The following is a 120,134-nucleotide window of genomic DNA, read 5'->3' on the forward strand; positions in this document are numbered from 1 at the left end:
GATATTCTATTACCATTTTTTCCCCCCAGAAATAAAATAGCATGCACACAACGGTGAAATATCAAGCTCTTTTAAAAACAAAAATTATACAAAAAATAATTATACACTATACATATTTGTTTTACTAAATTAAACAATTAATAAATGGGTGTACTATATTAATATTTCAATTTATATGAATATATTCAATTTATCCTTTTATAGTCATTAAATTAATTCATTAAAAATAATTAATAATTTAAATTAAAATCATTTAAAATATTTTGAATGAAACAATAAAAATGTCAATAATACAATATTCTAATGTTAATACAATATATTGTTCATATTTAGACCAACTTGCATAGTTGGTACCAGTTTCATTCACACATGACCAAACACTCTTTTTATTAACTTTAAAAAAAAAAGTTAAAAAAGTAATTTTCTCTTCCTATTAAGCACATTTTCCATTTCTCTCCACTGAGTCTCTGTTAAACACATAGGCTACTCTAACCTTTTGAAACAGTGGGCTTGTTGGTTTCCTTCATATAAAACGCTCTTCCTTTATCTGCAGATGTTCTTCCCTTCCCAAACATATGGAGTTCCTCACTCTGTGGTCTGGAGGGAGGGAATGCTGCGGAAGAGACCCATCTGGAGTGGGAACAAGGTGGGTAATGGTAGAGACGAGGCCCCCCTCTCCGCCTGGCTCTCTGGAGAAGCCTTGGGCTTGTCTGGAAATGCATCAATCGGGACAGACACAGTGGGCCCGATCCAGAGCCTGTCACCGGATAGCCCAGGGAGAGGAGTTAAAACTACAATTGGTTCTGCCGTTTAATGAAAGAAGCTACAGGACACTGGAGACTGGACGAGTGCTCCAACAGACAGGCTTAGTGAATGCAGCTGGAGGATTATGGCAGATTTTGGGTGATGATGGAGACAAGTGGTTTTGAGACTGTGAATAATCACACGCAGAGTCAAACTTGACCACTTTTACATGCTTATTCAGGCTTATTATAGCCAAAGACCAGCATGAAACCCCTTCAACGCAGCCCTCAACACCAGTGTTGACATCCATATTACAGCGTCTGCAAATAGCATTACATAAAACAATGTTATGAAATCGCTAGGTAAACAGAAAGTGGGTTGACAAGGTAAATAGTAAAAACAAACAAAAAGTATTTTTAGTCTACTGCATGTAATTTGTTCCACGGCACTCGAGTCGTGCTCTGCGCTGGATGTCGATGATTATGAAAAGAGAGACCGAACTCCTGTTGCTTTTATCTGTGCATAAATAAACAATATATGTTCGTAACATTATTTTGTAACTTTCTCCTATATATACTCAAGCACATTTCAGCTTATTTGCCAGACAAACTTACTGTATTTATAATCGCTCCATCCGTTAACTCACAAAAAGGAGGAAAAATGAAAAAAAGCTTATAAGTAAAAAAACTAAAATGAAAACGAGAATTGAAAATATAAACAGAGCCAATTCAAAAATATGTATAAATACTATAATGCTATTTAAAATACTAAAATAACAGTACTAACAAAACAGCAAATAATAATCGATCAGTGGCTGATGGGGCGATTCAGAAAGCTTCTTTTTTTTACAGTTCTGTGGCACTAGTAACACAGAAATCACTACAGTGTGCCTGTATACAAGTTCCTGTTCCATCCTGTTTTGTTTTATGCAAAACCATAAACCAGTCATCAAAACACATCATGCAATTGTCTGTAATCACTGGCTCTTTTACACGTCAGAAAATAGGGCAAATGTTGAAATGACTGAAGTGTTAACCAGCACTCAATGCAGCGCCAATGGAAGCGCCATAGCGTTGTGAAGCCTCCATATAGTTCAGCGCATCAGGGAACACTGACATGAGTCATTTAGCTAGAGGAAGAGAACAGAATTGATTCTCTCAGTAGGGCTAAAACACTTGGTCTCCTCAGAGTCTAGTGTCAGTGCTTTACATGAGAGGTGAGAGCTGTACTCTGACATCTCCATCCCAGATGAGACAGCTCCCAGCAGGCCTCAGGGCACCAGGACTCACTATCAGAGCAGCACACCTCACTCAACATGCTGAGGAAAAGCTTTTTATTCTGCATGCCAAATTATTTCCATCAAGAAGTCATCAGAAGAGGACAATGCAGTAGTATGGAGATCAACAGTCGCCCCAAAAGTATCCGCACACTTAAGCTGCACTTAACATGAATAAATCTCAATGCATTAGACAAAATATCAAACCAAATGGCATTTCTTTTAAGATAAGTATGCAGCCAAAACATTTCACAGAACTTAAGTTTGTTAATAAAGACTAGCATGTTAAATAGGTAGATATACTGTTTAAGATAAAGACAATGGTCAGTTTCTGGTCTAAAGACCTTGAGATCAGTCGTTTAAATGTTATTTGAAGTGTCTAAATGCATTTTAGGGTAACCGTATTCATCAGTTATTTTAGCTCTGGGTGTGCTTAAGTCGATTTGTATGAAAAAGACCAAAAATCTGCACAATGATAAATTGAACATTTTATTTGTGGAAAAAAACAAGCAAAATGCACCAATAGACATTTCTACTGGAAGCAAGGGAAATGATGAAGAAGCATCTAAAAGCAAAGTCGTGCACATGCCAGAAGTCTGTTGAATGTTAGCATCGTATTAGCTATAGACAAGGAGCAGTGATCAATTAAAAAATTAAGAAAGGCAAGTAAAATGTACATTTACAAGTGAAATGAATGAGCTCCACACAAAATTGACCAATAACAGCAATTAGCAAGAAAACAAAAAGGGGCCGTTCCTTCTAACAAAATTAAAACTTATGCAAAATGAAAGTGTAAAAGCATTTTTTACAAGACATTGACAAAATTAAGGGAGCCAGGGCTATACAGGTACACTGTAATTTCACAAAGTTAACGCTATAGCATATGTAAACAAGCATTCTATATTTGGGTTTCTGACAAACAAAGCTAAAAAAAAAAAGTAACCATCTTTACACAGTAAATTAAGGTTACTGGTCGTACACAAGAACAGAACTGCTTGCGCATAAGAAGGAAAGACTCCATAGCCATTCATAGCCTTTTATGTTAGATTCTGCACCATTTTGAGTTATACATAAGCACAGTTTAAATTCAGCAATTGTTTTTCTCCTCAAATTTAAATAAATTAAAGATACAATTCATTGTTCTTTTTTTCTTTACAATTTTACAAAATTCAGGTAACTTTCTGACGGCGGATAAGGCAAGTGAAAAAATGGCTATATTCATACACTTTACGAAATGTTAAGCTATACATTGCAAATTTGGTGACTTTTGGGGTTAAAATGTAGGAAAATCTCAATCTGAATAATGCAGAATAACCCCTCTGATTTGCAAACAATCCCTATTTCGGTTATTACTTTACATACTTATGAAAAAAAGAAGATTTGAAGAATAGTGTCCATCTTGAATTGCACTGGGTCAGAAAACAAAATCAATATCAATACAACTTAAATGCTTTGTATCCAACAATCAATACCGGTTTGGTTGGTTAACATCACAAATATATAAACAAGACACACGGTTCGGTTACCCTCGCAAAACAACCCAGTGAAGTCTTCATTTTATACATGATGCTTTAATCTGTCTTCTACTGCTAATGAAGTCAAATTCAAAGGTCGTTAACAAAAGCAGTAACCTATTGAAAGCATCAAAGTTGCCAGTGGATCAAAATGTCCATTTATCTCTTCATTTCAAAACATACAAAGTATCTGCAGAGGGAAAAACAGCTTGATGGGAGTTCACTGTAATAATTCTATGCCATTCCAGAATGAAGTGACAGAAATCAGTGTTTGAATGTCTATGAATTTACAAGTATACAAATATTCTGCATATATCAAGAGGACAAGAATTACACATTTGAAATGGATTATATTAGACTTTATTAAAATGTTATATCACACATATGGTAATTACATTTTGAATTATTAATTTGCCTAGCATGTCATCAATATCAAATTCCTTTGGTCCTTCAATAAATAAAACTCATATCATATACACATACTTTGTACAGGTTTAATATAGCTCAAAGGGAAGATATGCTGACTTTGAGAATTGTGGGACCGCCAGCTAGACATCTCGAGTTAATGGGAAGCAGGAATATTGAGTGAAATCATGCTCGTGTCAATTTTTCGTGACACTGAAGTAAACAAATTGAAAAATGTTAGAGCTGAATGCTTGCGAGAGCTCCCATGCATTCAGCGACACTTCATGTTCAGCACAATGTCTCTTATTTCTAGCGCTGGGACTGTTTTAGTAAATACTGCACTGCTCACCATCATCTAGGTTTCTGAAAATAATGGGAAAATGTCACAAGTCTGTCTTCAGATTAAAACAAGGCTGAATAAAGCCGTGAGATTCAAATCAGTTTCTTTCAATGAAAAATAACTAGAAAACGCAAATGTAGTTCTTCAAATTTAAAGGCCTATGGACCTTTGAGACATCAAACCCTTTTAGTGTTTTTACAATACATCATATGTAGACCACGAAGGACAACAAAAGCTGTCAAACAAAATGTTCTGAATCCAACTGCAAAACCAGACGTTAAGCCAAGTGAGCGTTAAGAAAGCTCAGTTCATCTCCGAATGATTAAATCCAAAGTTCCAATGTCTTCTTGCAGTTTGTGAATCCCAGCTGTCTTCTCCATAACGCAACGGGTGTAAAACATCATCCGTTTAGTATGCTGATGAAACCAGATCTTACAACAGAAGAATGCAGCCCGACACCAGGACACAAATATTTCCATTGTTTTCAAGAGCAGATGGATCTGTTTCTATGGTGTGAACGTCAGTCTGAGGACTGAAACCATTTCACAGTGTGTCTAGCACCATTGTGAGAAGTTTCTCAGGAATCACCAGAAAAATTGTTTCAACGCTAAAGGGGATCCGTCGGCTTGAGCTACTTTAGCTGAAAAAACTTTGACCAAAAAAAACAAAAAACAATCTCTAGTAGAAAGATGCAACATAATAAATAAGAGCAGTAATGGTCCGGAATAGTTAAAATGTCAGTGGTTACTGTGCACAGCGGACATTTACATATATATTTTTTTAACAAAACAAAAACGTTGATTCAGCTGCACATCCACGTAGAAATATAAAACAATACATACAAGAGTGGGATGTCTCCAGGAAGGGAAAAGAGGGTCAGTTTGCCCAACGGCCCAAATCCACGGTCCACCATGGTTGCACCATTCACATGTGTATGTGTAGGTATGTTGAGATTGTGTGGGTAAGAGGACCGTATGTTCCTCTCTCAGTGGTAGAAATGAATATGAGTTGGCTCAGGGCAAGGTGAGGGGAAATGGAGGCAAAGCACACCCCTGCCGTCTCGACAGCGTCCGTGGTGCTCAGAATGACTCATCATGCCCTACCGAGAGGTCTCCCTTTGGTGTCGAAGCACGGGATGAGCCCTTGTCCATGCTCTCGGAGCCGGAGCTCTGGTGCTGCTGTTCAGAGCCGGCGCTGGAGGTCACTGTGGAGGACGAGGTGGAGGAGGTGCGGGTCTTCTCCTTAAAGTCTGTTATGATCACTGTGACGTTCCCCACCGTGATGGCCAGCTGCTGGGCTGTGCTCCGGTCAACGTTCTTCAGCTTGGGCCTGCAGATTGGAGACGGAGAGAAATATTCAGGTGAGTAATGCAACAAAGAACGCAATTCAGAACACTTTTTGGATGCAAAGATAGTGAAGTAACATATCTGTATATTCATGACTTTAATTTTTCAAATGAAGATACAATTCATGTTTCATGTTTATTCTTTGCAATTTTATTATCAAATTTATTAAAAGCAGGTAAGGCAGGTGAATGATGAACATTTTTTTTATTTATATATTAAAAAATTATGTGGACTATACACCGCCATACAAAGTTTGAGTTCAGTGAGATTTGTTTTTTTGTTAAAGAAATTACCACCTTTATTCAGCAAGGATGCATTAAAGTACTCAAAAGTGACAGTAAAGGCATTTTTAATGATACTGAAGATTATGACGATTTATAATGAAGATTTTTTATTTCAAATAAATGCTATTCAAAGTATCCATGCATGCAAAATTCCATTTATCACGGTTTCCATAAAAATATTATTAAGCAGCACAACTGTTTACAAAGATAATCACAATAAGAAAAATTATATTTCTTGAGCACCAAATCAGCATATTAGAATGATTTCTAATGAATACAAGACTTAAGTAACATGCTGAAATTTCAGCATTGCAATCACAGGAATGAATTACATTTTAAAATACATTTTTAATGGCATAAATATTTCAATATTTTTAATAGCAAACATTACACATGTATTTTTGACCAAATAAATGCAGCCTTTGTGAAAAAAATATGAAATATCATAATTATTTTCTAAGATTACATAAACCAGGAAGAAAATGGTGCGTTTCACCTTTCACAGTATTTGCATGATTTTCATTTAAATGCAGAAAAGGACAGGGATATGGTCGTTGCATGCAAACCATGTTTAGGGGACAAACACTTGTCCACAGTAAAAAACAGTCCACCCACACAGCCTTTAATACAAAAGATAAAAGTAACTAACCTAAGTAACAACATAAAATCAAGTTACTTTATTAGTGCTAACACTTAGGAGAGTAACATTCCCACTTAGTATTCAGAAATTTCAGATGAAAAGATGATTTTGAGAAAATAAGGCCAGGTTCACATTTCCCAAACATCAGAAATCAAGCAAGCATGCAAAGACTAAGAGATCAGCCAGATTAACACTCAACAGCATCAATTTCAAAAGTTAAAAATCACCAAAACTGACATTTACACAAAAAGCCCACTACTAAATCTATCAAATAACGGAGACATGTTTCCAGGGTTAAAACGATAATAAAACGATATTAATAGGGAGTATTTTAGAAGGCAATAGTATTTCGGGTTTTCTACTTCAAAAGCACAAAGCTAAATCTCATTGATTGGCATTAGCCTCAGTTGTTAGTATGCCTCCAAGCCCACAATGAGCTCTGCTGGAAGAAGCAGACAGAAACAGAATGGTGGGACGGCAGCCAGTGTGTGGGAGTAAAACTGTGCTGCTCATTTGAGATCAGCCCACGACTCACTCATTGAGAGAGAAAGAGACAGACACACAGAAAGAGAGACAGAGACAGAGACAGAGATAGAGACAGAGATAGAGATAGAGATAGAGATAGAGAGAGAGAGAGAGAGAGAGAGAGAGGCATTTGTGAATCAGAGCACTCTCTACAGTGACGTTCGTCACTGCTGTCTGCCAGCTTTGTTCACTGTCAGAGTGACTTACAACACATTTTCAAGCCAGACCTTCAACTGCAGTTATTATTATTACACTACCATTATTTTGGCTTTTAAATGACAGCATTAAGCATCTTTATGAGACTGTATGAAAGTGACTAGTGATAAAAAAAAAAAAAAAGTCTTCACCTTTCGAGAGAATGAGAGCAGTGCTGAGGAGCAGCGCTTTGGGTACCAGTATCTGATCAGCACCCTCAAAATGACAAATTAAGCCAATACTCTCCCTGATTTTCTCTAACAAAATTCATGCTGGCAAACTTGTGCAAAATGCAATCATTCAGTTGCAGTCTGGAGCCATGTGGAAAGTCCAAAACTCTACAAGGATTACTCGTTAACAGGTCAATATTAACACACCACCATTCAAAAGTTTGGCATTGGTAAATTTCATCACATGATCCTTCAGAAATCATTCTAATATGTTGATTTGGTGCTCAAGCAGCATTTATTATTATTATCAATAATAATACTAAACAATAATATTTTGTCAGCATTCTTTGATAAACAGAAAATTCAAAAGATTAAAAAATGTATTCTTTGTAAAATTATACATGCCTTTACTGTCACTTATGATCAAATTAAGGTGTTCTTGTTGAATAAGTTAATTTAAGAAGAAAAAAAACCTTTGAACAGTTGTGTATGTCTTAAACTAAGTTGATATATTATTAGTAGACAGCAGGAATGTGTAAAAATGTAATGGAATTTTGGTTGACTGGTGGGCAAGTCAGTATGTAGGTATTAAGCAGAAAAGAAGGAAGGAACGAAGAGTGAAAGAATAAGTGAGCAAAAGAAAAGGTGAACGAAGGAGTAAAAAAGCTAAAAGAAAACAAAAGAAAATATTAATTTACCATACCAGGCTTTTTAACAGCATTAGCCAATTAACTCGATGGGAATTTCACAAACATGATTTCATTTTATACACACTGTGTTCAGCAGCACATATTAAAAGAAATTTACAGTGGAGAGGTAAACGATCACAAATTTGGCTATGGAGCGAACTTTGATCAGGGTTTCTCTTAACAGCAGATTTGTCATTAAAGAATGCAGTGAGCTGCTGTTGCTCCGCTCCACTCCTGCTTTGTTGCTATATGATCCTGTCATCACTTTAAACAAAAAGATGAAATGCAAAGATAAAGGTGAGATACCTGGAGATGTGGGAGTTCTTGGTCTTGGTTGTGGATTTGCCAGACTGAATGCTGTTTCGTTCACTGGGTGGGCTTTGATGGCTGTCTGACTTAGGTCTGCGAAGAGAAACTTTTTTGGTTACTCGTTCCATAAAGCAGAAAGTCAGAAGTTTCTCACATTCTTATTGGTGACTAACGTACTTGTTCTTTTTGCTGTTGGGTTTCTTGGTGATGGCTGGGGTGATTTCCTTCTCTCTGTCCTTCTTCTCCTTGTCAGGCTGCTCCTTCTCGCTCTTGTCCGTGTGTTCGGTGTCATGTGGATTTCTGTCGGGACGCTCCCCCTCGGCTCGATCTTTCTCAGGCCTCTCAGGCTTTTCCTTCTTGTCTTTCTTTGGGGGAGGGGGAATGGCGTACTGCTGGGCCACCTGCTGTGCCACCAGCTGGGAGTTTATCCGGGGTTTCCTGTGGGGCCGAACAGAGTTGATAGTGAGTATCAGAGCGGCACTAACTCCGCTGAAAACTCTTCACTTAACTGCTGAGCCTGGAGGTTATACACAAGTACAAGTTCAAAATATCTAAAGCCTGAAGTAATGTAATATATCCTTTTCAATTAATGTTTTAGGTTTAACAAACCATTGCATTTACAGTAAAATACAGCTTCGGCAGAAATCTATGGTGAAACGCACTCAACCAGCATATACAAGTTAAAATAAACACTTTTCTGGAAAGTATAGATAAGTCACTTCAAATTATGCATGTCAACAGAAGACTAGAGTGAACAAAAGTATTTTTATTTTTAAAACCATTAAACAGACTGAAAGAGACAGCGACAGTTTTATTTGGAGCAAACTTAAATTAGGTTAGCAACATTTAACCAGAAACTCATTCATCTAGAAGAGATGAACAATCACTAAACAACTGGAAAAAGTTAGATGCAGTTATCTACAGCTCAAACAACATGTTTTTGAAAAACTACCGTCCAGTTCACTCAAGGTACCATTCATGTAGCAAAAACTGTCAGACCACCTTACTTGGTTAAGGAATCAATCAATAATCTAATTTCAAGTATGCATCATGTAATAATAATAATAATAATGTACAGTACCAAAACACCAATCACACGTCCGCATGTAATCCACCTCAGCCAGTGTTTACACAAAACCATTTTAAAAGCACAGATTTTGTGGAATGTGGTGAAGACATCAAGACATACCCTGCGCAGGCATTTCAGTGACTAAAACCCTTTGACTGGTCTCCTGAATGTGACGACGGCCCATCGCCAGCTGTGTGGGTCTGCTGAATGTGTAATCTCATTACTCTACTCCTTTAATAAATGACTGTGAGGATCATAGGGTGGGATCATTTGCAGCATGTCATTGTCATAGGGACTAATCAGATTAGCTAGAAGGTTTGGCCTCATTTGCTACAAACCGGATAGAAAGCGGTTTTCAATCTGGTAGTCCTCTGAAACAAACAGGCCCCATCAAAACTCGCACAGAGAGGGAAAGTTTACTCAAAAAGGTCAAAAACATTATTACTCTTTAGCTTTTTACAGTCAAGGGCTGTCCAAAAAAAAGCAATAAAAAGTCAATACGACTTGATTACAAGTGTTATGAAGTACTATGATCATTTTGCGTGAGGAAAAGATTCATATATTTATGTATTTTTTACTCTCTGATTTCATTTATGCATTTAAAAGTTTGAAATGAGCCGTTTTCACAATACACACTGTATTTTTTAAGTTGCAAATAAAACGATATTAATAGGGAGTATTTTAGAAGGCAATAGTATTTCGGGTTTTCTACTTCAAAATATCATGTTTAATTGAACGTGTTACTGCCCTTTCTTTGTAATTATTTTACCAGCAATTTCAAGTTTAATGAGTTTAAACTGTGATCACAAAAAATGCAAACCTGAAACTGCACAATATTCACCTACTCTCACATGCATTATAAAAACACCAGGATTGAATGTTACCAGGTATGAAGTGATTTATAAAAATGAAAATTCATTTCTTTACTAGGGGTTGAATGGATCATAGCTGATCTGTACGGACCAGGACCCACGCATGTGATTTGCAGATTAATTGCAAAATATAACATCATAGATTTATAGCTTATTATTTGTAGGTGTTTCGTCTTGCCAATTTATATATTTTTTTTCTGTGCGCACAGCCGTACACAGAGGCACATTTCAGACAGGCATGTTCGGGCATTTACACACATAAAATTATGCCAAAATGCCCATCTCAGCAATCATTCTCAAACACAGACAGTTATGTATTAAGTGAACGATAACAGCTCAGAAAGAAATTGGATGTGTATCATCATATTGGATTTATACATCAGGGCTAAAGGTAGCTCCTAACTTGCCGATTTAGGTGAAAATCTTAAAAATAATGGCCGTTGCAGTCCTAAATTTAGGACTCCTAAATTTTTGCTCTAAGAGTATTTCACAAATGGTTTTAGCACTAAAACTAGCTCCTAAATCTGTGAAACGTTAGGAGTAGTGAAGAGGACTCCTAAGTCACTAAGACCAACTCACAACTGTCCTAAAATGGCTGTTTCTGGCAATCTGCCTCAGAATATAACATTTTAGAAACATTTTACAATAATGAGCTTTTAAAAAGGTATCACCTTTAGGGTTTGGAGGTTATCCCAACTCCAAATTTTCCTTTTGATTATATCCTTTTCATTAACCAGATGGGCAAGAAGTAACAACTGTTCAGTTTGGTTTTCTTTTACGTTTGCATGTCTTGCTATCAGCCATGATAATTCTACTTTGTTAATTAAAAAGCTGTTTATATGTATATCCGCTACGAGACGCATACATGCAAGAGGCATTTAGCTGAACATATACTGGTTTAATTAGTGCGCTTAGCCTGCATTTTAAAATCTTTATTTGAATGTGGCAATTAACATTTTATTTTTAAAACTTTGTTTGAATATGGCAACATAATGTTGGCTCTACAATATTTCTAGGAATCAATCTCTGACAGAGACCCCTCCCCTATCAGCCAATCACTGTGTGCATAGTTAGTAAGCATGCTGACATGATCCATAGCAACGAGGTCAACCCCGCACTTATTCTTAGCTTAAGACCTCTCTCTATTCCTTAGTAAAAGTATGCCTTAGCAGATTTGTGAATAGGTTAAGAGAAAACTCTTAGCTAAAAACTTTTACTGCTATTTAGGAGAACTCAGTGATGAGATAAAATGTTTTGTGAAGACGGGCCCAGGTCTTAAAGGGACAGCAACCTATAAATACCTGCTGCTGTCTGTGTCTGAGACCTTATTTTATTTGTAACTTTGTGTTTATCTATGCTTGTAATTTGTGTGTTTTTTTACACTGACTGTTCACTTGCCTTTAATCTTGTTTGAACTTTCTTAGTTAGGCTACTAGTTTCCATGCATTGTGCATTGAAGTACTTAAAGTGTGCTTTAAGTAATACATGGAAAGCAGTTACGCTAGAAAGTTACACTGACATCATTTTTTTACTTGCTGATCTGAAAAATGATCAAGACCCACAATATGATCCGAAAAGAGACTTTTGTGATCCATTGTAATCACTATTCTTTACTAATGCATTGTATCTATGTAGTGGAGGAAACCATTCTTGCGCTTCTATGCTCACACACACACATTCTGTAACGGTGGAAAGACAGGCAGTGGCTGCGCGCTGGAGGCTCTCTCTCCTCTGCGCGGTGTTGAGTTAATTAAAAGCCGAGGGGCTGTGTCTGAGATCTGAGGCAAAGCGCCATGCAGCCTGAGCAAGCTCACGTTCCTCAAGCATAATGGCCAACATCTGGCAGCAGCTGGGGGTAACAGAGGATTTCGACTGATCATGGGGGAATAGCCGAAGCCCACGAGTGTTTTTTGCTTTGTCTAAACATTTAGACTTGGGTGTCCTCTTCACCTCAATATTTTAGATCAGTCACAGTTGAGAATGTTTAGCTGTTTACATTGTGGTTAGATTTCCAAACCTTATGAATGAACAATTAAGGCCAGATACACACTCTACGTAAGTGCACAAACATGCTCAGCCAATGCATTGCTCTGTGCCGTTGTATGGACTTAACCACTGAAAATAAGTCTCGAGTCAAATTTCGGAAAGCAATGACATGGAAAAATTAGTCTGCACAGCCTTTGTCGCAACAGGTTGTCACTAGAACCATGTCATGCTGTGCCTGGTTAGGAGTGTAAGTGGTCATATAATAAGAAATAAGAATACAATATTGAAGTACTGACAGAAGCAGCTCTAGTGATCTTAAGGCCCTTTGGTTTTGTTGATGCCCTCAAACTCAAACCCAGTAGATAAAAACAAACAACTGTCTATCGAAGATTTTAAGAAAACCTGTGGCCCTTAGATAGCGATGGTTCTTTCACTATGACTGATACAGCCGCCTCTCTCACAGAGACCAGCCAACGAGAAGCCAATCAATCCCTCATAATGGGGAATCGTGTTCAAGAGGCCAGCACATCTCCAATCAATACAACCTCTGCGAGGAATCTAGATGAGCTTCAAGGCCCGCTGGCAAAGGATACTGGAGAGCAGCTTTTAGAGCATGTGGGAATAGTGTGCTTTGGTTCTGTGCTGGTCAAGGCAAAAAAAAACCAAAGATCAGGAACTAACACAAAGCAAAATAACGGAAGAAAAGTAAACAATTGAAAATGTGAAAATATACAAAGTTAAATAAATGTTGTACAGGCAAAATTTCCAGTCCAGAGGATGAAAAAACATCATGCCATGAGAGGTAATGGAGGATTAAGCCACGAGAGGTCATGCATTAAAGTGATTTTTCCATGGCTTTAGTGTCTAAAATACTCTTTACCATGATAAAAATTACTGTAATATATGGCTCTTATAGCTTATTACCTTCATTAATGGTAAAAAGAGTGATATATATATAATAGTGTTGTCAAAAGTGACAGCCGTGATACCATTCAGTACTGAAATTTTTTAAACGTTCATTTCCCGCTAACATTTGAGCGCTGTTGAGCAGATTTTTTTAAATGGACATTTTTTAAATTTCAGTACCGAATGGTACTGAAATTCATGCTGTGCCTGGTTAGGAGTGTAAGTGGTCATATAATAATAAATAAATAAGAATATAATATAGAAGTACTGACAGAAGCAGCTCTAGTGATCTTAAGGCCCTTTCGTTCTGTTGATGCCCTCAAACTCAAACCCAGTAGATAAAAACAAACAACTGTCTATCGGAGATTTTTAAGAAAACCTGTGGCCCTTAGATAGCGATGGTTCTTTCACTATGACTTTTGTCTCTTGAAAGTTTTTTAGAAATATGTTTCGTCAGCTGAACTGATGGCATGTTGTTAAACAAAAGTACAATCCACTGAACACACTGTACTTCTATCCTTCACGGTCTCATTTTCATTCCTGTCAAAAATAAATATGGCGTTACCCTGACTAAGGTTTATGAGAACAATCAGTTCATCACACACCAGTACTGAAAGCCAAGGACAGTTGCATCGTTCAGTCCATCACCTGCAGTACTTTGAGCACTGGGGAATTCACTCTATTCCTGACCAGGGATTTCTCAAAAGTGCACGATCCTCCACTTAACAGGTACTTGGCTTAGTTCACCCCCTGAGGGGGATCCAGAAATCCCTTCCAACTTGAGGTTAGCCCAGGAGTCTAGCGCCGGACAGGCCCGTGATTGATTTGATTAACCTCCCCTCAGTGGATCTCCTGCCACGTGGGGAGATTTGTATCAGGGGCAGTTCAGCAAGACAGAAACAGGCCTATCGTTTGAGCAATGAATCAGTGCCAGCTGTAACTCAGCCACGCAAGCTCACTGGCATGTCAGGTCTACTGTCAACACTCCCCGAGCACGAAAAAAACCACACAATGCATTATTTACTGATCGACACATGACCGCCTCATCACAACCTCGCCCTGTTGACTGGAACTCGTGTATGAACACAGGTGGCATCTCTCCAGTGGGAAAAGTGGAACGGCACACAGTTTGAGATGGACACTGACCAAACTCACATTAGCAAAGAGACGTTGCCAAGTCGAGGGAAACCTGAATGAAGCTGGATAAGAGAGGTCATTGTGGTTGTTCTGGAAAACCATACTACTTTTACTATGGATTAGTCAGGGCATATGCCACAATTAATTTGGCTTGAATGAAAATGAGGCCGTAAGGGACAATGCACTCTTGTGTGCTTCGTTGTCCATCATTTAGAAAACACAGAAAACATGTGCTGGAAAAATTACACATTAAGACAAATATTCCAAACTACTGAATGGACTGGATCTCTCTTTCTCACAGGCTTATTTTCATTAGCATTAAATTAAATGATGCTTCTGCAGTATGTTTACTATGTAGGGCTGGGCGATATGACGATATTATCGTATATCGACGATGTCTTGCAAGTATTGCAATGTCGATGTCAACAGTCAGGTAAAAGACGATTAACAATTTTATCGAGAAAAAAAAAAAGACAAAGTAATAAACCTAGTAAAATAAAAATAAAAATAATAATTTACATGGCCCCGTAGTCACCACACAGGTCTTTTTGCATGCAAGAATGAAATAATTTAGTAGGAGGGTTGGGAATCGAAAAGCTGTTCCAATTTTTTAAATCAGATCAAATGGAAGGTCAGGAACCGAATGACTTGTTATAAAATTAAATTGATTCTGCTTCTCGATTCCTGTATGCGCATCTATTGTGATTTCAAAAGATTCAACTGCAAGAAGAAATAGAACTCGCTTCTGCACTCGTGTGCTGTTTTTCGTGCTGCGCGCACACACAAAGCACGCACACAAAATCCGCCTTTTATATACGCGAACACTGGACTCAGCTCTCTCTCGCATTCTTACACATTCAAATGGACAAATACACACAGAATTATATCAAAATATCCCATAAATACAATCGGTTATGTCTTAAGTGAACGTAAAGAGTTGAGAAAGAATACAAGGGTGTATTGTCATGCATTGACAGCAGCCGCTGCCGCCAGTCATTTATGGTAAATCAAAGAACAAAAGAAAAGAAAATCCCTCACTGCTCTTGACTGAATCACTTTTGTAACCTCGGTTTATATTTTATTTGCCTGTTTTTCGGCGCTGACTACCATAATGGCAACGTGCATCTGTGTATGCGATTTTGGAGATGCGTTCCAATCCTATTTATCCTTATTTAGGGTATAGACCTATTCTATTATCTGCAGTTTAATAAAAGTTAAACAGAAAAAAGAAAAATAGCACTGCATGTGTTTCTGAATATTTATTTAAACAATGTATAATGATGAATAACCACAAACATGACAGTTATAATTCAAATACGCAAATTCCTTCACAGCATATACAGCGCACATAGTGCCCTATTTTTACAGATTTTTTTAAACACTGTATACAGTATAATTATGTTTAATTAAGCTGAGATATAGCACTATAAATTCTTCATTCCTTTGCAACAAAACTATATCTCAGCTTAACATGCACTTAACATTGACTACAAGTTTAAAAACAACGCAACAATTGTTATATTCAAGAAAATTTAACTTACCATCATGAAATGTCTACACAGGCGATAATGCCAAAAAGAAAGAGAAACATCGGAAAATAAGAATATTTTATTCAATATATTAAATTAATGAATGAGGCATATTTTTTAATGACACCAACATGCATTTATCATTCTTACAATCACCGCCAGAATGTCCAACTTCACCATGATGAATTTAAAATTGGGTTCTATTATTTTTCCTCAACAGTTCTCCTCACAAAACGAAATTTCAAACACAAATTTGATAAGAACAGAATGGAAATTATTAGCAATACCAATATAATATAACTGTAAAGCTAATGTTTTCGGTTAGTTTAAACACAAACTAAGAAAAAGTAAAACTGAAACTTTAATGTGGCAATAATTAAGACCAAACTGAACGCGTGTTTACGGTGCATGTTGGCAATGTTGTCACGGCCGGTGCGGGGCGTGGTGGAGGTGGAGGTGGGGCTTGGGTAGACAATATTATCGGATATCGCGATTTTTTTTACGGCGATTATCGATAAGATATTTTTGACATATCGCCCAGCCCTATTACTGTGTATAGTACATTTCCTTTATGCATAGAACATCCGGTTGACCTACATTTGACAAAATCTGCAGTACAATATAGAACACTGTATCCCACAATGCAATGAAATGCACTTGACTTGTACTTCCATTTACAGTTTGACCAATGAGCTGGAAGAAACAAATCATGATTTACTCTACAACATCTCATTCAATCTGGCTCTAAACCTAAGAATTTATGCAAAAATGGATTAAAATGTGAAATATTCAGATTTATTCCAGAGGCTAAATAAATGCCACTTGATGAATTAAATATGCAATGTGTTCCAGCATTCTAACTTTTACTGTGCTGTAAACAGCAAGTATGACGCTAGTATTCCATTCCAAACATAGTCCTAGTGCTCAACAAGCCCTTGTTGGACAGAAACCAACATGAGCAAAAGGAAAACCTCAGATTAAAGCAATTGAAAATGCATGGATCGTTAAAAATCAGAAACCCTTCACAAACTTCAAGATCCAACAGTCACATTGCAAAGATCTGGGCCCAGCTGCAAAAACCCCTTAAGCTAAGAGAATGTGTTTTATTTAAAACTAAAGGTTATCACGAAGGGTTTTCTTAGCTTAAAGGGCTTTGTTGCAACTGGCAATTGAACTTTTTAAGCTGTATATTAAAGAAAAAGTTTCTTGGATATAATGTTATTTTTCATTACGTTAAAAAAAATTAAATATACAACTGGTCATTTTCTAAATGTAAAGTTGTGTGAAAACAAGGCTTGGTCTGAAAAGACACCCACAGTGGCATGCCTCACTTTAAACTGATGCGCTGTAATTAATAACACTGCACATGGAGGCTCTTTAATTCCTGGAGTGGTTGGCATTTCCGCGAGACTCCAGTCTAGGCTTCAGTTACACAAATGTTAGCGGTGCAGTAAATTACGGCAGCGTTAAATGAAACAGATTGCTTGTAGAGGCAAGACAGAATGAGAGAACGCTCCAGTGAAGAGAGGCTACAAAAAAAGCGCTCAATTAACACAGCTCTCCATTTCAAGTGCAGCATAACCAGGCAATCATGGTCATTGACTCTTGCATGCTATGCAGGTCAATGGGATACATATCTGCTACTTATGCATGGTACTGGACTAAGGCTGTACCTTTATAGGCAGATTACATCTAAAAAAGCAATCTGTTGTCATTTAAAGGACAAGGCTAGTTAAACTGAATCCAGACTCTCTACTGAGCCTATATGAATTGAATTAAGCTCAGATGGAGGACTCGGAATGTAAAAAAAATAAAAAATAAAAAAAGCAATGCATAGCACTTATATTTGTCCTAAAAATACGCTACATTTTTTAGACATTTCCTGACAGCGTTCGTGAGATTCTCCACTAGATTTAACATCACTCGCCTCTTACATCATGGCAAACGTGACAGTTATGTGCAGTGACAGTTCGCGGAGTGCCTTGATCCTCTGGCGTAGCAGCATTAAGCGTTTGGCTGGTGGGGGATGATGAAGCTGCCATGTGTGCGCATGTTGAACAAGCTCTGGGACCGGGCTCTCATAAGCCATTCTAGCGATTAGTGGCTTTGTGCCTGCTGTACAGAACGGAGATAGTAAAGACAGCACCTAGAGAACAGGCCCTGGGTTCCTGTGCTGTCGCTCTCGACTGGGTGGAGGACATTAAACATTCATCTCCACCTTCTGGAGGGACTCTGCCCTCTCGCTTCCCTGAGGAAATTGCTCTCGGGGGAGAAGATCTCAGCTGTGGTGAAAAATCTAACTGCTCTCTCTAGACATGGATGTGAAATGCAATGTGAAAGCGCAGCAGATAGCTGATAGCGTCGAAAAATTAAATAAAAACACCAACTAGTGGCCTAAATGCAATCTGCTGAATTTTTTCCTTTCTTTTTTTTTCTGCATTTTGCACTTTTTTAAGTAGCAGAAAATGATTGAGTATCACCCTCAGGAGGTCAAACTAAAGAATACATGAATTTAGTTTTCTATTCATTTTATACATTAACATCATTTCTTACTGTTTAAAAACACAAATGTCACAGACCGTTTAATAGACATTAAATGAACATCAAAATAAATGAAATAGGCCAAAAAGATTCAAATTAATTAAAAAAAAAAAAAAAATACAAGAAAATATGTTTGCAAGTAACATAACACACAGCGGATTTGTTCCTCGAGTGTCATTAAAAAAAAAAAATATGCCTGGCATTTTGGATTTGGAAATCAGGCACAGACTCTGTGTGGGCCTGTCTATACAGCAAAAAGGAAGCGATAAAAAGAATGTTTATTTTTCACTCTTTCACTCTCTTTCTCTTTTTGATCCATCCAAGAGAAGGCTTCCTGTGTTGTCTGACCTTTCACCAAAGGAAACCGCACTATTCCTCTCATCACTCAGACAGCAAACCAGGTGTAGTGTTTGTGTTCAGCACACACAAGGATCCATCTATAAGCAGAGGCTTGCCATGTTTCTTTTCATATGACGACCTAAAAGAGTGATCCCTTTTCTATCCGATTCACTCAACCTTGAGTGCTTGTCTTTGCCTCTGACCTGTATAATTACAGGTCACTGTTCGAATCGGTATGAACAAGCTAAAGGCTGTGCAATATGTACTCTATTCAACAACAATTTATTGAATATTTATGTCTAGACTGGGCTGCTCTGCTAAACTAATAAGGAGAAATGCAACAATGAAGCACTTTTTGTTAAGCGCTCAAATAGAAAACCCCATCTTGTCACTGAACTGCTCCTTTGTGATTCACTTTTGCACTGAGAGAAAAGTTTCAATACCGTTGTACTCCCACACTCAACTATCTGAAGACTGTGGGCCTACGAAGTATTTAAACACTGAAGTCACACTTAAAAAAAATGACTGCATTAAAGGGGGGGCACAATGCTGTTTCATGCATTCAGAGTTGTTCACACCGTTAAAGAGTTTGATTCTCATGCTAAGCATGGACTAAGTTTCAAAAAACAATTTGGACGTATAACAGTATTTCTATGCCAAAAATCTCACTTCCGGGTTCGTACAAGTTTCGGATAATTTTTTTTGGATTGTGGTTCTTGCTGATGTTAAAGACGGTGGAACTCCTTATATGGGCATTTCTCCCGGAAGTGCGCACCCCTGCACGCATCGACCAGAGAGAGAGCGCACCCATCAACGAGTTTCATTTAGCAGCAATGCACAGGACTCCCTCGGGAAGAATGTCTCTAAAGAAGTGTGTTTTTGGTTGTAAGGGAAAGATAACCTTGTTCAGCTTCCCAAAAGAACCCACCGTTACATGAACAGTGGATATAGTTTGTTTTTCCGGGGCAGCAATGGAGTTTCTCAAGTGTTTTGTTGACGAACGTTTTATAAACAAGGCCCAGTTTGACGCTGGATTTGCACATCGTTTAATACTGAAATATGGAGCAGTCCCAGCTATAAAAGATCCCGGTCATGATTAAGAACTGCAGATGGTAAGTGAAACGGCATCAAATGTCTGTGTTTTGTTGGCGATCGGTGCAAGTGCTCGTCACTCTTTAGCTCCGCCCACACGGCAAGCCTCCAGGAGCTCGGCTTTTTCCAGAGAAAATCAAAAAGCTGTATCTTTCTTTTATTAATATGATAAAACTAAAGACTTTTTGGATATATGAAGGATGCAGTACTACTCTATAGGTACTCTAGATTAATATGAGAAAGGGTGAAACAGTGTGTGTTAGGTCCCCTTTAAAGAGAATAGAAAACGTGTATTTTAAAAGACATTTCTGATTGAATTTTAATAAAGTATTAAAACAAACTGTATTTGGAAGCTGGTTGTCAAAAAAAAAATCTAAGTGTTTACAATTCATTTAAAATAATGGTACTAGCAGCATTTGTTGATGTTGCTTGATTAGGTATATTGCATGCGTTTTCCAATACTTGCTGTTGTGAAAAAACTTTCACATGAAGAGTTCACTGAAAAGATGTTTCCCTCACATTCATACGTTATCTGCGAATCCATGCCCTTACTGCTCTGAAGAATTTCTATGTCATAGAAAAACACATCAGCAAGCAATAAAGTAAGCTGACTAATCCTCTTAGCGCCAACATCTATATACAAGCAGAGCTGAAGATTGTAATGGCTTTATATTTCCTCCGGCAAAAACAGATTCCAGCTCATATCGAGACTAGCTGTCAGTCACGTCGGCTTCCATCGTCTACCTTACCATCTTCATCAGCGCTCGGTGCCGCAGACTACAGCGAGACAGAGTCCCTCAATTGAAACGGCTTCAGTTCCTACTCAGTTAGCTGATTAAGTGTGGTCACTGAACGTCACTGACTGTGATTATGTGATACATGCATGAGTCAGGTGAACGGCAGCCTCCTCTGCTCCACTGACAATGACATGCGGCGGGGTGAGGAGGAGGAGGAGGACAGCGAGAGTTGAAGGAGGGTGAGCCCAGTGCTTCCCTGCACTGGGTAATGATGTGCTCCATTCTGCCTTCCCTCTGAGAGGCTCTTGGCTGAGCGAGCACATCCCAACAGAGCCGTCCATCAAACTCAGCATGCAGTGGCCCACAACCCCCTCCTCACAGCGCGCACACACCAACAACACGCACACTTACTCGCTCATGCTCTTGCATTCATTCACTCTCTCTATTCCCTTTTTTTATCTCCTCCCTGGTGCCTTGTCATCTACCTCCCTTCAGAATCACACAGCCAGCAATTTCTCTGTTGCTAAATCACTTTCAGGCCAATTTCACCCCACCCAAACACACCATTCAGACACACACACACACACACACACACACACACTTGGTTCAAACTCAATACTAAGCATCAACCTATCACCAGGGCAGGGAGGATGGTGTTCGGCAGGGTCGAAAAAGTCTAAAAATACATTGAAAATCTGGGATTCTTCAAACCCATTTAAAAGTATAATCAAATAATATGTAAAATAAATGACAATTTGACCATCAGGTTCTGTACAAGTTTGTGAAGTGCTGCTGTCACCAAAAACAAAACAAAAAATTGATTTCTAAAGATTAATGCATTTGTTTCAAATCAACTTTCCACTCAAATTATTATGCAGAAAACATACATGAACTTAAAAAATATATTAGATGCAACAAAACATTTTCACTAGCGTCTCAGACTTTTGGATCCCACTGTAAACAATACAATTACATTTTTACTTAACGATATTGTCAGTATATTACTAGAAGCAGAACATTATCCTGATAACAAATTTTAAAAAGTACAATAAATGTAAAATTTAGGGATGCACGATATTTATCGGACCGATAAATTGTCGACCGATATGAGAGAAAATGACGTCATTTTTATTGCTCCGATAAATAAATTAAATCCGATAACTAGATCCGATAAAGTATGCTTGCTGGTAAATCAATCAATCAGTCTGATTTATCTGAGATTCATCTTCTTTCCGAGTGCAAGTGATTGCAGCTTTAAACTGCAGTGACTCTCAGCATGTGTTGTGCTCATTACGTCATCATTTGCGAACATGTATTCGGCGGTCTGGAAGTTTTTCTCGGTGGCAGAGGAGGACAATGCCAAGGATTCAGCAAGGGAGGAAAAAAGGAATCAAGTAGGGTTGTGACAGTGAGGAAATTTTCCCACTGGTTAATCGACGTATGTCAACACCTTACCGGTATCACCTCGGTGGATGGGGGGGGGGGGTGGACGTTGTTTGAGTCTTTTCTGTATTCCTCGCTTTCCTTAGGTTTTAAATAGCTTGTCAGCTCTGTGCGAGTTTTATTTTCACTTTTAAATTAGTGGCAATTGTTTTTAGTTCGCTTGAGTTTTCTCACTTTCCTTTGCTTAAATAGCTTGTAAAAGCACCGTGCGTATTTTATTTTCACTTTTAAATTAACGGCAATTCGGCATCAATTACAACATAAACCAGAAAATATAGCTAACTTTTATTAACAAAACGAATAAAAATACACCATGCTATATGCCTAACAGATAACTTACAAATTTTAAATATGCATGGTAGGCCTATACAAAACTGAAAATCAGTAAAGACTGAGGAACAAATAATTATAAAACGTAGAACGTTTATTAGTGAGATGGAAAATTGAGGCACGGACTGCATACACCTTGATGTAAAATAATGGGAAAAATATCACAGTTTAAATAAAATAAAAATCAGCAAATACTGTGGAACCAAATAGGCTAAATGAGAAACGAATGTTTATAAAATAAATAAATAAATAGACCTTCCAATATCACCTTAGATAAATGGCAGGTCAACAGGCTTTTCAAAATCCAAAATTATTTTTAAAACGGGCGCTTTTGAAACTCTTCTGCCATCGTCTTGTCTTTTTCACCTCACTCTTGTCAGTCAGCTCGACTCTCTCCTCATGTGATAAAATTAAATCTGATCTGTGATGCGCGACTGTCGTTTGTTAACAAACATGAACCGAAATACATGCCTTACAGACATGATAAACATATCTAAAGAAAGCTTTAAATTGCTACTTAACGAAATAAATAAAAACGAAAACTATTTAATACAATCGTTATCCGTGAAGATTCCCTTCTCTCTAAAGGCGCGTCTAACCAGGAGATGGTGAATCCTTACTATTTCCCACGGACACATTCATGGTAATTACTTTTGCTGGGGCTTTTTCTTTATTGTGTGTATTTGAAGCAGAACTCTTCATCTGTGCTGACGGCTCGCTGCTGCTGCGGGACACTAAACACCGTCGAGTTGCTCTTGACAGTCGCGGCACGGACTCATGTTGTTTCCACCAGCGCAATTTTTTTCCATCAATAATTGATGGATGTCTAAAATATAAAGATAAGGAGAAGCCTAAAACAGGCCCGAGGCCCGGCCCGCGTCTGAACTATGACGTTAAAATTGGCCCAAAGACCGGCCCTAGGGACATAAAAAGTAGGAGCCCGACTTTAAATTAAATTTAAAATAATAATAATAAAAATAATAATTGGGGGCTAAAAGTGTGTTGTAATGCAAGCGTTACTGAACATGTACAGAGTAAAATATTACTGAAAATTGATTAGTAATGCCTTACAATACTGCGTTACAGCAAAAAGTAATACGTTACTGTAATGGATTACTTTTGTAACGCCTTACTCCCAACACTGCTTAAAGACTATATAACTTTCTCATCCTCGTGCACTAAAAACGTTGAATAGATGCATTTCCTTATGCATGAAATATTTGAATATAAATTTGTTGTTAATGAGTTGTTAATTACAGATAAACCATAGTTCTGTCATAATTCTGCTAAACCATTTCTGTTACAAAGTATTGTGGTGCCTTACACAAAAAATAAAAAACATTTGAAGAGTCAGGACTGATGTTTGCTATAGTTAGGCCAGAGCTTCTAAAATATCAGTTTAATCAGTGAATCTTAGATTTTGTATTCTCCTGGGTGCACAAACTGCAGATTATATGAAAATTAATATAATTAATATAAAAATATGAATTTATCGGTATCGGCCATGAGAAGGACTTAATTATCGGTACCGGTTAAAAATTTTCATATCGTGCATCCCTAGTAAAATTACATTCAAAATAGATCAATTTTATTTGGTGGTCTCAGACTTTTGGATCTCACTTCATACAACACAATTTAATGACACCAAAAGAGATGTACATAGAACTGCTGAAATTTAGTATCTAGTTAATTGCTGACTACAACATGTTCAGTACCTGTTGGTAGATTCTGCCAATCACAAATGACAAAATTGCCAGATATTGTGTGATAAATCAGCCTGGCTGATATATTAACCTATCACTACAACACCTCTATTTGAACTCTACAAGACTAAAATCCCATCTGTGTATTCCAATCTTTCTCATTTTCAGTGAAAGACGACTATTGTGCTCATTCCCTTAAATGTCTACAATCTCATTAAGAAGTTTTAAACCCTCAGTTAACACACTGGTACAGATTAAAAGCTTATACCAGTGGTTTAAAGCAGGTCTAAATGCTGATAACTGTGGATAAGTAAAAGTGTGTCACAGTGTTTGTAGAGGCATGGGAGAATTTGACACGGTGTTAGCACCGCCTGATTATGTAATTTTATTATCCTCAACAATCTGCACTCAAGCAATGGTGAAGAAAATGACTGGATTGAAATCTCTGCTTCATCAATTACACACACCGAATCTAAGCCATCCTTGTTGATTTCACGAATCAATTGTGTCAAGACAATATTATGTTATTCCAAGTGGAACAAGGCATTTAAAACCTCAATTTCTCATTGAATCAGGAAAGAACCAAATCACCTGAACAGATCTATGAATTTGTGCGCCACAACATACTTAATATTCTATCTGCTTGCTCTACCTTCACATGACACATGAGAGAGATTGTCAACACTGAAACTGGTTGAACATGGAATGTTGAAAGCAACTCCATTTTGATTCAGTTACTTTAAAATGTTTCAACGAGGTATCTCTCTGCAAATTCAACGAAAGGATTCTGTAAAAAGCCATGATAAAAGATCTGGTCTGGCCAATCGACAGAAATACATTAAGTGGCTTTACTTTTGGCATTACTCAGTGTAAATGAAATAAGAGAACGATCAGAACGACCTTAACCTATGCCAATCAGTAGGTCTTGTTTTCTGTAAATATGCACGAGACTGATCAACTACTGAGCATGTGATGCACATAAGAGTAAACACACATTCCCTTTAATTATAAAAGTATATAATGCTGCTGTAGAAACACTGGGAGAGCCAATTCTGCAAGCCTGCACACTGCATACCATCTGTATCTGTAACGTTTTTTCCTGTGTATGCTTTATTAAATTATTAAAAATTCTGTTTATTGATAATCTAATATGGATTGCTTCAGAACCGCAAAGGAATTGCAATGCATCTGTTAATCGATTTTCCCCACCTCTACCACTGAGTGTGTTAAAATATAGAAAGTTGAAGAAACTGGACAAACACTGAGAAGAAACTAAGAGGAAAATTTAAAAGGGTAAAACTTTACAATAATGTTCAGCTCATTAAGTAAATGTATTAGGTATCATGAACTAATAATGAACAAACTTTTACAGCATTTATTAATCTCGGTTAATGTTAATTTCTACATATGCTAATACACTAACATATCAAGTTGTATAAACATTACAGACTACAGACTAAACATTCTTGTCATGCATGAGCTTTAAAGGACTCAAATTGACATTCAAAATCAGATTTGCTTCATAGAATTTGGTAAAATGTTTCATGTGGTTTTGCATTTGACTAGCCTATCGATTTTTAAAAAAGGAGGGAAAAAAAATTACTTGGACACTTGAGCTTCAGGGGAAGTAAAAGTACACCCGTGGCCATGCTGAAGATCAAGGTAACGCAAAAGGCCAAATGGCACTTCCCCCTGATCCGGCACAATCAATCAACTTAAGAATCCCCTAATGGATTCTTCCCTCTAACCTGTGGGTGACTGATATGCATCTTAGAACACAGAAACCACGGAATCTGATACTGAAACAAGAACCCCTTTCACACAGTAATACCAGTAAATTGCCGTAAAATTACCGGAACAACTTTACCGGTAAATTCAAAAATGTGCTGTTCACACAGGCAACAACATTCCGTCTTTTTTGCGGAAAAGCACCATTCACACATCCATTCCAAAATACTGGTAAATTCTTTGGCATCATTAACCTCCAATAGCTGCGCTTGTATTTGTAAACATGGAGGGGTATATGCGGTCAGTCTTTTTGTTGATGATTTCATTTTTGTTTCAAACTTTTGCATTCATGCAGCTGCTTTTGTCCCAGAGACATCGTAATAGAAGATCAAGGTAAACCAGTGCTTAATTTGAAAATTTCGAGGTCCCGGAACAAAGCGGGGTGATGGGTCCGGCACGTGATTAGAGGAGGGAGAGGTAACGGAGCATTAAGCCGATCACATTGGTGGGCCAGCTTAAGTGATCAACAGCGTGCATCAGTTGCTTTTATTAAATTTTTAAAACAGCAATTTCCAGGCCTGGAAAAAAAAAAAAAAAAAAAAAAAATGAAATTTTATTTCACAAATCTCTGTAATAGAGTTATAATTAATCATGTCCAGAATTTTGTGGGGGATTGTGTGTATATTTCATAGTTTTACTCATCCCCGCAGCTTTCAAGTTTATAATGAGGGAAATTCCTGCAAACATTTATTCAAGATAGCAAGTAGGTTATATAAGAGTAAATAAATCCACACAAACTAGCAGATTAAATCAGTCATTTGAAAACAGTGTGAGTGATTCAGCTGGTCCGGGTCTTCTCTCTTTCACTCTATCAAAGCGACTTCACATCAGCGCATCTCGTCTGCCACAAGCTGCTGCACACCGATCCAAGACTTTCGCTCGCATTTCGGGACAGTTGACAAAATTGCTTAATCGGGTCATTGTTGCATCGCCACAAAACTTTATAATTTGCACGTCTTTTTAAGCCAATCGGTACTCACGCGCCAGAGGCTGTTTCAAGGCTGAGCGCTCACAGTCATATCCATATTGAGTTATTTTACGTAGTTTGTTGTTGAACTTAAGAAAACAAAATTACGCAAAAATGGCCATCCTGCCGAGTATCCAGGTTTTTCTTAAGTAAACGTCAACAGTTGAAAAAAACAGTTATGGTTTACACAAATGCAGAGGTTTGTGCGACGGACATGGGCGGATACATGGGAAAGTGTAGAGTGAATGTGTCATCTGTGTCAGTGTGTTATATTGGCCCGGAGTAGACGTCTTATGTCAGCGCGTTCTGAACTCGTACGTGCTCATACCGGTACTTTTCCTTCTGCGTTCACACACAGCAGAATTACGGCAATTTACTGGTAATGTTACAACTTCTCATACCGGTAAATTGCCAGAACGAATTTACCGGTATTTTTGAAAAGGTCCTGTTCACACATGATCTCTTTACGGCAATTTACCGGTAATTTTCCGGAAAAGTCTGTATGTGTGAAAGTGTCACATTCTTCACTCCTGTTCTCAGGATTCCAATGTAATATTAAAACACGATCTGCAAGGAATGCTGCGTGAGGACATTTGATTTTGATGGGCTCAGAGGAAAGGAGACTGTTTAAAGCTTTCCTTGAGGCTTGAGAGTGGTTTTCAGTTCAGATTAGCTTGAATCAAAAAAGTGCAACCTCACAAATAACACGCAGACCAAACAGCTTCTTACATATCATGCAACAAGCCCACAGTGATGCAGTACAAATTTCTGCCGGGTTAACAGTAGCATGACCCTAGATAACCTCTACTGCCATGGAAACACAAAGTGAATGAGTCTATGAAATGTGCAGCTGCTGTGTGGGAAATACAGTGAGACATATGCCCTCCAGCAAAGATGTCATCCAACTCATACAATCCTGCAAGTTGTGGATACACAAGCATGAAAGCCATACATATAATTCATTCAACACTTCATTAGCACACTGTCGAGCGTCAAATTGCCCAATCCACAAGTGAACATCCAAAACTTTATGCGGTCTGTTAGGGAGTCAGTTGGGCAAAAGAGACTCTGTTATGCTCAATTAACATTTTTCCTAAAAATTGCCTTTAATTACCATCTTAAGTCCACGGCAGCCAAGTTCATGCCACATGGAAATAATCGATCAGCTCGAATCCAAAGCGTTCAGGAATCATATTAAGCTCTGCAACCATCCTGCCGCTTTAAACAGACCTTCTTTACAAAACAAAAAACATGCACTGCTAATCTACAAGCACCCTTGCACAGGGGGTCTCTGCATTCTTTGAACTCCAAAGACCAACAAAGATAAAATAATTGGTGAGTGGAATGTTATCACACCACAAAGACCCATTCATTGAGGGGAAACAGAGATAAAAGGTGCTGAGATGGGAGTATAAACCGCTGCACACTTGTAAGAGAGCGCATCGTTTCTCTGCGAGCGCCCCACGCTCCCTCCCGTGCACCACTGGAATACATCAAACGTGGACAAGATGGCTAATTAGTCCTCATTACAAAGGGAGCCAGGCTTCTTACACCAGCAAACAATCGCATCCATCAAAGCTTGACAGCGCAGATCAAAGAGACAGAGCGGCTCTCATCAGCAATACAGCGCGATTTCTATTTAGCAGACTGATAGGAGCTGAGCTTCTGCCAGCGAGAGTGAGACGAGGGGTTTCCGACACGCATGGCATCATTTCCTGTCATTACCATGAATGTAACGCGCCTGCTTTCTGCAAACAGATCCATGAGCAGTGCTCGGTTTCGAAAGGGAATTAACGGACTAATCGTTATTGACAAATATGCCGTTTTGGAGTGTCTGACTTCTCCCAACACCTCTTCTTTCCCTCAAATGTCAGGAAAGCACTGGGTGTAAAAGAGCAAATGAAAAGGTTAGAGCACGGGGATTACTGTGTGTGGCCGCATATTACTCATAGCTGTAGACACCACTTCAGTCAGCTGATGAGAAGTGTTGGCGGGTTCACACAGCATAAACAGCGCAGCATAGACAGACGTACAACATACGTAACTGAAGATACACAGCCACATTCACTTACAGGAATATGACCACGATGGCATTTCAGAATACATTCATTTGTTGATTTAATCAACAGTTCTCAATCCTGGTTTTGGAGTACCCCAGCACTGCACATTTGGGATGATTCCCCTATGTACCGTACTTAAAATATTATCAACATACTTCCCCTGCGATACAGCATGCAAAACGCAGTACACTCATAAAAAAGGGGGTTTTCATAGCAATGTCATTAAATAATCAATTTTGGGTTCCCAAAAAACAGTGATGTGAAGAATGTGAAGAACATTGTAACAATCAAAAGAACTTGCAATGGAAAGCTTCTATGGATGTTATAGTTTCTTCTTGAAATACAGAAGTGTCCAGCCTGGAGACACTTTGATGAAGAGCAAAAAAAATTAATTAATAAATAAATGGCAGAGAACTGTAAGCCAGGTAGTGTTAAAGTGCTGTAGATAACAATAGATTTGTTCCACATGGTTAAATTGTTTAACAGTGGCAATTTTTTGTGGGATATTATAGGTAGCGAAGGATGCATATGCTGCTTTCAAAAACCAACCAGACATCCTGAACTAGGGGTCAAATAAGGGTGACCTCCAAAACGTACAGTCTTCCAGGACAAAGAATGAGAACCACTTGATTAAATGACCTTCGTGAGCACACCTAGACCTGTTAGTGACAGCTTCCAACCGAACAGCACAGACATTAGAGCAATGCAATCATCCAATTAGACAAACCAGAAAGACAGCATTAACATCTGATTCTTTGCTCTTAGCTAAACTGATATTACAAATGGGCAGCATGTTACTCTAATTCTTAAATCAAGCAGAAACTGTTTCCCTTAGAGACCTGTTACAACATAAGTGTCACATCCTGAAGACAGAACAAGAATTTTTGGCACCAGATTGACCTTTAAACCGTTTCAACCACATTAAAAAGACAAGAAAAACCCAAGAAAATTTGTTTCCTGCTCTGGATCTGAATAGCAAACGTCTCTATAATAGCTTGACAGCATATAAACACACCCAGTAATTAAACACCTTTGATCAAACCCAACAAATGCCAGCCGCAGCGTTCAATGGCAAATCTGACTGGAGCCACACATGCAAACACTGCAGCACTGCAATAGCAAGCATGCATGATCAGGGAGCTGCAGTCAAAACATTTGCACGCAAATCCAATGCAAAAAAATGTGTTCAAGCTAATGCAAGACAAAGAAAGTTTGCCTGCCACTGCAATGATTGCACAGGCTGGCTGCCACACTCAATCTAGCGCCAGTCATCAGACTGAATAAATGACATTCAACTTGCATGAGAGGACTGGTGTTTCGATGAATCTTAAAGAGCAAATCAACAAGTAAAGCATCGAAATCAGCTGCATTAGTAATGAGATCAGGATCGCAATGCTGCATAAGTCCACTGTAAATGCCCATACCTGGTAGACGTGCCCTTCCGTACATCACAGATGCTGCATTTGAAGGCTTCGGCGCTGTTCTTGAAAGTGCACACGCTACAGTCCCAAAATCCGTCGTCCGCTATCGGTTTGGCTTGTCGTTTTGGCCTTAAATAACAAAAAGAAGCCCAAATTATTAAGGTCAACTTCCACGTTTGCCCCTAACATTACACCTTGACTTATACTGTCTCGAATGCGCTTAACGTAACCCAAGTGGCACAGAAAAGTGACAGAAAATCCGAGCCATGACGTGCGAGGACGGTTTATTGGAACCGGAAAATACTGGAAATAACTTACACGCTAACCAGCCACGGTTATTCTCCGTAGCTTCTAGTCACCGGGCTTAACAGAGATATAATACACTTAAAGGGACTAGATTGGTGTCCGCTGGCACGGCAGCTAGCGTTAGCCAGCGAGCTAAAGATATCGCGTCGGTGAACGGCGTGAAATTGAATGTCAAAAACCGTCCATTTAACGGCGAACTTCGATTAAAAACCCCGTCCGAAGAGGCCAGGCGTATCCCGTAGGAAGAAAATCTCTTTGTCTGAGAGGCACCGAGTCGTGTTTAGAGTCCTCTGTGAAGAAGAGAAAGCCGCCATAGCTGCGCTTGTTTATGAGAGAAAGGAGAAACACTCGAGAAAAGCATCGGAATATCCACCGAGCGAGAAACACACAGCCGCGCGGACACCAACATCGCCTCGCAAACTACCGACTGTTGACGCTTTCTTACCTGGTCGGGCTCTTTTTGTCGCCCATGGTGGAAAGACAGACTCTCAAAAGAGCGAAAAGGGTTCAGTAATTAACAATAATTGTGTGTGAAGGTCCGTGTGAGCGTGTATGTGTGCGTCTGGTGGATCCACACAGAGAGAAGCGCTTGCAGGCAGACTCGCCTTCCCCCGAATGACTGACTGACGGACTGACTCTAGGCAGGGCGAAGAGACTGCGGACCCCGTGACTGCGCCGCCCAATCACCGCTGTCGTCGGTTTAAAAGTCTCGCCAGAAATAATCGGCAAGGATAGAGTAATAGTACCACATTACTCTCCGATTGCCAAACGTAATTAGTCCGTGTGCCTGTCGAGGTGAGAGAAAGCAGTAGTGAAAGACTGACTCGATGACTGAATGACTCTGCTGTATATCAACAGCAGCACTGGGGACTGTGAGCTAGATTGGGCTGTGTGGGGAGAAAAGTCAAGTTCAACTTGGGACACCTCAATACTGAAATGACTGAAGGGGTTTACTTTGTCTTATGGTTTACCATCTCAAACCATATTATCATTTAACCATATCTAAAGCCAAAAAATGGAAGTGCAGGGATCGAATGATAAACAGTTTTAAGTCTGTCTTCTTGAAGCATTTCAGTGCAACAAGTTTGGTAGCACAGATTTTAGTTTTATTTTTGGGTTTTTAAGTGTCTGACAACTGGTATGAAGAAATGTTTTAAACTATTTTATTTATAAAATAACTCAATTATTAGAATTAAATTTATGAAAAAAGTTTTTTTGATTGAAAATTATGACCTAAAAAAAAAATCAAATATATGTATGGATCAGTCATTCATAAGATGATTTTTCATTTAGTGTGACTTTGAGCTTAAATTGCTGCACTTGTGAATGAATGAGAGCCAATGGAGTTTTGTTGTCACTGACATTAGCATATCGACATTTTGTAAGTTGTTTTTTTATCTGCTTTGACAAGCTTGACCAGAAACTAAACTGTGCCAAAATAAACTGCGGTCTTATGGATACAAGAAGTCCTGAGTATAAACATCATTTACCTCACCTGTTTCTCTTGGTGTGAAACACACACCACCATCGCCACACAGCCAAAGAGATCACGAAGGGAACACACACACATAACGAGCAACAGACGATGATATGAGTGTTTTTAGTGTTTTTCTTATGGACTTCATGATTTCAATTTCTCAAGTGTCCAGTCCTCTTCTGCGGCTTCCATTTATTTTGGATTGCACAGTGAAAACAAACCCTCGAAGAGGCCCCTCATGGCAGACACAAGGACCCCTGTGTGGGGGGATATGAAATGTGAATCATTAGCTGCTCTCAGGGGTTCCAGCCCCTCTGTGCCCCCTTTTCTCTCCATGTGCTGCTGGGTCTCTGTTGCAACTTCATGACAGACTCGTAAGTTTATTACCGGCTGATGTTGATTGGATGTTTGATCTGGAACTCTTTGCAGATGGTTCCTTACAGAATCCAGGACAGCTAAGAATACAAACATCTAAGGTTCGGAAGAGCCAAGAACTTCAAAGGCCAATGAAGTATGAACATGAAAATGATACAAGAATCACACAATTGTAAATACAAAATACAACACAGATGCTGTCAGTGTTTTTAGTCACATCAGACGAATATGAAATATTACACAGCATTGATTACCTGAGCTTACAAACCAAGTTCACGCTCTGCCTTCAAACACTGATTCAATAACTGAATGCAAAGAACTTGGAGAAAAGTTGTAAGAACCTGTCAGATCCTTAATTTAGATGAGCAAGCCTGTGATGTCTTAAAATTAGAACAGTACATTTGGCTGTCACCTTTGTGGTACCAGATTGATGTCACAGATTTTTAGCTTTTACGTGCTGTCTCATGAATGATGAGATGTGATGTGGGAGTCGATGAATTAGAAAGATGACTCAGATGAACACAGCAATCAGAACTGAGAATCTAGCAAACAGATGAAATCGACAGAAACTGAGAACATGGTTTCTTTCTGTTCTCAGTGCGGCTGGTTGACCTTTATTTGATGATCCATTTTAAAAGCCTGCAGTGTTTGGATACATGGGTTTTAACAAAGAGGAAGTTTTAACAAAGAAAGAAAAGTGAGAACTAAAGATTATTAAACTTTAAATCTTATTTGTTTCACATAAATGGCTTTAGACCCAGCATTTGCATATAATAAATAAATAAATGCGTATTAGTGAATTTTCAAGTATTCATGAATCTTTCAAGAAAAAAAAATCATATTGAAGCCATAATCACAAAAAAAAAATTGCTATAAAATCAGGGCTTTGAAAACCAGACTGAATGAAGTGATGCAATGGTATAAAAGCCACTTTTATTTGACCTGCTTGCTTTTACTAGGACATTTTAATCCATTTAAAATGTTTGTTTCCAGGGTAAATAAAACACATTATGAATCAATTTAATCAGAGGGGGCCAATGTATCCTAAAATTAAAAGAGCACTATATGGCTCAAGGACAAAATCGGGGTGACCTCTAGATTTGTATCATTTTGTTTGTGATTGGTTCATGTTTCCTGATTAGTTTCAAACCAGAAAATTACCTCTGATGCACAACTCTGACCTTTGCTGCCATTTTCAAGCCTGTCTCACTTAACACTCTGCAGTACTTTTCCTTTCTATTTTGTATAAGCTAAAGAGACATGATAAAGAAGAAAAGAGGGGCTTGTTAATTCAGTATTTAATGTTGTTGAAGGCAGAAGAAAGAATCGGATGCATATCTGCAGCCCTGTGGATAGTTTTCTTGCTACTGGGAATGAGTTTATGCAATTTGTTCTACTTGACCTTTAACCTTACAGATAAAACACATCTGGCTGCTTCTTGTTGGCTAAACTCATTGTGTGTGCATACGCTTGTGTTAGACTTCAAATGCATTTTCACTGATCAGTAAATACAGTGTTTGGTGACACATTTGAGCTACTTACAAACCCTGTTCTCTCTTGAGACAGATGTGGTTGACCATTTATGCATATCTGGCACTGACACTGGGAATTTTATGTGTTTTTTTTTCCCAGAGAACTGACTGATTCCAAAAAAAAAATCTGGCCTGAGCTCTCAGCTGGCACGCTACCAAATTAAGGACTCCATCGCTAGGCATACTTGAAATGCACATTCTTTTAGGATCCCACACTATCAGCTATCAGCCATGACTTAGATGTGGCAAGAGATTAGAGAAGCGAAACTTTTTTTTTTTTTTTTATATATTGTAGGAATTTTTACTCACAAAGTAACAAGTAAAGTAACACTTTGAATTAAACATGGAATAGTATGTTCTTATATGACATACTACTATAATTTGTGTTTTGTTTACAACTTTGAACAAAAAAACTTTTTACAGCATACTTCCCAAATTCTTGTCATTACATGCCAAAAACTGTATTTAGTAATGTAATCCATTGCATTGCATATTTTAGATATTATAATCAGACTACTTTTAGATTACTTTTGACCTAACTTATCACATAGTGCTGTAATACATACTAAGGAAAAAAATCCATAGAAAAACAGAGTTATGGACATTTTCTTTAATCCTAAAAGACAATGCAATGCATAAGTCAAAATGCAGATAAAACATTTTTATGGACCGTTCTTGCAGTGCACGTTTTTTTTTTATAGAACTTTATTTATTAGATTTTTTCAACACCTTCACTCACAAATAATTGTACAACGAACAATCACATAACTAACAATAACACATAAAAAAAAAAAAAAAAAGATAATTGTATGCGTGTGTGTGTGTGTGTGTGGGGGGGGCATTAGACTAATAAATACCTCAAGTATTAGTCTAATCCTCTTCAATTTGACTATTTCCAGAAGTGCACATATGTTTTTATATACACACTCAAAGTAATTCTCAGAGATGTCAACTTAAATAGCGAGGCATTTTTCACAGGTGTATGCGTATGTGCTCTGGGAGAATGAGGGGGAAATGGAGGACATGATTTCCTTTTCCACACAAGGAATGTCTCCATAAGAGTTCCTGTTTGGAAAGTGGTTCTCTCACTCTGGTAGAGGGCCAAGAGCTGCTTATGCTCTGATGAGCCCATAGTGATAAGGAGAAGCGCAGCCAAATCTTGAGAAAGGTAGATTATCCCACCAAATGCTGGCAAACGCTCAGAGCGTGAGTGTTTTATTTGTTAGAGAAAGAAGGAAAGAGGCAGCCTGCTAAAGTCAGGTGAAGAGACTGAAAAAATGACGACAAAGAGAGCCAGACTGAGCGTTGGGGGGCAAAGGGGGAGAGAACGAGAGTGAGAGAGAAACTCCTTTAGTCTCACTCTACAGCGTAGAGCTTTGCTGAATCCAGGGCAAGCTTCACAAAAGGTTGCAGAACAAAGGCCTGTGAGGTAAGTGTGTGTGTGTTGGGGAGTATGCATATGCACGCAGGCAGCATGGGAAGGCTCAATCCCATGGTTTGTTAACTCAGAGGCGCACTGTAACTTTAAACAAGAAAACGAGACGCTTTGCGTCAGCTGCCAGCTCTGCCGCTCTCACTTTCAGATGTCGTTTCTCTCTTTGAAAAGGAGAGCGCTTGCTTATCTTTCAAATTGTCACTCTTCACAGTTAAAGGCCTTCCTAAAAGGTTTATCAAAACCAAAGTCGCTTGAAAACAATCAGGCATGACAGACCAAGAATTGTGGCACATTTTCGATCAGGAAAAAACTCAAATCAAGCTCTTTGAGCAAAGGTCACCTTTAGATGAAGGAATGAGAGGTTTAGAGACTTTGTAATGCTTTTATGTGGTACTTCTGACAAGAGCGGTTTATCTAGAAGACTATAAATCACCTGATGTGGTCAAGCAGACCTGAGTCTCGCAGAGCTAGACATTAAACTGTCTGACTGACATTTAGGCCAACCACAGTTTGTTTTACATACCATTTAAGGGTGGGTACATTTAAAATTGATGATACCACAATAATACACTACTGTGCAAAGAATTTCAGTCCATACACAAGTACTAAGAGAATTTTATTCCACAGGTAAACTTGGAAACCAAACACCGAATATTAAGTTATGAATGTAAATATGTAGTTAACCTCATACGAAAAAGTGCCAAAATACCTTAGATGCTGTAAACCCTGCAAATTATTCTTCTAGCAGACTCAGAAAAAATCCCATCCTAATTCCTGGAAGTTGTGTAAAAGCCATCAGACTGTAAACTAATTTAGAATTTGCTCTCTTTCATCTCAGGATGTGGAATTTGAATTGAATTCACCATAAGACACAGGACGCGGAAATTCAATTTAATTTGGACAGGAAATGGAATTTAAGGAAATTCAAAACGGGTATTACATTCTGGGAAACTGGGTGTTTTAAATATTCATTTATCCATCTATGTATCTTTTTTTCTAGTTTTATGAACTCCATTTTAATTCTATATTCTTACCCGTCTCAATTTGGTTTCAGGAACTGTACTGGAATAAAGTGTTGTAGCCATGATGTCAAAACCTGGAATACTACTTTGCCATAGGTTCCCTCAAAGATTTTCCTATGGGTTTTTATAATGGAGTTTTTCAATTTATGAGTAAAACAAGGTCTGTGGTTGGTTGTTGTGCTCTACAGCGTAAATTAAATACACCCATTCTGAAAATGCAAACTCTATATTTATTTTTTAAAATGTATGTAATAACCAACTGCATCAAGTGATAACGGAGTGAGCGTGTGCGGTTTATGTATACAACAACAAAATATCAAAAAGTATTGTCAAGTTATGTTTACCACAGACCTTATTTTAACACCCATTATAAAAACCCATATGAATGTCTCAAGGGAAACTATGGAGAATTAGTCTTCAGGGTTTTGACAGCTGCAGCACTCTAAAGACATTCTCAATTCAATTCTAAATGGTTCACAAAACCATGCTTTTGTGTGCAGTCTGCATTAGATGGTCAGTGAACGGACTGCAGGTGCTCCGTTTGCTTGCCGTCTATGGCTAAGAAGGCTTCAGCTTAGTATGGTTTATATTTAGACTGAACCAAATGGTAAAATCTCACCAGGTAACAGTGGGTTCCAGTTCAATTTGACTGATTAACGCATTGACGAGCGAGATGCAATCAACTGGCCAATCAATCCCCCGTGTGCTTGATTAATTTAACTGAGGACCTTTAGAGGACTCTTTGTCTATTTGCTCCCCTTTTCTTTCTGGTGACTCAGCTGGTTGTGAAGCACACATCCCTACGTGAACAGCACAAAAATGGACAATGCTGAAGTTTTGGATATTTTTTTCTACATGCATATTACCTGTTCTCTTCCCAGATGATTGAAGTTATCAGAAAATATCCATGTGGCACTCACGGGATAGAGGAACAAGATACTTTGTGTTTGTCACTTTCCTCCACAGCCCCTAACCTCCATTATAATGTGTATGCAACAGTTTGGGAGGGCAAGAAACCTTCACATTAGACTCATATTATTACATGTGATAAGTGTGAGACTCAGAAAAGCAGAGGAGGGAGAGAGAGGGAAGCAGAGAGGTGTGGGTGGGAAAATGCATTAAAGCCAGAGACCGAGGCTGAGAAAGGCAGAGAATGGGGGACAATAGGTTAAGTGGGATTGGATAATGGAGAGTGTTTCAACAGAACATGAGGCGAGAGAGAGAATCAGGAAAGATGGCAGGGGGTTGTTGCTGAGGTGAGAGAAGACCAAGGCTGTTTTTGGCTTCAATAACAAGCAGGGTGACATTTTATCACAAGCAGAAACCTTTCATGATGGTATTAAAGCTATTGTGTTTGAAAGACTGATCAAGCAGGCAACCTCAGGCAAGTCACTAATGCCACATGGACCATAGGCTTTCCAAGAAAAGCACTTTCAAATAAACCTAATGCCCTGAAGTGGTCCCGTTTTAATGAACCTAATACATGCATGAATATTAGGTTCTAAATATTTGAGCACATAAAATGTACACACAGAAAATACACTGTCTATACTGTTATCTGATTATAGCAAAAACAAGTTCTCCACACCTTATGACGAAATCATTGCTTAAGTGTCAGGAAGAATGTCGTGATGCAATCAAAGGAATCCTTCAAAGAAGAATTCTTAAAAGAGTCATATCATGAGGAATCAAAACCTTCTTTCTTTTTGAGATTAAAGAGCTTGAGGTAATAATAATAATAAAAATAAAAAAAACTTACTGCAATTTTCAGAACTGGAATTTTAAAATAAGAGTTTACTGAAACAGTGGAAGACAGTATAAAGACTAGAAGAACAACATAAGGGTTATGCAACAATATACCAATGTTAGAATACAATGAGGAAATATTGTCAAACTGTTACCAGCCTGTTTCTGGCTGTGTGTAGCACCTGTAACTCTGCACATACATCCTACCTGATCATTTTAGTCATGTCTGAGAATTCTGACTCTCTCACAATTTAGAGTTTTATTTTGAAATTATTTGTTTTGGTTTGTTTTCGCCATAAAATTGTGAAATTTATGTTTATCTCTCAAAATTTTGACTTTTCTTCTAAGAACTGAGTTTATATCTTGCAATTCTGAAAAAAAGTCAAAATTAAAAAGTTTTAAAAAGTTGCAATTGCCATTTATTTAATTTAGTCCTCTGCCAGAAACAAGCTTCCATAGTCAAGAGTTAAGTTTATAGCTTTAAAAGAGCAAACAAAACAAGAATAATTATTTGATTATTTTATTAATGATTATTATTTGTTCTCAAGCTGGCTTAAAAATGTACTTTTAATATGCATCAAATGAGAAATTTGTTCTCTGTAATGTTTATAGGAATTGTAACTAGAATTGCATTCTGAGAAGGATAGTGTGAACCTTTCCCAAGTTCTCTCAAGCCCTTTGCACTATAGTTACTTTCTAAATTCTGTGATTAATGATTATTATCACTCTCACAAATTACTCTAATTTGGATCCATCAGGGTGTGCTCTTACATGAACAAGGGCATAACATGAATTCCTTGCATAAACATACATCATAAGACACATGTGAGAGTTATTCCCACTGAAGAGATCAATTTGTCTATATAAATTGACAAAAACAACCAGAGCTCAATTACACAGCCCAGAGCAGTACATGATCCCAGTGTAGGGTGGTATTATTTGTATTGCAAATTAGTGCAGTACTTCTATTAGAGTACACATTTGCGAGTGACTACTTTGCCAAGCACTCACCCCCATGAGAGTTCATTTGGCTTTAATTGAAACAGCACCTGCCGCTTTGAGTGAAATCATTAACAAAGGTCACATGTGTCTGCAGTAAGATTACCCACACATGATGTTAGCATTGTCTTGCTAATCCACCTGGCCAAGCTTCGCCAGAGGTTGGAGTTTGCCCTTTCCCATCACTAAGGGGATTCTTGGCACAGCGTGTGTGCATACTTTATGCATTAAACAATTCTGCTCTGGGTCTGCTATTGGACTCCAGCTTTAAACCTGTTATAACTGTTCAGCATTTCCATCAAATGAATGATGCGCTCACTCATGCTGCAATGGAATGCAACAGCTTGCTAGAGAGTGCAACAACAACAACAACATCCACCTCTGAAATTACAGCCAACCCTGTCATTAAGACTGCTGTTTGACTACTCTGATTTATTGCATGATATATGCAATGAGAGAAATCACAATGAATTGGAAAAATAAGTAAATAGCAAGTTAATGCAACAGTTAGGGCTGCTGCATTTAAGTGAATTTAAAGATACAAGTAAAAACAATGTAATATAACTGCTTTCTATTTTACATCTGAAAATGTAATTTATTCCTGTGATGGCAAAGTTGATTTTCAGCAGCCATTACTCCAGTCTCACATATACATTTCTGATTATTATTCAAGTTGAGAACAGTTGAACAGTGCTGCTTAATATTTTTTTTGTGGAAGATGTGATACAGTACCATTCAAAGAAAGAAAGAAATACCTTTAATCATCTAGAATGCATTACATTTATCAAAAGTGACAGTAAAAACTGTTTCAAATAAATAGTGTTCAAATCAGACTTGAGAAATTCAAATTCAAATTTGCCATCACAGGAATAAATGTCACTTTAAAATTGCCATAAAATTCATTTTTATGCTCCAATTCATATCTGGGTGAACAGTGATTACACAGTTTGGAGGAAAATTGTTAAAATGACAGTGCCTGCAGCTTCCCCTGCTGGCTTTGAGATTGAGATGGAGACGAAAGAGAGCGAGCTACGTCGTGGCAGGATCGCTGGAGCGAGTCACTTCAACTATAAAACATGCGCCCAGGGCAGGTCATGCGTTATGCATTGATCCATGTAACTGTGGCAGGAAAACACCACATGGCAATTCCCTGCTGTTGCCAAATCCGTTCTTTTCAGAGTGGAAAAGTGGCCAGCACAGTGTGGTCCATCAACGGTTAAATCTGACTCTCTTATTTATTTTCTTTAAAATGGCAAAGAAATTTGTTGACAAAATGCATATTTTCAATGGATTTAGAGAAATTTAGCATTACATCACTTACTTGCCAGTAGGTCCTCTGCAGTGAATGGGTGCCGTCAGAATGAGAATCCAAACAGGTGATAAAAACATCACATGACTCAAGTCCATCAATTAACGTAAACCATTCAAACCAGTCCTCTATCCATAATTTAGCTTTTTGCAGTGTAACTGTAAAGTCATCTCACCTGAATCAGGAGACCTAAATGAGCAAATTGAGCAAAAAGTTGAAAACCATTCTAATCAAATGTATTGGTGGATTTTTATGTGAGAGGACAACAGAAAATGGAGTATTTTTCAGTATTATTAATATATAAATAAAGTTACAATACCTTAACAAATTTAGCTTTTCACTTCACAGAACGATATTTGATGTTTTTATCAGCTCTTTGGACTCTCATTCTGACGGCACCCATTCCATGGATCCATTGGTGGATGTAAAGCTAAATTAATTCCAAATCTGTTCTGATGAAGAAACAAACTCAACTACATCTTGGATGGCCTGAGGTTAATTAAATTTTCAGAAGAATGAACTATTCCTTGAACATGAGCAAACACTCTCTAACCTGTAAACAATATTTGCCATGCATTATCATTAATTCATGTCGATGCCATCACTCCGCAGCTTGAATAAAATAAAATAAAAAATGAACAGCATCTGGTCTGCAGAAACATAATTCACATCTGACTTGAATATAGTTTAAGACCAAAGATAATTATGTGGTCAACAGAAAATTAGACTGGGGTACTTCAACTTTATTCTATTTTAGTGAAAGATTAAGACATCTCTACGGTTTCATCGATTTAAATGCTTGCTGCTAGCTGAGGAACAATCCATCTAGAAGCAATGCCATGTGAAGCACACTAAATTGTTGATCCAATATGATAGAATCCCAAATGTGATTTTTTATAGGTATACTCAGCTTTGCAGCGTTTCTTGCCCAGCTGGGGTAAGTGGAGGACGCCTATGCATTCGCAGGATTCACAAAGCGCTTGTAAATCTCTCAGCGTTGCTAATGCCATACAGATGTGCGGTGGGTGAGGTTGTCCATGGCCGACCACAGCAGATGAATTGCACTTGGGTGGGCGGTTTATTGATCGGTGTCAGAAGCAGATTAGACTATGTTAAGGTTACACACACTCATGCATGGGATAGATTAGAAAGAAATAGACACCCTTTTGCCTCAGCTGTAGGTCCTGTCAAGCCAGAGTACAATAAAGCATTATGTTGCCATACAACATTGTAATATTAACAATGTATGAAGGGTAACAAAACAAACAAAAAAAAAATCTGTCATCATGTTGGTCTTTCTTCTTTTGAAAACAAAATAAGATATTTTGAAGAATGCAGGTAGCCATTGATTCCATAGTATTTTTTCCATATTATGGATGTCAATGGCTATAGACAGCTGTCTGGTTTCCCACATTCTTCAAAATATCGTATTTTTTTGTGCTCAGCAGAAGAAATAAACTCATGTAGTTTTGGAACAATTTGAGGGTGAGTAAATGATAACTGAATCTTTATATTTAGACCTCAGAGTTAAATAATTGTTCAGCACATTTTTTATCTGGGAATGGGAGGGTGCAGCTAGTTTATTTTTAACATTCATTTTACATAACACAGTTTCATTCCTCCTGTGCAAACCTGAGAAGAACAACCACTGAATAATGAACAAACAGGGTTCCAGCCCTATATGAAGGTCAGCAGGGTGAAGCAATCGCCAAAGGTTCAAAAGTCAGCAATCACCTTGAGAGTGTAATGGACTCTGTAATAGTCTATTCAGAGATTACATAAGAAGGACCAGGGCAGCCAATAGCAACAAATTCCACTGAAGTATATTAGCATCTTATCTCACTTGACACACTTTCCAGGGCTTGACTTCTAAGTACTGAGTTACTCATTCCACAAGAATGTTACACTACCAACATATTTCACACCTCAAGGGCTGACAGTAAAAACTTTAAATACATTGTTTTTTTAATACATATTAAAATGCAATTTACTCCTGTGACGGCAAAGCTGAATTTTCAGCAATCATTACTGCAGTCTTCCGAAAATCATTGTAATTAGCAGATTTATTGTTCAATAAACATTTGTTATTATTATCAGCGTTGAAAAACCATTGTGCTGCTTAATATTTTTGTGGAAACCGTGACACTTTACTTTTCAGGATTCTTTAATGAATAGAAATTTGAAAAGAACAGCGTTTATATAAAACAGAAACCTTTTGTGAAATTATAGATGTCTTTAGTGTCACTTTTGATAAGTTTAATGTATTCTCGCTGAATAAAAGTATTGATTTCTTTAAAAATAACATCTTACAGACCCATACTTTTGAACGGTAGTGTCCCTCAATACCATTGGGTCATAGTCTGGTTTTTATGGAGTCTGGTATGGACCAGGCCTGGGTCTTGACTCTAACTCTGGTTTCTATTAAGTCCACAGTGTCTAGTTTCAAACAACAGAATTCTGACAAGGCAAGGGAAGTCCTTGACAATCCCAAGAATCCTTGAGAGAGGAAGGAGAGAGAGAAGGAGAGACCCAGATAGCAGCAGGGTGACACATTCTAACGACAAGCCGGGTTGATGAGACCTCCCTTCACACATCCCCCTCATTGTGTGCGTGAGAGTGTGACATTGACAGAATATGCTTGAACCTAGAAATTTACAATCTGTTTGTTAGCTGCACAAGACAGTGTGATATGATTGATGGATTTGACTTGCACAATGTATATTGGACTGAATGAGTGTCATCATTCAAGGTCTAGTAAGCAAGCTTCCGGTGTGAAGTCTGTCTCAAAAGGTAGGTAGCAACATTTTGGCTTCCTTCTAAAATGCATAAATTTATGCAGCAATGCATATATCCTTCACTAAAAATGCAATCCCAGGCTGCATTTATTGATGAAAAATACAGTAAAAAAAACATAATATTGTGAAATATTATTACAATTGGAAAATAACAGTTTTCTACTCTAATATATTTTAAAATATACTTTAAAATGTATTTATTTTAGCAAAGCTGAATATTTAGCAGTCATTATTCCAGTGTTTAGTGTCACATGATCCTTCAGAAATCATTCAGAATATGCTGATTTGGTACTCAAGAAAATGTTCATTATTATTAATGTTGAAAACGGTTCTATTGCGCATAGAATGTTTATTTGAAAGTATATAACGTGAACTTATTTGAAATAGAAATCTGTTGTAACATTATGTCTTTACAGTCACAATTGATCAATTTATTGCATCCTTGCTAAATAAATGTATTTATTTAAATAATAATAATAATAATAATAATAATAATAAAAAAAAAATCTTACTGACCCCAAACCTTTGAATGGTAATGTAGATTAGCAATATATGCTAAAAACTAATTCTACACTCTGAGAGAATAAAAAAAGTGAAGCATACCATATTAGTCACTTATTAATTAAGTTGTTAGTAAAACATTATTAGTTGCATTAAAGTTATAGCCAACAAGGCAGTAAGTTTTGTAACAGTGCTGGCATGTTTTATGTGTGTTGGCTGGGCCATAACTTCCTGTTTCTGTCTATGCATATTACTACCATCATTCTGGTGTGTGTGTGTGTGTGTGTGCAGTTGTGACGCACACCGCTCAGGCAGTGAGAACTGTGCTACAGGAGTCACAGAGGGCAGTCTAGGGGGTGACAAGCTAACACATTCAGCCATGCACATGTAAGGAGATCTGTCTCTCTACACCATATCCCTAGGGGCACTGGGCCACTCTGTGTGTGTGAGTGTGTGTGGAATGAGAGAAAAGACACTAAACCAAGCATGTGACAGACCCACAACCTTGCAAACTATGAACATAAAGACAGTGGTTGGAGTGAAAGGACGCCAGGCTCTATCAATGTTAAGCGCTGTATAAGCTAACAAGAGCTTATAAAATGAACAGCTAGAGTAAACAAAACAAGGTGGAAAGCTAGTCAAACAACATTCACTGAAAAGCTAAGAGCTCAGCGAGCGAATGAAGTGCGAAGGTGGTTGAGGTAGCTTTTAGCTGTTTTTCCACAGTGTGTTTTGTTTAGGACAAAAGAGGAGAGCAAGTGTTGCTTTTACTTCTTTGTACTTTTTCCTTAGCTGATTGTTAGTACAAAACGCTGCTGTGTGGAAAAGTTCTGACAAATGTTCAGAAGCATGGAACTGTGAAGTGGTCAGACTAAAGTTCATGTTCAGACCACACTGAAGAGTTTTCAGTTTCACAAGTTCATTTAGTGAGATTAGTATTCTTTAGTCAGCAAAAATCCAATTAAATTGCTCAAAACTGACAGCTCTACATTGTTATAAAAATTCTATAATACGTTTCTATTGCGTTTTTTCACCTGAAAAAATGTATCTTGGTTTCCACAAGAATATTACATAATGCAACTGTGATCATTATAAGAAATGTTTCTTGAGCACTAAATCAGCGTATTAGAATGATGGAACTTTTGACTGAAGACTGGAGTAATAACTGGTAAAAATGTATATTTTTTAATTTTTCTAATATATTAAAAAGAAAACTGTTAATTTAAATTGTAATAAATGTCATAATTTTACTGTATATTTGACCAAATAAATGCAGCCTTAAACATTTAAAAAAAATGTTTTTACTGACCCTAAACTTTTGAACTGCAGTGTATATATATACACATGTACTTTGATATTTTTAAATGACTGACAGCCCTATTTTGGGTATATCACCATACAAATGTATCCTCGTGCACCTGGACTAAAGACAAATGTGCTTCAGAAGTAAACATCTATAAAACTAAATGAAAGGATGCAGTCCACCGCTGTTACCTCAACTTATGGAAAGAGGGATGGAGGAATGGAGAGAAGTGCTTTGGCTTGCTGCCTCTGTGGCTTCCAATTCCCCCAGTCTCTTCCAGCAGATATTCTCCCTTCCAACAGCAACTTGCGCTAAAATATTAATAATCTCTGACTTTTGTTTCAAATGGAAAACAAATACGGGACTGCGGCTTTTCTCAAAGCTGCAGTTCTTCAAAGCCAAGATTTATGGTGTGGTTTCGAAAGCTCTGTGGTGAGAACTTTCAGATTGAATTTAGAAAACTACGCTGACTTATGAAGCTTTTACACAAACATGGCGCTCTTGAAAAGTTGAATGAATCTAAGAAAGAAGCCTCTGGCACCAAAAGACAAAAAAAGCTGCAATCTTTTAGCCTGGAAATACGTTCAATGAACAAACAAAGGGAGTATATTCACATTACAGTCAAGCTACTTGAACTTGACACCTCGGCTAATTGTTACCGTAGACTTCGGAGTAAAGCTATACAGCGCGAGATTCAGTGCAGCGTAAAGTGCCTTTGCAATCCGAGCGCTAACGATGGGACAAAGGCTTATAGACACTCACTCTCTCTAACATTGCACTAGTGTACCAAACATCAACCTTGTCAGATAGGCAGGGGTAATAGTTTCCATTAGGTAGGCTGATAGCAAACGTCAGCTGCGAGCGAGGAGTGATTTAACACACACTCTCAGGCACATACTACTTTAATTTCTCCGTTTAACAGGAGCGATTTAACGGATGCTGCTTACACCAATTAGAGTGCATCCGGAAGCTCGGCATGTGGGAACTGTTGATGCAAGCACTCTCTGTGGGCCTCTGTAGCTCTCTATAGCTCAGCTGATTTACGCTTTTCACTCTAGTTGTCATGTGAATGAGAGCAAAAGCATCCATAACGTGAGACATCACAAGGACTTTTACTTGCAACTAAGTCCAGAGAAGAGGATTTTCTCTTTCTCTACTGACAATCAGAGAGAGACAGAAAGGGAAACATGGCACAAAAGAAACCTTACTTGCACGGTCACTGGAGAAGCCATGCCCCAGAGAGGAAGAGATTCATTTCTCCTTTAGGGTTATTCATGTGCTCAAGTACCGGAATCGCACCACTTGAAAGGAAAAGAGATTGAGTTTTCTATTAGTATGGCACACAGGGGCGTCCTGTGCGTGGGGGTGAACACATTGTCCTTGTTCTGTCAGTAGTAGACCTAGTGCAGGTCAGGACAGTTTGAGGTAATGTGTCTCACAGTTTTCACCAGCTTAATGTAATGACACCTGACAGCAGAGCACAGAATCTCACCTCTAATGGCGAACTATGAAGGATTACAATAAGTTCTCCTATCCAGGTTTAACGTACAACCAAATAAATAAGTTACGTTACCAAAAAGTAGGGTTGAGACCCAAGAAATGGTTCTCATTCACAAAAATGTATATTTCTTTCCAAATTGTGGAGGCACGTGGCATTGGGCTCTGTTAAAGGTTCCCATGTGCACATTCTGGAACATCGCACCAAAATACTTCACGATCACATTTGCCATTGTTTGGTGAAGTTTCACACAAATTTCAATAGGAATCCACAAAAGGTTTCCTCATGCAGATTTCGCATCAAGTTCAAGTTGGTCTCGTGATTTTGCCATGTTGACCAACAGAAAGTTGCTTGGCATGAAAGTGACTTCTTTGTTGGCTGTGCTTCATACATCACTAGTGCTGCAAAGAGGTGGAAAATTTCCAGTAAATTTCAGAAACATTTCAGGAATTTTGGAAACTTGTCAGGATTTTTTGGAAGTGTTTGGAAATGTTCAGAATTTTTACCGGAAATGTTCTACCCCTTTGTAAACTTATCTATTGCTACACTACTGACAATACACAATGGACATTGTTGCCTGCGAAATTTAGCAGAAATGAAACATTCCAGAAATTTTGGAAATTTAACAGGATTTTTTGGAAGTGTTTGGAAAATTTCACTTTTTTTTTTTATTTACCAGATATTTTCCACACCGTGCACGCCTACAGATCGCTACACCACTGACAATACACAATGGAACTTGTTTCCTGCAAAATTTTGTTGAAAAGTTTGATTCCCAGTTTGATTCCCGAACCAGTCATATAAGCGAGTTCTCTTTAGGTAATCCAAAACAGAGATTGAGCTGTTTAGTCTGATTTCCAAATGAATGACTTATTTAATTTTTTTTGTGAATGAAACATACAGCTTAAAACTAACTGTAGCTTTATTTATACTGTAAACAAGCCTTTAGTTGTGGACTCTTTTGACTTTGAAACACCTAGCAACCTCCCAAAAGGCTAGCTTTGTGGTAGCAACACTGCACAGAGAGAAACCACACACATTTGATTTTCCTCCAAAGCCAGTTCAGCGTAAACCCCGCCCAGCAGCCAATTTCATTGGTTAGCTCAATCATGCAGTCACCTGTCAAGAAAAGTTCAATTAATCTTAAGAATCAGCTGAATGGTGGGGGCTTGCACTGGTTTGGGAAATCACGCCACATATTTTCAGATCTAGTAATTTTTGCGATTGCAAGTTGGTGTCAAAATGACACAATTGAGAAAGTGACAACTGGAAATATTAGTACCTTGTTCATACATTTACGAGCTGTTAAAGTCTGATTTGAGCAGAAAGATCCCAGCAAAGCTAATTTGGTCACTCACTGTTATGAGCTTCCCACTGACAATACGCGCAAACAACAGTTAAAAGATGAGCAGCTCAGCTTAATGAGCAGCTCACAGCAGAGACTCAGAGCTGCTTGTAATTACTGCAGAGGATGGAGAGAGAAAAAAAAGCCTCTTGAAACACGACCGCATTCATCCAGTTTTGTCAGCTGAATACATTTAAAAGGCACAAATGTCCCTTTAGCTGCAGGTGAAACCTATTAAAAACTTGGCTGGAAAATGCTCAAGCCAGCATATGGTGTGAAGCACCAGTCCTGCTCCCAGGGGTGGGCATCATAATGGGAAATATAGGCACCTCTTTACCATGAAAAATGGCGATTCAACAGAGTGTCACTTAATCAATGTTGGACCCCACAGGGGAAAGGCGGCTACAGCCTGTGGGCTCCCACAAGCTACTGAGCAATGAAGTGAGAATAAAAGATGGAGGGATGAAGGAGGAGGGTTTGATAGAGGTCAGCAAATGATTAGGCTCCCAAGATGCTGCTGGAGAGCCCGGTCGGTCCCACTCAGAGGGAGCTACTTTAACGATATCATCCATCCTCAACACACTGTGACAGGAAAAGAGAGAAAATACAAAAAGGAAAACTGCGAAGAGCAAGAGAGACTGAGCGATGGGGAGACGGACAGAAATAAAGAGCTCTAGTTACAGACAGAGACAGTGTCTGTCTCCAAGGTATCAGACAGACTCAGGCAGAGAGTGAACAGGAGAGACAGCCAACAGGAACACATGGCCTAAAACAGCATTTCGTCCAAGCTGCTCCTCACTTTAACAGCTACCAGACTGTCAATGACAACGTTAACGTGAAATGGCATTCACATCCTATTCTACTCCCGTACTTAAGACGCTATGAGAATACTTTTTTTGCGCAAAGAAAACAAATAATTTACTCAACCATTCTTCTCCCCCAAGTTACGTCTTCCGCCATTTTGGAGAGTACCTCAGAACGTATTTCACGTAATCATCATTGTTTACGTTTGGGGGGGGGGGGGGGGGCGCACATGAACGTAATCTGCGTATTAAGCGTAGGGGAAAACGTGTGTATGCATTGTGATACTCTCTAAAATGGCGGACGACGTAACTTGGGGGAGAAGAATGGTTGAGTAAATTTGTTATTTTTGTTTTCTTTGTGCAAAAAAAGTATTCTCGTAGCGTTGCAAAACTGAAGCTGAGCCATTGATGTCACATGGACTGTTTTACAGATGTGTCTACTACGTTTCTGGACCTGGGAACATTTCAGTTGTGTTGCTGTCTATGGAGTGTCAGATAGCTCTCAGATTTCATCAAAAACATCTTAATTAGTGTTCCGAAGATGAACGAAGGTCTTACGGGATTGTAACGACATGAGGGCGAGTAATTAATGACAGAATTTTCATTTTGGGGTGAACTAACCCTTTAAGTATGACATTCCACCCCTAAACATAGATTGTGTTGGTTGTTGCTTTATTTTAAAGCTCTTTATTAGATAAATGTCTGTTAAAGTGAGGCGTGTTTGCTGACTGCAGTCAGTTAAACGTTGTCTGTTTTCTGAAAGGATGGAGGTGGAATCTTACCATCTTATCTCCTCAATTTCCACTTGCACATTAAACAGTTCCCCATCTATCTGCTTGACAAGTGCTTCCCTGTTTGTTATCTCGCCTCTCCGCAATATTGAACTGTTTTCACCAGACTCCTCTATTCAACACCGATCAATCAAATCAATCAATTGCACTCAAAACTGGTGCAAGTGAGGCTGTTCTGCCATGCAAATTTGGACATGACTAAAAATCTAAATCCAAATAAATAAAAGTTAAACATTATAAAATTACTTTTAAAGAACTTAATATTGCAAATATGCTAAAAATAATAAAAGTTTAGAAGCACAAAACAAAAGGGGCACCTAACAATACATGTCTTTAGTTATCATGCAAGCAGGATAACGGAACATTTTTCGGAAGAGAGGGCTGTTACTAACATTTCCTGTCGATAAACCCCCACCCCCATTTCTTTCTGCTATCGTCAAACGACCACGTCCTACTCCTCGACTTCCAAGGAAATGACAACGTGCAACCCAAACATGCTAATCTCACACTCATCAGAGTGGAGGACTGACACACGAGGGATTACGCGTCACCGCAAACAGGATGCGTGTAAATAACAGCAGCATCACACACTGCAGAAACTCACTGCAAAAGATCAGTTCATACAGATAAAGAAACCCCAAAATCTCTGTGAAGTGCCACAGGAATGGAGACATTTGCCTTGAATGGGTATTATTTTGAAGACAACACTGTATATTTAAACAAAACTTGCTGACGTGCCGTTTTGCAGAGAAAGCCGAACTAGAATGAAAAGAGATGCATTATTTGTTACACCTAAAAAATTTTTTTTTAAATTTAAATATATATATATATATATATATATATATATATATATATATATATATATATATATATATATATATATATTTTATAATATCAATTTTTAAGCTAAAAATAAACGTATATAATTATGTATATAATAAAAATTGTAACTCCATTAAACAAATAAAATGTTTGTGATATGCAAAAAAAAATTCATATAAAACTACCCAGAATGGCATAAATGTACAATGGAAATAGTCTTATTTATTTAACACTGCAAAACAAGCAATTACGACAGTGGCACAAATAAACAAACATAAATCCAAGTTCTTTGACTGATTTAAGGATACATCCGTTAGCCTTAGAGTGAAGGAATCGTACTGTCCAAGCAATAATGTGCCCACTAAGGTCTTTCTTTTCCCACCGTAAGAAGTAGGTCTCCATCATCGTCACTGTCCAGTTCTTTATTGCTTATGATACGCAGTGGATTCTTCTGAAGGCACGGATCAAATAGCTCTCTACTGGTTGCTGCTTTCGAGGCGTCTCTTTCCGTATCAGCTGCACACTGATGGTAATAATCTCCCTTGCTCTTTCTCTCTCCCTCTGTGTTACTGCCGCTAATAGAGCGTCTTTCCCGAGGAACATCCTCCTGAATCGTCAGCCCCGCCTCCAGCCTCTCTCCCAGCTCCTCAATCAACCGTCTGGGCTCACGTGGCTCTCCACTGCCAGGCTGGGGCTCAGCACGAAGGAGGGAAGCTTCAGTCACAGCATCTACCTTCAGAGCCTCACAGATAACCTGTGGTTCAAGAGGTCTGAGTCCTGTTTGGTTATTTTCTGTCTTTTCTTCAGGCTGCTCTTCCTCACTCTCTTCCTCATCCTCAGAGTCACTATCACTGCTTGAGTCTTTCTCCTCCTCCTCCTCTTCTTCAGCTTCCTCCTTCACCACAAGTTCAGCAGCTTGTTCGAGTAGCTCCAGCTCCAGGTCTAGATGGTTCTTCTGCAGTTTGGCATTATGTAGAGATTCAGCCAGCGCAAGCACATGTTTGGATCTGGTGAAAAAAAGAAACAACATTCAATTGAGTTTATTAATTAAAAAGATACTTATGACTGGACTTCTGCATTTAAGTGGCTCATTGCCCATACATTAAAGATCGAAAGGTTCATAATACATACTCATATTTATATGATTTTCTTTTCTTCACAAACCGAGATAACTAGCAGTTTAATCCACATTTTTAGAAAAAAATGTGCAAAAATGTTACCTTTAGGAGTACAACTTGTCCCGGTGGCAGTACCCTCAAAAGGACAACCGTGTATCTTACTTACCCATAAAAGTTACAAAGTAGTACTTAGGGGTACATATTACTCCTCGAGTCTAAGGTATTAATGTACTGAAGTCATTTTCTGCTGAAAATCTTGCCCTACACCTTAATTCTCAAACCTTATTTGTACCTAATTCTATACAAATAACTGAAACTTTGAAAGTTGCTCAAGCCACATTTATCATGCTTTTTGTAATTTTTTGAGCTCAGTAGCTCACCACTTATTTTGCATATTAAAGGAACAGCATGAACATTTTGTTAAAGATCTACATTGCCATTCAAATGTTTGCTGTCAGTAAGATTTTATAAAATGTTTTAGAAAGAAGTCTCCAATACTCATCAAGGCTGCATTTATTTGATGAAAAATAATGTAAAAACAGCAATATTTTGAAATTTTTATTTATTTAAATTTATTTTAAAATGTAATTCATTCCAGTGATGGTATAGCTGGTAAAGCTGGTAAAGCTGTTTTCAGCAGCCATTACTCCAGTCTAATCAAATAAAATGGTCACTTATGATCAATTTAATCCATCCTTGCTGAATATATAAGCGGAGTATAAAAAAAGTAAAAAAAAAAAAATGAAAACAAAAAAAACTAAATACAGTACCGACCCACAATTTTGAATGGTGTACCTTTGCGTTCTATTGAAGAAAGAAAAGCATAGAGGTGTAAAACGACATGAAGGTGAGTAAATGATGACAGCATCTTCATACTGGCTGAACAAATCCTTAAATAATTCATTTACAGCCAACATGTTTTTGTGATCCAAAAAAATTGGGTTTGGCAGTCGAGCGAAATGTGACAGTGTATTTTAGTATTCAGTTCACAATACAGATGTCTCCATGGCTACTGTAGGAAGAACTCTAGGACTTCAGCGCATGCTTATCAGCTAGTGGAGAACTCATTTTACAACAGACACTTCACAAGCAGTGATTTAGAGTGATGTAAACATTAACCAGAGAGACTAAACAGCCAATAAATCATCTGAAAAGTATCAACATACAAAGTTTTAACAAGCATAGAAATGATCTGAAGAGAATATAATATATATAGTATTTTTTTTATTTATTATGATTACTACCCAGTTGGACTGATCTTACGTGACTAATGCACAATGAATTTCAGTAGTGTTTTTTAAAATATTTTAATATTAATCTTTTTAATATTCTTTTCTCTTTAACAGTCCTGTGGTATAAATAAATAAATATATATACATATATTTTATTATGATTACTGCCTACACAACCTTTTTTCTTTTTTACTAAGATGGACTGATGTTATGGAAATCATGCAGAAAATATGTAATACATGCAATATTAAACATCTGGATACTACAATAAATACATAAATCTGAGTTTCACTAATATCGCATGCCGCCACAAAGTTCCTCTGGGGATAAACAATATGCGAAGCAACCTGACAAAGCATTCACCAGGAAAAAAATTTATTGCTACAATACACTCAATGCAAAGATCCCAGTACTACAAGGGGCCTCGAGGCATACATTATTCATGTAGCAAATGCGACTGGGTGCTGCCAAAACTCAAGTGGCCACTATTCAGAGTTGCGAGCTGCTCAAATCCTTCATCACCATGGTGATTAGCGAGTGAACGGGGAGGTCATGCTCCCTGACGGTTTAGAGGTCGTGGTCATTCACAAAAAGGATAAAGCATGCAAGTCTGAGCCTCCCCATCTCTATTGACGTGCGTTACCATACTCTGTGCTTCAATTAACCCACCGCTGAGAACCAAGATGCCTCGTTATCACGGCGCAGGCCTAATGATGTCCCGCACCGCCGAAGGACAGGGATTCCTAGCAGGAGAGCAGCGTTGCGGTCTCAGGAGGATACGGTGTACACAACGCTTTAGTCACAAGTATGCTTGGCGCCTTCAGAAAGTGCTTATCTGAGATAAAGAGGCGGTCTGTGATATGTCGAGGAAAAGTCATGGTTAGATGAAGAAGCAAAACCGGTTGGGCACATTTCAGAGACTTTACAAGATAAATTACTCATAAAGGCCTTGAAGGTGATATAAATAATTTTTTGAGAATACCACACATGAAATGTCCTTGTAAATAAATGTAATGTAAATAGGATGTAAGTTTTGTTAACGGGAGCAGCCTGCACTTTTTTTTTTTTTTTAGAAAGCTTAGCTAAACAGAAAGTGCTTGTGAATCATTCAGTAAATCATTAGTGAATGATCAGCAAATATCTGTTGTTTGCTTGACGTACACTGTTTAAAAAAAAAATAATAATTAATACTACTTTTCAGCAATTATGCATTGTTAATCAAAAGTGACAGTAAAGAATAACTTTTTTTATTCAAAGAATCCCATACAATACTGTGCCAGTTTCCACAAAACTATTAAGCAGCACAACTGTTTTCAACATTAATAAGAAATGTCTCTTGAACAGCAAATCAGCTTATTAGATTGATTTCTGGATCGTGTCTTAAGTAAAAAAGTCTTCAACCAGCAAAAGGGGTCAATGTGATTGTTTACAAAATCTTACAAAAATACAAAAATTTTCAGCTTTAAAGAATTTAGCATCCAAGACCTGAAATCATATGACTAGCTTCAAAAGGTATAATAAAAATGAAAAGAGGAGAAGTCCAATGTCTGAAACTAACATTATGTGTCACTTAGAAATTTAGTAGCTTTTAATTTAATTTTTATGGGGGTACTCCCCCCTCCAAACCATTTAAGAGAAATAAATTCTCAAATCACAGCACTTAAGAGTGTTTTTTACATAAATCAAATCAACATCAAAAGTGCTAAAGTTCTCTGAAAAGCACCATGTGCTCTCAGAAGAAGAAAGAAGGTTCATCAAACTATTAGGCACTTTCTGGAGTAATGCGATTGGTGGAAGTCCCGTAGCAGTGGTGGCGGCGCTTCAAACATTTGCCATATTCGTTTTCTCCCCGTGGGAAGTCATTATTGAGTTAGCATTGTAGAGGCTCGCTTGTTTTCTCCGTCTCTATCTCTCCCTCTCCTCCTTCACTTCTGCGGTGAGAGAATGCGCGCTTGCGGTGGAAACAAAGGCCTCTTTTGGGGCAAAGGATAATGTTGTACACAATTCAGTCATTACAATGGCACTGTTGTGGTTCGCCTTAATTAACCAAGAAGGGGCGGCTTTCAAGGTTGGGAGAAGGGGGAAATAAAAACAAGCTTGCCGCAACAAAGACACACTAGAGGCAGCTTGAGAAAATAGTAGAGACCTTTATGTCTAGAGAGACGGGTGAACCTGCAGTAAATTACTCGTCTACTTCAAACAAAGCTCTAGGGCTGTGTCTACATTAAGCTCTTAAGATATACAAATCATGGTATACAAATGAACCTCTGACTTTTCAATTATTCATTTTAAGGCTTAATTTTAACTATGAGTTGGACACATTTCAGTCAAGCCCTTACTACCTTTACATTCACTGATTTTTCATTCAAAATGACTTGCCGTGTATTCTAGGTATACATTTTACAAAATTGTGCCATTGCTTCAATCAGCCCTTTTCAGATTCTGGGGCACTGGAAGGAGAGACAGCACAGTCACTTCTCACACTGACTGTACAAGCCGAAGTGTTCAAATGCCGCTAAACCACACACTGAGAGGGAATATGATCCACTTATCTGTGCAAGCTCTAAAGACCAGGATCACTTTCCTCACACCAGCGGGACACTTCAATCCTCCATCCCTCTCGCTCTCTCTGTCTAAATGCAATCTCGTGGGCTTCTAAACAGAATATCACCAACTATTGTGCATTCACTGCAGGTAAATTCATATTTTTATGTGCTGTAATTATTCACAATTTAAATAAGTAAAAAAATAAAATAATATTATTATGTGATTTTTTTCATAATGCAAATTTAGTTTTTTGTTGAAGAGTAATAATTACCTAATTATCATAAATATCATAAAACTATTAAAATAAAATTATCTAAAAAATACTTAAACATGAATTTAATTCATTATTAAACTATCATTCTTATCATTATTGAAAATCAGTCCTGAGTGGAAAATTCACCTGCTGGTATTTCTACATTGGCATGGGTAGATAAAAACTTGTGTGTGATACTAAGTCCCAAAATTGTCAGTCTAGTCCAACAATATTAATTCCTTTTCATAATCAGAATGCAGTCTTTTCCACATTTCCCCAAACAACACCAAAGCTGATCAGTATGATCAGAAGTAAACCTCTCGAATCGGATGGCGAGCTAGTGAAATGTCAGAGAACAAAACCAAAAAGGTCACTATCAAATTCAAAGCCATCCAAACTGAAGTGACAGCAGTCCTTAATAACCTAAACAGCACTATTAACATGCACACACACCAAACTCAGATATTTTAAGCCTGATTTCCCTCAGTGCTAGAGGGGGATTTCACAATTCACTTAGCTACTAAAGCAAGAAGTGAAAACAGTTTCCCACAATTCTTTACTCTTTCGTGATTTAACACTAATTGACAACACTAACGTCCACTCTGGGGCAACTGACCACAAAGCTTTACGAAACCCCTGACCCATGTTGCCCCTGGAGGCCTCCTTACCCTCAAGCCAGGGGCTCGAGTCCCTGGAGAAAAACACTTGGCTGAGCGTCAATACTGTGACAATGTGTCGTTTCTCAATGTCAGAGAAAGCAACTTTCTCATCCAGTCAAATGATAAACCCTTAAGCTCACCTTTAGCAGGTTGCCATGGTTGCCGTTCGGAATCCGACTGACCCAATTAAGGAGTTTGAACACAAAGGGAAAATGGAAAGCAAGGCTCTGTCAAATAACAGTGCCATTGCACTTAGTGAAACACAGTAAGTTACACCTTATCTTTTCTGTTTTCTGAACTGGGCGAAGAGTCGACTCACTGGAGTGATTCTGAATGCTGGATGGGAGGGGAAGAAACGATAAGAAAATGCCAGTGGTCTCAGTAATCTGGCACCGAATCTCAGAGCTCGGCATCAACGGCACACATTGAACCCACACTCAAATGTGTACCTGAAGTTCATCTGCACTGTCCATAATTGACAACAGAGTTGCTATAAGGTGACTTGTAACAGTTGACAAAAGTATACATTGTATGGAAGTTTTGCAACTTAGCTAATGTCTGTAGGCAAAATTTTGTATGATTTTAGTCTCTCTAGAGCGGAGATCATTCCATACCATATATTTGTTAACACAAATCTGCTTTTCTTTGTCTCCCGCAAGTCTGTAAACCTCTGGATACGAACAAAAGGAAGCAATTTTATTGGTCTGTTTTCATTTTCAAATGTTAAATATTCCTGTTAACGATCAGAAGTTCACTAGAAGTTTGTAAACAAACCAAAATTCTAAACTAAATAAAATAAAAATGCATTTTATTTAATTAATACCAAAAAGATAGAACCTTAGTTTCTATCATTATTTACTCAGCTTCTTGGAAGTTCACAACAAATTCAAATTAAAAATCATTTTATATCGACAAGGACTGTCAAACTCCAACAAGAAAGTCCATAAGACTTCCTATATATCTTCGGAAGATATAACATAGCTTTGTGTAGAGTATATTTGACTATTTTTATGGTGTGTTTTTCTCCATTTTGAAGTTTGACCGTCTGCGATGACTATATAATTAACACTGAATGGAAAAATGCATGTGAAGATTCTTTAAAAATGTAATTTTTTACAGCATGTAGGTTTTGAACACCACGAGGATGAGTAAATCATTACAGAATACTACTTCAATAAATAATTTAGGTGTTATGAGTTCAGCTGAACGAAAGTTTGGATCCTCTGCAATAGCAGATGGATATGGAACAAGTTCCCTGAAACTATTCGAGCCATTCATAAAAGTGATGGCGGCTACTTGTCAGGCATGTTGCCATCAGCATGACAGACCATGAATTCATGGATCCATGTCAGTCAAACAGCCAGAAAGGGGAGCATCCAACTCAATCCACTTTGTTTCACTGTTGATCGGGGGCCCCGTACAGAGATTTAAAATCACACTTGAGGTCTTTAAGGCATCATAAATTTGAGCACGACATTTCTGCAGTTGGGAGGACTTCAAGAGTGAGAACGCCGGTCGGATTGCAGAGAGACAGTATAAATCATGCCCACAGGGGCAGCTTTTATTAATCCCAGCATTCATCATGAGCAGCTGATCGTGTCTGGCTGCCGATAAGATATTTGAGGAGGAACTGCTGCCACAGACGAGCTGGATAACATCTATAATCTAGAGATCTCACAAAGGCTACTTTCACACAGTCAGAGGTTAATTCACTAAACAGTTGTGTCACATTTCACAGCAAAAACCCGCAGGAACAGGGTAGAACAACGATAGAACAATGCACAGAGGAATGAATAGAACAATATAAGGAGGAATGGATGGGTGAAACGATAGAATATACAGATGGATGAATAGAGGTATAATAAAACAATATGCAGATGGATGGATGAATGGATGGAATGATAGAAAAAATATACTGTACAGATGGATAAATGGCTAATTAGATGGACAGAATGATAGAACAATCTATGGATGGATGGATGGAACAATGGAACAATATACAGATGGATGGATGGATGAAACAATAGAACAATATACAGATGGATGAATGGATGGAATCATGGAATAATATATAAATGGGCAGATGAACAGATGAATGATAGAAAAATATACTGTACGGATGGATGGAAGGTTAAATAGATGGATGGAAAAATAGAACATATAGATGGATGGAACAATAGAACAATACGGATGATGGATGGATGAACTGATGGAACGATAGAAAAATAAACTGTATGGATGGCTTAACAGATGGATGGAACTATAGAACAATATACAGATGGACGGATGGATGGAATGATAGAAAAATAAAAACAATATACAGATGGATGGATGGAATAATAGATACAGTTGGGCAAAAAAGTATTTAGTCAGCCACCAATTGTGCAAGTTCTCCCACTTAAAAAGATGAGAGAGGCCTGTAATTTTCATCATAGGTACACTTCAACTATGAGAGGCAGAATGGGGGAAAGAATCCAGGAAATCACATTGTAGGATTTTTAAAGAATTTATTTGCAAATTATGGTGGAAAATAAGTATTTGGTCAATAACAAAAGTTCATCTCAATACTTTGTTGGCAATGACAGAGGTCAAACGTTTTCTGTAAGTCTTCACAAGGTTTTCACACACTGTTGCTGGTATTTTGGCCCATTCCTCCATGCAGATCTCCTCTAGAGCAGTGATGTTTTGGGGCTGTCGCTGGGCAACACGGACTTTCAACTCCCTCCAAAGATTTTCTATAGGGTTGAAATCTGGAGACTGGCTAGGCCACTCCAGAACCTTGAAATGCTTCTTACGAAGCCACTCCTTCGTTAACTGTAACTTGAATGCAATGTAAGTCGCTTTGGTTTCATCTGACCATATGACATTCTCCCAATCCTCTTCTGGATCATCCAAATGCTCTCTAGCAAACTTCAGATGGGCCCGGACATGTACTGGCTTAAGCAGGATTTGAGTCCCTGGCGGCGTAGTGTGTTACTGATGGTAGCCTTTGTTACTTTGGTCCCAGCTCTCTGCAGGTCATTCACTAGGTCCCCCCGTGTGGTTCTGGGATTTTTGCTCACCGTTCTTGTGATCATTTTGACCCGACGGGGTGAGATCTTGCGTGGAGCCCCAGATCGAGGGAGATTATCAGTGGTCTTGTATGTCTTCCATTTTCTAATAATTGCTCCCACAGTTGATTTCTTCACACCAAGCTGCTTGCCTATTGCAGATTCAGTCTTCCCAGCCTGGTGCAGGTCTACAATTTTGTTTCTGGTGTCCTTCCACAGCTCTTTGGTCTTGGCCATAGTGGAGTTTGGCGTGTGACTGTTTGAGGTTGTGGACAGGTGTCTTTTATACTGATAACGAGTTCAAACAGGTGCCATTAATACAGGTAACGAGCGGAGGACAGAGGAGCCTCTTAGGGTGCTTTCAGACCTGTAGATCGTTTGCTTTGTTCCGAAACAGGGATTAATTTGTTACATTGTTGCATTTTCTTCTTGGTTCGGTTCGCTTTCACACGGCAACATTGCAAAGCGTACCAAACTATGTTTATGCAAGTCACATGTGAGTCTTATTGGTCAGAGTTCACTTGTTTACGTTCCTCTGCGTCATTCATCAAGATGGATGGCAAGTTTGCTCCGCGGCCTTATTGCGGCTTTATAGCTGTCCTGGCAAACACAAAACGAATGTAGCTGTCATTCCTCTCTAATATATCTATCTATATATAATTATATTTTCACTATAATATATATAGATATAGTGAAAATATAATTATATATATATCTGTAAATGCAAGTGAGATATATATAATGCAGTTACAGCCAGAGGGAATCGAGGCTTCGTCAGGACAGCATTCTTGTAATGCGCGGAGAAGAGTAATTAATTACACAACATTTTAATATGAAAAGGTGCTCTTTGGTTTTCAACTGCAATAACAAATATTCTCACTAACAAAATCAAAGTTTCTCACAAATTCTCACTTGCATTCGCAAAATAATTTGTTACATTTATATAGCGCTTTTTTTTCTCTTTTCATTTTACATTATTGACACACTATTTTCCTTTTTTGATATTGTGCAGTTGCTGAGACAATTTACATTGTAAAAAGCACCATATAAATAAAGGTGACATGACTTGGCTTTTCTGGGTACTCAAAGCGCTTGACTGCTAGACACAAAAGACACTGACTGCTGCTTTTTATATAACATATTTCCCGTTATGAAATATGATACCGCTTGGTTCGTTGGGTCGGATTGCTTTCTCACCACAAACGAACCGTTCCAGGGTTCGTTTGAAAGCTCTTCAAGGAGGTCTCGGTACGCTTGTTTGGTCCGCTTTTGGTGCGGACCCGAGTGCGATTGCTGCTTTCTCACCTGCCCAAACGAACCGCACCAAGAGGGAAAACGAACTCTAGTGCGATTCAACCGAACTAAATGAGGCAGGTGTGAAAGCACCCTTAAAGAAGAAGTTACAGGTCTGTGAGAGCCAGAAATCTTGCTTGTTTGTAGGTGACCAAATACTTATTTTACAGAGGAATTTTCCAATTAATTCATTCAAAATCCTACAATGTGATTTCCTGGATTCTTTCCCCCCATTCTGTCTCTCATAGTTGAAGTGTACCTATGATGAAAATTACAGGCCTCTCTCATCTTTTTAAGTGGGAGAACTTGCACAATTGGTGGCTGACTAAATACTTTTTTGCCCAACTGTAGATAGATAGATTTTGCCCAGCCCTGCTGTGAACATATGGATGGAAGAATGGATGGATGGATGGAATGATAGAAAAATAGAACAATATATGGAGGATTGATAGATGAACAGATGGAACGATAGAAAAATATACTGTATGGATGATGGATGGCTAAATAGATGGATGGAACAATAGAACAATATACAGATGGATGGATGGATGGAATGATAGAAAAATAAAAACAACATACGGATGGATGGAATGATAGAAAAATAAAAACAATATACAGATGAATGGAATAATAGAAAAATATACAGATGGATGGATGGATTGAGGGAATGATACAACAATATGCAATAGACAGATTTTGCCCAGCCTTGCTGTGAACTTAACGACAGTTTAGCATTCTAAAAAAAGACTGACAAGCGCATTCTGCCGCTGTGTGAACGCAGCCAAAGATAACTTGCTCAGATAACTGGATTGGGGCATCCTTCTGGGAGGATTTTTTGGGAAGAGAGAATTGTTTAAATAATCTGACAGAGGATATGTCAGATGTTGAAAATGCTGTCACAACAAACCTGCTATGATAACAGGGAGTTGTCTACACAAACCAGAGCAGTGGGGATTTGATCAAACGCTCCAGCACTTAAAAGGAGGAGCAAGTCTCCTGCAATCATTTCCCATGACAAGAGGGGCTTTGTCTGAACTCAAAGGAAAAGTTTGCACCAGTGTATCAAGACAACTAAATATACTCTAAAAGGATGCAAACTGGAAATCAATTTTCAGCGTGATGTTGAGAGATGTCAAATGCCTCAATGCAAGTATGACTAAGATACATCAGCGGCACTAGAGTGCGGTCACAGATCCTGCAAGCCGTGCCTTTCAACAGCTCTACAGTCTGCTTTTCTTTTGTTCTGTTCAATAAAGCACAGAAGAAGGAGAGGAACACAAGCATTCATTCACAGGTCAATGCTACTGATGCCTCAGATGATGTATTTAGTGATCGATGGAGAACAAGATGCACAGTCACCCTAAGGACACTTTTTAATATTTTATGTTTATTTTATTTAAAGAAGAAGAGGAGAGAATAAAGCCCTGATAGTGCTTTGCCTAATTTGTCTTTTTAACTCAGCGGCCCAGCAGACGCGATTAAGCTTTCCAACACATTGATGGTGGAACTGTGCAGTTCTCTGAGGACCACGGACAAAGAGTCTCTGTACCTACCTCCGTCTCTCTCCCTCATTTTCTCCCTTTGTCTCATTGAGAAAACAGGCACATTTAAACTCTGCCATTTTACACATCCATTATTAATTAGCTGTCAAGGCTGCGTTCTTGCCAGAAAATCTACACTTTGGCAAAACATAGGACTGAAAAATTTCAGCATAATCCCCACAGGACATTTATTGAGTCTGGGCACTGGGCCTACAACTTCAGATGCACATTTTTCAACTGGACTCTTTATAGACAAGCATACAACTTTAGCTGAACACCAGCCGGGAAGCAGAGTATATCTCATTACTGAATTATGCACCGGCTGTAGTTTTCATTTAAAACGTGGAAGTGATTACAAAAAATGGCGAGCAGAAATCATGATTGCAATAACATTCATCACGAATCACGTTCAAGCACTGTGGTTCTGTTTAACCACCAGAGACTGAACTAAAACAAAAATGATCAAATGGATAGTTTGGACACCTAACTTCATCATCTTTGTCACACTGTCATACTATTGTTTATTGATTTTGCATTGTGGAGTCTGGAGCATCTCATCTCTCTTTCACACAAGGTGCGAAATGCGACTTGGACATGATTTTGTAAGATTTAGACCCCTTACCCCTGGTAAAATCACCGTAACACCCATCTCGTGTGGCTTACTGCTTTAATGAACCGATGATTTAGCTTTCAGAAGGGATTAATGAAACTGGTATGATAAGCAGACAATCAGATCTTGGACACACTTAATTTAAGGTTGGCTGATTTAGGCGACATTGTACTGGACTGAACATACTTGACCCTCTGGATCCAGATGCAGTAGTCTGTGATGTAGAGGTCATTGAGGATATAGGCTGGATCATTCTCTCGGAAGATCTTATGGATGGTCAGCAGACACTTCAGGACACAAGACTTCCCTGTGACAAAGGAAACAAGCAGTAAATAAGCCTTTTTCTTGTTTTAAGCATAAATTCAAAGGGGTCATATGATGCTTTTTTAAAGACCATTATTTTGTGCATTTGGTGTAACAGAATATGTTGGCATGCTTTAATGTTCAAAAAATGCATTATTTTTCAAATACTGTACATTATTGTAGGTCCTCTATGCCCCGCATCTCTCAAATGCGTCGTTTTCTACAAAGTCCCTCCTTCAGACAAGCGCAGTCTGCTCTGATTGGCCAACTGGCACAGTGCATTGTGATTGGCCGAACACCGCAAGCACTCGTCAGAAATGTAACGCCCCTTACCATAATCGCAAGCTTAATCTTTCAAAATAAATGTAAAAGGCAGTTAATAATGTCCTTAGTTTTACCATCAGTTCAAGCTCGAGAGGGGAACAGAGTTGCGCGACAGACACAGTGATGGAGCTCGTATGTGTTTGCACACAAGCCGCGATCAAGACAGCTGACTCAACTGTGATGTGACCCTGTCTCTCTCTCTCACACACACACACACACACACGACACGCAAAACTCTGCATTTGAACAGTCACTAGCAAATACTTAAACTAATAACAAAACATACTTACAGGAGCTGATTCAGAAGCGCCAGATTGTCATAGCAAAGTCAGAATTACCTCCTCTCCTAGGTTCATGAAACGGTCGTCCATAAAATACGTTGCTGTAAGTAATGTTAATGATTCCTAAATGGATCTATATTCGGAAGGCCAAATAAAGAAACACACAGTGTCTCCCTGACATGGCTGCATCAACCCTGCTGCGGTTACTGAAACCACGCCTTCTTTCTTTGCGTGAATATGAGGACAGCATTATGCAAATATTTCCACATCGTGACATAGACATGTGGGGGCGTGTTTGAATGAGCCGTTTTAGGGGGCGTGGCAGAGTCTTAACTTTGATAAAGAATATCTCTTTGGTTTTGAGACTTTAGTCTTTGTAACTTCAGGGATCTTATCTATGCACGATCAGCTTGTAACACTGCAAAGAGAAAGGAAAACTTGAAATTGCATCATATGACCCCTTTAAGAAAAGTTAGTGAGGCTTATGCTTAAACCAATGGGGTAACAAAATTCTCTGAAAACAGTTTGATATAAATGGAAATAGCAAATGTGTGTTATTTTAAGGATTCTTGGATTTTTGTAACCAGAAAACAAGACAAAAATACAGATAAAAGCAAGCCAATACAGCTTATTTTAGCAGCCAAGACAGCTTATTTTGTGATCAACTGTGCAACTTTTGTGCAAAAGGGGAAACTGTGCTGAGCCGATGCTTTTTGAGCACTCAAGAAGATGATTGTATTTTCTATTCTGGCAGATGCTTCCACAACATACAAAACACACCCACAAACACCTTAAGGGCACTGTGCCACAGCGATGATATTTGTTGTCATAACACCCATCTCCCAAATAAGGTGCAAAAATATCCCCTCAGCGCAATGCAACGGGCTCAGTCATGAAACGAAAGAAGGGCCGAGAGGATTCTCGAGCCGCCCACAGAATAGCCTGGCAGCCGGTAGAGACATTCCAACCGCCTCAGAAAACAAACCGTGCACTCGCACCGAGGAAAGCCTTACACAAACATTTGGTTCCCATTTAAGCTGGAGCTCTTACTCGGAGAAGCCGTCGTGGCTTCCAGCTTCAGGACAAGCGAGAAAAACTCCAGGAACTTGAACCGTACTCTGTCTTTCCCCATTCTTCCTCTCTCTCTCTGACCTCCATCCATCTATAATTGAAGGGTTTTCTACTTTTCTTCACTGCTCCCTGGGAGAGTGGAGGAAAAGTAAGCTTTGGATTCTTCCGAAGACCAGCTGTGGGACTGTGTGGTGCAGTGTGTGCTGGGTTTAGATTGCATGTTGAGCCAGTTAATCATGTGCTGCAATCAGGCATCTCGGGGGAAGAAGTTGAGGAGAGGAGAGTAAAGAAGAGAGAGAAGAGGAATGGGGTGACAAGGTTAGATTCAGGCTCTGGAAGTACAGATGGTGAAGGTCCACGGGGTGCCAATATTTAAAAGGACTATCTCACGAAGCCTGTCTAAAAAACATGCCTGGGTCATATTTCACCAAAATGTCAAAAGAAAGAAAATGAAACCCATTTTTATGGACATCAAAGGTGAGCTTTTTATTTAAAAAATAAATCGTCAAGGGCATGAATCATCAATCATCTGAGCCTGAAATGTGGTTCTATTTCCATTTCAGACTTTTAAGAGCACAACAAAGAGATTCAGTCATTGGTAAAACTTGTAATATAACAATGATATATATGTGATTATCATGTTGCTTGCACAGCATAATATTTTATTATAATACACAGCTACTTTCTGAGTGGAGAAAGTTTTTTTATTCTTTTAATAACAAAATTTCATGACAGTATAATTGTGTTTATTTGTCATGAAAATCATGTAAAAATGCAAAACAAATAACAGGTCCAGCAAACAGACATTTTTTTCTTTGATTCTGGCATGAAATATGACCTGGATATGTAGCCTCAAACCACCAATTTATTAATCATACAAAACTGTGACACTGACTGCTAGCTGTATGGAAAATCCTTACATGACTGAACAAAGCAGCTAACATCGAGAAACAGCTGCAAAAATTACATTCAAGAACATTGACATCAAATTACGCTGCCTCAAATGGCCTACATCTATCATCGTGAATTCTGCAATGTACTTCTTAAGATTGATCACGTTGGGTTAGAGATGACAATTCCTGCAGAGCAAAACAATGAATCTCAATAAGCTACAATGGAACTTGGCAAAAAGAAAAAAAGTCAAGCTCTGACTAATGTGAAAGGGTTTTTAAAATGCCATGAAAATGAACCTGCTTCCAAATCAAAACAACTACGCCAAATAAAACATAATGAAACAATTATAATGTATAATTTATCAAATTGATTGATTAAATTGATAAAACATGACAATAATTTTTTTTTATAATGTTACAAACTATTTCTATTTCTTGTTTTCTAGTCAAAGAATGCTTTAAAAAGATCCATCATGGCTTGCACAAAAATATTAAGCTGTTTTGAACATACGATAATAATAAATCTTTCTTAAGCACCAAATCAGTCAAAATGATTTCTGATGGATCAGGTGACACTGAAGACTACAGTTTTGACTGCTGAAAATTCAATTTTACATCACAGAAATAAAATCCCATCTTAAAATATACAGTTATATTAAATTCCATCTGTACATACATTTTTATGAAGGGGTATTTACACCAGCAATTAAGCTTAGTATATATAGAAATATATGTGGGGTATTTAACACGGGGCTATGGAGGTAGCTACAACAAAAAGTTGGGAAGCACTGCTCTAACTGGCAAGCTGATACCAATGCAGAGCAAAACAAGCGGAAACTGAATCCAAGCTATGCAGTTAAATGAAATGCAGGCAAGCCTCTGAAAGTTCAGATTATATACGAGCGTTTATATTTGCCCACAGTGCATCTTCTAGGCCGTTACCCAGTCTCCCTCCTCAAAGTCCTTGAGGGCCCGCTGGCTTTAGGAGGATCTCTCGGAGAACAACCAGACAAGCTGCCAGAGGGCTGTTCAAATATTTACCCCTGGATAGCATTTCCATCATGACTTTACTCGTGCAGCATCATTAATGGGTTTGTTTTCCTACTAACTACAACTGTTTGCTTTCACTGCTGCTCACTGCAAAGTGCCTCAAATTAGAGTACACACACATCAGACACACACCTCCATTCATGTACCGCTGACAAATTAATTACCCAGGAGTCACGGTGTGACAGGGCAGTCTGCTTTCCAAGGGTAGTCACACCGCTGTTACCGTTCATTAAAGGGGAGCCTTATTGCATGTGGGGCTTTGATGGTTGAAAATCTACAAATTGTAGACTGGACTAAAATGTCACAGACTCTGTGTGAAAATATACGCCAGAGAGCAGATTACAACTCAGCGGTGTGTTTACAAATCTGTACCTTGAGGACAAGACATTTAAAAACCTCTAAGGGCAGGCAATTTTTCTGAAATACAATTTCAACTCCATTATGGAGTGTTCCGCATTGACAGTGATTTAATTTCAGGAGATCACTAAGTCGCTGCACTGCTGGTCGTTAGCAGGTGTTTCTACATAGTTGATCAGGCAGATCACAGGGGCGCTCTTCCATTGTTTGTTACTGCTCATTTGCATAGAGTTCAACATTAATAACTGCACCTCTAACTGTCACATCCAAAACCAAACTACACTGGAAATTAAACTTCCACTGTCAGTGTAAACAGTATTTCATTCAGTGCCATGGTCCACTGAATTGTTCCTCATGGATCAATGGAGCATTAAAGGGCACTATTATGTAAAATCCACTTTTACGTGGTGGACATAAAGGTGTGTTGGCAGTGTGTGAACACAACCACCCAACAATGATAACCCAATCACCCCCCCCACTCATTTTAAATCTGCATTATACCAAATCAGTCTCACTAGGCCCGTTTTGATTCTCTAAGCAATGTGACGTCACATTGCATAGGACCCAGCCACGGCGGCTGATTGACAGCCCTGCATTGCCATAGTTACCGCCCTCAGCGGTTGTATGCTATCCTCCATTTTCTTTGAGCAGCTGTAACGTCAGCACTGTATCACAAGCAATCCTGGTGTTCTGTGTTTGGATGTAAGACTGAACATCAGAGTCTTCATTTCTCCCAACATTGGCCACTAAGGACACAGCAGATTACTTCTATTTCTCAAGGTAATGCGCCTCGAAATCTACCTAAATTCGTTTATGTCTGTGCAAATCATTTCACTCCAGACTGCTTTGTGAATGTCATGTTGTTACAGTGCTTAGCGTTATAACCGTATTTGTGTGCGGACATTATCGAAGTACTTTAATTCATCAGTGAGAGTTTGAGAGATTAGTTTGCGCCGCGCTGTCCGTTCGGTAGATGGCAGGTCAGTGCGGTGCGAGCTCTGTAACATCGCGCTGTTTCTTCCCAATTTCAGTGCATTTGGCTTCCTATACGTATGACTAAATACCGATTCTCTCGCTCTGTCATGTTGTTTCTACCAGCTGTTTATTGCTGTACATATGCAAAGCAGAGAGACATATACACTACGCCCTCTTCTGGAGAAGGGGTGGGAATATGCAGCTCATTTGCATTTAAAGTGATACAAACCAAAACAGCTCTTTTTTAGACACCCCCCAAAAGTGATATTTTCCAGATGTTTGATCTGTGGGGTATTTTGAGTTGAAACTTCATAGACACATTCTGGGGACACCCAAGACCAATATTACATCTTGTAAAAAGGGGCATAATAGGTTCCCTTTAACTATATATCTAAATGTATGCATGTCTTTTATTATCATCAACATCCAGTTTTCAAATGCCTTATAAATATAGCCTTATAAAGATAAGCATGACATTTCTAAGCACTCAACCTAATGTGACAGTTTTTGCAAGTGTAACAATATTCAGTATGAAATAATAGAGCGGGACTTCAGTTTATCCACCTTTATATGATTGGATCATTTGCTTGATTGGGCTACTGATTAGTCTGATAGAGAGTGTTGTTGCATTCTGTTCAACTTATGCAAGACAACTAACATGAAATGTGACTTATGTTATACTTTGTTGTAAGGTTCTCTTTAGTTAAACTGTTTCTGAGGCAAGAAAATTTCACATTTTGAATTTCAAGAAAATTTCACATTTTAGTTGATCTGGTATTTAGAGTCAACATGAAATCAAAACTAACGGTCCTTTCTTAATACATTCCTAATCTCACTGTGATAGAGAGGTGGAGCATTTTCCTATGAAAAAAAAAAATCATATTTGTAATTTTCCATTAAAGAATAGGTATTTGGCCCACTTCTGAAAAGATTTTCCGGCTAATATCACCAAGTCCCCTTTCTTCACTGAATAACCTTTTATGGGCCTAAAATGGATTGAAAAACTGTTTCACTGCCTTTATGGAATCTTCCATGAGTACATTTTTTTTTGTCAGCGGAGGAAGTTGTCAGTACCTAACATGAACCTGTGATCGGTGAGGTGTGATTTTGCTTATCTAATCTTGTTCTGTCATCTAGTCTCTCTTCTGACTTAACTTCGCAATCAATCATACCCTGCTAATCCCAAATCTAACAAAGCCTGTAATTGCAGTTATTTATGAGCGCTAAAATCAACGTGTTGGATAATTTCCCCACACACACACGAAAACGTGTTTACACAGCGCTTCTGTCTCTCCTACAGATGGCTTCTTTGATTTAAAGGTTGCTCCTCTCTCAGAGATATCAAAGCCAACAGTGTCTAGTCTGCAGAATTGCTGATTTCTTCAGAAGTGAGGAGACATCCCTCTCGGATTCCCTCGTTCTTAACCTCCCTCCCACTTACGCTGACAGAACAGCAAGACTAAGCACACCAAGACATGACCAATCTGTTGACTTTCCTGTCATGGAAAACGTCTCTTACCAAAGCACCCCGCTGTTCAGGGAGGGTTGGTGAGTGTCATGTTAAATTTGGTCCCGAGTGCGCAGCTCTGTCTGCTGTGGGTAAATATCGGTTGCCTGTCAAGCTCTTGTTCTCATTAGTCCCTTAAAGTCAACATGAAATAGCATTCGCAGCTCACACTTCCGTAAAGTGACGTATTTCTTATTAACCAAAAAAAAAAAAACAGTAAAAATATCTAAATATCCCTAAAATCAGATAAATTAACTTGAGAATAAGATTTAAGACTTGTTTTGAATAGTTTTATATTTTAATCCTATATTTCCAATTTTGAAGTTAGTTTTTATTAAATACATAATGAAATGGATTAATATAAATAAATTAAAATAACTTTTGAGCTTTCAATATTCGAGATATATAACTCTCTGGCCATTTTACAAAATGTATTTTTGATCAGGACATGAAGGTTGAAGGTCAGGTTCATTCTCAAGAATATCTCAATGTATGCCAATATTAAAACCTCTTTTTTATCTTAGAGATTAAAACATATATCAGTAACAAAAATAACATCTCTAACAGTAGTCTACAACAGTCTTAACTAGCTTTTTGGTTACTGCTTATTAAAATTTAAAGATTGCGAAGATCAGAAACATGTATTAAAGTAAACAGGTCCATTTTGATTTCTTGTTGACTTGAAATGTTGTTTTTCTGAATATTTCCATAACGGTCAAATAAATGTTAATCAGATTATTTTAAGAAACCTTCCTCCATTGAAAGAGATATGCTTGCTTTCATTGTGGTGGCAGCAGGAATTCTGGTAATGAGGTGGACGCACTGCAGGGTTTATAGGGTGAGGAACAGGTCACACGGTTAGTCTTGACCCTCAACCTGATCCCTTGGTGGCTTGGAAATGGCTAAAAGATCTGGGTTTAACCGGGAGGTAAAGAAAGAGAGACAGAACTCACCAGACTGAAAAATGCAAGCAACGTCTTTCACAGCTCTTGTGATCAGGGAAAAGTGCCGATAGAGAGGGTAGCACAATGTCCTCCTGCCGAAAGATACCAGCACATCTTGTACAGAATGATACGTCTGTAACACACACACACACACACACAGTCTGTAAATTGCTCCAGATCTGTCCACGCATATTACATCAATCATTTTTTAACTCCACTGGTAATTACAGCAATTTACTCTAATTATTCCCAACGACTTCTCATTTTATTAGCAGGGTAAATAGTAGGTCAACTTTTAAACACCTTGGCAAATGGCGTGCTTAATTGTAGACAGTGCTTAATCGCTTGCCTCCGATTTCTTCATAGTCTAAGAATCCACAGACAAGTGCTTTGGGTATAAAAAAAAAAACAGCTTTTTTCTCTCTCTCCCTTTTCTCTTTGCGTTTTCCAGCCTCCCACTCTCCCTCCCCTCTGCTATTCTCTCAGCAGCTTGTTAAGAATGCACCCGGAGTCATTCTAGCATGTCATCATAGCTCATGCACTCCCCCAGGCTATTAAACACTGGTGTAAATAAGCCTGCTGAGGGGGGCGGCTCACCGAGCACTGCCGGCCGGGGATTTACAGTGGTTAGGCAAAACAGAGGGTGGGAGAGGAAGAGAAATGAAGGAGATTGAGAGAGAAAGAGAGTAGGAGACAATGATAGGGTGTTGAGGAGAAACTCCATTAGCATTTCCTGAAGGAAATACCAGTGCATGCAAGATAGCTAAAGAATAGAGTTGAGGTTTTAGGAGTCTTCGGTTTCAAGTCTTTGTTCTGCATAAATGAAAGCTGTGTCTAGCGTTCGTTTGGCTGTGCACAAGAATCGTCAAACAACACAACAGAATCTTTGCAGAATGAAGGAGGCTTTAAATGGTAAAAAAAAAAATGAGAGAAAAGACCAATAACAAGTTAGTATGCAAATAACTGCAAGAATAATAACCTATAGTAATTTGTTATACAAATATTAGAAATACTTCTATCATAATTTCCTCAACACATTTGATCAGATCTCAGTGAGAGAACCAGATCAGTCTTGACTGAAGGCTTTCATTCAGCCTGACTTTATGAACTGGATCAATCAATTCACAGAAAAAACTCACTCAAAAGAACAACTTATATGCTTTTAATGAGAAAAAAATGCAACAGACCAAAAAATAAATTAATAAACTACAAATAAATTAATTACATTATAAAAAAAATGTAATTAAAACATTAAACACGAAGAATTGCCATTATTTGGCCTTTTTGTAATTAAACGATTGATAAAATTAAATTAAACTGAACAACTCATATGGTTTGAACAAGAAAAAAAAATAGTTCGTAGTAGGCAAAAATATATACAATATTAATTTAATAACTTTTTTTTAAACTTTAAAATTAGTCTAATTTGTCAACAAATGATTCAGTATGGTTTTGTGCACTGGAGCAACCAGTATGTTGAAAAGAACTCAAGAAAAGACTCAAAATTCAAAGTTTTTATGAACTCTGAAAGAGAACTAGGTCAGATGTCAAGATTGTTCAGTAAATAACAAAAATGGTCTGTTTCTCACAAAGCCTTCATATAATTTCATGAGTCACAAACTAAAAACAGAACACACAAAGCTGAAATGATCTACAAATGCAATTTTGAGCCTGTACTTTGAGCCCTTCAGGCTGAATTAGTCGCAGAAGTTTAATACTTAAGGTCAAAGGTTAAGAACAGACTCCTAACATGAATGTATGAGGAATATCAATGTAGCACTGCTTTGCAAGCACTAAAAAGGAAACCGTGAACGAGACAATGAGGGGGCAGAGAGTTTGTGCTGTGTATGTGTGAGAGAGAGAGAGAGAGCAGGCAGTTGGAGGATGTCATTACCACCCTTCCATTATCAGTATTGCAGTGGAGTGCTGGCTCTCAGCGCTCTGAGCTGGGAGAGGTGTCGGGTTACTCGTCCTCATTGTCAAACTCGCGGTGGAAATATGGAGGATTAGGGACTGCTGCCGCAACAGGAGTCATGATACACATACACACGCACACAAGGTTTGGAGCTCTCACTCAAACAACACGCAAGCAGTTTAAGGCTGAATTTGTCTCTAGCTATGGCGTCAACTTTGGCACAGGATGCATTGTGCGGATGGTGAAATGTAAATGCCTGTCTGCTACATTTCACTATACACACATGCAAGTTTATGCAAACTACTGATAAGCAGGAGTAATCGAGAACTCGGTAGAGACAATGATCGTTCATGAAAACATGTTACTGGAACATTTGTGAACTTTAAAAGAGTCCTTTTTTAATATTGTGATTGCTTACAGTTGCATTGCTGAATGTCTCTCAGGTTGCAAGGGTGGTACCTTGTGACCCGATTTGCAGGATATGTTTGTTCCAAAACAGTAAAACTCCACCTAGCTGTATATTACACAGATGTCTTGTGATTGCTTGTTTTTTTGGTTCCGTTGCACAGCATGTTTATATTTAAACAAATTAATGGGTACTGGAAACTATTTTTGTTGCATCTGGTTAGGATACATGTTAAGAATAGAATAACTTTAAAGTTGCTAAGCTTTCAGATGGGCAGTGGCATAATCTAGTAATCTGCATGTATTACAATGTCAGCAGTGGCTTCAAAAGGGAGATTCCATCAGAGGGAGACAATGTCTTATGTAATGTAATCAGAACACTCTATACCCTTATTTTAGGCTTTGTTCAGGCAGGCAGCAGGATTTAGGATGTTAAGCACAAGTAAAGTCTACAATACTTTTTGGAGCTGCGTCTGAAAACACTCCCTTTCTAGTTTCTTACATAACAAACCAGTAGTATTTACATGATTTGAACTGTAATATAGTTTTTTCATATTTTGAATTGATTTGTTTTAATATTTTTAAGTTTTCTTTTTATTTTAGTAATTTTAGTTAAATGACCAAAAATGATTGTTAACAACACTGTGACATAAACTGTGGCATTCATTATGTTCACAATCATGAACGAATGAACAAGTCGGCGGTATCTCCATGCATGTGTAAAATCTGAATGTGACCAAATGCCTTGAGTTCAGCATGATAGACATGAGCAGAGGCACAATTTCCATATTTTTCAATCTTTCTTTCCAGTGACAGCTACTCTCACTTGTAGTATGAGAAAGTCTTTTGGCATTGTGAGATGCTTACATTATTGCTATAGCAACTGAAGTAGATACACCGGATATTGACTACACTGTTTGAACAAACAGATCAGATTTAATCACATGCAGAACAGCAATGCAGACAGTCAGTCCCTAAAGATCGGATCTGAAAAACAACTCATGCGAAAAAAGCCAGAGTCTCCGTAAATTAAAATCACTCGCTCATTCATTCATTTGTTTTTGCATTCAAGGTCATGTCACATTTTGTTAAGCTGCTAAATGTATCGCATACCTCCAGCCAGCTGAGAGTACCGCTGAGCTTCCTGATGGTCCAGGCTGACTCAACCTGCAAATCACAACAACATCAGTCAATACTGTAATCGATCATGCTGTGTACACTAAACACAACTCAACTGATGTCAGACCCTATACAACACAGACTATACAAAGCTGGTCATATAACTATGACACACACTTATCCTTCATGTTGCATACAATTCAGCATATTCTATAATACTGACCATTGCTGTGAATGCAATGACGTCACAAACAAACTAAAATTTTGGCATTTTTGTCTCTGGATGCATAATGGATCAGTACAGCATTGGTTATTAGCAAATATTACAGATTATTTTAATTTTTCCCACAGCAACTTGAACTTCCTATTCATCAAATAATCCTGAAAAAATGTATCACAGTTTCCACAAAAATATTAAACAGTACATCTGTCTAATAATAAATGTTTTCTGAGCACCAAAACAACATATTAGAATAATTCCTAGAGGATCAAGTGACACTGAAAATTCATGCTGAAAATTCACTATTGCCATAACAGGAATAAATTACATTTAGTCATTTTGCAGATGCTTTTATCCAAAGCGACTTACAATTGGGAAATACATAAAGCGATTCATCTTAAAGAGGCAAACAAACACAGGAAGTGCTCGTAATACCAAGTTTCAGGCATTGTTCCAAACAAGTACAAGCTAGAAAGGGAAAGAATAAATAAAGAGAAAGACAAAGGTTTTTTTTTTATATATAATTTAGGATGAAGTCAAATACTGTTGAAAGAAATGAGTTTTCAACTGTCGCTTGAAAATTGTCAGCGAATCAGTATTCCGGATTGGGGTGGGAAGATCGTTCCACCAGCCAGGAACGGTGAATGAAAATGCTCTGGAAAGTGATTTTGTGCCTCTCTGTGATGGTACCACGAGGTGTCGCTCACTAGTGGATCTCAGATTTCTGGAGGGGATGTAGATTCGTAATAGTGAGTGGAAGTAGGCGGGTGCTGAGCCTGTGGTTGTTCTATATGCTAGCATCAGTGTCTTGAACTTGATGTGAGTGCGAGCCGCAACCGGTAGCCAGTGCAGGGAGATAAAGAGAGGTGTAACATGGGCTCTTTTGGGCTCGTTGAAGACAATGCCGCTAAACAAATAAAATAGTAAAAAACTGCTATTTTAAATTGTAAAAATATTCCAAAATATTACTGTTTTTACTGTGTGTAATAAAAAAAAAAAAATACAGCCTTCTGGTGTGCATAGGAGACTTCTTTCTAAACAATTTTTTAAATCTGACACTAATTACTATATTTATACATTTAAAACTATATTTTGTGGTATCTGTTAGAAACATAAGATTCCGTATCCCTATTTGGTCAATTTTAATTCAGTCAAAAGGGGTGAAAGAACAAGAATTGATGAAGAAAAGAGGGGAAAATGTTTCTGGTTTCAAACTCACATCAGTCACATGAGCACCATGGCTCAGTGAGCACAAGCGCTAACCACCAAGCCACAGCTCCAAGGCTAAATTGATCACTTTAGACAAGAGAAAGTTTTAAGAAGGTTTGATATGTTCTCTAGCTATAATGATTGAACCAAAGCCCAGATTTTGACTGTACATTTAACATATGTTGAAAGCTTTGGAGTCAATCCAGCAGAGCTCTTCACAACCGAAGCCCTTGCAACATTCTAGTACTTCAGCTTCAGAAGCAGTGTTTTAAAACATTACCATGATTTTCAGATTTTTCAAACTTATTTTTACAATCACTACCATGTGCAGTGGCCTCCAAAGAGATTCTCGGGACTGTCTGGAAAACATTACAGGAATGTACCAACTTCCTGGAGCTTTGGTGCGCGTGAAAATGCCAGGACTTGCACGCCAAACCCACTTACTAGCAGAGAAATGTCTGTGGCGAACAAGCGTACACTTACATTGTGCTCTCCCTCTGTAGTGCGCACATCATAGACATATGCGAGAACGATGTCCACCAAACCCAGCCAAGCATGGAAGCGTGCTTTCTTATCCAGCAAGTACGAACGGTTTGTGAATTTCCTCATCTGCTCTTTTTCTTCTTCTGTGAAAGTTATTGCTGGAAGTACAGAGAGAGAAAGAGAGACATTCAGTGTTGTTTATCAAGTTATCTCAGGGAGGTACAGTCAAAGTCAATCTCTAACAAATTCTCCCCGAAAAACAAGTATAAACGCAGGACTCCAGCAGGGAATGATGGATGCCTCTGCTCTGCAGAGAGCTTTAAGAAACAAAAACATGTTCACCGCAATTATTTTTAAATCAGAGTTGGAGACGAGGCTTTTGAAGCATAGTAAAGTTACCGCACCGGAAGAGAGCAAAGTTTCAAAGCTTGATTGATGCCCTAAACTGACTTGATACTGCACCAGGGAGGAAGGAGTCAAAGGCAGGGCAGCGAGAGAGAGAGAGAGAGAGAGAGAAAGAGAGAGAGAGAAAGAGAAAGAGAGAGAGAGCGAGAAAGGGCAAGTCAGCACTTTAGTAGCAGCTGAAAGTGATCCCCTTCTTGGCTGCAGCACTGCCCCTGATAGAGCCCCTCGTGTGCATGCTTATATATCCATATACACACACACACTTAAAGCTAGTGCTGGCAGAGGTCGAGTTCTGGCTCTGTTGGGAGCTGCTGGATTCCAGCGACGTGACGACTGAACAGCTTCCCCATTTTCTCTCTCTACCTGATTTACCCTCTAACACAGCTGCCTCCACCTGGCAGGAAACACTGACTCCTGCGAGACCAAAACCAGGAGCTAAGGAGGGAGTTCAGCTTTCATCTTATCTTTATAATAAACTGTTTCTGTCACCAATTACAAATTTTGTTTTTGTTGCTTTGTTTATGAAGGAACTCATAGAATTTGTGCAACTGTTATACGGTAGGATAAAGATTTCAAAACTATTCCATCTATATAAAAAAATTGTGTTTTAAAGAAACAGTTGATCCAAAAATAAATAAATAAATAACTATCATCATTTACTCACTCTCATTCTAAACCTGTAGGGTAGTTGGGTTGTAGAGATAAAAAAAAAATCTTGACATGCCATATATGAATATACACAGTTGAAACCAAGGCTGCATTTATTTGATCAAAAATACAGTCATTTTGTGAATTATCACTATAATTTTAAAGAACTGATATCTATATTAATATATTTTAAAATGTAATTCATTCCTGAGATGGCAAAGCAGAATATTCAAAAGCCATAACTCAAGTCTTCAGTGTCAAATGATCCTTCAGAAATCATTCTAATGGTAGCTGAATGGTAGTGTACATGAAAGGTAAACTTGTCTTATTACAAAGCTGCTCTATTGACAATACACACGAGAACCACTTAAGTATCTTCACCTCATCCTCTTCTGGTGTTGAGTGAATTGCATTTCTGGCTTTATGTGAACAAAAAAGCTCTCCTATATTGTGAACATGCCAGATTTGAACATATGTCAGTAAATGAGGAATTAAATATTGCCTTGTACCTCACACAAAGATATTCAGAAGGATTACACAGCATGATACAAAGGAAAATAGCACTAACGTTGGTCACCATCCACTTTTGTTTTATCAAAAGTGGAGTTTTTGGATTGATTGATTCATTATAATCACCTGATGTATGTCGTCTGTTATATAATCACTGAGAAACAAAGAATTGTTACACTGATGAAGGCAGAAAATGTTTGTCTATTTTATCTCCTGCTTTGATTTTAATAAAAGACTTAGCAGCCTGGACAGTTTGCTAGATAATTACTGAGCTCCAAAGAAACAAAAAATCTGGGGTTTTGAATGACAGAAGGCTATGGAAGCCTATTCCAGCTTCAGATTAATAAATAAATAGGTAAGTGTGATTTTATTTATCTTTAAATATATTATATTGCGTTAATTTAATATCTAACAAACAGACTTTCTCTATAGTATTGTAAACTTTCTCACAGTTACCTTTTTATTTTTCCTGTAAGAGGAGTCTTTTTTTTTAGTTTACTTACACATTTTTAATGTACAAATACTGACAATGGCTCATTGGGGCTATAACAGCCTTCTTTTATGGAATGCATTATAATTTGTCATTCATTCAATGGCAAAATCTGCAAAAACAACATCTGACACCACACAGGTGCCCAGACCACTAACACGAGAAGCTATTGGAGTGAGATGGGGGAGTGGAATAATGAAGTGCATACATACATAAACACGGTGAGGCTGTCATCTCCGTTTGGACCTAGAGTGTGAAGATACCCGATACACATGAAGGCAAGCACACACACACAAAATAAAGGGAGAAGACAAGGAAGAAGCAGAAATCTTGAATTAGAATCTGAAGCAGTAAACGGAAGACGTTTTTATGTGTGTGTGATCTGGTCACGCAGGAAGGTTTCTCATCATGAAAACAAAGCGAAAGAGTGAAGCCTTTGGGTATACCTATTCACAAATCTGTGAAATGCCCTTAGAATGAACCGACTAGCCTGTAAAGAAAATGTCTGGGTATGAGTTTCTCTCTTCCAACAACCACGAGTGCACCTTAACTTGGTGTTCTGGGGGTGATAAAACATGACCAGAGGGAAATTATTAAATTATTCTTTTAAAAATTGCACTTGAAATCCCCTTGGCACTACTGTGTGGCACAATGTATAAGATGCTTCTTTATAGACTAGTCATGGATCGTGTTATTTCAGTGGTGAGAGTAGGTTGTGGACATTCAACCATTAATCTCAAACCATTACAAAGAAATAAAGCCTACCTGGTTTCTCATATCTAATGATAGCTAAACGATATTGAAAAACGAACAAGCTCATCCTAATACCCCAAGAGCGAAGGCCCTAATTAACTTTAATGGCTTAATGAGCCATATCCAGTCAGGAAAAACTTAGAAAACAGTGAGGAGTAGATATATTGGCACCGATTTGTGTGCACTTAACTCAGGATGATCAAGATGATCTGTCCAAGCAATTAGCAGTAATTAATCTGCTCCATGCATTCAGCATACTGATGAGAACACTAAAAATATAGTCGTATAGAAGCGCCTGTGTGCTTAGTAGCTGCACAATGTTATTTGATTGATTGACAGCAGAGAACGGAACGCATATCTTGAAATATCTCCATCTCCCTCTGTTTAATCCTTCTCCATCTTCTTCTGTGATAGGACCAGCTGTGTAACCCCCCCGTCCCCCCTGCACCAACATATGCTCGCAGCTCAGAGTAATTTCCTCATTCTGTAATCGGGCACTGAGGAATTAGCACACTACTCTAGTGATAAAGAACATGCTGGTGTGGGACACAATCGCTTCTCGGCTGTCCGTGTCTGTGCCGCTTTATCACACACGTCTCACACGCGTCAATATTCCATGCAACTTTAAACGTGCCAGATAAGTTTTTCAGAGTTTGTACTATTACAACAGATGTGCCAAGAAAGAGACAGACAGACAGACAAAAAGATAGCTATATAGCTAGATAAAAAATAGAGCTAAGAAAGATGGAAAGAAAAAGACAGACGGATTGAAGAAATAAGCAAAAAGGAATAGATAGACAGACAGAATGCTGGACATAAAGAAACACAGATAGACAAAACGACAGACAGAACATAATGATAGAACGATAGACAGACCAGACAAAACAGAATGACAGAGAGACATGATGGATAGACAAAGTGATAGATAGATAGATAGATAGATAGATAGATAGATAGATAGATAGATAGACAGACAGACAGATAGATGAAAGAAAGAAAGAAAACAAGCTGCTTTGTGGGCACAAAAGTGGGCTGAGAGGTGGTTTGTACCTCGCTGACTAAACTAACTCTGTGACTCACACACAGCCTCATCAATATGACTCAGCAGTTATAAAACAATGACAAAAAAACATATAAATCTCCCAGAGAGTAAAAGTATGAGTGTTAAAACAGTGCGAGGCTACAAATAGCTTCAATCCTCCTCCTATGTGCAACGTGAAAACAGGACACTGTTGTTAGTCTAATATCAGGGTCCCTAGATGATCCGTTTCCGCCACCTGCTGGCAGACACTAGGAACAGCACTGACCCACAGAGACACAAGACAAAGCGGTAATTATGCACTGAATGTGTAAATACATTTGGGGAGTTTAACTTTATTCTCTAAAGACAGAACAAAGCGATACATTGAATCTGAGGAGGTAAAGGTCTCACAGGTGTTGGAGTGTGTTGAAGGGTCCGAACTCAGTTCTCTCCACCACGGTTTAAACTTCAGTAGGTTTCTGATCTCCTCCTCGTCCTCATACAAGTTCACCCTGCATCAAGAAAAAAAAAAAACTCTGAATGTGTGGATGTTCTGTCATGTGCAAGATGTGAAATTAATTGTTCTTTTAACTGTAGACAAATGTGATGAAATTCAGTACAGGAGCAGACATTTAATAGTGGACTTACATGTAATGGTCAGCACAAAATATTGTGGTCTCCGTGTCTAGTCGATTGCGTCTCCTGAGCTCAGGAGCAGTATTGTCAGGATCCTTCACATCAATCACCTCATTCAGCTCCTCCTGATCGACACAAAGAAAAACAATGGGTTGTCCACAACAACTCCAAGTCATTTTATTTTCAATATATCTTGTGCCATCTTTATCCAAAACTTTGTAAAAAAGACCATGCCTATAGTCTCATCGGGGACAGATGTTCTTACTTGCAGTCTGGTGAAGACTCCAGACCTAAGGTTTCCAAAGCCATACTTGTGGTATTCTTTCAGCGTCTCTGCTGGGGTTTCAGTATAAACCTCCTGTTCTATCTGCCAATCAAACTCCTCCTCTTCATCTTCCTCCTCACATCCTCCACCACAGGCTTCTGAAAGAACGGCAACAGAGAGGGGGTTTAGTGAATACAGAATGAGTGGAACATGAAATTAAAATAAACACCAGAGGAACGTGCTGGAAGATGATCTGCTTTTCATACCCAAGGGAGAATTAAACCGTACCTGTGTCCTGCACCAGTGGTTTGGCTGACCTTGATCCCTTAGTAGCCAGGAGACTGGTGAGCATCTCCAACCCCTCAAAGTGCTGTCCGGCTGTCTCTTTAGGGACATGCAGCGTGAAGAGGCCTGATACAGACACGCATACTTAAAAGTCATGTAACATAGAGACAAATCATTTATACTGTTTTGTGACATACATTTGAGTGGAACTGATTACTGAAAAAGAAAAAGAAATTAGGATGGAGTTCAATCTATCAGTTGTTGATTGGCTGGAGGCCGATCTGAATTTGAGCTTGCAGTCATATTTAAGAAAAGGGTTCAAGAGGGCTAAATGATTGCATTATACTAAGATGCTGCAATGCAGTTTCTGAATGTGTTCTGAATGATTGTTAAAGCATTGTTTTAGGTTTACTAGGTTGTTCTTTTTAGGTCATCATCACTAGGTGAGGTTACCTGTATGTACTGGACCAAGTCTGGCCCAAGAGTGTCTATTCTTTGCTTGTCTTTGGTCTGTACGTGCACTCCAGAAAGGGAATTTGACAAACTAATTTTTTTCTGCAATTCTGTTTGGTTCCAATGATAATGGTGCAGAAATGATCCGCTTTGCCTTTAAATCGCTAAATAGCTCATTAGGCAAGCAACTTTACATATTGCACTGACATTGAAACAAAAGAATAGGACACAAAAAATTTGTAAAATTTAAAACTCATTAAAGTCGGCATGAAATGGAAATTCACTCCATTTTCTATAGATTATATTGTGGATTCTTCCATGCACATTTCATTTCATGTTCACATTCACAACTCTTTTTGACCTTGTAATTTTTAATCAAAGTGTCATCTCTCTCCATCCAATCAGTAGCTGGTGAACTGAATCAAATACCTGACCAGTTTCACATAGATGTTTGTCACAATATGGAAGAACGGATCTGTTGATATTTCAGTTACATCACAACTTTAAAGTGACAGTTCACCCAAAAAAAAAAAAAATCAGTTCTTTCTTCTGTGGAATGCAAAAGACATTTTTTTTTCCATGCAATGAAAGTCTGTGGTGTACAAAACAACATTCTTTAAAATGGTACTTTGTGTTTAACAGAAGAAAAACAGAAAATGGAAAATAGAATAGAATAGAAAAACACTCTCCCCAGCTGCCATTGGTCTAACAAACAGATAGTCCCACCTCAAACTCATGCCATTGGTTAAGCCACTGTTGCCGTGTAGGTCTGGTCGGATTCTTAAACAAACAGAGGAATGTTTTGAAAGCCTACATGTGGCTTACTTATAGTTGTCTCTACCTATTAAGCTGTGACAGGAGAAAATATTTTAACCATTAAAAATGCACACATCACCCTTAAAATGACAATAATTGCCTTGATTATAGTCTTTACAGATTTGTGAATGATTTATAATTTCTTATGTAAACACAGAAAGCAATTACAGGTACTTTATGATAGACAACGGCTAAATTATTCACTGGCTGTCGATCAAAGACGTTGAAACGAGGCCAGTGAGATGTCAAGCAGTGGATCCCGTGGCCATTAGGTATAATTAAAAGCGCTAATAGGCAGCTCATTAAAAGACATGTCGGGACTACGGCAGATCGGTCAGACACAATCACAGCGCTGCTTCTGCTGTTTCTTTCTGAATGAAAGATTGATAAGCACTGCACAAAAGAGAGCGAGCGAGTATAATCAAAGTGAAGGTGTATCATAATAAAGAAAGAAGAGACTGATGGAATCGGTGAGATGGATCGTTATGATGCTGACAGCTCAACCGAATGATTAAATATGAGAATTCTTTGCTATAATTAAGTCCGCTCTGCAGAAAGAAAGACAGCAAGAGAGGATCTCCATGTCTAAAACTGTGTTCATTATTCCCATTACTGAAAACATTCCCATTGCTGGTCTTAGTTGGACATACTTGGGCTGTTTTCAGCTAGACTAGCTGGCTGCCTAGCTAAACCAGATAAAAGCAGTTGGGCCGGGGTTGAAAGACCATCTTGAACCATCTAAGCCCAGCTTAAACATGTTAAGAGCAACTTTTTTTTAGCAGGTATTTCTATTGTTTAAAGATATAGTTCAACCAAAAACTACAACTCTGTTGTCATTTACTCAGGTTGTTCCAAACCTGTATGAATTTCTGTTTTTCTGAGGAACATAAAAGATTTGATAAATGGCTTCGCGTTTTTCCCATACAATAAAAATCAATGTTCACCAAAACTGTTTGGTTGCAAACATTCTTCAAAATATCTTCTTGAGCATCACAGTAAAAGCAGAATTCATATTGAATTTTCACTTTTGGGTGATCTGTTCCTCTAACTCCTCTTTTTATTATTTGATTTTATTGAAGACACACAGAGTGAGTGAGGATGGAAAATTATGAGAAGGAAACTAACAACTCCAAACCTATGCTTCTCACGTGCGCACAATATCTGGTGTGTGACAGTGTGCTAACTACTAATCAATTATAATGGTTTTTGATCTTCGACTCTGTGTTTTCTTATGTAAACTGGAATTTGTGGAAAGAACAAAATTGTTGGGGCAAAAAAGCAGAGTGATTATATTCCACACATTACATGCCGAACGGTTACAATCTCAAAGTCTGTGCTTGAGACAACCTTGCATTAATCAACCTATAATTTTAGACCCACTAGAAAGATTCAAACGGTGTTATGTTAAAATGACAATAAATGCTTTGACTGTAGATTTGTGAATGATTAATAATTACTTGCTACTCTCTGTAAACACAGAACGCAATTAGGCGTTCTTTATGCTAGACTACTGCTAAATTATTCACTGGCTGTCGATCAAAGTAGAGACACTGAAACGAGGCCAACGAGATGTCAGGAACAGGATCCTGTGGCCATTACTAAGCAACTGGAAATCTTCATGCTATTTGGAGAGCAGTTTGACAGCCTGGACTATTGTGGAAATGGTAAAAATCACAGATATGTATAAACAATAATAATAACCTATCAATCAGTTCCATGGGAACTGTAAGAAAAAGCAGATCGCTAGCAGTCAAGTAGCATTGGGGCTGCCTTAAATTCCTTGATTTATCTTTTAATTACTTATTTTCGTAAAGATGTACTTTTGGTTGGTATATTGTATCCTGTCTGTATGATTTTTACCAAAACCAGTTTAACGCAAACTCCATCCATAGCCGATTCTAAATATTATTGTTCCTAGGCATTATAATGAATAGTGCTTTTGCCCTGTATATACTGTTAGTCAAAAACCAAATGAATGTATGTTGCCCTGTACAAGTTTAAACCTGGTTATTTAAAGCATAATTGCTTAATAAGGGTGTCCTTTATCTTGTCCTGTCTCACACTATACTTTTTTTTTTAGATATCATTATGATAATGACAATAACTGCTCTAAAACTGCACAGCAGTTCTTTGTAACGCAGAATTATTATGAAATACTACATCTACTAGTCCTTAATTACTATGTTCTATTTGCCTTAGACCTTAAGTAGAAGTTAGTAAGTAAAGGCAGAGGGGAACCTTTGAAGAGATTGGTTTTCAAAAGACTAGGTCAAGTTTGCTGCTCTGCTGAAGCTTGTTCATGTTTTGTCTTAAAACATGGCCAGGTCTGAAGTATTGAGTGGTTAAAAAAAGGCTGCATGGGTTTTCTAAGACAGCTGCAGAAGAAACAATAACAGGGAGTGATTGTTACCTTTATCAATATCGAATGAAGCTTTTTCCCGGCCATCTTCAACTATTCTCCCAGGCAGGGTCAATCTTCAAGGTAGATGAATACACAGAATTAATTTTTTATATTTAGAGAGTTTATAATTTATATATATATATATATATATATATATATATATATATATATATATATATATATATATATATATATATATATATATATATATATATATATTGATATATATAGAGTGGTGGCCAAAATGATTAGAACCCTGGTATTTTCACCAGCTAAAAATTATTTTGAGTCAGTTATTTCTATCTTTTGCTGTAGTGTGTCAGTAGGAAATATCTGTTTACATTTCCAAACATTCATTGTGCCATTAAATGTAATAATCCAGTGAGATTTTTGCTTGAACGAGGAGTCTGGCAACAGCCAGTGCTCCACAAAGAGATCTGATCTCACCATAATCCAGTCTGTCTGGAATGACATGAAGAAACAGAACAAACTGAGACAGAGTAAATCCACAAGAACTGTGTCAACGTCTCCAAGATGCTTCAAGAGACCTAATAATTTTGGCCACCACGGTGTATATACAGTGGTGTGAAAAAGTGCTGGCCCCCTTCCTGATTTTTTATTTTTTTACATGTTTGTCACACTTTAATGTTTCAGACCATCAAACAAATTTAAATATTAATCAAAGATAACACAAGTAAACACAACATGCAGTTTTTAAATGAAGGGTTTTTTTAATGAAGGGAAAACAAAATCCAAACCCACATGGCCCTGTGTGAAAAAGTGTTTCGGCTCGGATGCCCAGATAACGCAGAGCTGTTATAGCTGCTAATGGTGGATATTTTGATGAATCGAAAATTTAAGTTTTTTCTATGTATAAACTGTTTATGTAATAAAATATGTTTTCGTAGTTTATGTTGTCCCTTATCACTCCAAAACTCCACTTTTCAAGGGCGTTTCCAGACTTTTGGAGGGCAGTGTATATATACACACACGTGTGTGTGTGTGCGCGTGAGTGTATTATTATGCAATATGCTTTAGATAACCAAACATAAAACCAAATAGCATCTACATACAAACTATTCCAGCTTTTTCTCATAACTTGTCTTAGTGCAGCGTTTCCCAATCCCAGTATAATACACTCCCCACCCCCGCTCTGCATATTTAGTATGTATCTCTAATAGTGATCGACCGATATTGATTTTTTATAACCGATACCGATACCAATTATTTGCATGTCTATGTGCCCGATAACCGATATGCAGAACCGATATTTATTTACTGTTATAAAGTAAATAAATGACTGCGTGAAGTAAGTCCATACTTCACTTTGGTTTTTCCTCCTTTCAGTCATCTTAACAAAAAATGTTTTGAGAATTAGCAGTCTTTCATGCAGGGCTCTAGACTCATTCTTCCCACTGATCTCACTTTTGCGCACAAGCACATAATTTGGTTGCAATTTGTTTTTTGTTTTTGCTACAACATTTGATTAATCAATGCATGCTGATGAACTCTTATCATAGTTTATAGTTATATGGTAACGAAAGTTTTCAACATTCAACTCGTTCTTTTTCATCTGTATTATTTGTGATTTAAATTTTGTGAACAGGAATTCCTTTTTTCGTGCGCTTTTTACTTTCAAATTTGCGATCTCGGTGTCACATTTTACAAGAAAAGATCATTGTCTGTTTTGCTTATATCTATACACCTTTAACTTTTTAAGACTAAAACAAAAGATGGATTCATTGTTATTCTTAATTAAAAAGCGCAACAACAATAAAACAGTACGTTGACAATGACAAACTCTTACATAACATTTATCAACAAAAACGAATAAGACGAAGCATGGCACAAGACACACCACATGCTGTACTATATACCGAGTATATTACAGAATGTTTAGCAAACTCTGAGGAAGCAAATAAATATTAATATATGTATATATATTTTTTTTTAATTAAGGAAAGCAGCATAACCTGAGGTAAACAGCAAAGATAACAAGCTTCTCAAAACGAAAACAAAAAGAAAAGTAAAACTAAACTGGCTGTAGCTGACAGGACTTGCATGTTTTTTCTACAAGAATACCACCACGTTCACCTTCTCTGGTTTAAGAAGCGGTCTTTTACTTTAGTTTGAAAACAAATCCATCCGTTGCGCTCCATCCGCGACGCGCACCTTCACGCTCGTGCTGACGCGGCGAGTATAAACCCGGCTCTACCCACTAAGCGCTCGTGCTGAAAGCACCTCTCTTCACGTGATCAGTGGAATCTGACTCCTGCTATAATGTGCTGCGGCTGGCAGCGCGCGCTGTATGAAGCAGACGCTTTGGAGCAGCGCAGACCTGGCACTCGTACAAATGCGACCACATCAAATTTTAACTCGCAAAAAATTACCATTTTGGTCGCAGTCTAGAGCCCTGTCATGTTAAATTTAATCTTCGTATTACAACAATAAAAAACATTTTATTTATAAAAAGCTTTAGCAGCAACACTAATATTAGCAGTAAGCAAAATGAACATAGAAAGTCTAATGTTTTCAAATGGAGAAAATAAAGGAAAGGAGTCATATCAACTTCATTTTTAACTTAATTTTTAAAAACAGTTTTTTAAGCTGTTTAATAGGATAAAGAGTGAAGAATAATTCACTGGATAATGTTAATTCACGGAATAATATTCTCTGGAATATTGGAATATAAGCATTGTATTTTATTGCATTTCTCAACTGGCATGCTCTAAATTATGCTGCTGACAGCGCGGTTTATCTATGCATTTACACAGAACTATAGGCTACTCAAACTGCGATCGATCGCGGAGATAATAAATAATTAATTTCCATAGAGTTGTATTAATTTAGATGTTTATAAACGAAATAATGGTTATATAGTAAGTGTTAATACAATTTAGGGTGCTTCAAAAAAGTGAATATTGTTAAGTTACATGCAGTGGCCGTGCTGAGCATTTCTTGAGCATCAACTGCTGAGTGAACTGCAATATGAAAGCGGCTTCACGAGACTAATGATGAGCATATAGACAACAGAGAGAGAATTACATTCAGCGCTTTTCTTTCCAACATACAATCATTCATGGCTGTATATTTAATTCATGCAAAGTTACGTCTTTATTGGGAGAGGACTTGACGGATTATCTACGTGACTCCGACTTCACGAGACTAATAGACCACAGAGAGAATTAAATTCAGCGCTTTTATTTCCACCATGTGCTAATTCATGGCTGTGTTATTTCAGGCAAAGTTATAGCCTATCTTTATAGGGACAGGGCTTGACAGAGTATCTTATTTATCATATTTCTTAGAGCCAAGTTGCATTTAAACTATATATCAGGCATTTATGTAATACATCTAATTTGTGCATTAATGCCTGTAATATTAAATAGTTTACTAACTACAGCAAATCAAGTACCTGCACGCCGTTGCTGTCCAGTCTCCCCTCAGATGCGCTGCAATTGCGATCCTGCGCGCAATTCTGAAAACGTCCACAAGATGGCGGTGTTTATCGGGGAATCCGATATTACAAAACCGATATTCGATTATGAAAAAATGCTTAAATATCGGGAAAAATATCGGTAAATCGATATATCGGTCGATCTCTAATCTCTAATCACATACGACGTTTGCTCTATTCGAACATAAGTGCCCTGCGAAGTGGACATCACCGGATATTCCACCATGATTCCAGTTCGAAACAAGTGTATATGTTCCATTCAAAAGTCATTAAAGTGTGCAAAACGTGAATTTAAATTGTATTTATTTACAAAGGTATATGATGTCCACTCGTCTGTGTGTGAAGACGCTGCAAGTAGCGGCACAGCACAAATTAATGAATGTTCCGAAGTGAAGTAAACTTCAACAGATTTTCCCTGCTCAGGGAGTAGGGAGCAATGAACACGGTGTAGGGATCATATCAACCTGAATCAGCTGTGTTAACTAAGAGATTCATGCAAGGACACACGAGGACTGGGATTGGGAAACGCTGTATTAGTGGTTTCTGCAATAACTTGCAATGCAATTTATGTGTCCTAATGCTTTTTGGGGTCTCTGTCTTAGTATTTGTAGTTAAAAAAGTATTGTAAACATCTTATAAGGACCTATGAGTATTTTTCTGTGTTTTTTTAACAAAACGCCAATCATGGTGTTTGCAGGCGAGTCACCTGAGAAAGTAGGGCTTGGCATAGAACTTAAAATCTTCTTCCTGGATGTAGATGTCAAACTCAGATGTTCTGGAGTAGGGTACACGAATAACCACAGTAAGGAAATCGGCATCTTGACTCAGTTCAAACGCCGGTGTTATCATGATTACACACGGCAAAGTACTGCAGTGAAAGGAGAAAAACAGTTAAACTGGTTGGGTCAAATTTCAGTTTATTCAGCAGGATCTTACTGATTCAGCATTAAAAATATAATATAGTATAAAATAATATAATGTTACAAATGGGAATGGGGAAGGGGGAAATGTTCAACACAATCCTATTCCAAATGATCAGAGATTAAATTTATCCAGTAGAACATTATTTTAATGTTTTACTTGCTCCTTAGTCCATTTTTTCTGTATTTTTATCTTTTAGTGTTAATCTATTAACCGTGTCATCTTAGTACAGTTTCACTGATCAACTAATAACAGCACAATCATTACTAATTACAGATATCATACAGTAAGTTCTCATGGGCAAATCTCTGAAAGTTGCTTCTAAACAGAAAACCAGGTACTTGCCAATGTAATATGAAGTGGAAATTAAGTCAAATAGATATTTGAAGAGCAGAAAAATAGGGCAGCTTACAACTCCACCTTGTGGCTACTCAATTTGAACTCGATGAGACAGAAACCATTTGCCAACTAGCCCATTATAAACCTTGAAATGTGATTAGTTTCAAATTACACTTTACTCTAATTCAATACAACACTGTTATTGAGCAGTTTAAGACACATTCTTAAAATACCGAGGACTGAAGAAAAAACACCTCGTTAAACGTCTTCCAAGTAACCAAATTCGCTACACCAATATGACAGGTGCACGCAGGATAAAACCAAACCTAAAATAATGTACCAAGTGATAACTAAAGCCCAACGCAGTTAAGAAGCTGTCAGAAGTCTGTTGATGTTGTTTGTTTACGCCAACATAAAACAGACAGGACATGCTCCATGCACTATTTAACACTTTCACGTTTTCAAATTATATAGTACGATTTAAATAAGGCAATGGCAAACATTATAAAACAAATATGATACCTTCAGGCCTATTCTGTGAAGCCTTCCATGCGCTAAACAACATCAGTAACACATATGCAGCACATGGACTGCTTCCTGCTTTCTCCACTGGCCATGTTTTACCGTAATGACACATATAAGGAGGACTACAAACTCGCTTGGATTTCACACTCAATTTCCTTGATAAAGATGATTAAATACATTAATGTAAATTCAAATATTTATTAATCCAATCCAATAAATCAGTATTGTGTACACATAGTAACTGCTGTCAAATTGGATTTCTACAAGTTAATAATACGAAAAATGAAAAAAAAAACTAACATTTTTTTATGGCTTGAACAAATCCTTCAGCAGATTATTATTATTTAATTGATCAGGAGCATAAACCAATAGCATTATAGAATGAACATACTATACTGTAATATATAAAAATAAGATTATTATGTCAGACACTGTTATTATCCTCCTGCTAGCAGCCAGACAAAGCTATAATATATAGTAATATTAATTAATATTATATTATTAATATAATATAATAATGTGATATGATGAATATAAACAAATATAATGTTTCATATCGACAAACATAATAATTATGTAAAATAAAAATCTACACCATTAAAGTATTTGAATTAAATATTATAATGATAATTAAGACATATAATAATTGATCAATTATATTATAATATCATTTCTTTTTTGGTACAGCGCTTCTTTCCTGACGGCAGCCAGAGCTATTATAAGGATTACGGTAAAGCGTGTAAGGTCCGCCTTCAGAGATTCATTTACTTGTGTTATATCGGCGCTAAGCTGAACAGCATCGTCTTCATCATCACAGTACAAATGAAGAAGTATGGCTGCACACTACAAATATGTCCCCATGTTTTAACCAGAGCCATGGTTAAAACATTTCCAAGCGGACGGAAGACTTTTTCACCATGAGGATCCACTGCAAGATTGTGGCGATCGCGGTATGTTTCGGAGTTTTTCTACTTTTGTACTTTTTCGGGGGGAACGCTGCGGACGAGCCGCCGCTGAACGAAGTTGCGAAAGAAAAACATTTTCAATCCTTCAATCATATCGAGGATGTAGCACCGCCGAAAGAAGCGAAACAAACCAACGAAAAGCCACAAAAACCACCGAAACTAATCCGCAAAGAGCCGAAGTTGAGCAGCAGAGGAGGAGGGGATGTCAACGCAAAGACTCGGTAGGAAATTCTTCAAGTGCAACATCATTAACAACAACCAGTTTGATCAAAGCTGGATGTATAAATATGTGTTCCAGTTTGTGTTCAAGCTGAATATAATATAAAATATAATGCAGTTTTTCCTCGTACTAAAGTTGATATATAGGCATCCTTTCAACTCCCTTCTGTGCACATGATCAGTGCTTTAGTTTCTCAAGGGCGTTTATGACCTCAGTGTGATTTGCAAATCAATGCAAACACATGATTTAATACCAATCCATAAATCACTGATCTTTCCCGAGTGTCAGCACAGCCAATCCAACCAGACATTGCTGTCAAAAGCCTGCTTTGACAATGGAGATTTAGGCAAGAATGTCTTGCACTGATTGTGCAATCTTAATGTAACAAGAAGGAAACCATGCATGGCACAATTTTTGCACTATCCTCATCCAGATTACTATGCATTAATGTCTTAAATCTTATCAGAGACCAGTGTGCGTTGCACATGCTGCAAAGCCGAGTCCAAGAGCCCGCTGTGTGCATCTCAGCCACGATTATCTCAATTGTATTTTCATTATGGCTTTATTAAAAAGGTCACCTTGAATGCAGTTGCCTCGTTCCCAAAGGGTCTCAACAGAGGACAAAATCAATGATTGGTTGTGCTGAGTGAATGTACACGCTCCCTTGTGAGTGGAGGATGAAGTAGTTTATTCATCAAGATGATCAGCCCTTTCCGAGACGTAATTAAAAGGAGCTGTCACATTCATCCTTTACGTGAACTGGAGATTGGTTCATTTGTGTCAGTATTTTGATAGTGTAAAACCAATAATGTCAAGGTAGGCCAACTATAGCCAGATGTCTTTTTAATAGTGTAAAATCAATCCTGCACTGAGGTTGAGTTTAATATTCATTGCTTGTATTCTTTCAGCAAGCATATGTTATCGCCCCTCTGACAGCTTCACATAAACGCCACTAATTGCATTTGTGAGATATCTCAACCCTTTGACCCTCCTGTTGAGTTTCCAGCAGTGATCCGTCTTGATGTCCACACCCCTGTGACTGCTCTCTGCTGATAAACCCACAATGCAAAGGGCCAACGAAATTAGTTAAATGGATCCACCGTGCAAACAGGAGGGATGAGAGGGTCTGATTTGGAAAACGCTCTACATGTTTAATTCCTGGCTCCTTATCCATCTCCGCAGAGGAAGGAGGAGGGGCAAAGCCGTCTTGTATCGTATGACCTGTTGTTTTATGTGGAAGTGATTAACTCTTCCGCACGTTTTTACTTTAAGTGCATCCTCCAGACGTGCTTCCTGCCTTGTTGCTGCAAAACACACAAATGTGTCCCTGATGATACGTTTCATCACGTACAGGGGGGCCTGGAAGGTCTGTTTTGTCCCGAGGGCTCTAACAAACACAAACCTTTTGATCCCAATCTCTAATTTTTCTGTTTTATTATTAGCTAAGGTTGTATTATGTCGGGGGAAGTCGTGGCCTAATGGTTAGAGAGTCGGACTCGTAATCGAAAGGTTGCGAGTTCGAGCCCCCGGCCGGCAGGAATTGTAGGTGGGGGGAGGGAATGTACAGCGCTCTCTCCACCCTCAATACCACAACTGAGGTACCACGACTATTGTCACCATACTTGACAATACGTCACGACTTATAAAAAGAATAGATCACCAACAAATGAAAATTCCTTTGTGTACTTAAAGGGATAGTTCACCCCAAAATGAAAATTCTGTCATTAATTGCTCAGCCTCATGTCGTTTCAAATCTGACATTTGTTCATCTTCAGAACACAAATTAATATTGTTTATGAAATCCGAGAGCTTTCTGACACTGCAGAGACCGCAATGCAACTGCAATGTGACATCAGTGGCTCAACTTCAATTTTGTGTAGCTACAAGAATACTTTCCTGAACGTAAACAATGCTGATTGAAGTCATGTGGTCATGACGTACTTCATTTATTGCCTACGTTTAGCTTTTTACCTTTGGGTATTGAATTTAGGCTTAAATTTGTGAAAGTCTTTAAATTTTTATAAACATAAGTTACATAACATGTAAGAAACAATATCACAATGGAAAAATTTATTGGGTTTTTGTCGAGGCAACCAGGGTGATGTGATCTTCCATGTTGGCCAACAAAAATACATCACTGCACTGTTTTAATCGAAATAATATTGACCGTTATTGACTTTTGACGCTTTTCCACTGCGTGGTACGACTCCGATCAGCTGCAGTTTAGTACCGCTTTAGAGTGGGCGGGATTATTCACGTGTTGCGCTGCCTCTACTGCTGTGACTCCTGAAAAACTTTTTAATTCCGGGTCGTGCCATCAAGCTCTCGCTGGATCTGCACCTCAGCTATCAATGAGAGACAGTCTGTACTTCCTCAACAGACAACGAAACAGCCATTTTTTGGTTGTTAAAAGAAAGGTGCGCTGATTCAAAACAGTTGCGTTCGACCCTTTGCTGGCTGTGCTGATTTAAATCTAGCGGGTCTGTTGTGTCTCGTGCCGCAGGTTCAATGACACAGGCAGTGACGATTTTCTCCGGCCAATGAGTGATCAGCAGAGTTTACATGTCACATTTTGGTAACGGTACAGTTCGCTTGGAACCTCGGCCTAGGTGGTACTAAAAAAAGTACCAGGCACCAGGTACTGTACCCAGTGGAAAACCCCCCAAAAGTGAACCGTACCGAACTGTACCGTGCAGTGGAAAAGCGCCATTTGATTGTGTAGGCATTTTTCTAAATATCTTATTTTATTCCATAGATCAAGTCATACAGGTTTGTAATGACATGATGGTGGGTAAATGATGACAGATTATTTATTTTAATACAACTAAGTAAAATTATGCTGAGGTAACAAACGTGCAGCTGTACATTCATGTTTCTTTCGCACCGTTTTCCAAAAGAACCTGCTTTACTGGAAAGCTGAGTGCTTATAACACCTCTGCTGTGTCACCTCTGCCAAAACCGCAAAACACAGCTGCACACGTTCCTGCAGCACCTAGGAATAAGTGTCTACTAACTGTCAAACGAATAGCTCGCTCTGTCATCTGTAATGCAGCTATGACTGGAGGCAACTGCCGTGTGGCAGCTACATTATATGAAGCCATAAACATGTCACGGAGGAATGAGAACCCTCCATTTGTGTGTGTCTTTCTCTCTCTTTATCACAGTTTCTACACGGAACACAGATATCTCTCCATTGTCACTCGTGCCTCTCAATATGTTGATTCCTCCCCTGCGATCTTTATCTTCTAGCCTGGAGCACTCTAAACGTTTCACTTCAGGTTTTAAAGTCAGAGTGCCATGGAACAGCTGGCTCTGCCAGGACAGGCATGCAGACATTCAGAAGAGGGGAAAAGTGCTAATAATTTGGACATAGTTTATGGAGTGCGCTGCATAACTCTAGAAAAAGCACAGACTGAATTCCATGCACGCAGCCTTGCAGGCCTGGATTGAATCAGCCATCATATTCGTTCTAAATATGCTTATTTGGAGTGTTTTAGCCTAAGATTTATTTGCCTAAGATGAATTGAAATTATGCTGGACTTCATGCTGAATTGTAGGATTGTGTGAAGCTTTGGTGGTTTGTGCGTCGTGCACATTACAGATCTGCTTTATGCCAGCTTATTCTAATTTTCTGTTCATGCCATGCCGTCCAGTGGGACAGATAATTGGATGAAAAACATTTGCCTGCTTCACAAAATATTAAAGCAATTACAGTTGTGAAGTTACTTTATTACATTTTTCAAAAAAACTAAAGTAAGCAGTGCACAAACAATGAATACTGTTGGCACTGATTATAAATACGACAAGTATCAATGACAGTAATAGCAAAGTTACTTTTGTTGATGTTGCATAATTAATTGTGCACCTCATTTATGTAAGAATTAAAGCCATTTTTTGCACAAATCGTTGCACTAATTTGAATCCATTCAAATATAAAACTGATTTAATGAATTATTTGCTCACAGATTGTTCTTGAATAAATGACGCTAACAAGTCAAAACTTAAGGGAAGAGACATATTTATAGTTCAAAATGAAGTTCCACCTTCAAATACACAATAGAAATTCACCCCGTTTAATTTTTTTCATTTTTTGCGTCGCTTTTAAGTTGATTTGATATTGCTAGTCTGTTTCACTTATCTGTGATCGGTTGTATTGCTCAACAAGGACTCGTCAGTATCAGCCTTAAAACTGTTTTAGGAACTATTGCTCAATAAGGAGTGCATTATTTAATCGCCTTCTCAGAGTCTAAATGTTTCCAGATGTGTCCACTCAGACTGCAAGAATTTTTATAAGCTCAGAGTCTCATTAAAAATGGTACCAAATTCAGTAGAGTGTTGGTCATATGCTCTCTGTGTCATGATCAAAGCGTAAATGCCTCTCAGTGTTGGACAAATGATTGAAAAAAATGAAAAGAATAAATCGTTTGATATCATTCAATCAGACCATTGATGCAATTCCTGTTGCTGAATTTGCAGTGCTGTAAACAAGGGAAGCTTTTTCCACAGGAAACCACAGCCATCAAAGCAGATTCTCGTAGTCGTTTGAGATACTAGTCAGAAAAATCAGAAAATGAACTTTCAGGTCTGAAAATATCCCTTGTTCCCTTTTGTCAAAAGCCCAAGGTGTTTCCGTGTTTTTCCTATTCTTTATTTCACTTCATATCAAGGTCTGTGGTTCACTTGAAATAAGAGCAAGAGTGTTTGCACGTCCTTGGCTTAATGGAAGCTCTTTGATGTCTGTCTGAAAGGCTGCACGCATTTCTTGCGGTATGAATTTGTTTCCTCCGCCAAAGCCTTGGATAAATGGAGGACTTTTTTCCCCAGAGGTCGTCTCTTGGGTAGAGCTTAGAGGTTTAGAGAGCTTACTTCCCTGGAGTGATGGAGACTCAACATGAATCACAAAAGCAAACACCACACCAATAACAATTATGTTTTGGTGACTCAAGACAAGGAAATGTGTATTCAAGTGAAACACCGGGTCATGGCGAACAAGAGTGCTACTCGTCTCCTGTTGTCTTCAAAGTATTAATTTATTTGAAATATAAAGACGAAACAGTTCTACAGGTGACATCTTTAATTAATTTGAATGATCTTTAATACAAATAATTTTTATTAAATTAAGTTTGCCCTTGTGTACTCTCATCAAGCTGGTCTGACTCTGACTCCGAATTGTTTACCCTTGAATCATTTAAATGAGGTTCTCAATGTGCCAGAGGAACCGTGTGCAGCATAAGGAATATTTCACCAGTGTGTCGTCTCATGGTTTGACCTAGCTGATTCCTACCAGATGTTTCTGTTGTTGATGTCACAGTTTGGATGAGTTTTGATGGATTTAAGAGTTTTTTTCTTTACCTCTAGGCAGAAAAGTGAGGTGGGGCGGCCTGGGTCAAAGGTCACACAAGCAGAGGATGTCATGCACCTGGCAGTGGTGGCTTGTGGGAACCGTCTAGATGAAACGCTCAACATGGTGAAATCAGCACTGCTCTTCAGCATAAAGAAGATCAAATTTCACATCTTTGCAGAGAAGGACTTGGGCGAACAGTTTGAAAAAGGGGTGAGAGCGTGTCCCATGATTCTTTCATCTTTTCTGTGGCTACCTGAGGTGTTTTGGCAGTGATGGTAATGTCTAGCAGAATGGTGACCTACATTAAACGGTGATGTGATTTGGGTATCTATACTTATCTAAGAGATATGTTTATTCTCAGAAAAGCAGTGTAATTGGTAACTGAATTTTAGTTCCTACTGAAAAGAACATCTCTCAGCTATTTAATCTCTGCAGTTCTTAATTCTAATCGATTATTATGATGAATGTCTTTTTACATACTTAGTAACTGGCTATACAATTTGCACCCAAGATGTCTTATTGTATTTAAACAGGCCTTTGACAGAAATCCTGACTGTCAGTTTTATTGTACTAGTGGTTTGTGGTAACCCTCAGACAATGTCAGACTAACCCTGAAAACCAGTCTGGTAAGAAAGGTAATGTGAGAAACCTCTGTGCATACATCTATCGATCTCTTGCTCTTAACACATTATTTGGTTTCTAGTAGAGTGTTCTTTCTTCACAGTCCTAATCGTTTGCAGTGTTTCTCTCCACAAAGGGACTGTTGTTGAAAATAGCAGTACATAGTTTTTTTACGCTTAGACAGCCGTTGTTTTTTGAGAAGTGCCCTCTGGCCTAGAACTGATCTTGATCTAGTCCTGCACCGTATTGCTGGAGATAAAGAAACTGAAGGCTTTGAAGAGCAATAGAGAAGGAATGCAATGTCATGTTTGTTATTCAAAAGGTTTCCTCACTATTTTTCTGTAGTCTTTTCAGCAGTTGTTATTTGGCTGTCAGCAGGATATTATAAACCGGTTAGTTCTTAACTGGTGGGTTATGACCCAAAAATGGATTGAAGGTCTGTTCTAATGGGGTCGTGGACGGCTGGAAAAAATAATGCTAGATGAGAATAATGGAAAAAATGCTTTAAATGTGTTTTGATGTTGACATGCATTTACACAAATTTAAAGAGTTAAATATAAATTTAATTCAAATTAAATTTACAATAAAATATTGTCAATTGGTATTATGGCTAATAATAATAATGTATTATTTGTATTAATTTTTATTTACCCAGAGTTTGGTTCATGCGTTGCATTTTGAAAACGTTTTCTGATTCTGAATAATTTTGCATATTGCTTGGCCTTTGCAGTTTTTGGTGATATTAATACAAATCTTTTTGGTTGTTTTTTTTGTTTTTGCCATTGTGTACAACAGGGGTGTTCAATCCTGTCCCATCATACCTACCTGTAATATTGTAGCCATCCATCCATCCATCTTCTTCCGCTTATCCGGGGCCGGGTCGCGGGGGCAGCAGTCTAAGCAGAGATGCCCAGACTTCCCTCTCCCTAGACACTTCCTCCAGCTCTTCCGGGGGGACACCGAGGCGTTCCCAGGCCAGCCGGGAGACATAGTCTCTCCAGCATGTCCTAGGTCTTCCCCGGGGTCTCCTCCCAGTGGGACGCGCCCGGAACACCTTCCCAGGAAGGCGTCCAGGAGGCATCCGGAACAGATGCCCGAGCCACCTCAGCTGACCCCTCTCAATGTGAAGGAGCAGCGGCTCTACTCTGAGCTCCTCCCGAGTGACCGAGCTTCTCACCCTATCTCTAAGGGATCGCCCAGCCACCCTGCGGAGAAAGCTCATTTCAGCCGCCTGTATCCGGGATCTTGTCCTTTCGGTCATGACCCAAAGCTCATGACCATAGGTGAGAGTAGGAACGTAGATTGAGCGGTAAATCGAGAGCTTCGCCTTGCGGCTCAGCTCTTTCTTCACCACGACAGACCGGTACATCGACCGCATTACTGCAGAAGATGCACCGATCCGTCTGTCAATCTCCCGTAATATTGTAGCAATCCTGAAAACCTTGATTACTTTGGTTCAGGTGTGTTTAATTGAAGTCAGAGCTAAACTATGCAGCACGTTGGCCATCCACGAGCAGGATTGGACACCCAATCGGACACCAGTTTTAGTACTGTATTGGATTGTCTCTTAATGCTTAATGTAAAGTCTAGGTTGTGATGTAAAGCCTGCATGAACCAAAGGTGGTTTATTCTTTACCTTGATATAATAAATCCAAAATAACTAAATTTGTTATTTTTGTGCAATTTGTGCAAAAAAAAAAAAACATTAAATTGTGCACAGGTTCTTGCCAAAGCAGAAAGCGGGGGAAATTGATCAAGATATTAAAACCGTGTCATGTCTAACAATATGGGTAGGCATCTTTGGGACTCACCCATGCAACAAAATGGCATTCTATAAATTGCAATTCTTACAAATATTACAAAATGTTGCTTTTTTTGAAGAATTGGTATAGGTTTCCTCACTAATTTGTCTTTGCTGTCACCTGTAAGCAATAGATGTGCGGTTTACTGAAGACTGACAGCCATGACATTGACTGATTCTTTCAATTTCCTCTCACAGTTCAGTCAGTGGCCTCAGACGGTGTCCTCCAGGTTTCACTACAGCATATATCCAATCACCTTCTCTGTGGGGAATGCAGACGAATGGAAGAAACTCTTCAAGCCGTGTGCTGCCCAGAGGCTGTTTCTTCCCGTAGGTTCCTGCCGCTGCTTAATGTTCTCTTTTCATTTGTTTGTTTTCCACCTCACCACACCGACTGTAACCAAGTATTTCCTCTGATATCAGGTTATCCTGAAAGACGTGGACTCGCTGTTGTATGTGGACACAGATGTTCTCTTTCTCCGGCCTATGGATGACATCTGGAAGTTTCTGAAGGCTTTCAACAGCACTCAGCTAGCTGCCATGGCCCCAGAGCACGAGATCCCTAGGATCGGCTGGTATAGCCGCTTCGCAAGACACCCCTTTTATGGAGTCACAGGGGTCAATTCAGGGGTCATGCTAATGAACCTCACAAGGATTCGGAGCACTCTGTTCAGGGTGAGGAACAATAGAGTTGGCCTGAATTTTTTGCATTCACTTACCCAAACGTCAGAGGTCCAGAATCAGAACATTTTAAAGTTCAAACACTAGAAGACGCATGAATCAGTACCAGTTTTCAGCTAATATTAGACATATTTTTAATTTATTAATATCAGCCGATATTTAAACTTATTAAAACACTAATAATTAATAACACTTTGAAATATAATCTGTAGCTAATTTTAAAATAAATATCTATTTTTATACTATGCCTCATATTGTTGTTCTAGCAAATGACTGATTATAGTTTTTGTGCTTTATTTTTTATTTATTTCGACATAATAAAAGTTTGAATGTCTTCCATTTATTGGTTGTATAACTTAATTATCATCAGTATCATCTAGAATTTTAATATTGGTGCATCTCTTTTAAATACTGAATATTTTAGATTTCACATTTTTGCTTTACTGTATTTTTGTGCTTGATTATTACTAGATATTGCCAGTGTCTTCCTTGTGTGGTTTATATCTCTCGGTAGTGGGCTGAGGCTTTGGCGTTCAGATGTCTTCTGAGGTTTCTTTGCGCACTTAAACCCCTTTAACCTCGGGCTGTTTTTAGTAGGCAGTGATGGAAGTCTACTGATTGCCATCCGTCGAGAGCGAGTGGGTGACAGCAGCCTGGATTAACATATTTCTGTAACTCAGCTAGAAGTGTAATTTCCAACCCAAGCACATTTTCAAGGCTGTCTGAGGAGACAAAAAAGAAATTTCTTCTTTTGAAAAAAAAACCTCAATTTCCATATCAACAGCTGTCTGAAAAGTGGCTGCCAGACTCACTGTTGAGGAAAATAACCTGCCACTATTGATTTTACAGAACAGCATGATCGCCAGCGGTCTGTCATGGGAAAATCTGCTTCACCCTCTCTATCAGAAATACAAGAACCACATCACATGGGGAGACCAAGACCTCCTCAACATCATCTTCCACTACAATCCAGGTACAAGACATTTTGGGCCATGTGCCATGGTATATTTCAAAATACTTTTTTCAGACATATACCATCATGACAATGCTACGATCAAAAGGACTCTGTACATACTGTGGTCAATATCAAAATATGCAGTATTATCATGTTCTTGCACATGTAACATGGTGGTTATATGAAAGTATCACCACCTGATACCATTACTGAACCTTAAAAAATAAGAAACCATTTCTTACCCAAACATAAGAGAAGTTTTCAGAGTGCATCTTTGAAACTGGCATAGGAACCTGTCTACTTTCTTTATTTTTGTTGTTTTGCACTCTAGAGTGTTATAGCACTAGTTTAATTATGTTTTTTGCTGGAGGCTTAAATCCAATTTGAAAAGCAGTTTTACTTATGTTACTTGTGAAGCCCTTGCAGCATTGTATCATGAACCTCTTAACTAAACTTTCCAACTGTGTTTGCTATTTCTAGTGCAGAACAAGAAGACAGCTTCTATGTATTTATTTTCTCAGAAAATCAAAAAGACCTGATGTGTCACAGGAAAAGTGTTTTTTTTTTTTTTTTTTCAGCTCTCTCTTTCCTAGCCCTCCTGAAAGTTGTCGTTTTATCTGGTTTTTATAGAGATAAGGCTCTTTTGTGTAGGTAAATACTTCTATTGACTGGAACAGGTGTGACAGATACTGGCAGGTGCAGTTATTAAGGTCTCTGAATTGGTGAGACACTTGGCAAGCATAGTGTTTGTTTGACAACTCTAATGGAACTGGTCCAAAAGATTAGACCAACCACAAACAAAAATGAAGACACTAAGCGCATTTTGTATAAAATGTTGAATATTTGTCTTTGTGTCTGCAGAGTGTCTGTACATATTCCCATGCCAGTGGAACTACAGGCCAGATCACTGCATGTATGGAAGCAACTGCAAGGCTGCGGAGGAGGAGGGGGTGTCTATTCTTCATGGTAACCGTGGTGTGTACCATGACGAGAAGCAGCCCGCCTTCAGAGTCGTGTATGATGCCATACATGAGGTGAGCTGCCACTGTCTCTTCAGGAGAAAACTGTATGATAAAAATAATAGAATGTCTATTTGACTGATAGTAATATGTTGTCAAATTTACACTGTGAAGGTGGCACAGAAGAGCTTCTGAAGTGGCATTTAGGTGGTTTTACCCAGACTGTTTAATGCTGCATAGAGGTGGCATAAATGCATTTCCACAGCAATTATAACTGTATACTTTTGATACTAGGGTGTGGGGCAGGTCAGAGCAGGCCAATTTCAGAATCTGGCATTTATGTAGAATTGCGCCTTTACACAGCAGAGTTAAGGCTGCTCTGTGCCTGCTCAAAATTCAGTGTAAAGACACCTTATGTTATGCATACTAGCATTAAATATGTGGCTCAGTGACAAGTTTTTTTTCCCCCTCAAATGTTTCTGATTTGATGCTCAAGAAATTTTTCTTATTATCCATGTTGACGACATACAGCACAGTTTTCTGTTTTAATATATTTTAAAATATAATTTATTCCTGTGAAGCAGAGCTGCATTTTCAGCATCATTACTTCAGTCTTCAGTGTCGTATGATCCTTCAGAGATTATTCTAATATTTTTATTTTATAATCAGTGTTGGAAACAGTTGTGCTGCTTAATATTTTTTGGGACCTGTGATACTTTTTTTCAGGATTTTTTTATAAAAAGTTAAAAAGTTGTGTAGCAATATACACTGCTATTCAAAAGTTTGGGGTCAGTACTTTTTTTTTCTTTTTTTTAAAGAAATTAATACTTTTATTCAGCAAGGTTGTGTTAAATGGATAAAAAGTGAAAGTAAAGACTTTAATTAATTTTGAATAAATGATGTTCTTTGTAACTTTTTATTCATTAAAGAATCAAAGAAAATATATCACAGGTTCCAAAAAATAATATTAAGCAGCACAGTTTCAAAACTGATAATAAATCAGCATATTAGAATGGTTTCTGAAGGATCATGTGACACTGAAGACTGGAGTAATGGCTGATGAAAATTCAGAAATAAATTCTATTTTAAAGTGTATTAAAATTAGAAATTGTAATATTTCGCAATATTACAGTTTTTTTTTTTTTTTTTTTTTTTTTTTTTTTTTTTTTTTTTTGATCAAATAAATACATCCTTGATTAGCATAAGAGACTCCATTAAAAAATCTTACTGATTCAAAACTTTTGAACGGCACACACATTTATGTAATAAACTGGACACAAAACACCCCCATAGCACCACACTAAAAACATGCGAGAACACCCTACCAACCACATAGCAACGCCCTGGCACACAATCACTGTTTTTCATAAAATGTAAAAGCCTAGTTGTTTGACTAATTTTTTTCAAAGATTGTACGCTTAAGAAGTGTAATCCATTTGTCTTCGCTTTGCCAGTCCACTTTTTAATTTTCAGGGCTAACAAAGCAAATCCTGAGGGTGTTGAATCATGTGAGAATAAATAGAAGTGTTGCATTGTGCATTCAGAGTGCAGTCTCCTTGAATCTCTCCTTGAAGGCTAATAGCAGGAAAGTGTCTCTTCAAGAGGAAGCCTTTTGTATGGTTGAGTCACATGGGCCCTCTGCTGTTCAGAATTCAGTCAGATATGAAATGTGGACCTTATTCATTGTGCCTCAACAAATAAACCAAAGCAGTTCCTTGAACACTTTGAAATGTAATGTATTTCATCTTCTTTTTCAGTATCCTTTTGAGGAGAACTTGTTCCAGTCTTTATTTTACCCTCTTCAGACTAAGTTCCTAGACACAGTTAACACCCTTTGTGGAAGGATACCACAAGTGTTCCTCAAACAGATCGAGAAGACCATGAGGGCTGTTTATGAAAAAAAAGTGGTGCGCCGTGTCCGACTGCCACGCGAGTAATGAGCCTCGACTGTGTTTCAGTATCAAGGAAGAATCTCGGCCTGCTGCTTGGATCAGAGCGATCTTTTTCTTCGAAGACGAGCAATGCCAGAGGCAAGCTACATTTGGTCCATTGGGCACAGTATGAGCTTCATGAGATCCAAGCTAGAACAGTTTCTTTTGAGCAGACGTTTTGGTCTGCTGGATGGAAACAGCAATGCAGCAACTAGCGAAACCATCAAAACTCTTGAGAGAGAGTAGTGAGCAGACGCATTGAGTGTCTCCAACTGTGGGTAACCAACCACTTGAATGTTCCTGAAAGAACATGAGAGACTAATTGGCAAAGCTGTTTTTAGCCAATCCAAAAATATGGATTCCGAGCTGTTTATTTACAACTGTATTGTACCATTTTTCAGCATCTAGTTCATTATGTCTAGTATTACACAATTGGAGCATTTGTGTCTCACTTTATCTAATTCTTGTATTTTAAGTGGCTGCACCAATTTGTTTGTGCATTCTGCTGCTTAATAGCATGAGGTAAGGCCTTGCTTTCAAGCCACAAAAATGAATGTAGCACGCAGAAACAACCAAAGAGAACTAGCCTGTAGAGCTCAGTAAGATGTACATTTAGTTTAAGCACAGTCCTAATGGTGGATGTTCACACTGTTTACATTGAAGATGACTTGTTAGTTAGAATAGAAAGGGGCCTGATGTTGGAATGTTGTCATTGGGATTTGAATTTTAATATATATAGAGAATTTCATGAGGAAACCTTTGGTCTTTTGTGAGAATTACAATTAAGTCTATTGTCCTGTATATTGATATGACAAGCCTATTCTGATGGACATAATGAATTTGATGTTGAATTTGTGGTGGAAGTTTTTTTTTTTTTTTTAAGGTAATCTGCAACAGTTTGTGAGAGTTAGGCAAAAGGTCCAAGTGTTAAAGTATTTTTAGCAATATTCAGTCCAGTCAAGTTCAAAGAAATTTTTTTGTTGTTTTACCCTGTGTTTGTTAGGAGTTTGACTTTCTGCCACAGTGGGATTGAACTAATGTGATCATTTAAAATAAATCATATGTGCCGATTAGAAGGGTTTGTACATCATAACAGTATTATATACATAAAAACAAAACTATAAAACCATACAACATATGTACAGTTTACAGTTAAGTGCACTTTGTAATAAATGCTGAATTTGGAGAAAATTAAATCTAAGGGAAAAAATGGCGAAATTAGTTTAACAAAACAAACTTTGCACCCAGTATGATCAGTTTACCCATTTCTTAAGTCTGAAATCATTTTAATTTTATGCAACCACCGCCACCTGTTAATTTGTTGACTGCTTCTGTGTGAACGTCATATAGAAAGCAAGAATGTGTGATGTGTGATTTGATATGTTCTTTAGCACAATGTGCTTAATTATATGTGTGACCGTTTCCAGCCTCCTGTCACTGGTCTGGGATCAGTGATGGCATTTCATCAACTGGAAACTCAGGAGACTCTTATACATCTCATGTTATCTCTGTGTGAAGAGATGCACCAGCGATGTCCATTGTATCCAGTCTGCTTTTCTGTCTTTCTGAATGTCTTACATTGTATGTATTATTGTCCGTTTTATACAAAAGTGTGTATGTGAGAAATGTAATAAATAAATATCCATTTAATATTGATTTAGCTTTGTCTCACAATTATTTTTGCATTATATTTATAGTGGTGGCCAAAAGGAGACGTTGCCACGATTCTTCTGGATTTAGTCTGTCTCCGTTTGTTCTGTTTTTTTCATGTCGTTCCAGACAGACTGGATAATGATGAGATCAGGGGCCGGTTGCATAAACTGTTTAGAGTAGTCTTAAAAAGTTAGTCACCTAATTTCTTCAAGACTGGTCATAACTTTTTTAATTCAGTTATGAAAAGGTAGATTGGTCTTATTTGTATTGGGAAAGTAAGATTATCCCTTGGCAAGTGCTAGTTGGTCAAACTAGTTCTTAAGGCACAGTCTTCACATGGTGGCTAAGTTTATGCAACTGGCCCCAGAGAGCTCTGTGTGGAGCACTGGCTGTTGTCTGACTCCTTGAGCAATCAAAAATCTGGATTATTACAGTTAATGGCAAAATGAATGTTTTGAAATGTAAACTTGTATTTCCTATAACGGACTTAAAGGGATAGTTCACCCAAAAATGAAAATTCTGTCATCATTTACTCACCCTCAAGTAGTTCCAAAGCTGTATGAATATCTTTGTTCTGCTGAACACAAAGGAAGATATTCTGGAGAATGTGGGAAACAGAACAGTTCTGGGGCACCATTGACTTCCATAGTATTTTTTTCCTACTATGGAAGTCAACTGTGCCCCAAAACAGCCTGGTTACAAACTTTCTTGAAAATATCTTCCTTTGTGTTCGGCAGAACAAAGAAATTCATACAGCTTTGGAACTACTTGAGGGTGAGTAAATGATGACAGAATTTTCATTTTTGGGTGAACTGTCCCTTTAAAACCATTTTTAGCTGGTGAAAATACTGGTGTTCTAATCATTTTGGCCACCGCTGTATCTATTATAAAAATATATTTCCGTAATACAACTTAATGATGCTCCGACAGTATTTTCTCAGGCAACTCTTCATAATTAGTCTTATTAAGAACGTTTTAATACTCTAAATTACAAACATTGTTATACATTATAATATTAGATAGTTTGGTATTTTGGTCTGGTTGCTACAGTACATTTTGTAGGTGGAGAAAACAACAGACCAGACATTTTACACTAAGTAGGTTCAAATTGAGATGACATACTTGCTTTTAAATAAACATGAAGATGAGCGTTCAATTATAAATAGGCTATATAATATCCAGTCAAGACTATTCAGGCCGTGTTTCAAAACCTAATGAACCTGCCTTGACCGCACTTATGGGCATACAATGTTGTCTACATAGGCAGCTCACTAGTTTTCGAGGCACATTTCCAAAACTCTTTACGTCTACAAAGCCCCAAAAATGATGTCTAGGTAGGGAAGCAGCTGACAAGGTTTTGAGACACAGCCGTGCTATTGCGCAACAGTCAGCACTCCCGAAGAGCGGCCGGCAGTGACGTCGCAGACGCCGCCATATTGAAATGTTCCCCCTCTCCTCCTCTTCTTCACTGAGCTCAACAGCAGCCATCAGCTCTCGCTTTCCGACTGGAGACAGGGACAACAACACAGACATGGAGATAGACACTCTTCTGGAAGCTCTTAAAGGTACCCGGTTGTGTGTTGAGGTGGTCTGCGTGAGTTCAGAAAGGAGTTATATGTGCTTATAAGCTGATAGTGTGAGTTAGCTAATGTTAGCATGGCCTGTAGCTAAATGGCTTTTCCTGTTTTTCGAGGTCTGTTGTGTGTTAAGAGCAGATGAACAGGTCTCTTTTTCCTATTTTATGACTTCTGTCACTTTTTTGGCCAAAACGACGGGTTAGTTAAGTAATTCGTTAATAAATAAGACGACTGTTGATTGTGAGAACTATAGTGGTTTGGGATGATATAGAGTTGATTTGAGTAACGTTATATTACACAACTGTTTATTCATTGTTAACTCTAAATTAGTGACTAATTGAATAAAGTCCGATTTTCTTGATACGTTTTCTCTTTAACGTGATTTTTTTTTTTTTTTTTTGGCATTTACACCTTGATGGAAGTTGTACTCCGTTCTACTACTAACTTGAATATTAACATTACTACTGTTATTAATGTTGTTAATAATTTCTAATTTTTCATATATATATATATATACCCCCAGAGTAGTATAAATAGTTTGTGATTTTAATGAAATAAAATGCTGATTTTGGAGCTTGAATATGACCTAAACCTAGGTGCACTGTAGTACTCATTTAAAATGTGAGATATAGTTAATAAAAAATGTTTTTTTTTTTTTCATGAAAGCAAATATAAGTCAGAACTAGAATGGACTAATTAGATTTCGAATTGAAGGTATTTTAAAGTTGGTAGTTGCTTGGACTGCATCCAGTCCAGATGTTTATATGAAATCCATAATGCGATCTTATTATTGTGTTTGTTGCAGATTTCGACAAGAAGGTGAAGAAAGAGTCGTCTCCAGTGTTGGATCAATTTTTGTGCCATATTGCAAAAACCGGGGAAACCTTGTAAGTACCTCCAGATATCAGTGGGTGATCTAAGAGGGGCATTGAAAACCCCTTTACCTTTGTGTGACCTCTTTTTCAGTGGTTTGTTTTAAAATCATAACTACTCATCTAGGTAACACCACAAGGTGGTTTATTGCACTACCACAGCACTTTTGGTTTTGTTCCAAAACGCACTGAACCTTGTACTTATCGACTAGATCTGCTTTAGATGACCTGTTCTCATTTCATGAAGTAATTGTGACAATACATAGTCAGATGCATATTAGAAGATCGAATCCCTGAATGTCTCTGGAATACCTTCTCCTGATTGGTCAGTAGAGTTCTGTGGTCAATTATTTTTGCATACTGAACTGTGTGGCAGACAGTGTTTATTTGATCCTACACAGTTGTTTCATATCTCTCATCACTCTGGTCTCTTCTCACATAAAAGTAAAACAATTTCAACTGAAGTTTCAAATATAAAAATTCTGTGCTCATTTATTTGGTTGGTAGCCATGTCATGACCGGCGAATGTTGTCCCTTACTAAGTTTAGCTGTCTAGGAGTTGCTAATGCTTAATATTGTTGCCTTTTCAGGGTGTCCTGGTGTCAGTTTAAAAGCTACTTCATATTCAAACTGGAGAAAGTAATGGAGGATTTCCAAGCATCGGCCCCAGAGCAGCGAGGGCCTGCTAACCCCAACGTAGAGTCGGTTCCTTTTGAAGAAATGAAGGAGAGAATTCTTAAGATAGTGAATGGATACAATGGGTGAGTAACACACTAATTAATTGCATAGCGTGGTGCCATCACCAATTTTCCTTTCAGAAAAGAACTGGGTTTGTCCCTGTCTCTTTACCCCAGAGCAAGTGTGCCATCTTCTGGCTGTTGAATATAACCTAGCCTACACTGTTGTGGAGAATGCTGCAGCTAATTCAAACATTTTCTCTATCCAGGATCCCATTCACTATCCAGCGCTTGTGTGAGCTGCTAACTGAACCTAAGAGGAACTACACAGGGACAGAGAAATTTCTCAGAGGGGTAGAGAAGGTCAGTGTGTGACGCGTTATTCAGTTTAAGAACTAATCGGGCCAGATGGATGCTGTTTAGTTGTGTGTAGTGGTGCACTTTCTATAAAATACTTTGAGGAATCTTCTTCACCCTGTTCTTATAGGGATGACCGTCCATTCCCAGTATGTTCAGTTTGTATTTATTACCATGTGTTGGAGGAACTTTGACACATCAATGTGTTTTTATGTGCTTGCTTGATTTGATTACCATTCAAGGCCCACATTTTAGTCCAACTTTAAGATTCACTCATACATTTTCCCATATAGGAGGTTGTAAATGAATTTGCATTGTTTATGTTATTGATATTGATTGTTTTCTCTCTTAATCAGAATGTGATGGTGGTCAGTTGCATTTATCCTACATCTGAGTAAGTAATTACTATTAAAATGTAAAGTTGCTACATATTAATTGAACACTTAGATAACTTAACTTAAATCTATTGCTGGCCCCTTTGTAGGAAGAATGGCTGCAGTGGTGTCAACAGAATGAACGGAGTCATGTTGTCAGGGAACACATCTGCCTTTACAGAAAGGTGAGGAAAGTATATGGAGCTCAGGACTAGTCATTTAAAAAAAAATAAGCATAAACTTGATTTCCCTCTATATTACAGGAAAGTAAATGGTCCAGGAACGCCCAGACCATTAAACAGACAGAAACACTCCATGTCCAGTTCACTGGCCACAAATGGCCTTCCGGACAGTACAGAAAACAAAGAGACAAACACAGCACAAGGACACAGCAAATCGGCCAGGTAGGCTAAATTTGCCATTGTATCTCATCTCATCTGATAATCACTCAAGACCAGAGATGGTAAACGGCAAAAATTAAATGCCAAGATTTACATAAATTACTGGAAAACAGTAATTTAGTTAATGACTGAATCAATGAACGTTCACTTATCTTTCACATGATATGTGTATCATATCTATATAAATGCATTCATTCAATATGTGTTCCAGTGATGCATCTGTATCGGGCATTGGTGGGCCTCTCGGCAGCTCTGTAAAGAACAAACACTTAGATGACGAGGAAGATGAGGGAATGGAGGCAGAGGACCATGAAGTAAAGAAGCTGAAATTCAATCAGGATGGCAATGATGAAGAGGAGGATGAAGAAGTAGACCAGCAAGTTGTCGAGAGACCGAGATCTACATCAACTAATAGCTCCTCAGATAAGTCAGAGGATGCCGAATCACCATCATCCATGTTGCAGGAGGAGAGTGAGGAAGAGGAGGAAAGTAAACCTCATGGATCAGCTGGAGGCTCTGTGGACCAAGGTGGTATCTTTTTTTTTTTTTTCTCTCTTTTAGGTTGTTTACACACTACATAAAGCACTAACATAATCTATTCTTTGCTAACATAGAGCCTTCCAGCACACAGCCCGAGTGTCCTGTGGCAGATTCCAGAGAATCTTTTACTGAGAGAGAGGTTCCCTGTGGCTCTGATGACGCTTCAGAAGAGCCCAGCGATATGGACCAATCAGAGCAGAGAGCCCCAGCGGGCATGGCCTCCAGCCCTGAGGTGAGAGAAGGGGAGGAGCCAAGCGAGCAGGTCAGCAGCAGTAGCACTGATGAAAATGCCTCTGGACCCACATCCAGCAGCAGTAGCGTAGAGTCACCCACAGAGGGCAATGCTGGGTCAGGGGCCCTGGACGCGGAGAGTGCAGAGGAGGAGCCAATGGAGCAGGACTAGAAGCCTGCAGACTCAACAATATCTGAGTGCTTTTGTGGAGATTAAGAAGACACACATTTAAGTGGCCTTCCACAAAGGCCACCAGAAGCAACATCCAACCTACCGCCATGCGCCTTTTGGTCGAGAGTCCACCTAACTTCTCCAACCTTCCCAAACGGACACTTTATGCAGATGTACATAGGATTTTATTGCTGAAGTGAAGGTTTTAAACTGTCTTTTTTATTTTTTTTTATTTTTTCCCCCTTAATTGCATTCATGTCATTCTGCCTGTCTGTTTTGTCACAGAGCTTAAAGCGGTTTGACGGAAGTTTTTTTGATGTCAAGTAATCACACTGTCAACTGACATCACTAAAAAGCTAATTGAAGAAATATTCACGGTTAAATGCAAGTTAAACACTACACAGCTGTAGCATTCCTTTGGTTCCTACAGGAAACGATTCCAAATCAGTTAGAAAAAGCAAAAGTGGATTTTTATAAATGTATTTCAGAGCAAAAATATGTTATGATTTACAGCATGGCTGTTGTTAAATCTTAACTTGTACTGAACCATGAATATTTCTTTTAATATTTAAGTCTTGGTTCATAAGAGTTCAAGACTGTATCCAGTCTTGTTCTAAGCTTTAGGTCGGCTAGGACGTGTCTCCTCTGCATTGGTGTATTAATATTTTAGTCACCTAGTGTCAAGCATCGGGGAGTTTATCGTCTTGCTCTCTCTGAAGACCCATAACTGGCTGCTGTTCAGGTTATGTTCCAAGCAAATACAAGCCATAGCTATCTTTTGTTCTGTTAAATGATTCAAGCCTAGTGTAACATCTTTTCTTTCTGGTCGTTTGTGTGTAACTGACAGGATGTAAAATCTCTTTTCTCACTTTTGTATTCTCGTGCGGTCTGCGCTGCATTGAAAGTGAGTGGTTTATGTCAGGTACATTTACCTCTTGATTCAAACTGATTTCATGATTCATGTTAATTTATACCAGCATTTCAATCTCCTGTTTTATGAGAAGTTGTTTTGGTTTTTGTTGTTTTGGCAGATGGTTGTTGTTGACTGCTCTGACAGTGTCATTTGTGGCAGTCCAACCCCAAGTTGTCTCACTGATAACAGCTGGCTGCTGTTTTGCAGCTGTGTTTTTGATATTTAGAATTTTTAAATTTCTGTAAAGTAGTGTTTTGTAGAGCATTGTGTTCACTGCCTTTTGTGCATCCATATATAATTGTATAAATTTTTGTTTTGGTGTATTACTGAATGCGTGTGATTTCAATACAGTATTCAGATGAAGCAATAAATGTTATCATTTTAAATGTTTGGAAGACCCTTTAATTTGTCAAACATGTTTCTGCAGCTGAAATTACAAAATGTTTGTTTCATGTTCTGTCTGTTGTTGTTGTAAGGTAAATTTGATTTTTATGTAAAGCCGGGTAAAGGTGTTCCTATGATTTCATGATCAAAGACTTTATGATATGCAGGTTTCTGTGGGATTATTTTTGCCTATTTTATTGAAATCAAAAGCCTGATCATTTAGAGAAGGAATAACACAACTATTCTCAACAAACCACACAATTTGAGGTGTTCATGTTCGCATTTTGTGCTATGGACGAGTTTTACGCCAAAGTGTAATACTTGCTGAGCACCACTAACTTGTAGGATGTCATTCATAGGAGGATTATCGTTACATAATGTCACTTATGCTTTCATCCAGGCCTTTTCATAATCCTTAATCATGTTCCTCAAATTAATACATGCCTACTAATTCATTTTGCTGTTATTAAGCTCTTGCACAAATTTTTCTGCTTCATTTCCCAAATACAAGTTTCCTTTTCTTATGTCACAGTCATGTCTCTAACAGGCTCCTGCTGACACAGAACAATGATTTCTGCAAGTTCTTTCAAGAAAGGGAAGCTTTTCCACCTGTCTGGCTGGCTAATTTCAGTCGTACGAGTATGATTTACTGAAATTTACCCAGCCTTCTCAGAGGAAATAAAAAGTGGATTCTTGCCATGATGTGTGGCAAGAGGTTATGTTTAACTGTCGTCTTTGAACACTCGTCTCTTGGGAAATAAGCCTGCATGCTATGGGAATAGAAACAAGTCTTAAATAAATTAATTGTAATTTGATCCACGGGACAGGTAACTGAAGCACTTCTTAATAACGATGAAGTTGAGTGACTATTAAGAAATTTCTTATGTTATGAATAGCTCAAAGAATACTTTCTCAGGATCTAAAATATAAAATGTTTTTGTATATGGCTAATGTCAGATTTGCATGAGAAAACATAGCCATATGCTAAACATGATCTGAAACACAAAGTTTGCACATTTCTGGTAAGAAGATGCATTGATTCTGAGATAATGTGAGAATTACTGACGTTATCCTGCACTCTTAATTGTTGATCTGCCCCCATGTTATAACAAAATGAGACTTAATAAAGCAGAGAGTGGCCTGTTATTTACAAGGCTCAAGACGTCAGTCTTAATGTTATTCACTGGGTGACAGGATATTAGCGGTCAGATATCGGGGCTTGACTCTGCTTTCAGAACTTACAGTTCATTATTGTAGAGCAGTGGTCTCAAACTCAATTCCTGGAGGGCCACAGCTCTGCAGAGTTTAGCTCCAACCAGCTCCAAATGAAACCTGCTTGGAAGAGCTTAATTAGCTGGATCAGGTGTGTTTGATTTGGGTTGGAGCTAAACTGTTCAGAGCTGTGGCCCTTCAGGGGCCTGTACCATGATGGTGGCTAAACAAACTCAGGGTTACAGGATTAGTTTTGAGTTGACAAAACCAAACCAGTTCAATCCGGCTTTGTTGGTACCATGAAGCTGATCATCAACTTTCTCTGTCAACTCAGGCTTGATCCTGAGTTAATGGAGCTCGTGCACATGAAAGTGTGACATCAGTAATGAGCAGCCAATCACATGCCTTGAAACGGGGATTCACTTCTCGTGAGAGAGTCAGTGCGAATTCACTTCCAAAGATTAAAAGATTGAACAATATGAAGAATTTAAACACATTTACACAGCAAGATGAAACAATCGATCCATTAAAGAGGAAAACTTATCTTACCATATAAGTGCAAGCAAAATTTGTAAAGTTTATAATATTTATAGATATAACAACACTTAAAAATTTTAACTCATATGTAGTCATGTTTACAGCTATTGATTCTAAAGCGTATTTATATTGCATATTATCTATGTTTTTATTAATTTAAAATAAAAGCTTAATAATTACTATTAAATTAAGCTGTCTTGTGTAATGGATTAAGGGTATACTAATTATATAAATAATAAAAAATAATCATGTCTAAAAATCACATGATTTTATCTTTAAAAATGTTTTATGTAGCGTCCTTTAATTTGGAGTAAGAGAAACTGGAGGAGTGGCTTTATTGCGTCAGAGATGTGTCACTTTGCTTGAAGCTGATTGGTCAAATTTCAGATTGAGATCTCTAAACCAGAACATAACCTGCCCCGGAGCAGGTTAGCCGTGCAGCGTAAGATACCATGGCAACGGACACCGATTAAAGCCGAGCTACTTTCATAGTACCTAAAACCCAGGGTTGGCGGAAACTAAGCTGAAACATAGCTGGCTAGCCACCTAATCCGGCTTCATGGTACAGGCCCCAGGAATGGAGTTTGAGACCAGTGTTGTAGAGCAACATCTAGAACAGGCTTCCTCAAATCTGGCCCACTCCTGCAGAGTCTAGCTCTAACCCTAATCAAACACACCTGAGCATGCTAATCAGAGTCTTCAAGATCATTAGAAAATCACAGGTAGGTGAGTTTGATCAGGGTTGGAGCTCAACTCTGAGGCAGATTGGCCCTCCAGGGAAAGATTTGAGGAACCCTGATCTAGAAGGTGGAAAAAAACAACAACACATAAAATGTGAAGTCCAACATTTAATATAGTTCCTCTATTAATATAATTCACACACTGGTGTCTTTGGTACAGAGGAAGCCGGGGGTATCTCCTGTGTAACCAATCAGGCCAATTCATAATTTGCAATTACCACATGCCCACTTCATAAAATGCATGTCTAATTTGATATTATTCCCATCAGAGGACGTGTTAAAAGTGTCTGAGACTTAGACTTATGAAAAGTGTTCAAACGTTTGGCTGCTGTGGGGAAGTGGTCCTGCAGATCTTATTCTAAAGTAGGAAGTCTTTATCTTGTAATGAGGACCAAATAATAAATGCAAAATTGTGTTAATCATGAATGCACTGGGCTGTTAGATGGTGTCCACAGTTCTTTGAAGTTCTTTGCATGAAATAAAAATGACTATTTACTTATTTAATGCAGGTTTTGGTCTTATTGTGAACAATTTATCAGTGCATGTTATTGCAAAGAAAAATATATTGTCTTCATTATCTTTAATCAAAATGTAACATTGCTAGTCATTTTGTAGACAGAACTTATCTATTGACATAATATTTAAAAAAAAATCAATATAATGGTTGAATACTATTTTATTTAGAATTAAATTACTATAAAAATACCTGATCTTAACTTATTTATATATAAAATATTATCTATTGAATAAAAATAATCAGGAGCCAAATATTTAGGCATTGCTTTAGCAAACTCAAATTCAGTTTAGAAAAAGATGCCAAATTTTCACGATTCAGGATGGATAAAATCAAGTTGAATATTATGTTTCTCTGACAAATGTCAAATAACAAAGTAAAATGAGTTGCAAATGGCAATTCACACTGATTTCACAATCTGCATTTCAAAACACAGAACACAAACCTGATATGTAAGCAGCTAATTTCTAATTCTAAACCCGTCCTATATAATTTAATTCTAAAGTAGCTTACGTCCTTCATGCGCATTATCACATTTGCATTCTAGATGTGGCTTGACTCGGATCGGATTGGAAGTTCACTGCTTGGTCATTGCGGCAACCCTTAATGTGGTTCGAGTGAGGGTCAACCTCACAATGCACAATCTCTGTGTCATCCAATAGAGGGTAGTGTTTAGTCTCCCAGCCAGGCCTAACAGGTTTACCCCTCCCCAGAATGAGGAAACAGACTGACTGCCCCAGGGCTGTAGATATGGGATGCTGTCGTCCTCTGTTCTGCTTCCCCTTTATCCTTCTCCCTGGCATGAAGTCTCGATGACTGCTCAACTGCTGTGGGCACCGTGGCCAATGCAACCTTCAGCTGAGACTCCCACGTGGCTCTCAGCTTTTAAAGAGCCGTTTAAAATATGTGGAAGCTGAAATGAGAGAGCAATCACAAACTCTAAAAACGTATGACTTTTTGAACTTGGTTAAAGGATGCTTAGTGTCATGTAGCCAGACTTCAGACTACTTAAAGTCTGTTCCACTTTCCAATTTATCCTGGTCAAAAAGTGCCCAATTACACAGGAAGAAACTGCTTGAGCTGCATGTAAAGTGATCAGTCACATAATGATCAATTAGATGTTAAATAACATATTTATAATTGTACATTACATTTATGCATGATAAACTGGGTTAAGGATGAACTAATGTCAAGGCAAAAGTGTGGTCTTTCAGCACGTGGATGATAATTGGCAAGAGCGCAAGGATAGTGGAGTGAAAGATGTTTGAATAGGGCAGTTCTACTTTTTATTTGAAACATTTAAACCTCTTGATGATCATACATATGTTTGAATACCCTGTAGAGGGATGAGTTGTCAAGCGCAGTTCCCCAAAAAAGCTTGAAGTCTTGGAATTGTTGAACTGTTGAAGAAGGGCGATGGAAAACATACACTGTTCCCAGGCTCATGTTGTTTGAACTACTACTGACTTGTCAGACAGACTTTGACCAAGACCATACTGGACCTCATGTTCAAGGATGAGGCAGAGTCAGTTGACTTGTTTTGCCTATGAATGAGCTTTCAGTATCTAAAGATATACCATTAAATGGGAAAATAACTCCCATGTGTGCGATTTGGAATTTATACAGAGACTTAAAACGAAGCTTGACTGCTTTCTTATTGCAAAATGTATCCGATATCTGCTTTTTGCCATCTGTTTTCTCTGCATAAACAGGTGAGGGAACATATTGAACGCAGTCTGCCAAGCCCATTTTCTTGGCTCAACTCTTTACAGGGTAGTTCGAAATGGAATCGGTGGCAAAACGCCTGTCATGTAAAGTCCCTTGCCTGTTATGAATGGTCCTACAGTACCCTTAGATAAATCTACCTCAGTAACCATAGTTTCTAACTAAATAAATAAATGAATGTATGGGATTTCCCCCAAACAGTGTAAGAGATACTTTGTCATTATTTTCTTGTGGATAATAATAAGTTACAGTTTAATTGTAGTGCCAGATAACTAGTAACCTATTCTTACAGAATCTATCGTCAATATTTTACATAACTGATTGCATTAAAACATTCAGAAAAATAATTAAGACTCCTGTTATATTTATATGTAATATCACACTCATTGGACTGAATCATCCCTCGAGTGGAAAAATAAATGTGAGATTATATAAAGCACCTGTTCAATATCAAGGGTTTTAAACAGTGTTATACAATGAATTTCAGGTATTTTTTGAGGGCACAATCTATCATTAAGGACACTAGTACACTTACACTTATCTAATTGTCAGCTATCTACATTTTACATGTATATATTTTGGCAGATGTTTTCATCCAAAGCAACTTATGTTGCATTATGCCGTAAATTTGATCTACTCATGCATTTCCTGATAACCAAACCCATAATGCAGTTGGTACAGGTGGCCTACTGCTTGAGCTACAGGAAGAGATACAACAGTTTCTGTGATACATTTGTGATGTGTATTAATAATGCTATAAATTTGAGAAATACTGAGAGGACTTGTGATGTTTTGTTGATGTGCTGGCCGATACTGATCACAACGGAAATTGTCCACAGTGTACTGTTGCTATGGTTACTTCGGGTGAATGGGACTTCCTGTCATTAATATCTATTTGGCAACATGTGAAAATACGCACTTTCATTTGTAATAGAACATCTGTTATGAAAACACCATGAAAATGATCAGAAATAAATGTTGTTTTCATTTGCTTTAAGGGGTTCAAGCCTTAATGTGAGGGGGTCAGACCTCTACAAAACCCAACATAATTTGCACCCTTGTTTTAAATAATTATAATGTTGGTGAAATGCAATGCAATGCAATCAATTAATCAATCGCTTTGAGTCAGAGTGTTAGATGCTTTGGTTGATCTTTTCTTCTCTTTCTTAGTTTTTTGTTGTTGTTGTTATTTTGACAGCATTCTGTTCTCTATTTTATGATCTTCTTGTAATGGCTTTGAATTTAGAAAATGACAACCTGCTTAATGGGATTTTTTAGTGCAGTGAAGCAAAACCACTAGAGGTCATCTATTTGAGTTCAGATGTTCAGTCAGACATTCAATTAAGTGTTAACACGACAATATGTATCACGTATATATTTATTACTGAAATATGCAGAGGGTTTTGTAAACCCGTTAGCTGAATAAAATGTATAATATTATACCTATTGTATGTATATACTATGTTCTGCCATTTTTGTGTAAGTCATTTGTAAAACATTTGTTTTATATATAATTCTTAACTGTACACATTTACTGCATAATGCTGTTCATATAAGAATGGTTTTTACAAATGACAAAAATGGTACTGTACTGTATACACAGTGTACATAGGTATAATAATGTAAAAGTTTGCCTTCTACATTACTACAGGCTGTCATTTAGCCTTCGCATAGCTAATCACTACCTCTCTTTTTCAGAAAAAAGTTGCTGTTTCAACAAACACAAAACTCATTTCATATTTTGTCATACTTACTGACTCATTATTCATCTTAGAATTGTTAAGATCTAGCCCTGCTTCAGAGAATTGACAGCTAATTCTGAGTAATACACACATTGATTGGCATCATTACAGGGTTCGCGGGCCTGTGGCCTCTGCTGGAGTATTACAGTCTAATGAAGTGCTTTAATTGACTCTTGTGGAGGCTGTTCCATCATTGCTCCATTTATAGATGTACCCTCGACCTCTCAGGCTAATAGCGGCTGAGGACCTGGTTTACTACACAGCTAGGCTTTTAGCAGCCATTTTGTGCATGGAATGCTGCTTTTTGCAAGAGGCTGTTAAAAGTGTAAATGGGAGACTAATAAAGAGGCAATTTGAGTGATTTCGCCCATGTTATAGCAAGAAAAAAAAGGTGCCTGTCTGCGTGTGTATGTTCACTACCTGAGGATACGGACTTGGGAAATGGTGGGGAACATTTTGTGTTTTGGTTCTGCAATACATAACGCAATTTATACTGATATCTGACTGGTATGGAAAAACTCGATTTTTATCATTTTAAAGAAAATGTGATGCAGGTCTGTGTAAAATGCCACTATAAAGCTACGTTCAGTGTTTTGGTTGGTTGGCAGGGTTTTCTCAATGGCCCTTGTCTGGCCAAAGTAAAAAGTGCCTACACTGTAAAAAAAAAAGTTTCAAATAGTTGTTTCAACTTAAAATTTTAAGTCGGTGGGGTAATAAATTATTTTAAGTTACTCAATATTAATTTAAGGGACAACTGGAATAATTTAGTTGACTAAACTAAAAAATTTAAGTCAGCAGGGTAACTAATTATTTTAAGTTGAAAACTATTTTTCTATAAGTCTAATATCTTAACGTAACAGCAAATCTTTCAGAAAAAAAATTCTGTATGAAAAAAATGGGTACTGTGTGTTGCAATTTAGCAATGGAGAAATTAAACCCCATACCGTCAAGGTACACAACAGGTCAATCGACTGGTCTTGACATCCAATTTGAGCATGTGCACTAGTCAATGTTGATTATTGCAGTGAGTGCACAATTATGTGGACAAGTCTTTGAATGGCTCTTAGCGGTCATGCACTTAATCAATTTCTCAGTGTGACTGCATAGCAGCTCATATACTGGTGACTAAACAAGCTATATATTACCAGAGGTTATTATATGATGTAATCTTCACCATTATAACTATGCGAAATAGTCGATTCTTCATAATAGGGGTTGGCGGGTATTAAAGGACCTGACAAGTGAAAACCAATAAAAATCAATAACGTCTAAATACAGTGAGTGGATTGATTTTGAGAGAGCTTGTGGATTTAGGACTTGTGCTGCCGTTAAGCTGGTGTGTTGCTCTGCGGGCTCTGCCATCAGCTCTGCATCATCCCCCGAGGGAGCTATTAATAGTTCTGATGGTCAATAAACCAAATCTCCCTTGTGACTCACTGTAGCTACACATGACTGATGTAAGGCTGTACTGTAAAGACATTTCATTAAATAAGATGGACAATTTAGTGGAACAATTTTGCTAAATAATGTAAAATATTTTGATCTCTCAGATTACTCAAATTTCAATTGATGTAATTAAGAAATAAATGTCATTTAAGTTCGATTTAAATAAAATATAAACAAAATGTGACTGTTAAACGTAAAGTTTCCATTAATATGTGCTTTATATTTAACTAACATGCAAATTGGGACACCGCAAAAAACTAAATCTATGTCATTTATTTATCTTGCTCTTTCAGTGGCACAACATTCCACGGAATCCTTAGAATTCCATTTTGGTCCTGCTTTCCCAACACACTCAAAGGCAGTAAATCTACAACACTTTCCCCCTAACATAGAAAAAGAGGGGCGGTAAATTAGATGCTACACCGCATTGTTACACTGTCAAAGACCTTTTAACATAAGTCACTTAGAGGAATACGTTTATTTGTAGCAGTAGGGGCATTCAGAAAGTTCTGTTCCATTTAAAACATTCGGCAATTTTGGAAACGTTACGCTAGCGACTTTTATCCAGCACCATCAAATCGGCAATTTAGTGCCACATTTATCTCAGTTTAGAGTTCTGTTATGTTACTCATCACTAAACTTAAATTAAACGGTTAACTAATTACTAAACAAGTCTATGATTCATCATCATATAATCTGTTGGCTTGCTGACTGGCTTAACAAAACTGGAAGTTTTTTTGGCGTAGCTCATCAAAACTCAATTATGACCCACCAAGGCGTGCATAAGTCATTTTCAATAGGGGGGTGGGGGGTCAGAAGTGTACTCACAACAGCATTCTGATAGCAGTACAAAGGAAATACATGTGCCTTTGAGGTTCAACATGATGTTT

General features: G+C 38.1%; 4 protein-coding genes across 6 annotated transcripts; 2 read left to right on the forward strand and 2 right to left on the reverse strand.

Annotated features, from left to right (window-relative positions):
* Nucleotides 1-2,501: 2,501 nt before the first annotated feature.
* Nucleotides 2,502-31,448, reverse strand: LOC306845078 (RING1 and YY1-binding protein B). Its single transcript, XM_079377639.1, has 5 exons — nt 31,109-31,448; nt 30,361-30,486; nt 8,615-8,875; nt 8,435-8,530; nt 2,502-5,608 (listed from the first exon to the last, which is right to left on the reverse strand). Exons 1-5 carry the CDS (start codon nt 31,132-31,134, stop codon nt 5,359-5,361), a joined length of 759 nt encoding a protein of 252 aa, XP_079233765.1. The 5' UTR covers nt 31,135-31,448; the 3' UTR covers nt 2,502-5,358.
* A 19,170-nt stretch (nt 31,449-50,618) lies between these two features.
* Nucleotides 50,619-89,805, reverse strand: LOC306844991 (protein SHQ1 homolog). 2 transcript variants are annotated; one of them, XM_079377468.1, is made up of 12 exons: nt 89,698-89,805; nt 88,622-88,783; nt 84,468-84,532; nt 80,792-80,914; nt 80,504-80,661; nt 80,251-80,363; nt 80,014-80,114; nt 75,776-75,933; nt 73,858-73,911; nt 70,434-70,557; nt 62,906-63,026; nt 50,619-51,423 (listed from the first exon to the last, which is right to left on the reverse strand). In XM_079377468.1, exons 2-12 carry the CDS (start codon nt 88,762-88,764, stop codon nt 50,778-50,780), a joined length of 1,806 nt encoding a protein of 601 aa, XP_079233594.1. In that variant the 5' UTR covers nt 88,765-88,783; nt 89,698-89,805; the 3' UTR covers nt 50,619-50,777. The 2 variants fall into 2 exon arrangements, with proteins under 2 accessions (XP_079233594.1, XP_079233595.1); XM_079377469.1 differs by lacking the exon at nt 84,468-84,532 and having other exon boundaries at nt 89,698-89,790.
* A 641-nt stretch (nt 89,806-90,446) lies between these two features.
* LOC306845344 (glucoside xylosyltransferase 2-like) lies at nt 90,447-104,832 on the forward strand. Of its 2 annotated transcripts, XM_079378078.1 has the most exons (7): nt 90,467-90,886; nt 96,244-96,439; nt 98,850-98,981; nt 99,075-99,326; nt 100,182-100,305; nt 101,149-101,321; nt 103,004-104,832. In XM_079378078.1, the coding sequence occupies exons 1-7, from the start codon at nt 90,618-90,620 to the stop codon at nt 103,181-103,183; spliced, it is 1,326 nt and encodes a 441-aa protein (XP_079234204.1). In that variant the 5' UTR covers nt 90,467-90,617; the 3' UTR covers nt 103,184-104,832. The 2 variants fall into 2 exon arrangements, with proteins under 2 accessions (XP_079234205.1, XP_079234204.1); XM_079378079.1 differs by lacking the exon at nt 96,244-96,439 and having other exon boundaries at nt 90,447-90,886.
* Nucleotides 104,833-106,248: 1,416 nt separating this feature from the next.
* Nucleotides 106,249-112,046, forward strand: LOC306844663 (serine/threonine-protein phosphatase 4 regulatory subunit 2-B-like). Its single transcript, XM_079376964.1, has 9 exons — nt 106,249-106,395; nt 107,213-107,294; nt 107,870-108,040; nt 108,226-108,319; nt 108,670-108,707; nt 108,798-108,872; nt 108,951-109,091; nt 109,300-109,616; nt 109,703-112,046. The coding sequence occupies exons 1-9, from the start codon at nt 106,272-106,274 to the stop codon at nt 110,029-110,031; spliced, it is 1,371 nt and encodes a 456-aa protein (XP_079233090.1). The 5' UTR covers nt 106,249-106,271; the 3' UTR covers nt 110,032-112,046.
* Nucleotides 112,047-120,134: the final 8,088 nt, after the last annotated feature.

This window comes from Barbus barbus, assembly GCF_936440315.1.
Source record: "Barbus barbus genome assembly, chromosome: 25".
NCBI lineage: Eukaryota > Metazoa > Chordata > Actinopteri > Cypriniformes > Cyprinidae > Barbus > Barbus barbus.

Excerpts from the sequence above, each read along its gene's own strand:
- LOC306844991 (XM_079377468.1), bottom strand. The coding sequence starts at position 88,764 with ATGATAACACCGGCGTTTGAACTGAGTCAAGATGCCGATTTCCTTACT. Across the intron at positions 80,115-80,250 it reads TTTTGTGCTGACCATTACAT|GGTGAACTTGTATGAGGACG; the intron begins GTAAGTCCACTA and ends TTCTTGATGCAG. Across the intron at positions 63,027-70,433 it reads TGCTTGCATTTTTCAGTCTG|GGAAGTCTTGTGTCCTGAAG; the intron begins GTGAGTTCTGTC and ends CCTTTGTCACAG.
- LOC306844663 (XM_079376964.1), top strand. The coding sequence starts at position 106,272 with ATGTTCCCCCTCTCCTCCTCTTCTTCACTGAGCTCAACAGCAGCCATC. Across the intron at positions 109,092-109,299 it reads GGACACAGCAAATCGGCCAG|TGATGCATCTGTATCGGGCA; the intron begins GTAGGCTAAATT and ends TATGTGTTCCAG. Across the intron at positions 109,617-109,702 it reads TGGAGGCTCTGTGGACCAAG|AGCCTTCCAGCACACAGCCC; the intron begins GTGGTATCTTTT and ends TTGCTAACATAG.
- LOC306845344 (XM_079378078.1), top strand. The coding sequence starts at position 90,618 with ATGAGGATCCACTGCAAGATTGTGGCGATCGCGGTATGTTTCGGAGTT. Across the intron at positions 96,440-98,849 it reads GCGAACAGTTTGAAAAAGGG|TTCAGTCAGTGGCCTCAGAC; the intron begins GTGAGAGCGTGT and ends TTCCTCTCACAG. Across the intron at positions 99,327-100,181 it reads TTCGGAGCACTCTGTTCAGG|AACAGCATGATCGCCAGCGG; the intron begins GTGAGGAACAAT and ends TTGATTTTACAG.
- LOC306845078 (XM_079377639.1), bottom strand. The coding sequence starts at position 31,134 with ATGGGCGACAAAAAGAGCCCGACCAG. Across the intron at positions 30,487-31,108 it reads GACAAAAAGAGCCCGACCAG|GCCAAAACGACAAGCCAAAC; the intron begins GTAAGAAAGCGT and ends TTGTTATTTAAG. Across the intron at positions 8,531-8,614 it reads CCCAACAGCAAAAAGAACAA|ACCTAAGTCAGACAGCCATC; the intron begins GTACGTTAGTCA and ends TTCTCTTCGCAG.